Source organism: Diadema antillarum, unplaced genomic scaffold, assembly GCF_040938485.1.
Source record: "Diadema antillarum isolate AM-2024a unplaced genomic scaffold, OU_Dant_1.0 seq00000910_RagTag, whole genome shotgun sequence".
In the NCBI taxonomy this organism is placed as follows: domain Eukaryota; kingdom Metazoa; phylum Echinodermata; class Echinoidea; order Diadematoida; family Diadematidae; genus Diadema; species Diadema antillarum.
This window is the reverse complement of record NW_027271766.1, coordinates 279008-423186: the sequence shown is the minus strand read 5'-3', so window position 1 is coordinate 423186 and position 144179 is coordinate 279008. Positions and strand designations below refer to the sequence as shown.

The following is a 144179-nucleotide window of genomic DNA, read 5'->3' as shown; positions in this document are numbered from 1 at the left end:
AAGGCCGAAAAAAAAAGTACATAAGGAAAAGTGTATCAAAATGAGAAAAAAAAAACCCGTATCTATACCCCGGTCGAATGTAATTAACATCTTAATATGTTATTGTGAACATTATCGGTTCCAGTATCGTATGTTGAGATGACTATACTATACAGGAAATGTAGTTTTTAACCAAATTAAATGCATTTAATAGAGATAGAGTGGAGAGGCTATAAGGCAATTTGATTAAAACCTTTGAAATGGAAGAAAGATGTCAGTAACTTTTGAGTCATCGAAGACAATTCGTATTGATGTCAAGAAGTTATGCATAGTTCAGCGTTATTATAGGGTTCGTTCCATGTAACCGAAGTTGCATGACTCATCTGGAAGGTCTTGGTCGTTTTCAGCGCTGAATCATGAATGTTATGAATAGTCTTGTTGATAGTTTTGTTAGAGCTCTTTTTATACCTCATTTTGTCCCATATTTTCAGCTATGTAGGCCTATATTTCGATTAAGGCTTTTACTTCTATACTGCTTATATACCCCCCTCTCTCTCTCCCTATTTTCTTTTCTTCTCTGTGTGTCCCTTCCTAGCACACAATAAGCCAGTTTGTAGTTACAGTCTATTACACTAGAATGAACAGATAAAGGCTGCGTACTGTTATTTCATTTTCATCACTTCAGTTTCCATGACAATGTATAATTACGATAAGGTTCCATAAAACTCTCTTGTCAGTTCACTTTGCTTCGAAACCTTGTTCTCTGTTACCAAAGAAAGTGAAATGTCTAAGTTCTGAAAATGAAATAGAATTTGAATTGAATTGAATTGAATTGAATTAAATTGAATTGAATTGAATTGAATTGAATTGAATTGAATTGAATTGAACTGAATTGAATTGAATGGAAAGGTTATTTGAGAAAACGGACATATTGAGACACAGAATTATAATAAGTAATGTCATGGATAGCAACTGAACGGTATCTTTACGTTTCAGAGGAAGAATATTTCTAAACATCAAGCAGGGGCTTACATTGGATTATACGTAAGTGGGTGATATCTCGCTTTATCATCGGGGTCATTATACCACTGCACCATGTGCAGCTGAACGAATACCCACATTAATATTCTTTGTGCTCATCATCAGCTTTAAGGGCGGGGGTGGGGGGGGGGGACCCTACAGAAACAGAAAAAAGAAAGCAAAAGACAAGGAAACAAAGATAAAAAAAAACAATTCTTTAATGGAGCCCACTACCAGGAATTATAAAACAAAAGAACGCAAGATGGACGAAACGTTCGAGCGCTGTTCCACCTGTCAAACTTCGTTACGGAAAATTCTGGTCGAAGTTCGAACGCGAGTGCTGTCGAGGGATCAGTTACGGCAATACTGGCTGGAACGGCGTGGGTCTATTAGAGCAGGCGCGCGCGCTTCCAGTGGCCCTTTCAATCACGTAACGTAATTGACACAGTAACCCTGTTTTCCATATCCGATATTTAGCAGGAGATAGCAACTTTAGTGACGGGGTTACGCAAGGACGTTTCTTTTTTTTTAACACAGTATGAGACAGTCGAAGTATGTTTAAAGGTCTACCAATCAGTATTTACCGATACGGAGTTGAGAAAGATAAGTGATATCTATTTTATATATGGAATTGTTCACTAAACAATAGGTAATTTTGGAAAAAAAAATCAAATACATACAGTACTATTGTCAGGATGTATCACAACTGCAGATGAAAAAAAAAAATCATCATTCTAGTATATTGAAAGTGTGAGGTTACAGCTTTTGTTAAATGCGTCCGCGATGGTTCTTGTCGATGACGGCTACCTCTTCTGTGTGTCACACACCGTTTCTGGACGGGCAAAGGCTGTAAACAAACATTATTGCCACAAACGGTGACTATCCATGATGAAGAAAGAATATACAGCGCAAGGCGATAAAATCAATTTGACAAAATTTACACGGGTCCTGAATCTTAAACATATTCAGATATAGTCAGCCATTTTTGTTTTCCCTCTCGTGTTGATACATTTTTGGAGAACTGTATGTGCGTTCTGGTTGATAGTGTATGTTGTTTTATTAATGATGTCATTGTATTGCAAAGGGCACCATGCGTAAGGGCTTACGACATTGTCCTGCAGTTGGCACATTACGACTTATTTTTAGAATTTTAGAATTAGAATAATTTTTGCTGTAGGATAATATTTTCCTCATCATGTCGAGCTCTTGTACAGCGAGATAGAGGTAAACAACAACAACAACAACAACGACAAGATTAAAAAAAGGAAGGTTATTAAGGTGGTTAGCTACTGACGATGTTTCGCAGACTGAGAAAATTGAGGATTGTACTCCGAATTAGCTTCTCATCTTATTCTAAAGGGTTTTTAATCTGTATTGCCCGATTTCCGCTTTCCACTTTTCCCCCTAGAGAGTCGCAGAGTTTCTGTGAAACGCCAACATCTCGATATCATTCCATTAACGAGTTGAACCATCAAATATGCATTGCCCCATAACGAATTTATATCCCCGTTTCAACAAGTGGGCCTTCAGCGTATACTTAAGTTCGGCCATCCCACTCATTACGGCATACATCATCGGCTAATTTCTGCTTCTGCGCCGACTTAAGTGAGTAGATGCGAATGGTGGTGTTCACATTACGTTTTCTTAAAGGCATCGACGTCTGGCCCCGAGTGCACGGCTGAGTAATCCCGGCCGCTCGCCCGGGCATTACGGGTTACGCGATAGCTACCGTCAACCTAGGTAAAAAACAATCACGGACCATTAGGGTCGATCAGCAGAGTCGATAGGCATTCCGAATGTATCATGACAAGTTTAATGGGTTGTAGATTGGAGGGGCAAGATCCTCGTCTCATTAGGTTGCGAAGGGCTTTCAGGATGACAAATTTTGAGAGCCGAAGTTGAGCAATAATCGACTACTGCGGTTTTTTAACGAAATTGAGTCTTATTGAAATAAGTAAAAAAAAAAAACATAGCAAAACAAAACAAAACACGGCAACAACAAAACGAAAACAAAAACAAGCAAGTCAGAGACACGAATAAAAACTACAACTATGAAATGAAATGCTCACTGAAATTACCCTCAAAAATGTCGAAATAAAAAGTTTATGTTTTTTAGTTGTTCGTTTATTGACGTTATAACAACTTATTGCAGGGCAATCCCTTTTAAGCTGTTTGGCTTGATACATTGTACTCATAGCACAAAGAGAGCCAGTCAAGAGATATATTATATAAACATGAAGAAATTGCGTGTCGTACAACGGGCAAGACTGTGAATAATACTGTAATTTTGAAAATGTCAAGTTTGGTATGTTCCTCTCAAACAATATGACGCGGTCATCAGGTTTAACCAAGTGCAATACATATTAGATGATAGTGATGTTATCGTCACCAGCAAAACGGTCCTATTGGTTTGCCTTTAAGGATTGTAGAAATCATGATTTTGTAGATTATTCGAGTGTCTTATTGATACCCCCCCCCCCAAAATGTTATAACAATTTAATAGCTCTATGATCATATTTCATCGATATGATTAACTACTTTTCATGCTATCTTACTTTTGAAATCTGACTTGATATGATTTCTGCTGATATTTTGTTTGCTTTTGCTCCATTTACTTGATTCAATTTCAATCCAGAACAGCTCTTCACTTTGAAATCTTCTACTGCGTGCGACCGTCCCTTTCTCCCACCCCTCACACCCTCTTCCTCCCCTCCCCACACCCCGGCCTCCAAAGAATGAGGACACCATTGCGCCAGTCCGATATACGGACTATCGACCTCAAGTTACCCGACACTTCTCAAAGTATTCAGCTTTCATCTGTCACTCCTTGTCTCCCCGCCCTGTGCGTGACAGCCTGGAAGCCAGGCTCTCGCTGATGCGTGTTACCCAACCAAGAGTTTGTCTGACACAACTTTATCCAATGAAGCGCCTATCTTATAAACTCCGATAACCCTTTGACATAAAGTCGTTCCGATAAATTTGTCTGATGGTGTGTTTCGCCTCCTCAAGTAACTATCTCACTTCTCCTCGCACGTGGGATGTGTCTCACAGGGGCAACCAGTGCACTTTCTCTGTATGTTACACCCTGACACATGCTTATGACAACACTTAGTGTGTTGCACGCTCGTTGATGCAGAGGAATCTGAGACACCTATACGAAAACAAATCGTAATCTAATTGAGACGCGAGCCAAGCATTTCTATAAACGAGGACCACTAGCTGCCGACTAAACCAATGTGACATGACCTGACGTGAACCCTATGAAGTGCTCTCCTTGGACGAGTTTCCTTCATTGGGCCAGTCTCTCCCAAGTTTCTGCTATGCCACAAAATGTCTTTTACGAACTACTTTGGTATAGAAAAATTAGATTAATGTTCAGACGGATGTTCATAACCCGTTGATAGTATAGGTATGTAACTCGATCAGCTGTCATTAAAGTGCCTATGATCTCATCTAACACGACACCTTAGATTTACATCGTGTGGAGTAATGTTCAGTTGATGCAAAGAGTAAGATCGAAAATATAAAAATCAGATGTCTTTTAAAGTTTAGCGTTGTTTTTTTATGTTGTTGTTTTCAGGAACCTTAATATAACTCCTTGCTCGAAAATGATATTTTGTATTTTGTTTTTTGAAAGGCAGACGCTACCCCTTTGAAATCATAAGTCTGCATTTAATTCATCGAAAATCATGGGGATGAAATGGGGCAGGAGTAACGGTCTTGCGAAAAGACTACGCCCCCATTATTTCTGGCATATTGATAGATGTAGAGAAACTTCTTCTTTTAGCATCTTTAAACCACGAAGCTGGTTAAACCAGCTTACCCTGAGATGAAAAGTAAAAGAAAATGATCATTGTTATGCTGCATGTTTTCTATAGTTGGAAAGTCAAACATTAATTTTGATAGGTTTTATTTTTTATTCTTATTTTTCATTTTTGTTTTGCACATTTGGAGGTCAGGGTGACTACGAGTAAGAGTATCAAAAATCCTACACGGGAACAATGAGCATACTGAATCTAGGGTAAATTATGACAGTATGTGCTATCTTCTATTTTTGCTTTCATGATCAAAAAACCAACATCCACCACAAAAACCGCCATAATGTCTAAGCGGAGTGATTCAATGGAATGTAGTAGATTGTGCGCCTATGCGGCGGTGTGATATCACGCCTCATCCAAATTGAGGCATCCGCTATATCCTGTGAATTCGTCAATTCGATGACATCAATAAGAGGGGTGGTCCAGACTCTAACCAAAAAGTAACATCGTTAAGTCATTGCCACGGAGTACACCTACCTTTATAACCTAATACTGTTTGGAAGAAAATATTGGGTTTTTCCCCTTTAAGTACATTTAAGTAATCAGTGCAACCCTGTCGCAGAAGTTTTGATTTTCAAAGGTTGAGAAGTTTTTCGACAAATACTAAATTGTCTTCTCTCTCTTAAAAAAAAATAAGAAAAATAGACAAACAGGAATAAGGGGATCACCCAGTTCAGCTTTTATTCCTGTATATAAAAGAGTGATTTTTATTCGAGAGGAACTTTATGTAAGTCCAGAATGAAATGCCGTCATTTATACCGTGATTCTGAGCGAAGAAAATTGCTTCTAATTCACACGAGAAAAAAAAAAATCACTGTCAGATTGCGAACAACTCCGCCGTTCATCTGACTATCATCTTGAAAACCCAAGAATTGTCCTAGCACAAAAATCTTTAAAACATCATGGCCCCGATGTCTTGAATATTTTACCGAACAGCTGTAAACAATGTAAATCTATTCACTTATTTCTAAAAACAGCTTAAAGATGTTTGATCATTAAAGCATGTTGTTAAACTGTTAACTATATTCATCTGTTTCTATACTTCTCTATTCACCTCTATCATTCGGGGAAGGGCCCAAACTGAACAGAGAGCAATAAACATGAACATAAAAGAAACATTCATTATCACATAGGGCCTACACACAGCTCATCTCCACACAAACTTTTCACATATTTTGTGCACGACGCACCACTGCATTCTTTTTTTTCTTCATTTTCTTTTAATTTTTCTCCACTTAGTGAGTGGTGACTCGAGTATCCCCTATAATAGTTTGTCGTATACTGTATGACTATTTCTGAGGCCATTATCCTCGTCAGGTGGTTGCTTATGATGATGGTCTCCTGTATTTCTGTTATATTTGGAGCTGCTTAATTTGTCTTCGGAACGGCAAGTACCTTTGTGATCTATAAGTTTGCATATGCATAAAATAACACCTAACTCGTCTTCATTTCGTACTATAACACGGAATAATGTCGTACACTTCATAGTTAATCACTTATCTGTTTCGACCGTAAGATTCAAACAATATAGCGCTCAATAACTTGTTTTAATTGAGTTTGTGTCACATTTATGTATGAAAAATGCAAAAATAGAATCAATCAATCAATCAATCAATCAATCAATCGATCGATCGATCATCAATCAATCAATCAAGCATTCAATATTTCTTTTACATTGAAAGGGCAAAGTCGCCTTCACACAAAAGAGTACACAAACGAAACGGAAGGCGTTTCGATTACATGAGGTTAAAGGGATAGTACAGTATTGGTGGAGATGAGAATTGGGCTTTTAACTTTTTGCGAGATACCAAGAAAACACTTATGATATAGTACCGAGCATACCATTTTAAGAGGAATTCAAAGTTCATTTGATGAAAATCGGGTTTGGAATGACTGAAACATCCCAAAACAAAGTAAAACAAAGTGATCATAATAAAGTGTGGGTCCCACACTTTATTAGAATCCCTATTTTTTGGATATCTTAGCCATTTCAAAACCGATTTTCATCAAATAAACGTTGAATTCCTCATAGAACTACATGCTCTTTTACATTTCATAAGAGGTTTCTCATTATCTCACCAAAAAATGTTAGAAACCTGAAAATAGGTCTCAACCAAAACTGTTCGATCCCTTTAAGGCAAACTTCGCCTGCCATTACAGCTCAAAAAATCACCCCAAGTGTAAACTTCTAATATTATAATTTCTATGTGATTATTGTAGGGTTAAACCACATATTTTTTTTTTTAGGACGAACATCGTTATCTTCTTAGAAACAATGACCGCTATTGCCCCTACTGACAGATGTGACTTGTGAGGGTATGAAAGGCTCACAAATAATTGGATGTTGATTTTGCAAATTCCATAAACGCTGCCTACTTGTCGGTGTTACTGTATTTCTGAGTTGCTGTAAATGCTTCGTTTGCGGTCGATTCAGTAATTCCGTGTCATTCCACTTTTTGGAAATATTTCCAACAGCAGAAAAATAGCCTTTCAAAATCATGTTTTTGTGTGCAAGGAATATCATATCTGAAGATGTTCTCCAGGCCCTATGCTTTATATCAACTTGATAACTTAGGCAAAGCTTTTTTTCAGCATCCGAAAGAACACTCCATTACGTATAAGCTTTCGAATTATCAGAAAGAACATCTCTAACAATGGGTAATATTACTACGTCAGTGGGCGTTTCTCCGGCTGCTTTGGGATCCGCAGCTTTTCCATTATTATCAACCCCCGACGCCTTAGGGCGTCAAAATTTCGTTTGAAGGAGTGGTTCATCTGCCGCACGTTGCCACAACGCAGCCATCGATGGTGTCAAGACAGAGGACATTGTGGCTGCCTCGGTGATGCTTCATGATCATGCATGGTGCCTCTCTCCCTCCCTCCCCCTCTCTCGCCTACTCCGCCCGGTTGATGATACATAACCATGCTGGTGGTGGTGCCATCTCGTCCATCACTCCCTGGCTCTGTCCTTGGCCGTGGGTCTGCGACTATACTGGTTTGCTTTCTATTACATCGCAGCTTATAACAGAGCCAACAGGGAAAATAAGATTATGTTCAGTATAACTCTATTACAAGATTTTTGCCCTTTTTATATAAGGCTATTTCTGCTTTGCGCCTTTCAAAGCTCTCGCCCCAAAGCGATCTGTTCTTGTAATCTTCAAGACTGAGAGTTGTTGTTGACACTGTCTGCCATCTACCAGTCGCGACATCTTCAATACAATTACATTCATGTATCCTGATTAGATATAATTGTGTATAGAAATATATTATAATGAATGTGCATTTTACATATTAACTGGAAGTTGATTACAATGTAGTAGCCAATAAACGCATTCTGACATAATAGGCCCACACTGTATATTTCACATTTAAGTTCACGTTTGCTCTCTAAACTTACCCACTTTTTTGCACTCGAAAGAATGATGGCTTAAAGAGATTCATATATATATTTTTTCTCTCTCATATTTCTATACTCTGTAGAATATTTAATTAGCAGAAACATTCTAAGTACATCGGAGAGTGACTGAGATCATAGGTCAACTGATGAATAAAGTAATTTTTCATTCAATTTATAAGATGGCAGGTTCTTGAAAGAAAAAACAAACAAACAAACATTAATATGAAATGCGTTGATATTTCGCGAAAGTCGAGAGGCCTTCTAAGAATTCACCTCAATTTGTTTAGAGCATAATTATGGAGATACGAAAAGTGTATGGATGGTGGCAATGTATCAAGTTAAAAGTGCGGTCACTGTGTATGTACAGTGGCTATTTAGCCCCGGTATTTAGCTCAGTTTGCTTTCCACCAACGTGTCAGAACGTCATAGCACGAGGCTATATACCTAACTGTGAAGCTGTCAGTAAAGAAGTTAGATACTCAAGTCTATTTCAGCTAAGCAGACTGGTTAAAATTTTGCCAAAGTCGATAAATACCAGCCCCAGTGCGCATGCTCAAACCCAACCACACCGCATTTCTTGTCATACAAATTACATACAAATATTAACAGGTTTTCATTCCATGGCCACGAAGCCTGACATAATTGTTTGTTGACCGGGCCATCTCCAAGATATACGAGATTCTACCACTTAAATTATCTGGACTCAAACACTGAATTGAAGAAAAACCACCGTTTTTGCGAGTACATGATGGCATAGCTTATGTTTAAAAGGATCAGATTGGACGCGTACATTTCGCTCCATGAGCAAACTGGCAATAAATCATACGCCATCATCGCCCGCTTACCAAGCAGCGTCGTAACTTTAGGATGCTCCGCATGAGGCGGTCTATTACTGAAGGAGGCAAGGGGTATTAGCTTTCGTCATGAATTATTGCTGGGAAATTACCGAGGTGTCGCCGCGCGTGTCTCCTGCCTAGGCAGTAGCAATAGCTCAAGTCTGGAAAACAGAGAAGCGGGGAAAAAGAAGAAGAAGAAGAAGAAGAAGAAGAAGAAGAAGAAAATAACATAAAAGGAGAGAAGAAAAACATACATGAGTGCCTTCTGCATGCCCTGTATCTCCAGAGTTTTACATACCGCCAAGGATTGCTGCATAAAACTATGCGAAGATCTTTTATGGTGATTTTAATTTGCTCAGTCAGCCTTTGCAACGATCATAGTGAAGTGACACAATTTTTATACACTTGAATTGACTGACTAGCAGCTAGCAGATATCAATCGTTGTATTGATCGATTTAATAAATCATTTTTGTTTCTTGAATATTGTCCATTTAATTGTCCATTTCAATGCAATAAAAAATGATTCAGCTCATGAACGTAGTACTAAAAGTGGAAAGTATAAAGAAAGAACAAAACATATGTATATATAGTGCAATTCAAACAAAATGAAAAGTCCAGAAAAGATCATTAAAAAAAAAACAGTAACGAGAATCATTCAAATAGTGCAAGCTTGCGCAATGCTTTCCAAATTCTTGGAGACGGATCATGATTCGCATCACCATAAAAGATAATTACTTCTCCTTTTACTCTATGATCAGGCCTATCCTAAAATTTCATCCAAATCCGTTCATGACTTTTCATGAAATAGTACTAAAGATAAACAAACTAACGAGTAAATTCCCTCCTTTGTAAAGGTAATTACTCCTTTATGAGTATAGAAAGGCTCTTGTCTTCAACGAAAGAAATCAAAATGATGTTAAAAATTGGTTTTGTACTATGATCTGACCCGATGGCATATTCTGCAACAAGAGCACACACACGGTTCTGATAAGTTATGCAGTTAATAAATGGAGTTTGGTAGTCATTGTTATCCACACAAAAGGACTCTACAACATGACCTCTAAAATATATATGTTATGCAATATAAGAGCATTCATTATATAATCTATGATCAGGAGTATCAGATGCAGCACTAACACATTTTTGAGGAATTATTTTGACTCATTTCGTATAGGTATTACAACTTGTAAACATAATTAGTATCTATCGCATGAATGATCAAAATTGAATCAATTCAGATTCAACAGAATACAAAATAAAGCATAACAATGATTTGAATTCACAAAATGAGTGCATAAAAATGTATGATAATTGATCATTGATTGCGTGCATAAAGAATTACAAGCCAATTTTGTTGCAAATTCATATTCTGTGAAAAAAAAACATGAGGGACCTACCGCAGAACAGATCTTCATGTTATGGATCCCTCAGAGAAAGTCTTCTGCGAAAAAAAAACAACAACAACCCTTCAGCTATCAATGAAATATGAAAAGCATAAAAGTAGAGGACAGCAAAGGACATTGTAGTACAGAACAGGACATGGTGAAAAAAGGAGATAGAACTACTCAAAACAGACAATAAAACAGACACGATTGCAAAAGATGGCAATGTCTGCAATTTTTAGAAAGACATTTTGAGTGACAAAAAATAGAAAATGAAGAAAAAATGTCTGAATTATTGTTGTATTCGTCATTAGATCACGAGAGCCACCTTCAATAAATTGATGAGTAAAGATTAACACACACAAAAAAAAAAAACTTTTTGCAAGACAGCTGAGGTTTTGTGACGTAGCATCCGAATATCCGCCCTGATGGCTATGTAATTACGTGTCTCGTAAGGAGTATAATTATGACCTTACTCATGATTATATTTTGTTCACAAAGACGACAAAGAAAATGTGATTTTAAAGCGAAAAACCTGCACTAGGTGAAGTCAGGATGACTTCATTAAGAACATGTTAAATAAATTTGAGGTCGATATGAAAGTTTACACAGTTGTAAGATGGTACTATTTTAATTCGCCTTGCCCTATTTTTCTTTCCTAAATAGAACCACGACGCCATACACCACAATATACAAGGGGTGTAAATACACGATTGTACCACAAACACTGGACACAAATTATTTTACAAAATCAATGATTTTTTTTTTTAAAGTGACATGATGAATGAAGCTTACAGAGTCTTCATCGCTCTCAACCTTGACTCAAATCGTCTTCAACGTCCTCCTTCACAGAAACTACATAGGTAATGTTGTTGATTCGGTGGAATGTTCTGTGAGAAATGGATGACACGATATAACTACGGGCAGGTTCACTGTACATTTTCCCTATACCCTCTGGTCACCATTAGAGAGCTTTCATTCAATCTCCCGCTAATTTGTCACTGTGTCAAGGCGCCTTTATTTCACTGCCATCAATTATGTTTAGACAATGCCCTTATTTGCGACCCCTGGATTAAGTCAAAAGTCACTCATAAACATAGAGATTACAGAAAAAAAAAACCTGCGAGATAGTTTGGGAGAGGATACAACTTGAAGAAATATTAGCATTCGCATGACGATATGATGAATTACAGGTTGCCCTATCTTTGATATAAGCGGAACAGCAAGATGACGCATGGAGCCCTAGTGAGTTACCCAATGCATCAATTATTGCTAGATGAAGGGTCTCGAGACAGCATTGGAATGGCGAGGAAAAGCCTTCTATTCTATCACCATTTCTGCGGCAATATGGATTGGAAAATTCATGAAAATATGTCATCAGCTGCGGTTCGTTGTCTTCTTTGCCTCGTTTGTTTTTTGTCTGAAATAATTCCCATCAGGAGGCACTTGATTGAACGCGCAAATGGTAATATTGTAGCTTTTGTATAGCTGTTTGACATTTCACCACTTCAATCATAACTATGGTTGACACTAACATTTGTCAATTTCTTGTGGATTAATGTGCCTTCCTATAGCTATATTGTCTCCCTTTTTTATATGGGGCGCTCGTTTTGTAGCGAAATCGTGTCAAAATGTTGAAAATACCAAGTATTGTTATCAGCCTTAATATTGTACTACTTGATAAAGTTTTCTGGTGTATTAATCTCTTGATATATTTCCTATATCTAATTTTTCCATGACAACCATTTTTTGTGTTCAGTTGTAATTTTTTAAGAGGTTGTAAAAGTATGCAGGTGCATAATATACCTCATCAGGACGATGCGTCTAAGTAGAGAACAATTTTTGTATTATGAAAATCATTCAAAAACATCTTTCCTATCCACAGGAAACCTTCACACCATGTTCAGGTTTATTGTAGGGTATGAGAGTAAATTAAAATAAAGAGAAAAAGAAAGTTTCATTACAATCGGATCAAAGGTCACACATTATGACAAGTTCGTCATATTTTCACGAACTATACGATATTATGGAAACCCGAGAAGGCTACCATGCCCTTGCAAATGAGTCTATAGTAAAGTACGCCGTGATATCGTAGATTCGTAAGTATGGTTTTTGTCAAGAATTTAGTAATTTTGAAAATATCCCTATAAAATCATAACAGCTCAATAATTACAGAGGGATTACCTTGCCTTTATTCAATTCCACAAAGGTAATATGCACGGATAGGAATGAATCTTCAGAAAATTGTATTTTTTGACAGATTTTGATGAAACTTTTACTGTAGTTTATACTGTTCGTATGATTTCACTACTTTAGAATGGATTGTCTCCTGTTGGGACAGAAAGTTACATAAGTGGAGTGGTTTTGTTTTAGAGTTGTCTGAGAGTGATACGAGTAAAACACCGCATTGGATAACAACTACTTGCACGTTAGGTTGAAGTAGCTTCTTGCGAATTGTATTGGGTTCCTATGTAATTTACGAGAAAGGACCGAGGGCCGCTGCGCTAATTGTCCTTCGCAATTTGTAATAATCGGTCGGCCTCGTCCTTCCGCGGTTCTTTCCACAATACTCTACCAATTCCATTTCTTCCTCTATTGCTTAATTTTATACCTCCCCCTTCTTTCGCCGTAAACAACCCCTAACTCAATTCTCGCCAATAATTCGTCACTGTTTTCAAACGTGGTCGTGACATTAGCCACCCATAATGAAAAGGTCGATATTAGTATTGCTTTGCTTAAAATCTGTCGAAATACATATTACACTATTTCAGAGAGTTTTTGCCGTCGCACGTAAAATTACCGTTTAGATTGTCACCCAATCAATGGTCTCGGTGAACGTCACAATAAAAAAGACTGGTGACAAGTTATTTTAAAAACACGTCTTTCATAAAATTATTGTGGCATGTTTTACATTCACGTGACAATACTGCCTGTTTGTGTTTGTTATTGAACACCGAAAAAAAAAATCAGATTACTCTCTTATTGGTCGAAAAGAGTAGGCCCTATATCATAAAATAAAATGGATCCTAATCACAAGATTGGCTGAGACCAGTCATTCATTTCTGCTTGAAGGCCCAAATTTCCCTTTCACCGCGCGTTAAGTAGTATACTAGTGACCGGTATAGCGACATCACGTTTGCGCTCAGCAGTATTTCCTGTGCATTATTACAAAAAAAAAATGTATATATAATAATAATAAAAATGAAATACAATAATAATAATAATAATAATAATAATAATAATAATAATAATAATACATATTACAGAGGGCGTTAGTGAGAATTATGCACACGTTGGTAACTTTGTAACAGTTGGCGAAGCCGAGTGTGTTTTGGACGGCTCAAAAGTTACAGAGGATAAATAATTTTTCAAAGACTAGACCATGTAATGTGCATTATCTGTTTTATAACATGGTGACATGATCTAAATTTTGCAGCAGCCATTTTCGTAAGATTCCCAGGCCAGCATCAATTCGAGGCTACCTGAACCGCTTACAGAAAAAAATTATTGCAAAGCATTATTTTGTAACACACAGGCATTGCAACTGAGCGCAGACGAGCGGTCGTTAGTACCGTCAATAGTATACTAACAACCAGTGAATAGTAACGTTGGGCCTACAGGGAGAATACTGATCACGTGATAGCTATCGCTCAATCATTTGATTGGGATCCATATCACTATTCTCTTAAAAAGCATTGCAATGGTTGGTGTTTATACGGTTCAATAAATTAGCTTGTAGCCGCTCCTTTACCTGCGAAAATGGCTGTAGCGGAATTTAAATCACGTTGCAACTTTAGAAAAACAAACAATGCACAATGATACTTGGCCGGGCGTTAGTAAAATAATAGTATTATCCACACTCCGAATCTTTTGAACAATCCAAAACCAACTCGGCTTCGCCTCGTGTGTTTCTGACTGTTCCAAAGTTACTATCGCGTGGATAATTGTCTTTTTAAACGCCCTGTGTATTGTGCATGAATAGTTTACACCATTGCACGCTTTCGCTGTGGTTCAACGTGTAATCTCTGTCGAGAAGTTTGGGGTCAGCAACCATTTTTACTCACATGATTGGTTCTAATTCAACTCACAGTTTTGCACCATTGCGCTAATCTGACGTCATAATATCCATACATTTTGGCAGCACTCACTCAATTAGTTTCATTTCATTTCATTTCATTTCATTTCATTTCATTTCATTTCATTTCATTTCATTTCATTTCATTTCCTTTTCTTTTCCAAATCCAAATAATACAAAATTATGACAAACTATAGTACACTATCTATTTTTACAAACAGGTGAAAAGGCATAATACGTTGATTGATATAAAGAGGTATTTCTAAGGATGATACAAACATTGCTGAGAAACATTCAACCAAGTTACTATGAAGGAGTGACCCTAGATAGCAATCTAACTTAAGGAATACTCATGTCCAGAATATTACAACAATATCTAAAGCAACTGGTGTTTTACGGAGAATAAAATACTTAATCAACGATCAAACTTTAATAATGTTATATAACACCTTAATACTACCATTTATGTAATGTACTGCAATATTGTATGGGGCAACTGTAGCAAAACTAAATTGAACACAATCTTTCTTCTCCAGAAAAAGACTCTTCGTATATGCACATATTCAAATTTCTTGGCTCACAATGATCCCATACTTTATCGCCTAAAAACTCTAAAGGCCTATGATATACATTTATACCTAACTGCCATATCTATGTATACTCGAAATTTATTATCATTTTTTCATAATGCCCTAGTAACCAATGACCATATTCATTCATACCCTACCCGTCGTTCCCATGATTTTCATTTAAGTAATCCAAAGCTTTTACTTGCTCAAAAGTCGATCAGACATCACGGTCCGGATACATGGATCACTCTTCCTGAGGAGTTGAAACAGTGTACTGCCTCCTTGTTTTCATTCAGAGCAAACTTAAAGAAGCACATTTTATTACAGTATACTTCAAATAAGAACTAAAAACAAATAATTTATATGACTACTGTTGGTCTCCCGATAGCAACATCGCATATCGTTCCCTCTTCCAGCAAACCAATTCTATTATTCTAAATTCCAGCCTATCTGCCCTATAGGGCTCACACCTGTAAATAAAATGGACTGTCCCAGACCCCTTCACAAATTCGTACCAAAGATACCAAAATAAATGAAGAAAACAATTAATTAAAAATCAATGATGTAGTTTGGCAAAAAACTGAATAGCTGTAGATATTGAGTATGAATTCCTCTACAAACTGCATTTTGGTTGGAAGATGAAAGCTTTTCTGATGGAATTTGAGGGGACTATATTTCATTGGGTACGTGTACGGAAAATAGGTGATTTTTTGAGTGACAAGAACTCGTAGTCTGGCTTTTCGGACCCCTGGACAGAATTAGAGCAGAACAACCCACCCTGGAAATCTGATGGATGAAAGGTAATATCTCACTTATTCAGGTTAGTGAAGATGAAACACCTCATTTCTCCCAGCTATTTTACAGAATTTTTTGAAATTTGAATTTTAACACACGTCTCTATGGGGAATTATTTACCCGTGTGAGCCCTAGTGCACTTCCAAGCACTTGCACGCACATTCACCACCATCACACGTCAGTTTATTTTCCCCTGCTATCTTCGCAACAGAATTTGTATTGTTACGAATCTAGTACGTCCCTAACTTTTCCTCGGGCCGGCCATCTTTTCAAGCAATGCTTACAATGGTGGCCCTCTGCATAATCGCTTCTCAACTACAATTGTTATTGTAATCCGTGCTGCATAGACATGCATACTGTATATTATAATTCCTATTTTATAAAATGGGTTCAAGAATGTAGCCAATTGGAAGCGCTGAAATGAGTCATGTGTGCGTGCATTATTTTCTTCAGGTATGCACTAAGAAGAGTCTCTCTTCCACCTCCCTGGCCTGACGTACGTCACAATGTTTTACACTAGCAGTGCGCACTCAATCAGTTGTTACAAGTGCGTCACGCGCTACTATACGCGCTGTCAATCCTGTAAACAACTTCTAGTTCGGGCCGCGGGCTGCCACAACAGCCGGCGGCCTTTCTTGTGCATAACAGTACGTGGCGTACCCGGTACGTACGTACGTACAGTATTTATGTGCGGGATTTCCGAGTGCGACGTGCGTAAATGTTTGGGACGAACATCTTCGGACATCTTGACTTTTGAGCGAGTGCTACATGTAGCTGACTGGTATTGACCCACAAAGGTACGTGAATAATGCTGTTAGTTTTCGACCCATTTTATAAAACAAATGATGCACAGGATTATTTCGTGGCGTTAGTGAAGGTGCGGCTCACTCTCGAGTATTGACAACGGTTGCAAACATGCACTCGGCTGCGCCTCGTGCATGTCGCACCATTGTCAATACTCTCGAGCGCGCCGCACCTTCGCTAACACACTCTATCCTGTGCATCATTAGTATAATATCGTTGTTTATGCAAGTCAAACGACTCTGTTTTAAATTTACTTTGTATATTTCCCACATGTTCATGATTATGTAACTTATGTATATTGATTTGCAGAAAATAAAGTATCTATCAAACAAGCAAATAATAATGAAGTAAGCCTACATAGAAAAAAAAGTAAAATGTAGGCGCGCACACACATACACACACACACACAAAATATGTAAAGTGCAGGCCTACATACATTAATAAACGCATTAAGAGCTCGACATGTCCCTGCTGGAAAGAACACAGTGTCCCACAGTCACAGTGTGATAACAATGTGTTCACATAGTCGGCTGTGTGAAAACGCTCGAATTTTAACAGTGTGAAGACATTTCACACTGTGGCGTGGTTTAAGTTAACACAGTATTTACATAAACTATATAGTAATGTTCTGTTTCATACTGTGAATTGATGACTACAATGTGTTCACAATGTTAAAACGCTCGCATTTAACAATGTGAAGAAATATCACACTGTGTTCACGATGTGTTCACACTGTGTTTCACATTGTGAGACACTGTGTACTTTCTAGCAGGGATAAGTGATGGCCCAGTGGCCCGGGGTCTCTAAAGATTCTCAAGTCAGGCCACCAAATTTTCAAAAAGGTTATCTTTTAGTGGCCTGTCTGATCGGGCAGTTTCAATTCAAATTGAAATTTTATATTTCCTTGGGCCACTAGATTTCCTTTTCTGGTTAAAAAAAAAAAAATCAAATTCAGAGAAAAATTATAGTATCGAGCCCTATTATATTTAGGTCTACGTCATATATATCCTGCATATATCCTGCGTATATCCTGCAAAAAGCAAAGCTTGTACAGTTAGCTATAGTTCAAATTACCAAAGGAATAAAAAAAGATACCATGTTGTGGTCTTTAGGGCTTCATTTTCCATTGTAATGAAGGTCATTATGACCGCGAAGTTATTAGTAATATTACCATGCAATCTGAGTTATACACTGATGACATGTCAAACTGTTGTGGTCAAGACTGCTCCATTTTTCCCCTATATGTCTCTCATTCCCTCTCTCTCTCTCTCTCTCCCTCTCTGGCAGGGAGACAGTGGAGTGTGTCCCGAATTACAAAGATATCGCCTCAAATTACGAGGGTCAACCTTTCTGGTATCCAATACCTGTTATACCATGACGCTCATTAATAGCATCACGAACGCACAATGATAATTGTGGCCTGTCCCGCTGCAAGGGTTCGGTATGAAGAGGCAAGACTCCTCGGGGGAGCAAAATTACAGGATACAATCACGCAAATTGGAAGATAAAGGGTAGGCGGCAATGCTGGCAATCTGGAGTGTCAAGGGCAGCGCAACCATCCATACTGGGCAATTGCAAGGAGATCCATTCTGATCAAAGACTTTGAATCCGCCTCATCACAATTCATTGCTAATCCGAAGGCAATGTAGTCCTAATTTTTGCGAGCCCTCGCTATAATATACTTCACATTTTCTTTAGTCTGCATAATTATGATCATGGCAGGTTTGCAACGGACCGGCAACGCCGAAATTTGATTCGAATTAGGCCACGGAATGAGCACTGAGAAATGAAGTCATTCCTTCGCCTAGTTTTATGTTCTCGCACGTTTCTAAGGGCATGAGACCCTTTCAAAGTTGCCGCAGTTACAAATATTACTATACAGTTTCTGAGATATCGTACAGTATGACCATTGTCATCATGGCCTGAAACATTATAAAACGGTATAGTACACATTTTACTACAATGCGTGCTTTGGCTGTGCACTGAGATAAAATTCTTACATAATAAGACAATATCAAAGGTGTTTTTTTTTCTGAATTGTGTCCAAACCTGTATTTATATCGCAAAGAACCACGGGAACGATCGGTAAATATATTTGATATTGGCTTTTTGACATAAATAAACACAGAGTTAGACACAATTCAGAAAAAAAACCTTTGATACTGTCTCGTTTTAGTAGGCCTATACGTGTATTACAATACTTTACAATAACTGAATGTTTTGTGTACATTGGCACTCACTTGGTGAAAATGGGGACCGGCTTTCCTTCAGAATTTAGTGGAAATATAGGATTTCAGAAGAATACAATCATAGTGTTCTACCATCTATACTGACTGAAATGAAGTTTGATCACTACTCGCCTCATTTCATGAAATGTGTACAGACGTCAAGTGACATTGAAGAAACTCGTTTTACTTTTTTTTTTTTGGGGGGGGGGGCGAGAGTGGTATAAAAAATCCTACTGTTTTACCGTGTTTCGTCCTATAACAAACAGATTGACACAGTCGCTTTCATACTACATTGCAGGATATTCTCACGCGGCGTGGAAGGATGTATTTTCAAACCGAAATGATTTACCCAGGACAACTTCTGCGTACGCACCATATAGTCCGACCCTCACTATCAGAAACACTAGGAAAGTCATGGATTTGGTTACTTTTGTGTGTTGTTCCCCATTTTCCCATCTTTCAAGTGTGTGTGCGTGTGTTTGGGTGTGTGTGTGCCCAACCCGTAATTCCGGAGCCCCTGTTAGTATGGTGTGATATTTCACAAAAGTAGTAATACTGATATCAGGCCCGTAGCCAGGATTTTTCAAGGGGGGGTGCGGTCACTAAAAAAATGGACCTTCGGTACCAATACCAATGATGACACACACACACACACACACACACACACAATTATATATATATATATATATATATATATATATATATATATATTCTTTGGACGACCGAACTACAAAAGTTGTATAAGAATTTGCGTGCGAAGCGCGCCGCAAATTGTGAATTTTGACTGTTTTAATGACGTTTTAAAGTATCGAGGAAATTTGTATTTTTGTCTGTTGCATGCAATTGCGTTACGGTATTTCATCTAGGAAATAGTAAAAACTCATTATGCCAGGAAGTTGCAAAGTTTAATTGTGTTCGAGACTCTGCGCGCGTAGCGCGCCGCAAAATTGAGAATAGTGATTTTCCTGGTGTTGTTTTAACTTTTATTTTTTCTATTGTATACCCGCGTTAGCAGGCCTGAAGGAAGGGGGGATTGCGTTAATTAACAAAACGGTCCTTTGATACAGTCCCGGGAGGGGTAGCGACAATTAAAAGGTGGACACCATGCTCATACATGGACTTTCAAAATGGCCCCTAAACGAGTAATGATCATATGATTTTTTGGGGCCTTAAAAACAAGTATTCCTCAAATGTTTCCTGCACCCTAAAGAAGTACTTCATCATGATTGAACAATATACCATTTTCCCAAATTTCGGCCTTTTTGATACCCTTTGATTATATACGCTCGTACATCACACTTTCCATCTAATCCGTGAGAAAAAACGACCCCTATTACGCGTTTTCTTTAGCGAGTATGGTCACGGTGTCCACCTTTCAGTTGGAGTTTTCCATCCCATTGGATGCTGTTTGGAAGATGAAACATTCACTTTACTATACAGTATATCAGCCGTTGGTATGCGAGTTTGTCAAAAACGAAAATAAATAAGAAAATTTTTAAAACAAAATGAATTGTAAATGTGAACCATTTATATTTTGCCTCCTTGTGGTAGGATATTTCCAGCATTTCCGAACTTTCAAATAATCATTTTAGATTTAATAATATTAAAGGTAGTAGATCCGATTCGCAAACATCTCCAATATCAGTCAAATGTCATATTAACCATCATGCTAAGAAGGTTTTCTTTGTGAAATTTGGAGGTTAGTGAAATTCAAAAATTAAACATCCGTTAGCCATTGGAAGAAGTTGAGTGCAAATTCAGACCTCAGGCTTAGTGCTCAGATGTTATCCTATTTGATTTGATCTGTCTTACTGTGCACACTAAGATACATACTGGAATGGTTATTTCTTATTTATTAAAGTAATTATAGTAGCATATTTGGTTACTAGCTGTCTCTAAGCATTTTCGAATTTGGGCTGCAAAGAGATCCACTACCTTTAAGTTAGAAGAGAGATAAGTAAATAATGATAAAATAAACAAACAAAAAAGAATGAGTTTCTTTTGTAATACTATCTGACAAACTTTTTACTTTACCATTTTACTTCATAGCTCAGCACTTTCCATTCTCTCTCATACCCTCTTACCCATTACATTTAAATGAAATACAACTAAAATGAGTTTGCGTGCCTGCATAATACTCTTTGGAAATTATAAGTGAGAATGTTCTTAGGTTTTGGCTCACTTTAAAATGAGAACCAATAGAACTGTCACAACATGAGAAAATGTATAAGTAATAATCAACAGTACATTTCCGAATTTGGCCTGCAAAGAAATCCGCTACCTGTAAGTTAGAAAAGAGATTAGTAAATAATGATAAAATAAACAACAAAAAAGAATGAGTTTCTACCGCCGTATCCAGAACAGAGCCTGAAACGGTGCAGGCTCAAGAAATCGTTTGTACTAATACGTCTTGAAGTACTGTGTGATACTGTTGACTCAGACTTCTACAAAGCTGTAAGTAAGAATTTTAACCCAATCCGGCTCATTACCTGTGTTTTTTATGAAAAAGATGAATAAAGAATGTAAATTAAATAACGACGCGTCACAATGCAGTCTAATGCTCTCACAATGTTATCATACATAGGGTTTTTCCCTGACTGTTTTTACTCCGGAGCTCTTGCAATATTCAGGCTTTTGTAATACTATCTGACAAACTTTTTACTTTACCATTTTACTTCATAGCTCAGCATTCTCTCTCATACCCTCTTACCCATTACATTTAAATGAAATACAACTAAATTGAGTTTGCGTGCCTGCATAATACTCTTTGGAAATTATAAGTGAGAATGTTCTTAGGTTTTGGCTCACTTCAAAATGAGAACCAATCGAACTGTCACAACATGAGAAAATGTATAACTAATAGAGAACTGGAGTAAGACAGGCCTTTCATATTGTTTCGCCTCTCCTGATCGTTCGTAAGAAATGCTAATTCATGACCACCTTTTCACAATTTGATTGGAGCATGCATTCATAATGGAAAATAGTTGACATAATAATCTATCCCCAGGCATTATCATGCCAACATGTACTTATATGTACATGTACTATATCTTTGTGAGACGTAGATGTAAAATATCTCAGGTTTTCGATTATAGTAATTTGGAGGAATTTCTTTAATTTTTATCATATGTGACCGTGCACCTCAAAACGAACATAAAGTCGCACACACTGATTTTGCGTGAGGACTGAAAATAAGTGAAGTGGGTCAACCTAACCGAACTTGACTTTTTCATATTTTCTGAAAGAGAGGGTCTTCCTTTACATTATGCTAAAATTTGGTATCATAAAATGGGCAGGAATTACTGTGTTTTTTAGCAGTTTATCTCGAACATTTTTTGGTAGAATAGTGTGGTTAGGTGTGTCTTTAGAATCCCTTTTTCATTTCTGAAAAACCTTGTCCACACTCTTCACTTTCAACTGATAACTTTTGAAAAGATAGTGTTACCGCTTTGAAAGTTGGCATTGATTATGGACAGAATGTGTTAATGAGGCATGCTTAATTTCAGTTTAATCTGATAATCCCTTCGTTGTTGTTACTCTGGTGGTTTACTTCCTGTTTTTTTTGTCTCATTCATCGCACAGCCAGCACGGTTTGGTAAAGATTAAGGGCTTGAATAGACACTGTACTTTAATAAGAGCCTCTTTTCTCAGTTCACACTTTTCCTGAGTTTGTGCTTTCTTTCCAATATTTAGATAGGTTAGGAGAGTCCATTTGATTTTTTGAGTTATACATCATTTTAAAGCTTAAAGTGTGCTCTTTCAGAATATGGTCTTAAATAAAAATTCATGTCTGGCGACTTTTTGTTTGTTTTGAGGTGCAGGGTCACATTATATGTAAACTTGAGGCTATTAGATTTTCATCCACTTACCTCTGTACCTGTGAAAAAATGCAAGTGTCAACCTCAATGTCATCCACGAATCGCACGTACTCGGGCGGCCAGTGGAAAAAAAAAAAAAAACACCGGTCACACGCGCCAAGGGCCATGGCATGCAGTGCCAATATAATAATAGCTCGCACAAATTGATACATAACATTTGTGTTTGTGTGCATGGGGACGATCCGATGGTTCATACAACAAAAGGGTTTCGTACAATTATTTTTAACATTGTTAAACGTACTCTTCCACATTTACGTAGCATATAATGTGTCTTTATATTTATTTGGATGGTTATCTTGAGAATTGCTAAAAACCGTTATTATGAAAAAGTGGACCTTTCAGAATTTGGGGGGGGGGGGGGTGCGTACGCACCCGACGCACCTCCCCTGGCTACGGGCCTGGATATAATTGTATATCATGATTATGCTTACTGAAGATACTGAAGATATTTGAATACACTCCTCTGCTCGTACAGAAAATCAGATGACTGTATTGTGGTTTATAGCTTTATTTTCCCTAAAGCATTACAGCTAGTTGCATATGTGACACGCTGTGTATCTTTATTTTGACTACCCATAGTATATTTATGTTTCTTCAGTAAATGAGCGTTGTGTGGTGTGAGCAAAGCCGGGGGGGGGGGGGGGGAGAATAAATTGCAAGGACATAATATGACTGTAAGGAAGGCTCAGTGCAATGGTATTCATTTATTCTCCTCTTTGTCACTTTTCGAAATGGGCAAAACTGTACAACTTTATATCGAGGTGATAACTTCGAATCAATTCACCAACACAATTGTAAACACGCATGCTAATATTTAGAGTTGGTCACGGCGACCCGAAAGCTGCCTTCGAGGCCTTGACATCCTTCACCTCTTTGTGATATCTTGTGACGGCTTCGTTGCTCAATATTGTCATTTGAGGAGTCATGGGTACACAAATCCGACCTTATTGTTTGCTTTCTTTCTGTCCGTATCTTTGTCCTTCCTGACCCAAATTCTGCGCGAGGCCAAACATTCGAAGTCCAGTGCCGCTCTTTTCTCTGGACGCGACTCATGTCCTGCGAGATTACGGTCACACGTAATCACCTCTAGAAAATCAATAGTGCATAACACCAATCAACGCGTACTTGAACTTACCCAATGCTTTTATCAAACATCCCTCAATCGGTCAGTGATTGTAATCTTGTTGTGACCAGAAGACAGGGAACAAAAAGACGATAAGAAAAGGGGGAAATTCTATACCGTCATTATTGATACGAAATGTATTCTATTGCCCACTTTCCTTGACCCTTTGCGGTAATTATACGTCATAAAAATGCTTGGGTGTTTTTTTTTTTCCCCTGCTCTCTCGCGCACTGACCACCAAACAGACGCTCAGATCCTCTCTCAAGCGTCGGGAGTAATTATGACTTGTCACAAACCAGCTATAAAATCGTCAATACATGTAGGGTTTTTTTTCAGTCTCTGCGAAGAGCCGTGCGAAGGAAAGGAAGTAGACGAAAGTGGGATAAAGGAAGAGATATAAAGACAATGAAAGGAGACAGAAAAAGAGTGAGAGAGGGGAGAGAGACAGGGGAAGAAGGGGGACGGGAGAGACGCCGCCCCTAAATCACAACTGGCGTTGTATGCGATTGGTTGGTTATTTAACTGGAAATTTACCCGCCTCTTTTTTCTCTTCTAAACCATGCTCATTAAATACCCTCTTCTCTTTTTTTTTTCTTTTTTTTTTTGGGGGGGGGGGGGGGGTGTAGTACACGTCATATAACGACATACAAAATACATCTGCACGCAACAATAATTGTCAGGGGAAAAGACCGTGGTCAAATCATTAAGAGATAAGATTCAGGCAATTAGTAACTGCGAGTGAGCTGTCCGTTCTTACCAGTTTCAATTACAGCCCATGCAGGAACAGAAGCTCGGAAAATTCTGCTCGAGGGAAGGTCACCTCCGGTCATCGTAATGACATGTCATTACGCATGCGCGGGAGCTGACGTAACGAGTTAGCTAGCCTCGCTTTATTGACGTCTATTGTAAACCTACTTTAAAGCGTCCGTGACACCTGTGAGCGAACACGGCAATCTCTCTGTCATTATAAGGGCAAACTTTGAGTCGACAGGTCACCAGATACCAACAATCACCGGGGTCTGTGGTTTGTTACTCTACTGTAAAAAGAATGTAGGCCCCTACACACATTCTTTATAATACTTATGGCACTAGAAAGCGATATAATTTTCCGGTAGCATGACGTTTCTCACTCGGGATTATACGGCCAAACAAGAACCGGCTCGATTTGGCGGAACAGCTAACAAATTCAGTATCACAAACATACATATTGTCTCTCTATAATTTATTAAGTCAATCTTACAATAAAAACCAAAAGCTATCGTGCGGTCAATTTTTCTTTAAAAAAAAGCAAAAACAAAGCACAAGTATGCCATCAGCGGTGATAGAATGTCTCCATTAAAGTCGGGATGATTAAGATACTATCAAATACTAAATGCACGCTAACAATAATAGAGTTAATATAATCATATTTTTATTAATGATACATTATCAATAATGTTAGTAATAATAATTTCAATTCAATTTGAATTTCAATTTATTTTTGTATATCTCGATGAAAAATGCATGACATCTAACAAAATTATACATAACAGGGGCGGATCCAGGAATTCTGTAAAGGGGGGGGGGGCGTGACTAATATTTCTGGAGGCACTTCCGGTTTCATTTCTTTTTTTTCTTTTTTTTCTTTTGTTTTTCACGGAAAATAAAGGGGGGCGTGCGCCGGTTGCGCCCCCCTCTGGATCCGCCACTGCATAATATCCAGCTTGAATGTGCAATAAATTATTATCAACACAACATTGCGGTCAATATATCATTAATGTTAGGGATGATAATTATGATATCATTGATAACATAGTACACAATAATAAAGATGATAATAGGCCTCATAACAGTAAATATGATAATAATACTACATTGTATACAAAAGAAGAGAAAGTTTTTTTCTTCTAATGTGAAACATGACTTTTTGAGAACTTGTAACATCAAGGGTATGCGGTTTTTATTATCAGTGTAGCATGAAATTCACGATAGTCTTTCTTTCTGGACGTTCTCCTTTACCTTCACTGGTTTTAAAAAGGCAAGACTTCGTCGAACTTGCTTCTTTTTTCCTTTTTTTTTTTTTTTGAAGATGAAGCTCCCAGATCTTTAACAAATTTGAATTTCGTCACGAATTTTTATCGCATTAATATGGTTAGTAATGTGATATTCAACACACATCACTAACCTGAAGCATGCAAAGGGCCTATCAACATTATGCGTTGCCATTTTAAGACGACTCTGCGTGGTATATAATAGCTGCTGAGATCCTTACAGGGATGGTACAGTATTGGTGGAGATGAGAATTGGGCTTCTAACTTTTTGCGAGATACAATGTACCAAGAAAACACTTATGATATAGTACAGAACATACCATTTTAAGAGGAATTCAAAGTTTCTTTGATGAAAATCGGGTTTGGAATGACTGAAACATCCAAAAACAAAGTAAAACAAAGCGATCGTAATAAAGTGCGTGGGTCCCACACTTTATAAGAATCGCTCTTTCTTGGATATCTCAGCCATTTCAAAACCAATTTTCATCAAATAAACGTTGAATTCCTCATAGAATTACATGCTCTTTCATATTTCATAAGAAGTTTTTCATTATCTCACCAAAAAGAAAATGTTAGAAACCTGAAATTAGGTCTCAACCAGAACTATACGATCTCTTTAACGATGGCTCAGAAATGGTAGCTAATGAGTACCATGACACCCTTGTCATGTGACGATCAGAGTACATTAGACTCAAAGGTTAAAACATGCAAAATTGTGATTTCATTTTATTTGAAGACAGTATAGACGTGTCCAAGTAGTTATACATTCAACGATAGAATCTCTCGAGTAACGTTGCAGACATGCAAGTATATAAACACAAGTGCAGGTCTCACCCACCACTGTGATATCCATGTTGGCAATTATTCCGCAAACGTCCTCAGTTAAGTTCTAACGATATCTTTCCCACTCGGGTCGTTTACGAGATCGATGAAGTATGGTGACTTAAATGGGAACTCTTTGAGCAAACTTTAGGAAAATAATTTTCACGTTTGTTTGTTTTTGTTTTTGTTTTTGTTATTCAAACGAAATGAGGTTTCCGACTATGTTTCTGAATGTGCGTATATGTGAGGGTGTGTGTAGTCACTAGGAACGAGTGCTGGTGGGTAGATACGGGTGTTACAAACACATGTCATACACATGTCGGGACTTTCTTGCAATTATTTTGAACAAAGCACTTTACTGCATAGTGCCGATAGCAGAGATGCAGCTGTCGTCTCGTGCCAGAGTTTAAGGGACACGCGACATTGTTATCGCAAGACATTAGAGGACATTTAAATGTTAATTTAGGTCTTTACTCGCATCGGGTAATTGCACGGTGTTCCGGTTGAAGCAGGCGCTTGCATGAAACCGATGTTTCTCGCTGCAATGGTTGTTAATTACTCATGCCATTTCAATTTTATACTATGCTCATTAAATCTGCATCAGATATGATACGAAGCATCGCATACGAACGCGCACACACACGTGCAAGCACGCACTCGTGAAATCAATTCATATGAATAGGCTATATTATATACCCGAAATATACTTGAATATTATGAGATATATACATATCATTGCTCAACACTAACTTCTTTTCTCTCTCTGGTAGCCCGATCGGGCCACTAAAATATTTAAATCTGAAATTTTGGTAGCCCGGAAGAGAAATGTAGTGGTCCGATATATAAAGGGAAACATAATCAATTTTTAATCTTATGTGCCCGGACGGGCCACCGAAATATATACTGTACAGCCCTTTTTTTGAAATTCGGTGGCCCGACATCAATTTCTAGTGTCCCCAGGCCACCGCTCCATTATTATCATTACTATCATCACTATCATTATCATTATCATCATTATCGTTATCATTATTACTATTATCATCATCATCATCACCATCATCCTTTTTTCATGTATAAAATGTTCTCAATGAATTCAAAGGAAACCATTGACACCAAACCTAAGCTTCTTTACACTCCTATGTTTGTTTGATTTTTTTTTTGGACATCATTCTGTATAATCTGAACATTATTGTATGAATTAATGAATATATGTGTAATGAATACTTTATACTACGTTGTATTTATCCTTGGTTCACTTTATGTGGAATTGTATACAATGTACGTTATATCTTGGTTACACAATGAAATCTCTCGACAATGACTTAGTTAATGACTTGTTAATTTCTCCCGCCTTTTTGTTATTTATGTAGATTCAAACATCTATTCCAGACAGTTACAACCATTTGAGATGGATCTACATACGGTTGTTGTATGAATTTGCAGTCATTGAAGAACGAAGAGACCGATTAAAATTTTATGTACAGTGGACCCTCGTTATAAAGAGGTCAGATATAGAATGTGTCGTTAACCTCTCTTATATACATGTACAAGTTTGTTTGTTTGTTTGTTTGAGGTTGTACTCTTCAACATTTCTTTACTGTTGTACCCTGATATAGTAAGAAACCTGATATAATCAAGGCAATCGTCTTGTTTCTTACGCCCTTGTTCAAGCGAGGTTCCTCTGTAGGCCTACAATGTACACACTGTATTTTCATTCTAATCGGAGTCTCTTCGTGAACTGATGTCCAAGATAGGTTATGGTGTGCTTGGTCGTTTTCTTTTTATTACCATGACAACCAAAACATATACTTGTTATAACAGTCCTACTGTTTCATTCAATGTAAAGCTGATGTAACACATGTAACATCACCGCCGTAGCCAGGGCATCCCTGCTCTCACGAGGAACGATACAGCAAATCCGAGCCCCTTGGCCTATAGATGGCGCTCTTTCACCTGAGACCACTTCATCACTTTTGCCCGTTGCGGTGGTCAATACAATACAATGTACACGTGTTGTAAATGAAAACAATTACGAATCCAACTGAATACTTCACATGGTAGAAACATTGTTAGTCTATTGTTCACTGTTTGGCAATCAGTACTTTGATCATAGTCTCTGTGCAACAAAAGTTTTGGCATCGCTGATAACATCAGCTACAAATCTAAAGCATACGCAATTTGAAATCCAATAAATGATCGATTAATGTTAAAATATAATTTTTAAATTAGATTTATTTCCATCAAACAAAACGAATACATGATACGAAGTATACATTCCTTAATTCATATTGAGCACCTTAGAAAATACAATTCATCAAATATGATCAAAATATATGTGTGGATAAGTATATGACAGGAAAGCAATGCACATTTGCAATAGAAACAATGAATAAATAATGTGATGGAAAAGTGATCCACTGAGAAGCAAAGCTTGGCACATTTTGGTGACAGAGTTGCTTTGTAATGTTTCAATAACGCAGCATACCTTCTGTAAGGTATATCTAGAGCATTCTGTATTTTCTGCACACTTGTCATTATCATCTCTGGACTTCAGTTACAAAACTTGCCAAATGAACTGAAACTTCATTCAACCTCATCCATACACAAGCTAAATACATTTGTGATTAAACATGAAGCTGAATTCATTTGAATTATTGTAAAACTTTCATTCATAGAAGAATTTCTCCATCAAACATGAACATATGTCCAAATTCATTAAAGCAGAGTAGCCTTTGCACAAAAAAGGCAGAAACTCATTTCCTAAACTGTATCATTTTTTTCTCCAAGTTTAATGAAATCAGTCTAACACTAACATAAAAAAAGCATCAAGGCTGTCTTTGTTGAAAACTATTGCAAATCTAATGTCTCAGTTATTGCACAGTGGTATGCAGTCATTACTGGAGTTGGTAAACAAGCATGAATACAACAACCAATGCAGCACTTCAGAACGGTTTGAGCCTTCGTACATCAAATGTTATTCAATTTATTGCAAAATATGATTTCCTCTTTTTTAAAATATAAATTCCAAAAGAGGAAGTGGTGTATGTACATACAAGGTAATCATGAAATACACTGTATGTCCTTGATGACCATCACCTGTAAAGCAAGTTGATGTTCCTCCCAAACCCTATCTTAAAGTAATTTTGTAAGCAAAATATTCCATAGCACCTGTTTCAGGAAGTTGTGTGAAGGAGACAGAGAGCTGCTTGCCTTCAGACTGGAGTAAATCAGTTTTCACTTTTTCCAGCAGATCTAGTCTGAGTTCAGGTGGTTCATCTGAAAACTGCAGAAAGAGACCATTTGGTGTCAAAAGTTTACATGCTTCCGTCAATAGTTTGTCCACCTTTTGCCTTGTGCTTTTGCTTTTCAGCAGTGCATCTGTAGTGCCTTTCTCGTACACGACATCAAATACATTTCCTCTCAAGGGGATGTTGCAAATGTCTGCAGCTACAAAATCAAGATGATGTTTCGAGGAATTGTTTGAGTGTGATGTCATTTCTGTGTTTGTCTTGCTTTGGATAAGTGCATTCATCGAAAAGTCCATACAGGTGATGTGGCACGATGGGTAATCGAGAGCCAGAGCTAGTGCCAGACCTGAAGTTCCACAGCCAAGCTCTGCCAAGCGCAAAGTTCCATCGCCTGACTGACCCAATGTTGCAATGTTGGAGTGAAATGTGTCCCTGATTGCTTCGTAGGGCACAAACCACTCAAAGGGGTTACCATGAGATGTTTGAGCTGTTCTGGAGCCATAAAATGCCTCCCAGTAGGCTTTCTTACCCATGTTGGTCGTGACATCTATGGAGACGAAAGAAACAGAAAATCTGTGTTTAATAGAGAACAGTTGCATTAGGAATGTACACAATTAAGCATGCATGCGTATACATGTATGTACATATGCAAGAACAATATTTCCAGCCAGAACTGCTCAAAATCTACAGACAAATTCGGTTTGGGTACTGTTTTTATGGTGGTGTAATATCTAACTGGGGTTTTTGACTATGCCTATAAAATATATGATGCACTCACATTGCAATGCACCTGGCTCATTGCATAATCCAACTTACTGAGCATTACAAGAAATTGAGTGTGTGGGACTGGACTGTAAGCTTACGCTAAGATTTTCAAAGGTGGTATTGCGTCTTACCACTTTTCCGTGTGGTTTGGCACGAAAAGAGCCTATGAATGATAAAGCATGAAATTTGCTTCCTTCTGAAAAGTCGAATGAGACTATGGGCTCCTGTGGACACATGAAGAACACATGAAGAAACCATTCTCCGAGGCGGTATGCGCACGGCCGCGGGTCAGTATCATCAAAGATCCTCGTAGAAGATCTTTTTTTGGTTAGTGTTTAGGCCCTACAGCAGTATTACCACATACACCAGGAGCTGGCTGCTGGTCAATTTACCCCATCAAGCCCAAAAGGTTTGACCCCTCAAAGTTACTGGGGCCACCCCCCTCATTACAAAACTGGGCGTCAGCCTGATACCTGAGGGCGGGGTCGTCCCCCAGGGACCCCCCCAAAATGGCCCCCGGCGGGTGTAATTTACCCCATGGAGCCCATGGACCAAACCTGGTCTAAAAGAATGGCCTAGGGGTGTACATAATAAAAATATAAAAACTGACAAAATATCTGGTCGGGAAAGGGGTTGCCAGACCGTCCCCCCCTGGGCCCCCCCTGGCGGGTGTAATTTACCCCACACAGCCCATGCACCAAACTTGGTCCAATGAAAGTACTATGGGTGTACATAATGAAAATATAAAAACTGACACGATATCTGGTTGGGAAAGGGGTTGCCAGATCCCCTCACCCCCCCCCCCCCCCCCACCACCACCACCCATTACGCCCCTTCGTGGGTTTAATTTAGCCAACAGCACCCATGGATCAAATTTGGCTGGGGGAAAGTAGGCCCCACTATGGGTGCGCAAAAAATAAAGATAAAAGCTGACAAAATATCTCACTTACAAAGAGTAATCAAACATATCCCCTACCTTTGCTACCCCCCCCCCCCCCCCCCCATTTTTTAGTGTGAAGGGCCTATACGGTTTGGAGAGGTATGAATGAGCGTGTCATAAAAAGTAATAAATGGAACTTCTTGAATTAAGATGAAGTTATGACAACAGAAGCATTGTGTGTGTACATATATCCACATGCCCCATCCCACTCCCTCCCCCGAAAGAATGGAGTTATTGATATCTACACTAGAAACATACTCAGACAGTGCAGACCTTTGCCAAGCAGCTCATTTCCACCCATCCACACATGCTAAAAACTGCCAAATTTCCCATATAAAAGCCTTTTGCTCTTAAATGCCATCAACTTCCAGGTGTGTGGTAGTGCATTATACCTTGAGCACATGCCTTTACCTTTAGTGCGCATTGATGCAAACCTCAAATTCATGCAGCTTGAACTCCCAATTCCATTGATCTCATCTGCCATAAGATAAAAATCATCAAAATTTCATAAAGATTCCCGGATCACTACCAAAATTTATATTTATCATCTGTTTTTAAAATGTAATTGTGTTATTATCATCTTTTCATACAAGTTTCATCCAAATGTGTTCTCAACCTTTCAAGTTGTTTTGCATACAAACAATAATGCAGACAATACTATATATAAGTAACATAAAACCTCAAGTGGCAGAAATAATCACAACTGTATGCAACATCCTACAGTTCAACTGTGTTACCATGCATGTGGAGCAAGCTCATGTACAACAGTATCAAGAAACTGTATACCTGTGATACAAAATTGTACATGCAGTGGGTACATAGGCCATAGTGTGTTTAATTGCATGCATATATTTGTATGTTGTATACATTTTACTTGTTGCATGCAATTATACATTTCGAAGATCGGCAACACGTGTATCATCAGTCTGCAAACAATAAAAAGGCGGTGTTTTCCTGACCTTGGTAAGTGAACTGGGCTTTCCTATTGTAGGTACTATACTGGTAGGCCCCTATGACAGTGAGTACATGTATTTCATCACTGGATGACAATTGGTGTCAGTAACAAAGCAAACAAAGAAAGGTCAAGAGTCTAGATCTTGGACTAGATCTAAGTCTCAAATATGCTATGATATGGCTAGATATCTAACGTTAGGACCTATATTTCCTATACATGCTATAGCTTGTAGAGTACCTAGTACTATTTGGCGAAACCAAATGAACTGGAACAGGGGATGGATTATCAGCGAGATGTAGTGTATTATGAGTCATAACTGAAAAACCAATAAATAGAACATCAATGTTCTCAGCCTATATAGGTTTAAGTGTCAAAGGTGTGCATTGCTTTAAATTTGCATAGAACACTTAAACCCTGAATTTGTTAAAGTCACTGCACTTCCTATCATTCATAGCTAGAGTCAAAAAGGCAGAATTATACTACATTTCAATTTCTCTATCTAATAGACAACTTTGATTTTAGGATTAGAAATAGCCTTATTAATAGCTATATGTATCATAAGTGTTGAAGATGCAGATGTTCCACTGTATGAATACTTGCAGAATTTGGTATGAAGATTAGGCAAATAATCTGAAACTCTCTTTAAATATAGCAAAAGAAATAACAAACTGTCCCTGTGTTGTAGCCTCTCCCAGGAGAGGCTGCAGTGCCAGTGTGGTGCATGTAGTAGTCTTTGTGCAGACTCATTGACAACCAACAAAGGTTTGTACCTGTAAACTACATTGTGTATGAGAGCTGCACAAGGTATAGAAAACAAACAACTGAAGTGAAAACAAGCTTATGTGTACTTTCGCCTCATACATCAGTGTAAACAAACTCAGAGTTGAGCATAAATACTGTAGCAATGCACAATTATAGCTTTGGCTCTAACAGAGGTGTAAGTGAATGACCTTTGGTACAGATTCCTATATTTTTGCAGGTATTTAAAATATTATCTTACTACCAATGGATTTGATTTGCAATTTAAGCAATTTGAGGCTTCATTTGGTCACAGCTCTTCAATCTTAAGGCTCTCTGTCCATGTTTCTGGCATGGTAGACATGCTGCATGTACTGTAGCTTGTTAAGACATCGATATCACAATATTTGCAACTTTAATCAGGCTGTTTGTTATTTCTTTTGCTATATTTAAAGGGAGTTTCAGATTATATGCCTAATCTTCATACCCAATTCTGCAAGTATTCATTCACTGGAACATCTGCATCTTCAACACTTATGATACATATAGCTATTAATAAGGCTATTTCTAATCCTAAAATCAAAGTTGTCTATTAGATAGAGAAATTGAAATGTAGTATAATTCTGCCTTTTTGACTCTAGCTATGAATGATAGGAAGTGCAGTGACATTAACAAATTCAGGGTTTAAGTGTTCTATGCAAATTTAAAGCAATGCACACCTTTGACACTTAAACCTATATAGGCTGAGAACATTGATGTTCTATTTATTGGTTTTTCAGTTATGACTCATAATACACTACATCTCGCTGATAATCCATCCCCTGTTCCAGTTCATTTGGTTTCGCCAAATAGTACTAGGTACTCTACAAGCTATAGCATGTATAGGAAATATAGGTCTAACGTTAGATATCCAGCCATATCATAGCATATTTGAGACTTAGATCTAGTCCAAGATCTAGACTCTTGACCTTTCTTTGTTTGCTTTGTTACTGACACCAATTGTCATCCAGTGATGAAATACATGTACTACTGTCATAGGGGCCTACCAGTATAGTACCTACAATAGGAAAGCCCAGTTCACTTAATACCAAGGTCAGGAAAACACCGCCTTTTTATTGTTTGCAGACTGATGATACACGTGTTGCCGATCTTCGAAATGTATAATTGCATGCAACAAGTAAAATGTATACAACATACAAATATATGCATGCAATTAAACACACTATGGCCTATGCACCCACTGCATGTACAATTTTGTATCACAGGTATACAGTTTCTTGTACTGTTGTACATGAGCTTGCTCCACATGCATGGTAACACAGTTGAACTGTAGGATGTTGCATACAGTTGTGATTATTTCTGCCACTTGAGGTTTAATGTTACTTATATATAGTATTGTCTGCATTATTGTTTGTATGCAAAACAACTTGAAAGGTTGAGAACACATTTGGATGAAACTTGTATGAAAAGATGATAATAACACAATTACATTTTAAAATCAGATGATAAATATAAATTTTGGTAGTGATCCGGGAATCTTTATGAAATTTTGATGATTTTTATCTTATGGCAGATGAGATCAATGGAATTGGGAGTTCAAGCTGCATGAATTTGAGGTTTGCATCCATGCGCACTAAAGGTAAAGGCATGTGCTCAAGGCATAATGCACTACCACACACCTGGAAGTTGATGGCATTTAAAAGCAAAAGGCTTTTATGTGGGAAATTTGGCAGTTTTTAGCATGTGTGAATGGGTGGAAATGAGCTGCTTGGCAAAGGTCTGCACTGTCTGAGTATGTTTCTAGTGTAGATATCAATAACTCCATTCTTTTGGGGGAGGGAGTGGGATGGGGCATGTGGATATATGTACACACACAATGCTTCTGTTGTCATAACTTCATCTTAATTCAAGAAGTTCCATTTATTACTTTTTATGACACGCTCATTCATACCTCTCCAAACCGTATAGGCCCTTCACACTAAAAAATGGGGGGGGGGGGGGGGGTAGCAAAGGTAGGGGATATGTTTGATTACTCTTTGTAAGTGAGATATTTTGTCAGCTTTTATCTTTATTTTTTGCACACCCATAGTGGGGCCTACTTTCCCCCAGCCAAATTTGATCCATGGGTGCTGTTGGCTAAATTAAACCCACGAAGGGGCGCAATGGGCGGTGGTGGGGGGGGGGGGGTGGGGGTGAGGGGATCTGGCAACCCCTTTCCCAACCAGATATCGTGTCAGTTTTTATATTTTCATTATGTACACCCATAGTACTTTCATTGGACCAAGTTTGGTGCATGGGCTGCGTGGGGTAAATTACACCCGCCAGGGGGGGGGGGGGGGGGGGGGCCCAGGGGGGACGGTCTGGCAACCCCTTTCCCGACCAGATATTTTGTCAGTTTTTATATTTTTATTATGTACACCCCTAGGCCATTCTTTTAGACCAGGTTTGGTCCATGGGTTCCATGGGGTAAATTACACCCGCCGGGGGCCATTTTGGGGGGGTCCCTGGGGGACGACCCCGCCCTCAGGTATCAGGCTGACGCCCAGTTTTGTAATGAGGGGGGTGGCCCCAGTAACTTTGAGGGGTCAAACCTTTTGGGCTTGATGGGGTAAATTGACCAGCAGCCAGCTCCTGGTCTAACAGAACTCTTACTCTTTACGTACGTGCGCCCTATTATCGGGGGAGGGGAGGGCCTGGGGGGGGGGTGGGGGGCACTCGCGTTAGAGTGTAGGGTAAGTACGCTCACGGAGCTACAAACGTAGCTCCATGGTTGCTAGCTCTGAATCCCCATTTCACTGCACGCTAACTCTGATGTTGACTCAATGTTCTCTTGATATTGGTACTGTATACGCTGTATTCTTTTAAAAGAAGAAGAAGAAGAAGAAAAGTCAGATCTATACTAGTAATCATTATTGTGGACCACCAATAGGGCACAGTCCGGCGCCGGAGGGAGAGGGGGTGCCCCCCCCCCCCCCCCCTTGAAAAAGAAAGGGGGGATCGGAAAGGAAGATTAAAAGGTGTAAAGCAAAAATTTGTTGATTCCACCACTGGTTACGCATTAATAACTGTATTTTCCGTTTTCGAAAAAAAAAAAATCTAAAAGCTGAGAATTGTTCACCTAAAAAATAATTTTACGCATCTACTGTATTTTCCGTTTTCGCACACGAACAGGTTACTAAATCTAAGTTTGCGTTCAACGGTTGCAGTATAGCTTTCAGATTAGGCCTACATTCACATAAGGGCTTTTTACACTTGTGTTTCTTAACCCCGGACTTTCTCTGACCCAGGACTATCGTTAGTCCCGTACCAATTTTTTCAGCTTTTTACACTCGCCAATTAGTCCCGTACTATCTCTTGTCCGGGGCTAAGGAGAAAACTGACCTTTTTACACTCGTGTTTCTTAGCCCCGGACTTTCCAAACCACATGAATATTCATAATTACGCTGTGTACTGTACACGTACACGCACGCACCGGCAGCACTTGATTACCTCGTTTCTGATTGGTCAGTGAGGGTCGGACTTCGTCTCCGTCGCTTAGCCCAGGATTATTTTTTTCGTTCTGTTTACACTCACTTGCTTGGCACCGCAATTGCGGTGCTAGCACCGCAATTGCGGTGCTAACCCCTGCTATTTTACAGGGCCAGATAGTACCGTACTATCGGTGGGGCTAGCCCACTTTGGCAAAAACGAGTGTAAACAGAAAGTGGGCTAAGGATAGTCCCGTACCAACGGTGGGGCTAAGGCCCCCCCCCCCCCCTTAGCCCCACCGTTGGTCCGGGGCTAAGCAAAAATTTACAAGTGTAAAAAGCCCTATAGTCTCAACGAAAATTATCAAACGGCATTAGGTACGTAATGACAAAATCATTGTGATTTTAGCTTTAACTACTCGGTTTTCATTAGCAATTTCAGTAGTTATTTTTCCACTTTTTAGATTGTGGTGGGATAAGAGGTCATCAGGGGGCCCAGTGGTCTGTCCCATAACAGTGATTCCCTTTATATCCCAATCCTACCTCCCATGTATAAGCACAGACCTTTTATGACGCAGTGCTCAATCATGCGTGGCATATCCAGAGACTCCAACCCAAAGCACCTTCTGATCTGGAGATTATCCCGCCTGAAACCCCTAGCAAACGGGAGACTCCAACTTGATGTGTGCGAAGCGCGAAGTTCCTAGGGTTCTAGATTCTCTCTTGTGCTATCTAAGGCTTATTTTTTCAACATACGATAGAAATAAGTAAGAAATCCCTTCCAACGGGAGACAAAGAGCCAGGGCGGGAGAAATTAAATCTCAAACGGGAAAACGGGAGATTTTGCCCCCCCAAAAAAGGGTTTTCGGCGGGAGATCTCCCATCGAAAACGGGAGAGTTGGAGTCTCTGCATATCAGTGGCCTTTAGCCGTAGTTTCTCTTGTCAGGTTCACATTCAAATGATATATAGAGTCAATGACCTAAAGGCCTAGTTTTATTTCTTATTTTTTATTTCAAGTTTAATTTCAAATGTTTCCTAATGAATGAATAAGCAACTACAGAATAGTAGGGCTACAATCCATGTCAACGCGGTTGAATGTCTGTGCTCTCTGCATGAACGAAAAACCGAATTCCAGGGAAGGAAAATTATTGTTGCAGTATTTCTTCATTATTGGTATTATTTCAATTAATATTCACATTTAATGAGTGTTTGGACTTTAACGATTTCTTGGATTATACTGTTGAAGCTTGCATGGTGCGACCAGAGAGATTTCTTCCACTTCTTTTCACTTCTCTGGTGCAACTGTCGAGAGTGTATTACCGAGACATTGCAAAGTAGACCCTATTTTTATTCCCCAGGAACCACTAACATAATAACGATATCTTTACTATTATAGGGATTAAAATATGGCATGTTTCTGCTTTGTTTCATTTATAAAGGAATTGTTGTGTGTGTGGTTTTTGTTTTGTTTTGTTTTGTTTTGTTTTTGGTTTTTTTGTTGGTTGATTGATTTTTTGTGTGTGTGCATTTATGGGTGCCTTGCACTCGACAGTAATGACTTAGGCCTATCCAGCTCGTCACGGGTACAATGCCGGTGACCGAATATCCCTTAATGACTTCGACATCTCGGCTAACCGCGGCGTGGAATATGACATTTTCTTCGTTTCATTGTTCAGTCGAGCAGTTGGCGATGACCATTACACTTCGTTTGGCCTCCGACATGGCCGACTCACCACCGACAGGGGGCCTGCCCGTCGCCAGACAGTGTCGTGCCGAAAAGTGTGCGACTTTCGCCAACTTAGTCACGTTTCACGTCGTCAAAATTGCATATTATTACTTTCTAGACACGCCAAGCATGAGCGTGATGAAATAAACTATAACCTCCCTTACCGATGAAAGTTTGCCAATAATTTATTCAGTCAATTCATCATTGACTGTTGTTATTTATAGAGGTCAAGATTGTCTTCAGGAAGAAAAGCTCGATCGATTTTAAAGACAACGTTGCAGGCAAATATTAACAGGTGCAATGACAATGAACAGTGTATGACCGGAAATGACTGAATTATTATCTTTTAATTGTAATTATCTTTTCTTAGCTCCAACATTCATTTCCATGATGGCGCCAGTGGTGTAAATCCCCTTGATGTGAACTATCTGCCGGGGTATCTGCCGTCATACGAAGGCCCATGACTCGCGACGGTGAGTTGACCGCGACTTGTTCAAGGGACCAGGGTTGCAAGGGACATTCGTTATTTTTAGTCCGATTTGATAATCTTTTGTTCATGTGGACGTGCCCGTTCTCATATTCCACGCATGATGAATTTTTAATCACTTTCGCTCCTCTTTCCTTTTTTTTCCGTTTTAATGACTGATGCATCTTGCAAGTGTGTGTGAGGTCAGAACCGCTAAACCGATAGACCTTGACACACACTCTCACACTGCTTGACTGGCTCGGCGGTTCCGGCCAGTGGCCAGCATCCATCTTTGAGGGGCCGTTGTATCATAGTGTTAGTACATTGTATATTGTATTATATAGTTATGACCCATTACGATGGACACCTAGCGCAACGACAGTCTATCATTACTCGAATCACTCTTGCTGTGACTGATTATGGCAGACATTGAATATTATTAATTGGCTCCGGTCAGTGAGTCTGGTCATTATTCAAGATTAGCCAGAATTAAATGAAGAAAGAACAGCCATTGTTGATGTGTGTGTATGTGTATGCGTGTGTGCTTGTGTGTGTGTGTGTGTGTGTGTGTCGCCGGTGCCTTATAAAACGCGTTAAAGTGGCTCTTACTGCCTGTAGTAACATGAACCGAACTATGAAAACTATAAGACAGCCAAGGTCGAAAATCCCTTATATAACCCCCCCCCCCCAAAAAAAAAAAAGAAAAGAAAAAAAATCTATTAAGTATTGGTTTTGTTGGTTCTTATTGGTTTCCTATTGGAACCAATAGAAACTCCGTCTAGAAGTTCGTCAGTTATTGTTTACCTGTATAAGCACGATCAGAAACCCATAGACTTCAAACCAACAGGATGTTCATCAGTATAGGCATATGTCTTATTGGTCCTATACTGGTTTGTTGCTTTTTTTTCTGCTGGTTTCAATGAATCCATGGAGCCAACAGAATGTTCGATTAGTCCTATATATGGTTTCGGTTGGCTTTGCTGGTGTCTGTTGGTTTCCTATTGGAACCAATAAAAGCTAACCTACACGTGCAGTAATTTATCATCAAGACATTCGTGCCTCATTTGTATTAAAGAACACAAATTTGAATGAATTTGCACTTTGTTTCTGTACATTTGAGTTGAGAGATATAGTCTGAAAAGAAGGAATCAAATTTTCTTAGCACAACATTGACAATTTATTCAAATTTGGATTAAAAACAAGAAAGTTATGACATTTTGAAGTTTCGCTTAATATTTCAGGAAACAGTTCTTGAACAGGCAATATAAATACGCAAATAGTGAAGTGATGATGTCATACCCTCATAACTTGCCAGAAAAATGTTGACATTTCCAGTGTGTCATTCTAATGCATCTACGCCAAGTCTCAAATTCTAATATATCTAAGTGAAGAATATTCTGAAGTTGTTCAACCAGGAGTAACATCATGTTTTGCACTTTACAGAAACGCCTGAATTTTCGCCATTTTTTAAAGTACATGATCAATGGAAAATTGAGAGGTGAGGACATCATCTGACATCATTAGTTCACTCATTTGTATATTCATGTCAACTATTCTGCAGAAATTAGCGAAACTTTACAAAATTGTGCTTCTCTAATTTTTACCCAGTTCACGGATCTAATAGACCAGTTCGTTAATTCCACTTTGCGCATGAGCAGAAAAAGGTCATTTGTACCAACAGGCATTTTGGCTTGTAAATTCACTAAGATAAGCATCTGTTATGCGATGATTATTCATGTGATCCTTATCTAAATGGTGCTTGCCAGCACTTGCACCTGACAGCAAGAATGGTATTTCGCAATATCAAGTTTCAAGTTTCAAGTTTATTTAACCAATTCATTAAACATTTGACATTTTACAAAAGGATACAGCATTTAGAATAATGAATGGTTTGGGACCCCAAAAGAAGCAGAGCTTGTAAAAAGGGGGTCCCGGATAAACATATAAAACAAAGCAAAACATACTAAAGTTTTAAACATATTAACAAGAAGTATAATAATAATATATTTACATAGGACAGATGCAACACAAGCACACACACACACACACACGCACACACACACATTCAATCACACAAACACGTGTCACAAAAACGCTCATGCACATACATATAATTCACATGAAATTGCAGGTAGATACTTTCTATTTTACTATACTTTTAAATTCAGCTTCCCTGATCAATTCTTGTTTTACAAATTTCCCTCAAGATAGATGCGACATGTACGTTTAAAGTTGGATAGTGATGAGGCTGACCTAATTCTCAATGGCAAATTATTCCATTCTCTAATACAAACATATACAAATGAATTTTGGGCAGTTTGAGTTCTTGCAAAGGGTTGATGAATGAGATTACTTTTACGCGTATTATAGGCTGTTATTGCATTCAATACAAAACAATGAAATGGATGCCTGCTAAATTGTCAACTGATGGAGTATTCTGATCACCTGATCTCAACGCAATTATATGTTTGAACATGAATTCCATAAATTGTTACGTCGGGCAAGCTTTTGCATTTTGCCGCTTTGAAAACGAGTGAAGTGCCTAACCAACTGAGAAAAAAAGAAAGGTCATTTGTACCGATGTGTACATGAGCTGATTACTCTTTCTTATCAGACTAACTTATATAACTGTACTGGAAATCTTCTTTTAACAAGCCATACAGGCTATGTACGTTGTTACATAATATTTAGGACGACAATAATGACAATAGTTGCAGAAGCACTTGGATTCTTGTATACTTCATCTCCGGCCTTTTTCCCCTAGTGTCTCGGCTCGGTGGTATGGCTTAGGGCACACTCAGGTTGCAGTCACCCCCCCCCCCCCCCCCCCCCCCGTGCGGTGGATGATATTTTTGTCACATTTGACAGTGTAGGCCCTACTTTTTCTGCATTACAAGGTCTGTCGCAAGAGCCTCTCGCTGTATCTGATTATTCGCTAATCTGTTGTCCCTTTACAAACATTTTGTTGCGTAAAATTCAAATTCTATTTTTGCTCATCTTGCTTTACTAATCTATGGTTGCTTGCTTGCTTACTGGTTTTCAACAGAGATCCCCCATCTCATAGTGATTGTTGTTGAATATGTCTGCCATTTTGCTCTAATTTCTTCTCTTTTTTGTCTTCTTTCCGTCTTTCCTCTTTTTTTTTTCTTTTTTTTTTTGCTTGGTTGGAAGCTTAAACTACTGCCAATGTATTTCCGCGACACAAAATTCTTCATCAAAATGACGGCTGCGATTCCTAGATATCTTCCACAATGGAATTCAACGCAACCTCTGAGTTAAATTCCGACTAATAAGTAGACCTTTACATGTACTTCAAAATATTGCCGCCTGCATATCCTGTGCTGTCACCCTCTGGGCGGATGTCCCTCGATTGAAGGCTCCCCGTCCCTATTTACATTGATGTTGTGGCAGGTAAATAATCCCGATCGAGGATAAGATAATTCTTGTCCGGCAGACGACGCCGTTGCTATGCAACAAGACGGTCTGACACTTTAGTGTGTGTAAATGAATGGTGTTGAGTACACCATCGACACGCTTCAAGGAACTTCAGCACGTTTCGAGATCACGAAAACATGGCCCTCGATCGTGTGGCCAATACAGTGTACACATCATAGGAGTGTATGGCGTATTCACGTACTACAAAGGAACACCGTTAGTGGTAATTGGGTTCGTGCACGTTTTTGAGGGGTGTTTAGAAGCAACAGCGTAGCATATGTAATGGAGAAAGAATGCAAAAGATTTCAAAAATGGGGAAATCTATTTTTATTTTTAAATTGTTAAGTATCAGTAGGCCATTTTAATGAATAAAACTGGAAATTATGACAACAATCGGAATGAAAATTACATCTACCCCACCACATATTGAACTAGGTCTAAGTCAGGAAAAAGGTCATGTTGGGTCGTCACCCAGGCATGCCGTATACAAAACGAATTGTCGAGATAACGTTAGTCATCTTGTCAAGTTAGTATATTTCAAAGTTGCCTGTAATCACAATTCTTTTAAATTTGCCATTAGGAATGGCAGCAGAACCCAGCGAACAACCTGTCTTACTGACAGAAGGTAGTTTCGGGCAGGATGATACCGAAAAACAGGAGGAATCGTCAGCCAGCCAGCAACTAGAAAGCAGCGAAAAGGCAGAGAGTTCCTTCCCCGATCCTCCCCAGCCTCGCCCGCGTGGTGCAGCGTTCTACCCACCACCACCTGCTTCAGAGGAGAACTCCCGTCCCGTAACAGCTCCCGAACAAAGCATATCAGACGTGGAGCGGTCTGTCTTGGGAGCACTGTCAGCAAGTCAGAGCCCCTTACTCGATGGAAATGACAATGGAGACGAACTTGGCGACGACGCTTTAGAAACACTCAGCCAGAAACTGGCGAATGTTCCCTCCGAAGCAGGCGACGAAAAGGAGGATGAGTACGTCGCGCCTCCCGAAGACCCGTACATGCGAGCCGTCAATTACATGGAGAGACATAAAGTTATGCAGATATTCCAGGTAGTTTGACAGTCAGTCATGTGGTGAAGTCGTTTGTTCGTTTTGGAAAGAGTTCCTTGTGTCCCACCACTAATTTGCACAAAATAAATATATTACTATTTTTTTTTAATACTGATAATAAACTAAATAAAGGTTATGCTAGGGTAGACGGAAAGATCCGTCTGTCCGGAGGACTCTTTTATATTTTGCCAGTAACGCTGTCCTCCATAGACAGACGGAAGGTACCAGTACCCATTGCTGTGTGGATGTTCTTAACCACTGTCTCTATGGAAAATTGGGTGAGGTACCTCACCCTTCTCGATTGCGTCTAATTTACGGCCCTAGGTCGGCAAATTTAAGCTTGTATAGTTAAATCAATTATTCAAGAATAGACTACACTCACCAGATTAATGAATAATCCAATATTTCGGTAGAATTTTCAACGTAAAACACACATCAACCAGCCCGTCGCGTCACGTTTAAACTGCAGAAACAAACAGTATGAATCTATTAGCCAATCACATGGGAGGTAGCTTCTACGTGTTTTTTTTACTAAAACACGTACCTCACATGTGATTGGTTTACAGATTCAAAATGGCGACTTATGGCTAGCGAACGGCGATGTTGCGATATGGATAAAATTTCTGCATTATAACCGAGTTACTGTGAGAATTTCGATTGCACAATGTGAGAAATTAACCCCAAATATTGCTGCATAATGTGTCATGTCATGTCAAACTTGTTTGAATGTAAAAAAGCTGTCAGAAATTTGGTTTATCGTAACGTTTGATCTGTGCGCGTTGCTCCACACAGGAGCTGGGATCATTGACTTTGGTCAAATGCTAGGGTTATGTCTCCAAAGGAAGTCTTCCCATAAATGGCATAACCTTTAGGCCTATTTAGTTTATTATTAGTAAAAAAAATAGTAATTCACTTGGGGGAGGGGACATAAGGAACTCTTTCCCAATGATTAAAAAGTATGAGGCTGCAGGCAGTGCTGTTGTGATGTTGTGGGAGTGCTCAAATACTTCCAGGAATCAAAAGTATCATCATAATGATGGACTGTAATTGTATTCATATACAGGTGCACCTTAAACTGTTCAACTTATAACATAAATCTCACATTATGTCATTGCTGAAAATGATATCAAGAGGAAACTCTGCATGACCTATTGCAGAGCAATTAGAGGCAGGTGAAAGTTGTAGCTGCTTACAACTTCTTTCTTCTTTTTTTTTTAACTAGGCACAAATATGTTGTGTCATGCCAATTAATAAAAGCCATGAAATGCACCAACCACACCACCCAAAGCAAATGTGTTCATATATTGTTTGTGGAAGATTTGTAGTACAATATCTGCCTCTGCATCTGTTCTCTCTGCAGAAACTGACGGCTGAAATAGTTTACCACAGACCGCCTGATCCACTTGAGCATATGCTGACAGAGCTGGCTAAAATGAAGAAGGAGAGGGATGCAAGAATAGACGACATCGTATCGGCAACATCCTCAAAGTAGCTGTAGGCTACTTGATTCTGAGAGACATTGATATGTTCAGCACAGAGAGACAAGATCCTGGATAGCTTATTATCTACATATATGTGATGTATGGAAGGATTGGAAACAGAAAATCATGACTTCAAATCACTTGGATAGAGGATGGAACAAATGATGTATGTATTGAGCTGATATTTTATGACATTGAAACCTAAATCTAAGGGGATTTCTCTTAATGTTATGAAGAACGTGATTAAGACTTTATACTTCAAACAGTGTGCAGAGCAATGGTATGACATTCTTCATGTCCCATTTGATGTCAGTGAGTTTCTATGTTTCTAGGTCAGTATTTGTCCTTCATGTGTTCATTGCTCTTTTTTGTGCATGGACAGTATTTTGTTTTTATGTTTTAACAGTTTAATACTCAGTAGAGCCAAGGCTAGATACAATATACATATGTATCTACTGAAAGAGATACAGTGCACTCCCATATAACAATTTTGCGTACAACGAAGTAAAATTCAGGTCCCAATATTATCATCTATACATCTTTGCACACTGCCTTTGTTCAACTGTAACAGAATTTTGATATAATGAAAGAAAACTGCTGGTCCCGAGGATTTTGTTAATTGGGAGTTGCCTCTACAGTGGACTCGCGTTATAACAAAGTCCTCTGGACTGGCAGTTTTGCTGTTATTCTGAACAGTTATGTACATAAAGATGTGTACATAATTATTTTTGGAACTGAATTTTTACTTCATTGTAACAGGAATTTCTTATAACTGTGTTCTTTATAGCGAGAGTACACTGTTTATCAGCAAGAACACTACAGCAGTATTATTTCATGATATAATTCCTAAAGACCATAACAAATATATAAGGTGTGTACATCGTGCGTTGATCATGAAACAAAATGGCAGATGGATCGTGGATCCGTTTCTAAAATATCTGTATGACCACAAGCAATCAGCTCAACAAAAGGGTGCATACAATTCCGTGTGGTTTAATGCCATCATGTTATCATTGTCTTTTACATGAATCATTGTTTATTTTAATGCATTTTGGTCAATATCTCTTGTTTGGCATTATATCATGAATACAATGAAATGTTAGAATAAAGGAATACACTTTAAATGTTTTCAGAAGCAATAAGCCTGCATCTGTCCTGATTACCCAGATATGGTACAGCTGTACCATTCATAGTGTGATGAAAGCCATTCAGCCTAGTCATATTTGAATATGCTGAACAGTTTCTACACAACCATTTGCCAGATACACACCATGATGTTTGATACTTTGCAGATGTACAGAAAGAGCAGTAAAATGTAGTTATTAGAAATGCGTATATGTATTCACAATATCTGAAATGCTTCACAACAGTATTAACCTCTGCATGTCTGCGCTATATACAATTTTACTTATGAATTCAGCAAATAAGAATTTAAAAACAGCTGCAGCTATTGTATGTGATCATATTTACAAAGTTTGTGAGTTTGGCATTACAATTTTGTTTTCTTTTTCGCTTATACATGTATTCAAAAACAGAAAGATGAAAAAGATGTGTGATTCATCTTAAAAACTTAAATTGTGATATGAAATGACGTGAACAAACTGCAGCCCATATTGCATCACACAGTAACAATGATAACATGCATACAGTGTACATATTTCAGGTCTCATGCTCACCCTGTGGTCTTGAGGCACAATTTGTGTAGTCCTGGGGCCTGTTGCATAAAAGTTACTATTGTGGTGACTTTGCCATCCAATGGTAACTACCATAGCAACAGTACTCAACAGCCAATCAAAATCAAGAATTCCATGGAAGTTACCATTGGATGGCAAAGTTACCATAATAGTAACTTTTATGCAACGGGCCCCAGAAGTGACAAAGTATTCTACAGTTCTGTAGTTGGCTCAGATATTGAAGTGTATACCCCTTTCTTGTGCTTTAAATACATTCAATATTGTAAACCTCTCCCCCAGTAGTTCATTCTTACAAGATGCATTTTTTCCGTCATACAGACTATAGATTTGAATCAACCAGTGCTAGAAGTAAATGTAACAGAAGTCAGGATGCTGCCCTTGGATTTGAGCTACAAGAGTGTAACAATCCACAACCCATTGTATTGTTGCCTGCTGTAAAGCAGGTCACGTAAATCATATTTTATCACATTTAAATTCATTGCAGTGGATGCAGGGCTACTATTTTTTTTTTTTTTTTAATGATGTCGTAGTATGTGTGAGAATTGTCAAATGTTGAAAGGATTACCTCCATTTGAGTGGATGTGAACTACAAATTTGTGTGAACTACAAATTTGTACAACTGAATACTAAATGTGTCCATTCATACTTTGGCATAGCCAGGCATCAAATGCAGTGACCGATGATTACAAAGACCCACCAGTCTCTAGAGCCAAAAGGAAATAAAATTTTGAGGAAACACAAGTAGACAAGAAAATCTTGCCTTTTTATTTTGCACCATTCATTATCTTCAGTTAACCCCAGTTGCCATGCCGTATGTTACCCTGTAATTTTGTGCTTCGAACTGTAGGCTTACTGGCTTTACCATGTCTTGTCAAAGTTATCAATGGAATTTCAAGAGTACATGTCAACATCATTTGTCCAGTATATTTTATTACTGTAAAACCAAACATTTTTGCATGCGTTTTAATTTCACAAATGCCAAGATTCAGGAGATTAAAATGCATGTGAAAGTTGTTGTCTACACTATATGCTTTGAATGCCAGTAGTAACTTACGATAATTTTATGCAGCAAAAAAGGCAGTCAGCTCCAATTCACAAATTTTTGCAAAAATATTTCTGGTTTTACAGTACTCAGTGTCAGGGATCCTGACAGGTAGTCTATGATACATGTACTTAATTTGTGTGTTGAACTGACATTTTATACAGTGTATTGCAGTTACTCTGTAATGTGTGATATATATTTCCAAAGAAGTTAACATCATCACTTTTCACCCTAATATCCAACAGATTTAGCCCTGAATGTACTCTCTACAACAAGACTATTCATGCTTTGTTCAAACACCAAGTTGGATGAATGTATATTAAATGCGTCAACCCGGTTGATACATATACTTGGTGAGCAATGACAATCTAAACTGGCCCTGACCTTCAATTTCTAATCGACTACATTGGTACACACATCTTCCACTTTAAAACAGCAACCTTGAATGTACGCTGCACAGTACCAAATGTAATGAAATTTTAATGAATGCTCCTTGAGAAAGACATCGATAATGTGGACCAGTTGGACATCCTCCACCCTTTTCATGGTGTGGAGACACTAAAATGGAATAAGTCTCTTATGAAGGAAGATATTTGCCATTATTTGTTGCTTGTTTGGGGAATCTCACCCAACAGACACAATGCTACTGTCTTCCTTTACTTTGACTACATGAACTAAGTATAAAGGTTCAGTGAATTTCATTGTTTTCTCAAAATGTAACATGGCTTTGAATTTGAGGTATGCATGTATGGGTGTGTGAAAATAAAAGGTCAGTAAATGTGTATTAAAGATGCAGTAAATGCGATTCAGCCTCTCTATGTGGAAGTCTTGTAGTTTTCAGATACAATACATGTAGTAAACATTGAATAATGTGTAATGTTTGTTGGCAAAAACCAATGAGTATTTTACATTTGACATTACCCTCTTCGGTTAGCCATTTTCTATTCTCTTACTAAAATTTATTTTGTGTGTGTGTGTGTGTGTGTGTGTGTGTGTGTGTGTGTGATATTCAGAGAACAAGGTGGAAAATCAAGCAGTCTATCAACCCAAACATGAGGATCCAGCAAACACATACATTTTATCAAAAGTGGTCTTTAATGACAAAATGTGTCAAAATTGCCATCAGCGTCTTTGTGATCCTGGGGATGACGACAGATATTTGAATTTCATCATTGCATTATTTCCGAATTCATTAAAAAAGAATGAACATAAAAAAGACATTTTGTGGCATACATGTGGTATAATTGCATACACTGGTCATTCTCAATACATGTACAATTTCATCGCATCCACTTTATTCATCGCCTAAAAGGGCACAGGGGTATCAGCTGATACTAGAGCAAAGTGGTTTGTTCCATAATCATTTGTAAGCGTAATATTTATGAAAGGAAATCAAATGACCCAATACAGCTGTCTCTGGAAAAAAAAAAATCAATCAATTGCCTTCAGTATGACAACCTAACTACTGTTTCACAGCTCTTAGATATCACAAAAATTAGTTTGTAATTGAGTGTCAATGCAGAGTTGTGGCACTTGCTGTGGAAAGTACTCTGATCTGAAACTTACATTTACTGGCATCTCATCACATTTGATGAGTATGTTGATAGAATGTATATGTAGCCTAGTGCAGGCAATACAAGAGCCAAGTCTATACATGCACTTGTTGTTCGTGACAAAGAAATCAATACAGGTGAAACTACTGAGCTATGACAATGTAACTACAGGTTGTCTCCCATTTGTTAACTTGTACCAACCAAAGCATCCTCAGTCTCTGCCCTGCCATGATGGAAATAACAGAAGACAAAGAAGAATAAAAAAAAGGCAACAATGGATATGAACAGTGCAGTGGAGACAAACAAGACAGTCGCTCATTCACAGATGTTCATGACAGTTACGCTTAGTGGAGCTACACAATACCATTATTGATTTACAGTTTGTTCAGTTTGTTCACTCAACAAGAGCCTCCGATGCACAAGGCTCTGTTTTGTGCAGTAATAACATTGCTAAGTCACTAATTTCAAGCACTGATCTTGGCATTTGTGCATTAGTAAAATGGCCGGGGGGGGGGGGGGGGGGGAAACAACAAATACATCCAATGCAAGACAGCACAATACGGCATGGCGATAACTGTTCGATCTCATAAGAATGAAAATAGTCATGTCATAATTCAAACTAACAACTAATGCAACATAAGCCTGTTGATTTGAAAGCATGTCGAGTACAGTACAACAAAAACTTTATGGTGGCAAAATGGGGAAAAAAACAGCTTTGCAATGGCTTTTGAAGTTGATGCTGGAACAGTTGTTATTCCTCATCAGGTGGAATGCTGAGAATTGCAAGATTATTTTGAACATTTCAGTCACAGTGCATATTCTGAATGTGTAGTACAAACACTCCTACATCATTCAAAACTGCAGCACAAAAATACTGTAGATATTTACCAAACTACATGTACTAATGGACATTTCCCAGACATCTATATATCTCTACTCTTCATTCTTCATCACATAAACATTAAAAGCTGAACAATTGCTTCTTTTTTTACACTGATATATATACAATTCCTCACAAAATTTATGGACAAATGAATCATCTTGCAAGCATAGTCTAATATGCTTTCATACATGCGGATATTTTGAACCTACCAGCTACTACATGTACTGTGGTAATGCTATTCACTAATGACACAAAGCAGCCATACATTTTTTTTTTCAAGAGAACATTCTGAACTATCATCCTAGAGCTATAAAACTAGAATTTACAATATATGACAGAATTACTACATTTCCCTTGAATATACTTTAAAGAATTTATACACATATGATAGAATTTTCTGTACATTACAGTCAGCCTTGCTTAAGTCGACCTCACACAAGTAAAAAGCTTGACTAAGTGGAAGAAAAATTCTACCCTGAATGGATGTAAGCATGTTAATTCTATTGTGTAAGTTAAAATAAACCTAAGTCGAAGGATTTTCTCTAGTACCTGTGGATCCGACTTAGGCAAGGTCGACTGTAATCTAATGGTATGGGAAAGAGCTGAAACTGCTCCAGAGACATCATTCTGAGACATCATTCATTTCTTCAGGTGACACAAGAACATTCATTTGCTGAAGTCAAAGAGCAAGTGCACATTAATACTAGTACACAGCATAACTATCAACATGTTCAAGTCAAAGTTACAGCTAGCTCTATTTACAAAACCTCTCTTCTTCAGTAATCGCACTGGAGTGCATTCAGCCATGGACATTACAGAAAAGCCACAAAGGACTCCAAGGTTAAAACTACATCTTTGGGTAAACCATCAGAAAACTGGCATTTCTTGAAGGACCTCTGTCGAACACCTCATTTCACTAGCCCGATATATTGTTGTATAAAGCGCTTTGCACCCTTTGGAAAAGATGCTACCGGTATACAAATGCAACAATGTACAAATGTATGTGTGTATGTATGCATGTTGACCGACTTCTGACAGTATGTGGATTATAGTGAGCACAGCTTCTATAAAATGTTGCTTCCAAATATTATATAGATATATGGAGAACCTCCTGCAAGGCACACTCGCTGGTAAGAGAATGAAAGGCTTCATCTTACATTTACGTTTGACAGTGAAAGAGACCAGTCAAGACTTGGCCTGTAATTGGTTCCCATGGAGTCAACTGAATAATGTATATGCCGAATATTTCGTGAGGTTTTTATTTTCATGAATTTCGTAAGTCAAGTGCTATTCGCGAAATTAAAGACATGCGAAAAATATTGACTCTGATGAAGCTATGAATGTGACGTATGCGTTCTCCATTTGGTACAGGACTCCACGATCGTGAATTTAACCACTCACGAAATCGTCGAGAAGTTCCGATTCACGAAAATTTAGACTCGCTAAATATATGGCATATACAGTAATAAGTCGGTTGATCATTGATAATATCATGGCATACAGTCAACTCCGCGCAAGTCGGCACATATGTCAAATAATTGGCCAAGTCGACTCATAGCCTTATGTGTATCATTCCTCCATACACACATAAGCCGAATATCACCTAAGTTGATGTGATTTCCTCAGTGCCATCACATTCTATTTATGCAGAGTTGACTGTACTATTCAACTGATTCTTCACTGTTGTGTCATTACAAGCGCTCAATGTAAAATCACATCAACTAAAATCTGTTACAAAGTGCCTGTGAGACAATTATCATCAGCCTGGACTTTATTTCATTTCATTACATTTTCCATATGAGAAGATGGCTGGATAGCCCATACTCAGCTACACTAGTTGGTCCATCCACAAAAATAAGAGCATATTCTGAATAATCACAGTAGATGTATTTGAACTGTAAAACGGTGCTCAACAAAGATCAGAAAAGAGTTTGCAAATAGAATGAATTCATTTACTGCAAAAGACAATATGTGTGTCAAATGACGTAACACCATCTACACACAAAAATAAAGAAAAAGAATATGTAAAATTCTCATGACACATGACACGCAAAAATGATTAGTCACATGTATTCTTAGCCTACTTTTGCAGGTGTAAAAATGGCTGTCTAAAATGTAAACAGTGCTAGCATTTTTGAATATGCAGACACAGAAAGAAAGATTCAGGTACATAAGGGAAAGCTCACGGTCAGATAGAATGCACAAAAGATGTTTTCGATGTTTCTTTCAAAACAACTACAAATGCTGATCTTTTTTCATGAAAAATACATGTTCATTGATTCAACTGATACAAAATGCAAACAAAAATGAATACAGTGATAAAAGTTCCTATTTGCGATTGAACGAGTGAGAAGTAGTGAAAAATGCTGTTTTGCAAACTTGAATCATTTTTTTTTAGCATTACCATATAATCAGTCTAAGAGCAAATATTATTTATATAGTAGCAAAGCTGAAAGTATTCAAGTTCATTTGCACTTCTACAAATGCAGCAGAACTTTGATCATTGTGACAGACAATGTTGCATGTAAAACAGAATCAGAATCAGCTCTGACAGAGTTTTATTTCAGATAAACTTAAAATAATAATGTACACTGATTTCACCAAACCGGACACAGTACCAGCTGAACAGTTGCGCAATTCATTAAACCACCAAAATTCAGATCACTTCCCTTTGGTGAAAGAAAAACAACAACAACAACACCATACCATACAATCAACTGTGAATTAATCTCCACAGAAGTCCAATTTTGCATGAGTTGAAAAATTCCCCTCCGTCAAAATGGAGTCACCCCAAACTATAAAGTAGACTGTGTATGGCGATACAATGTCCAACTTCACGAGAAAAAATGTTGCCAGGACAATGATGCCCCGCTTTAAAATATACAACAAAGAATGCTTTGTAAATAATAGATAAGAGATGGCTTTTGCAACTGCATGCCTGAAAGTATATATACATCCCTTGACATGAGAGTTGGTCAACTTGCTCTTTTGAACTGGAAGACATGTGAAAAGAAACAGATAGAAATAAAAGCAGAAATAAAAGAGTTTGGAAAAGTAAAACCCATACACAAGTTCAAAGACTCTGAGTATGAAGAATCCCTGATTTTAGAGTCTCACATGATTAAAATGATTCTAAGTGTTCAGTCAGGGACACACAAGAGCATTCAAGAGCTTCTTCAATGCCATGACAGACAGATACGCCTAAAAACAGAAATAATAGGCTATATCAACCTCCATATGTTCAAGAGCATGAAAAGGAAACCATCAAAATGCTACTCCTCTCCAATATTCTTCCAGCAAATCTCAATTTCCAAAATCGTTCAATGATTACTTTCAATACAGTTGCAAGCCAGATCTCTTTTGATGTCAAATGTAAGAAGTGCTTGAACTTAATGAGGGGAAACACAACAACATAGCACAGAACCTTGATCAACTTTGTACTCGCTCTGACATATAATGGTGATCCGTGGCAAACTGATGGGAGTAACCTAAGCCATGTGGCGCATAATTGGCTTTGATTCGTTCTCTGCCCATTCACCACCTCCAAGTGATATTTGGCAAACTACTGCACAAGTTCTGCTTCCATTACTGCTACAATGGCATTCAATTGCAATGATATTCTGCAAAAGTGATCTCACAAGTGTGTACATGATGCTATAGTAGTCTCATTTGGTTCGAACCCACAAGATTTGTATATGCAAAATTGGTCACACATATATCTGTTCTATAGGCGAACAGGGGAGGGGGAGGAGGAAAAGGTTTGCAATGGGACATTACCCACTCAGTAGCATATCCAGAATGAAAGAAGGGAGCCCGTAAACAATATGCATGATTTCAGTCAAACAAATAGTACATGTCTTAAACTACAAATTAATACTACTATAATTTCACATAACCCAGGCCCATGCCAAGCACTGCTTTTTCACTGGTTATTTGGCACCATAGCAATTTTATATTAACACAGTAAGCGACCAATGCATTGTACAACGCTTCCATTTATAGGGCTGTAGTGACATTCTGAATGAAACATGACAACAATGATAATTTAATTAAAACAAGAGCGAGAAAAAGAGAGAGAGAAAAAAAATGATGAGTGAACTGTGACATCCTGAACACGGAACAAATGCTTTTTGGTCCCTGGCTTGCCATGGCTTTGCAGGTCAAAGTTGAAATGATGAAGATGTACAACCAAAGACTGGAAACTAGACTGGTTGCTTGTACCCTGCAGCCGAAGAGTGTAGGTCAGAGCTGGGTCATGACGTAGTCTCACCTGCACTTCCACACAAATAGGCTGCAGAAAGGAAGGAGACACACAAATGCAAACATTTCAATGTGAAAAACTGGTGACAAGTTTCATTTTCAACATGACATTACTGTGATTCATACAGCATGCACTTTGCTTTTGTTTGTTTCAAAGAAAAACACATATCATTTACAGATATAATATTTCATAGAAATGGGGGATAGTTCATCAATCAAAGAAACACTCATTCACTCCAAAACATCTGTAAAAATCTTTCTTTTTTAATAAACAATGCCTAATTTGAACAGTTATCAAAGAATTTGATTGACATTTCAGACGAACAGCTAAGGTATTTCCAGTCGCAGCGGACGGGTGCAATTAACTCGCTGTTTTCATTTTGACGTGACCTCGCTTTCCTCTTGAATGAACACGTTTCGCATGAAAATCGCTAGAAAAGTCTTGCAGCAAAACTGCTGTAACTTTACTATTAATTCATATTTTTTGACAATCCAAATGGTTATGAAAAGTAAAAACCTCATTTTAACCTGCCATTATGTTACCTTGCTTATATAACGACGATAAAATATTCCAAATGGACCAGAACTTCACTTTCAAAACAGAAAATAATTGTCAGAAATCGTTTCTAAAATTTCACATTTTGACTTTGTGAACAACAACAAACTTTCACATATGTTACTGAGTATGTATTTCTTTACGGAACTCTAAAATATCACATTCGAGAAGTCATGCGTCCGGATATGTCTAGAAATATTCGAAAGAGGTGCACTTTCTACATTCGTTCCGAGCATGAAATGTCATAGTCATTCCCACACGGGATGACAGGATACAGTCCCACGTATCTTTGTGGCGTTAACATCACCTGTACTCTGATCGTAACTGGTACCGGGAACTCGTAGTTGCATTGTTACTTACTAGTGCAGTAAAATCTGCGTTTAGTCTGAATGATCCAATGTCATGAATTTACAAGTGGTATCATAGCTGGTAGATATTCACATTTTTGCTTCTTTCTTTTTAATAGGCCAGTTCCGATAAAGTAAGTGCTTTTTATGAAGTGACAAAGTCCCCTCCAGTACACTGCTACTTATCGACACCCCACGGCCCACTCTCACGCATGTACAGTGTACTAGGCATCCGCAGCAGCCACTCGCATCGCACAGTAACAGTGCGCATCGACCAGTCAGCTCACTGGATCGGTGCAGCATGGGAAAGTCCATTCATTGCGCAAGCACAAATCAGTTTTTCTTACAATATGACATCATTATTCTCATTTGCTGCTCCCACACAATTTGAGATTTCTGACAAAACACCTCATTTATTTTCACTTGTAACTTCAAAAATAGGTCTTCGGCAAAGCGAACAGCACTCTGCTAACGTCCGCATATGTCTTACGAATATGTACCGGGATGTTAAGTTTCATGAATATTTAGTGGTGCGACCAGATGTGTCTGGAAATAATCGGAGGGTAGTTTTCAGAGACAGCGAAACATGAAATGTTGAATAGCTTTAAAAATACTTAATTGCTTTTTTGTGATTTTTTGTATGTGGATAGAAATCATAATTTTGCATTGATACTGAAAGTTTGAGCGATTTTGGTCAATGTAGAGCTGTGATATACGAAGGTGAAAATTTGGTGAAAATGAGAACGGCCGATTCGGACTGTCTCGATGATGGCTGAAAATTCAAAATGTTTCGTGGGTTTCGGGGGAGTTAATTATAGTCATCCGCTGCGACTGTTTCATACCACGATCAATCAATGACGCCGAATGAATGATACGTCATGCTTACACACAAGAAAGTACTATGCAATGAATTAGCTTCTAATAATCAAATGGCTTCAATTGTTTATAGAATCAAGTTTTTGACCAACAAATCATGCATCCTAAGAATATAACTTCTACACTGACGTAACTAAAATTGCAACGTAAAACCAGAATTTTTTTATTTGTATGGTAGCAGTCAGCACAAAAATCTACGGCCATGAATAAATGTTCTATATCATTTCTTTCCAATCATTACTTTCAAGTGAAGATTAACGTCATGATTTATAAACTACACAGTCCTGTCACTTTCATCATCAAAGCCTCACTGATACTTTACAGTGTCATTTCACGTTTTCTTGGTCCTTTCTTCCTATACTTCTCATGGCTTGGTCCAATTCTCTATTCTGAAATGCCTGAGCTTGAATTTATACTCTCAATAATAAGGAGGTGGGGGGGGGGGCATTAGAACAAAACAAAGCAAACAAGAATCACAACAACATCAATGTTAAAGTGACTGTTAATAGTACTCTGAAATTTGAATGTCTCCTTTGGAAAAACTAAATCAAAAGTTGTTCAATAGCAACTCACCAGCAATCATCTCCTCCAGTGCTGATGATATGGCGGTCATCATAGGTGAACTTGACATTGGTGACGTGCGCTGAATGGCCTACATACTTCTTGTGTGGTGCCTGATATTTGACAAGACATACATGTAGACAGGTTCAGTGCCATGTCATAGCTCTATGAAATGCCAAATATCAACAACTATGCAATATATCCACAGGTATCAGTCAGAAAAGTGAAAACCTTTACAATAAATCTGAACAGCACTGACTGTATTTTCTCTTTCTGGATGGAGAACATTTCCGAAACATACACATAAAAAATGAGCTGTTCATGACTGAACTTGAAGTCATTTGTGATGTTAAGTATTCTTTTTTACGTGCAGACACTACTCTGATAGCTGGATGCTTTCATAAAGATGTAATTTCACATAAGAAATCCTTTGGAGAGGCTGGGGTGCAGCTGGGCTGATCTTGCAAGGACATCCACTTACATATTTCTCTGAACAGGGAAAGGAGAAGAGCTTGACGAAGCCAAAGTCGTCTCCTGTGGCGACTGCATTGCCCCGCCCACTGACGATGGAACAGTTGACATCTGCCTTGTCTGCATTCCTGGGCCAAATGCCAACCACTTCCTGTCCAACGACGCTGAAATCAAATTTAACAGTGACACAAGGCCTCAGTCCCTTTCTCTCTCTGACTGACCACAAACACTTTTTAAGGCACTACACTGCTCTGTTTCCAAATAATACAGACATCCTACAGGGCTTCAATGTCGGATTAGTATCACAGCAGTAAGCATGATACTCATTCAGCAAAATTATTCAAATTCACATTGCCATATTCTGCATCAAAACTGTTTCATTCTGTTCACTTTCATGACACTGCTTGGCTCATAACACAAGATGTAAATGGTTAATGATCATGAAAATACTCGTTCTATCTGTGTAGAAATTGGTATAACAATTACAACAAAAATGTTGTATTTCACTACTCTGTTTGACTAGCATAAACAAAATTACACATTATTCATAAACTCTATCATTACTGTGTATTCACATAAACAATCAGCTCACATTCAACAAATCAGTTTAAACACGAAATCCCTCAATAGTTTAAAGGCATAATTCACCATTTGCAGATGAAACAAACATCCAGCATTAGTACTTTAAAATAGTTCTAGAATGTGAGTTAGGGATAGAAACAACCGCTGTAAAAATTTGAATCCGTATACTCGATGCTAAGTGTTGTTAAATACACAAAATGTGAACAATAGTTATGATAAAAATGTTTCCAGATTAAATCATCAACAGTTTATTGAGAAAAACACTGATATCTCCTTATATTTTAGGTTTTATTGCAAAAATTTTATATGGTAGGATGTTTTGTGATACAACAGACCTACACATATGCATCAAATGTGATATCTTGAACATTTTTGAAATCACTGCTCCCAAAGGTAAACAGGACCTTTAATCTGTTCAAGGCTTTTCGTTCTCTGAAGTCTGAAATTTTTCAGCTCTTTAAAAGTTTGGAAAGCTTTTTAATACTCTACACAGGATATGATGAGATGAAATCACATGTTTGGTCTTTGATGATTTGAGTATTTAAAATACATACCTTGTCCAAGAGGCCCATGTGATATTTTGAATCTGAGTGCTGTCAGTGATGGGAGTTCCACTTGGTACTGTGTACACCAGACGTTGGTATGTCCCTGTGCCAACCTAAAGCAAGTCAACATGTAACTGCTGGTCAGGGCTATTGTGTTGTTTACAGTCTTCCATAAGCATGCAAACTGAACTAATTTCCAAGCCTGGACATCCATATTTGAGAGGAATGGGTTTTTAAAAGCCTTCAAATCGTATTTACCTCTTTCAATCCATATCTCCTAACAAAACAATACAAAACGAAACAAAACAAAACAAAACAACAAACTATGCACACTAACGGATATCGACAAAGAAACCTAAACTCATAATGCGACAAAAGCAAATAACGCCAAAGCATCCTACATGATAATTCCTCCTCTTATGGACTGCCACCTGAGAACAAAACTCATTTTGATTCAGTGCATATTATGTCAGGACATGTCATTATTCATGAAATATCATGAGCTGTTGACTTACGAAGAAAATATTGCATGGAGTTCCTTAAGTATAATACTGTGAGTCTCAGTGACACTGGTAAATTACATGCAGTGCTAAATCCTGTCTATATCAAACTATGCAGTGTCCCCACCTGTATGTATTGGCTGTCCGATGAGAAGTCCAGCTGAATCACAAAGCTCGGGATGCCTTTACAGAAGCCTGCCCTCGATAGTGCAGACCCCTTGCTGATGTCATAGAAGTCCACACTGCGATCATCAGAGCCAACTGCTAAGTACTTGGAATCGGGACTGAACCTACAACAGAGCGGCAGGGAGCAATGGATGTGTGAAGTTAATCATTTCACTCACTACCGTTTGATAAGGAGTCTTTTTTTTTTTTAAATCTAGAAGTTAGCATTTATAGTAGATTGCTACTACAACATTTATATCACTTCAATGACCAAGCTCACAGTTGATTGGTTGTTATTACAGTTACTGTAAGGCATGATTCTTAAAAAGCAGCATGGAACAGGGGCCTGGAAGCGAGGTAAAGCCTGGATATGAATTCATTTCTACAGTAGCACACATTCTCATAAAATTCAACTCTTGTCCTCCCTATGTATGTCATGCACAAATCTGTTCCAGGACACTTTGGTAAATAGATGAGCATTAATGTTCCCTGACTTAAATGAACTGCACCCTGGGTGCCCAACACTTACTTTATGTCCTGTATCGCTTTGCTGCGGTCTCTTTTGCGGCCCCAGATCTCTAACGTAGCCACAGTCAGGATGATAAACTCGCCGTTCTTCAGTCCCACTGCCAGCTTCTCCCCATCCGGGCTGTAAGCAATGGACCTCGCCGGAGTTCCGATCACACACTTGTTCAGCATTTTCTGCATTAAATGGAGGTATGTGATTTTGATCCGTTAATAATTTCTCTGCAGATGAGTGGTGAGCCTTGGCTTGGCAAGAGGAATTACTTGAAATGGTAAGTCCTATCGGCACACATAAGATAACTAAATTTTTAAGATAGTCAATGAAGATGAAAAGGGTTCAGTAGCCTTGTAAAATTGATAGTATGTGGGACAGATAGCCATAATAGGTGACTGCATATGAATGACATATTTGTGAAGACACATTAACATGAGATTCAAATGTGTGCGTTGTTAATCAAATTCATGACATATCCACACAGCTTTTCAAAAAGATGACTGATGCACAATCTGCTTTAAATAAAAGAGGACTTTCACAGATTGAAAACAAAGACAGCATAGAGTAGACACACACAAAAAACCAAAAAAAAAAAACCACCAAACAAACAAACAAACAAACATAAAGCTTGAAAATGTTGCAGATCACAACAGGAGAACTTACTTTGTCAACGATGTCCCATATCCTGATGGTGGTGTCATCGCTGGCAGAGGCAAAGATCTCTCTAGTCGGGTGTGATGACAGACCCCACAGTTCTCCCTCTCCATGCCCCTGTGCCAGGTTGGTCACTGTGCCTTTCTTCTCATCAATCTCAAATATCTCGCTGTCCTTGGTACCTACCAGAATTTTGCCCTGTGAGGACAAGTCCATGGTAAGAGAAGGTAATTTGCCAGATTTTTTTTTTTCTTAACATCTTGATATGAAAATACTGCATTTCATGGGGAGCAGTTAGTGCTTCATCTACTGACATTTGGATAATGATTTGTTGGTTCTAATGTGCCAGAACTACCAAGCCACAAACATTCAGATAGCCATTCCAAGAAAGAACAAGACATATTTTTGACTCCTCAAAAACAACAACTACTACAAAATAATGATATTATATTAATGTGCCGTCTGATGAGAAATTATTTTTTACTGAGAACATGATATAGAAAATGTAAATGATTAGTTGTCAACATTTCATAATCATCAGAAAAATGCAAATACCTTCAGAAAACAAGAGGAAAAAAAATTCTGTCACCTTTGATCGACACACGCTCTTAACTACATCCATCTTATTGCCTGTGTTGAGCTGGAATTTCTTGCAGTGCTTCATGTCTTGGTCCCATAACTTCACAGCATGACCACTCCGTCCCCTAAAAACACCAGACAACGAAACATAATATGCTGTTAAACAGTATCTACTCTTCAGAGTATTCATGTTCGGTGATGAGAAAGGGAAAGAGTGTCCATCAGTGCGCGGTGGCTATCAACGGCATAACCACTTCCATGTTTCGACAGCATGTTCTGTACATTGCAAGGAAACGTGAATATTGTTTTAAGGAATTTGAATCTCCAGATTTACCACACATACAAAAATGTGGATGAACAGAATGTTACAATAATTGACTGTACCTGTCAGCGTACTCCATAGAATTCACACAGCAACTGGACACAAGACCAAGAAACCTCTTCTATGGCTCATGTATTCTTCTCTCTTAGTTATTCTGTAACTGTCTCATTGGCCATTTGGAAACAAGCTTATGGGAACCATAAGACCTGTTGTTTTGAGTATTCAAGGCAACTACGATTCAACCGGTATAAAGTTACTGTAAAAGTGAAAATTTTCGCACATTTTGCACCAAATGAAACTGGCGCATAAAGAAAAGTGTGCAAATTAATAGCTAGTTTTATGTTACATCATTTTATATCTCTCATTTCAATATATAGTGTATATATTGTAGATGAATAACTGCTATTATTGTTAGTTTTCTTCACTTTCGCCAGTCCTGTTGAATGAGTGAATTTAATGTAGTACAGCAGACCAGTTACCTTTGCTGGTAGTATGTGCTGCTACAGCAATCAACCATCATGGCGGCAGTGAGCTGTTTGAAGTACTTACTCAATCGTCATGACCACCGTGAAATTAAAATCATGCAAAATTCTACTTACCTGGCTGACGGTGAAAAATTACTCATGTGAAAATCTTCACTTTTAGAGTATATTATTCTTTGTTTCTTCATTTACCATAAAAAGACAGCGAGCATCATGACATATTTCGCAAAGAAAGAACAGTTTACCATAGTTAGAATATCAAGTGGTGGTGCTTTTCGGTGACAAAGTAACTCACGCTTTTTCTTTGCCTCCAGAGACAATGAGTGAGTCCCCGAGAGTCGTGTACAGAGTGAATACAGCATCCTGGTGCGCCCTCACCACCACCCTCGACAGCATGTGGCCCTTCCACACATACACGTCCCCGCACATTGACCCTGTGTACGTTGTGTCATTCTAATGGAAGCATGATGGTGAAACAGGGAGGCAAAGTGGAAATACCGTTTACAGAAATATGCATACAATGCACAGCTGAAGTTCTCTGATACACCATGGTTTGTTGAGAAGCCACTTGACTACGACATTTCAGCAAAAGAAATATAATCCATGCAAACTCATAAGAGAAGTAATCTGAATGTTCATACAAAAGCCGAATTGTCATTATTCTAAATAGCATTTAGTTAGTGTTAGTTAAGACATCATTTTTGGGCATAGGTTCCACTTTCAGTTTATTTAGAGATAAAAAATGAAGAAAATATGAAGATCTATACTGAAATATACGAACAGGAAATAAACAGGCCTTAAAGGCATCAAAATGTTTAATCTTTGTAAAAATCTGATCTGTCTGGTCCTACATGTCACCAGTGTCTTTGACCTTATCAATGTATGAAGCGATGAAAACATGATGGTTGAGGTGATCATTAAATGCCTCAAAAAGTAAATATCTTTCACTCAGCACATTTTCCGCACTCAATTTTTCTTGTAGATAGTACCCTAAGAATGGAAGCTATTTGACAAACATTGTACAAGCATGGTGGATTCTGCTCACAAGTTTTGCATGTTTGAATGTTTCTTCATCCATTTAAACAGCAGTATGCATCTCGGTCAGCAAAGCACATTTTTCTTTTCCCTGTTATAATTGAGTTATGACATTGTCAAAAAGTCTTGTGTTATAAAGAAATCTGGATTGCCAAGTTGGAACATCATATGCACAAAAGAGATTACAGAGAAGTGGCAACAGCTACGATGTAAATGATGATGAACAATAAAAGATGCCAAGAGATAACAAGGAATGAGGCTAAACTCACGGCTCCAAATGCTATTGACAGCATGGTCTGCATCCTGTAGTCCTGGGCATTAGATTTGATGAGCAGTCCCCTCTTACCTAGGAGCTGGCTCCCAGCCACCGTCCAGAACTTGACATGCTTGACGCCAACGGTCACAAACTGTGTGTCCGAGTCTGGTCTGAACTGAGCCAGAAATATGCGTTTGGTGTGACCCACGCCGCTTGCTGTCTTGGATCCTATGGTGTGGACATCAATGATAAGGTATGTGGAGCTGACTAACAGTTAAAGTATGCTAAACTAGTCAAGTATTATTAATAATAGCACTTTGTACATGAAATGCTGTACTCCTCCAGCATCAGCATTACCAAAAAAAAAAAAAAAAAAAGAAGGTCAACACTTTACTCACAAATATCAAACTTGTCATTCCTTATACAACAAATCTCATCAATTTGAAACTTACCTCTATCAATATAAATCAGTCAACATATGCAAAATTTATGAAAATGCAGCATACCAAATTCTAAAATTCTTTTCAATGATATATATAACACTGGTTATCAGATCTACTGTCCCACCTCACTTATCTGGTCACGCTGGGAAAGCTGGTATCTGGATAAATGATTTGGCCAGATAAAAGGATATGCTCAAATACAGCGTTTTATAGCAATATTCTGTTGGGAATGAACTCAACATTATCATGTTACCAATACTATGATTATTTGCAAAGTTTTGTCATGTTTCATATATTTAGTTCAGATGATACAGAAATAAAGTCAAATGTGAGTAAACTATCCCTTCTCATAGATGTGGTCGTTTGACTGATATTGACCAAGAATGAGATTGAGATCATGACCCATTGCATACTGCCACCGTATGAAACCACTGCATGGCACTGCCAGTTGAACAGCACTGTATCAAATGTCATCTCTAATAGTAAATATGCTTGAACTGCATCCACAAATTTTGCAGATTTTGAAAAGTTTCATCGGCAAATTATTCACACGAATATGAATTTCAAAATTATGAGAGATTTGGCACTGAAAAATGCATGAAAATATGAAGAAAACCATAAGTCAGAGGATGATTTGGCACTGAAAAATGCATGAAAATATGAAGAGAATCATAAGTCAGTGGATGATACAGAGATCAGAATAAGTGATGGCTGGATAATCAAAGTTGGACTGTATTTCTATCATCAGTCTCACCTTCTTGCCAGCGCCAAACAGCAATGGAGTGGTTGTTGTCGATCCCAACGGTCAGGAGCAGCTTTCCCGAGCCACTAAAGTTGACCGAACACACTCCACCTGTGTGAAAGCCCCGGATGATGGACAGTGTCTGGAGGGTCTCTGCATTCCACACGTTGACTGCCGGCGACTCGCCAATCTGACCCGTGGCCACCACGCCCTTAAACTTTGGACACTGGTTAACATCCAAGCATATGATATCATCGGTGTGTTCCAGGTAGAAGCTCTGACCACCTGTGTAAGGAACAGGATGACTATTTACAGAGACTGCCTTTTAGTGAGGGAGGGGTCTAATATCTGAAACGTGGCTTTAAGATTACACTTACTTTATTCAGATTAAGATTGCAGTACATGATTGACAGGGTGTCCGGTAACTCTAATTAGAGTTTATGTGGATATAATCTCTATGGTACATAGGTCAAAATCAGCAAAGGAAATTGTATATTATTGTAAAAATGTACTAGTTTGCAGCTCTGCAACATGTATACAATGTCATTTCCTATGCTGGGGGCAGTGTGTCAAAAGTTCTCTGGGCATCTCTGAGAGTGTAAAAGGAGGTTGTGGCATAGGGAGTACGACGTCCAACTTCTTACCCTTTTCCAAGTTCTGCACTATCCCTGCTCCAGCTGCATGGTAGACAATGTCTGCTCCGTCGTTGAGGTAGTGAAGGTTATTCCTGCAGTCGAAGCCACGGTAGCCATGAATGTGCTGCAATGTAAGCTCCTGTAAGGGAAATTTGTCAAAGTCTCTTCAAATAGTAGCAACCTGTGATGAATTATGGCATACACATCCATCACATTGTAGCAGTACTAAGCAAGTAATTCTATCCAGTACTCAATCATGATCCCTTAAAGCATTCATCACACGCCTCCTGAAGGTAGCATTCTTTTCCAAAGCAGAAACTTTCAGAGGATTTCAACATCCACAAGATACTACAAACACACATCATTAGAAACTGTGAACATTTGAAATGACCCTGAAATGTTCCTGATTTGTTCATGTTCGATTAATTATTATTTGATGTTTTTTTTTTTTTTGAGGGGGGGGGGCGAGGGGGTTGCAGAACAGTGTCTCCTTCAATTTCTTACATTTAAACAAAACATGGTTAATTAAACCTCATCACAGGGAAGAGAAAATTGCAGAATTCTCTGGCCATCACACACATAAAGATGGTGTTTGACAGTAATTAGTGTCTTACTTCTACTTTGCTGGGTCTCTTCTTCTTGCCTGTATCCACACTGCTCGTCTTGACCTTGGGCGGCCTTGCTGCTGCTCTGCTCACACTGGGCCTATGAATCAAAGGCAAAAGAACCCACATGACACCAAACCCTACTCCTAAGGATTCTGGCAAAGCACATTAAACACCTAGTAGTGTGGGAAGTTGGCCCAACTCTGATATAATCCGAAATCCCTATAACGAATTGTATACAGCTTAATACACAGCACACACACAGCCAAAGAATTTCAACTGCAGTTGAACATTACTGATGAGCGTACACTCTGGTGTACATAGTCACTGATAAGAAATTCTATTCTAGTGGGCCAGCGTTAGTCATGGTTTTCCAAGGTATGCCAGTGAGCAGCAAATGAAGATCTATTTAATTATTCAAATATATCAGGGCAATTAGCCCCCGAGGGCAATTGGGGTTAGGGCAAGGTTTAGGTTTAGGGTTAGAATTTTGGTTAGGGTTAGGATAAGGTTCAGGATTAGAATTAGGATTAGGTCAGGGGAAGAGTCCAGGGTAATTGCCCAGGGGGTAATTACCTAGACTCCATTCAAACCATGTCTTCCCATGCTCTGTAATTGTGACATTGTGCCATTTGAACGGGAATCTTTAATTTTGAGAAAGTACTGTACGAGACAAACCATCGAGTGAAGACATTGATTGAAACAAGAATATAACTCAGAAAAATGGCTATGGAAATAAAACATCAGCCACATGGAAATCAGCAAATTTAGATGAGATATTGCAGGTGCAATTTTGGCATGAGATTTAACTTTGTACTTAGGATCCTGAACAGTGTTGTGTTGTAGATGTGGGAAAACTGTTACTCGATCATCTCTCTGACCAATGCTCTGATGACAAGGCAAAAACACACTCACACACACACACACAAAACCCCAAGCACTCTCTCCCTTTTTGTTCCTATATCGTCAGCCTCATGCCAAAAGGGCATTAATAGTGTACAAAGTCTATGGTGTTAAGGCCCTTTTGGCATGAGGCCAACGATATTGAGATGTCATGTCACACAAATTATGGTTTGACATGACAGTACACAGCCATGATGGAAAACATACTATGTGCAAGGTACCGGCAATTGCATGTTGCATTGAAGGCTACATAACGCAGTTTACACTTTTTTTGCAGACATTATCTACGGACAGAGATGTCTTGGTGGTCACCCTACTGGTGCCTTTCCATCTCACACATTGTGTGGCATCTTTTCTCCTTACCTATCCTCCTCCTCCACCTCCTGAAGATGGGGTTTCACTCCAGCCATCTCCCGTCTTGGGCTGGCGTAGGTCTTGGTCGAGTAGTCCATGTCCTTCTCTCGCTGGACATCGCTGTCATAGCCTGGACAGTCACATGGACATGAGACAGTTGAGTAAACCTATTATGGTACCTCTGCCAGATGTTCATTCTTACACATCTAACTTAGAATTAGATGGCTTGTGTAGTTTCAACAGGCAAGAAGTAAACTGTCATCTATACTGTATACACTCTCATACAGATTTTAGACATATGACATCTCTTTTAGTTCTCCCCCCCCCCCCCCCCCATACACTCAACAGGTGGAATATACAGCACACTTACTCCTCCATGCTTGATACTGTAACTAAATCTTCATGACGCAATTTAACCACAACCAACAACTGAAGACATTGAAATAGAAACTAAAATAAGAATACATAAAAAGTGTTCCCCTTCCCTTTCTTCTACACTAAACAAAGAAGGCACAGACACCTTATATCATTTACAAATGCAATGATAATGACAAATTGTGACAAGCAACATACAGGCTCACTGAGTGGATAGAAAACAAAATGAAGCAAGACAAACATTCAGAATAAACAGAAACCTACAAAATAAACAGCAACAGATTACCAATTGAAAATAGAGTGTAAAGGTCTTTGAGCATGACTACACTTGCATTTGGAAACAAAAACAGCTTATACAGTTCTCGTCTCAGTCTGAAGTATCAGGCCTAAAGAATATTCTGTTTATTTGTCTTTCCTTTCTAAATTGAAGTAGAAATAAACCATACAAATAACTCACCTTCCTCTTCAGAGTCTGTGTCTGAATCATCACTCTCGCCACCAGGACCACCACGGCCCTGCGTGTCATGTGACCACACCATCACGGACGTGTCAGCCCCTCCTACAGACACTAGCTTCTTGTCATCATGTGCCCACCTGACGTTTGTCACGTGAGCACTGTGTCCCACATACTTCTTGAATTTGGCATTCTTTCCCTGTGAAATGTACAATTTGGAATAGATCTTAGTCTTTTATGAAAATGTTACATTTTCTACTAGTCAAATTTACGTGGAGAAACAATGTCAGGCACAAAATGGATTTTACATCTTTATAATCAGTGCTATTTCACTTTTTTCACACGCTCATTCCATTAACCTGTTGAGGACGAGTCCCGAGTATACTCAGGCAGGGGTCTATGGGAAATGCGTGTTGTAGCAAAATCAGCCTGTTCTCAACGGGTTAAAGAAGTCCTACAGGCACACATGTATGCATTTGAGTAACAATTCACACTTGCTTTTCCAATGAAAAAACAAATATGAACAGTACTTCTTGCTAATTGTCATCAAGACACATTGTGCAGCAATTCATTCATGTAAATGTCACAATCTTCACGTTGGTAACAGGTCGTGTAGACCCACATTTTAATTCTTCAAGTAAATGATCACATACAGTTTGATTTTCGTAAGTATAACATTAACTCAGATACTGTAAAACGAGGAATGTTCGCGTGCATTTTAATTTCGGGGATTTTGCGACCGCCGACATTCGCGAAATTAATATGCACGCGAAAGTTCTTGCCTATACAATATGCATTGGATGCCAGTTGCCATTCGCAAAAATTTCATGCTGCGAGAAAGGCCATCGGCTCCAATTCACAAAATTTTCATGCCGATCGTGCTTTACAGAAATGGGCACCAAGAGAAACACTAATTACTTAAGCAGCGGCAAACAATAGCACAAACTAATTAAGATATACTTACTGCAGCTGGCCACTGGAACAGCTTCACAAAGCCAAAGTCATCCCCGGTGGCAAATGTCGTTCTGTCATGGGACAGGCAACCAGCATTCACGTCTGTCACATCACTTTTAGCTGGCCAGATTCCTGTGCACGTGTGGCCCAGTACGCATGTCCATGACGCCCACTGCAATCGCTCAATCTCCATGTTGCGTATCGCGTGGCGCTTGCCCCTTGGTGCTTCAAAGAACAGTTGCTCTTTGGCCCCAGAATTCAGCATGATGAGTTTGCCTGACATACCAACAACAAATATTACTTCAGTAAAGCATTAATGCATTTTGCACTGGAAATGGAGAGTAAGATTTTTTTTTCCACTGCATACATTTGACCTTTCAAAACATGGTGGTTATTTGGGGACACCCTAGATTCAGTTACAGCCTGGAATATCTATGATACAACATCAATATAAAGTGACGTAGTATGATCTAAAGAGATAAATAGCTAATTGCAGAGGTTTTAATATGTCTTGGATAGGCCCTAATAAGGACACACAAAATCATACATCATTTTCATGTCACTGACACGAGTATGCTGCAAAAAGAACACACCTGGTATAGTTTCTTGCAAATTAAGGCATTACATCTACAGACAAAATGTCAAATTATAAGCTTTTAAACAAGTTTCCTGATACCTAAGCAGGCTCTCAGTGCTAAACCTTTTTATTTTTACTATATTCTTTGGCACATTTTTCTATTCTGACATTGCTCAATATGAATAAATGCAAAGTACTGGTCATCTTTTTGAAGTCTTCTTTAGAGAACAGTATTTGTGGAGGTTGTCCATTTTCCACTTGACTACTTGCCTTGAGTCTAAAGCTGAATTTTGTTCTTTAGGTTTCAAAATAGCTGAAAGGGGCAAAGCTTCTTTTAGTTTGCTAAATTTCACTTGTTCATTCCCAGACAATGCAGAGCAATATCAGTAATTATCGGCAAGATAGCACAAAGTATCATACCATATGAACACAAGAAACTGTAAAAAAAAAAGTATGAATGTTGTCAACTACTTAGAATATCTGGAACAAGTTCTCAACTGTGAAAACCTACCTTGTCCATCCCAGTCTGTATGTGTGATATAACTCGATGACCCTTTACACGTCCCCACTCTCTTGCTGTTCATCACATTGTAGATGTCGACATAGTTATCATGGGATGCTACGGCTAAGTACTTTCCTGGATCTAAATAAAAATGAAATAAAACACAAAATTATTTGACTCCGACTCAGTGTGCTGTGATTGGAAAAAGAAACGCAACCTCAGCAACAAAAGGTGCTATATATATATATGAGAGAGAGAGAAAGAGAGAGAGAGAGATGGATCATGGGTTCTACATACTGACATGTTCAATCTCTTTTCATGTTTTCCCTCAAAAACAACCAACAATATCTTTCTCACATGTTAACTGAATTTCTATACTTGCTTCAACAAATTCAAACAAAAGTGAAAAGTGTTTCAACTTCTTCTGGTCATGTTTTCATATTGTCATATTCAAAATCATATGTTGCTATCACATACTCACAAAGAAGCATTTCATACACGCTGTGTATACTTCCATTTCATCTATGCAATTGGAAAATCATATGTAGAAAAGCATCAGTTTAAAATTTCCTAGCAATACTCACTTGGCGAGAATTTGATGTCCGAGATCTCCTCTTTTCTGTGGTGAAAGCCAGCAATGTCGTTAAGTGTTTCACTATCTAGCACGGAGAAGCTACCTGAGCGAGGGCAGACGCAATTGAAACATGATTTAGACCCTATGTAAAAATGCAATATGATGCAATTGCACATGTAAGAAGGCACTTGCTGAATAATCTTCAATTGATTTGGACAGAGACACATATAGGTAGAAATAAAGAGACACATACAAACTTAAACACAAACTCATCTCGGTGTATATCTAACATATCTAAGTACTAGAACATGAAATGAGAACATCGCAGCTGTCAGCTCACCATCCTTGAAGCCCACGGCTAGCCCCTTGCCATCTGGCGAGAAGTCGCAGCATCGGGCACCCACCTTCAGCTTTCTGACATTGATCAGCTTATGGGCCTCGCTGATGTCCCAGAGACGCAGCGTCTCATCATCGCTGACCGATGCCATAATGTCCTTAGTAGGGTGGGAGGCCAGTCCCCACACTTCACTCTCCATGTGGCCCTGTGGTTTGGCAACATACGATTGTAGTGGTAAAATGTGTTTATCGGGCAGAGGAGAAATGTCTGTATCAAGTGAGTCACACATACATGCTGTTGTTTGTTTGTGAGCCCAGGGCAAATGTTTCCTTGGAGGTAAATTGCTTTCAAAAAAAAAAAAAAAATGAAATGTGGTTCTAAATCAGGTAAAAATACATAAAAGCAGATAGCTTGTAGGCAAGATCGTATTAGGGCAATTACCCCCCCCCCCCCCCCCCCCCCCCCCCCCCCCCCCCCCCGGGCAATTATCCCCCAGCTAAATAATGGTTAGTGATATGGTTAGAGTAAAGATTAGGGTTAGGGTTAGGTTAGGTTTTACGGTTGGAGTTTGGGTTAGGGTTAGGATTAGGTTCAGGATCAGGATTAGGGGAAGGGGAAGGGTCCAGGTAATTGCCCTAGACCAAGGCAAAATACCTTCATATTGTACATCTTCAAATCTGATATCCTGAAGGCTCTCAAGATTTTGTGCTAAATTCTTACAAATATGATGTTTCCACTTCTGAAATTTCATCACACAAAAATTTCTAGCCAGGTTGACGTGCCCTCAAGCATTGCAGTGAGAGCATTTCTCATACAAAATACTAGGAATTTACGCATCTGAGTGATGTCTTGTGACATCTTTCCTGACCTGAGTAAGTAGTTTGATTGGCCCACTCTTCTCAATCTCCAGAATCTCGCTGTTCTTGGTGCCGGCCAGTATGTGGCCATGGCCAAGAACCACAGAGCGGATGGCCGGCATGTCAGAGGTCAGAGTACCATACGAGTCATGCGAGAGGCTGGATTTCTTGATGGCATACGTCTTGAGGCAGCGCTCAAATGCCTCGTCCCAGAGAGCAATCATGCCGTCCTTTCCTCCTGTGACAAAGCCCTGCATCACAAGGACAGACTTGAAGTGTTCTAAATCTTTGCACATATGTCAGTAAATGGGTTAGCTTTGAAGATACAGTTGACCAAGAACACTGCACATACTCTTTCTGCTGATACTAAAGCGACTCTCTCACCAGCTTTTATAGGCTTCTTAATATTTAAACTGGTATGCACAGATTATAATAGGATCCCCTTAGTTCCACAATTATTGAAACAATTTGCCTAGATATTGGCAGTGTCATGAAGGTGATATTTTTAATAAACCACACAAAAAAAGGCATGTATAAGATTTATCATGATGTGCTATCTTTTTTTTTCTAAGCAAACAATAAACAGGGCACACTAATCAAGTCATAACCATGAAGCATAAGCTGCAGATAAAAGTATAAGTTACAAAGCTTGGTAGATTACATGAAGAAAGAGGACTTAAGAATACCTCAGATCTACACTTAATGACACAGCTTTTGTGCACCTACAACATGGATGATTACGGCTGATGACTGGAGGAATTTACCAGAAAAACTCATATCAGAATTTATTCTGAAATGAACAAAATATTAAGGTGGACTTGTAAAAATTAATCCCAACACTTCAAATATCACTCACCTTATCTAGTGAATGCATGGCAAAGCAAGGTCCTTCGTGTGCCTTCACCATCTTGACAAGAGTGGTGCCTTGCCACTGGTAGATGTTGCCGTTTGCACCCCCGGAGTACGTCATCTCTGGAGAGCGCCCATAGCAGACGCACATCATGGTGTCTGGTTTGCCAACATTGCCAAACGTGCCACGCTTTTGGGTGAATCCTCCACCTTTTAGGTAGAAAGATCACATATTCAGATTTGAATATATAGATCAATCCTTACACAAGCATGTAACCCAAAACAACTGATACAGATCTGGTTAGTTTGGCAGCAAGATTTTTCTTTGCATATTCTATTTTTTGTGCATGTTTCTTCTTAGAAACATTACTTGATAACGATCTGTAACATCTTGCCCCATTATCTGCAGTATTTCTTCTATGTGAAGGAGCAAACATACACACAAATGGTTACATTATGTCCACTTACACAGAATTTTTAATGCCACACACGTAATGTAAGAAAGGAAATATATACATTTACATATAAATGTAGCTTTGCATTTGTAGCATCTGCATTTCAACCTTCATTTCAATGCTTCAACTACAATTTGATAGCTCATATCCATGAATACCATGAGAAAGTAGTCATTAATTGAGATAAATACAAACTTGCATTGCATAGCTCGTTTTGTGCATAGTGATAGTTTGAAAAAAAAGTCTACAACGATGCATCCATGATATCACGTGCGATTTTTTATCACATTGGAACAGCTTCTCCACCTGCAAGAGTCCAGAACTTGATGTGCTTCATCCCCACAGTGACCAGTTTGTCGGTGTTGTGGGCGCTCCACTTGATGACGAAAATCTTGTCCTTGTGGCCCCTGGTGGTGGCCAGTTTGTCGCCCCTCTTCCAGTCCCACACCACGATGCTGTGATTGTCGTCCAGTCCTACGCTGGCCAGCTTCTTACCATCAACTGCAAGGGATCACATGGACACACACACATACAAACAAACAAACAAACAAACAAACACAGAGTTGTATGTTGTATGATGTCTTCGTCGGGTTTGCACATTGCACCAGGCATTTCATTATCTAGAACCAACAATTTACAGGTTAATCAAGGTATACTCCTGTCTGACCTAATCAACTATGTGAATTGTAATTTTTCACAGTAAGATCACACAGATAAAACACATGAGATGATCACATCTCTTTAAACAAACAAGCACAACTTTTGTGGGAACGGACAAATTTAACAATTTGTCCATCTCGCAATCATAACAATTTTGTATCATAGCTATTCATAAACTTTTCTTTTTCATTTCCTATTTTTCAAGGGGAGGGGGCAGAGATTGGACAGCATATCTGGTATATGTCTTGGCACATTACTACACTCCCCCAAGTGGTTGACTGACAATGTAATAGCACTTGCACGCAAACTTTTGGACTCATGCAATTAACATCATCGACATACACATGGAGTAACATGAGTGAAAAGTCAAAGGGACACAATGACACTTGCAAGCCAACACATGTGGTATTTGTATACTTCAAATTGGCAAACAATTACACATAAATTGCACAAAATGAGACATACCTGAAAAGTCTAAGGCACAGACACCTCGTTTATGTTGTCCCTTTAAAAGAGCAAGAGGCTTCAGTGTCTCACAGTCCCACACATAGATTGATGGATCTCTGCCAACCTGATGGGGTTGAGAAGAAGAGTGAAAGTATTCAAATATTACACAACAAACTTCGTCACCACACAGTGCACACATGAACCTATACTGCAACAGACACTTGTCAAAATATTGTGTTGGGATTTATTCAAAACTCTGGTTTTGAAATCAAGACAATGTAAAAATTAGAAAAAAAAAGCTCCACTGAAATCTGCAACTGAAAATGGTAGGTATTTACAGGCGCATACATACATTAAAGATATCTATTGCTAGAATAAGCAGGACTTCTTCATATATGAGGTCTGAAATTAGTATTTTTTTAAACAAAGTTAATACTCATTTTGCAGTTTTTCCACTTCCTATGCTTGCTCTTGCAGTCATTCTAAGCTTTTCCCCACATACAATCTCTCTGATCAAAGAGACAGCTTGCAATAGAGATTTGGGTAGTTTCCTAAAGGGTTCTAAGACAATTACCCCCTGGACAATTACCCCAGACCCTTCCCCTGACCCTCACCAAAATTCTAACCCTAACCCTAACCATTACCCTAATCTTTACTCCAACCCTCTCACTAACCAGTATTTAGCAGGGGGGGTTGTCCTGTTACATCCTCAAGTGCATACATGATATTAACATCCTGCTCGTCAGGCCATTCACTCACCTGGCCTGTGGCGACATAGTCCTTCAGTGGATGAATACATAGACACAGGATGTCGTCAGTATGGCCGAGGAAGAAACGCTGTGAGTGGGTGTCCCTGTTGTAGACAATTCCAGCAGCTGCCACGTGAAAGACGACCTCCCCAGTCTGGGTGTAGAACAAATTGTTGCGACAGTCGTAGCCACGGTACCTGAACATAGTAGAGAAAGTGACATCTTGCTCTGAATACGCATGATGTGGGTGATGCTAGTACAACAAGCTACTATGTTATCAAGTGATCAAAGGTACAGGTTGCACACAGAAGTGCAATCCACATGCAACCATGTAGGAAGTCACAACAACAGCATGAGGTAAGTAAAACCATCACCATCATCATCAAAATGCTCACAGAAAGCTTTCTCACTATGGCCGGGGAGGGGCATTGTGATGTGGTGTTCTGATAACTTTGACTTTAAGATCTGCATTGTTCCCTATAAAGTAAGCCTTACTGTTTATGTACTGTCCTGATATAACTATTGTTAAGATAGATGTTTCAATGGCTGTGAAGTTTGGGATTTTCCTAAAATTCACAATCAAAATCATACACACACAAATACACAGGAAATGTCATCATAATATATAGGATTCTGACACCAACGGTGTGAAGAAAATATCCACTGAAAGTCATGATCCTTATGAAAATAATCAGGTGTTTTTCTTTTTTCGGGGGGGGGGGGTGGCTCTTGAAGATGTTGTGACTTCTATATGTTAGTCCTTTTCATATACTATTTCAAGACTTGCACAATACAGTGAACAGACATGATCCGATTAGTGACAGTAGAGGATGAAACAAGAGTCACATTAAAACTAGCATGTTGACCCTGTCTTCCTGAGTCAACATAGAAATGGAAGATAATCACTCACCCGTGAACAAACTCTAGTTTGATTCCCTCACTTGGACCATTCAGCCTCTTCTCCCCCGTAGAATTCTTGGTCTTGTTCTGCCTCTTGAGTTGGCCCAGGTCCTCCTTGTACACGGTCCTATCGTAATCGATCTCCTTCTCCTTCTCAATGTCAGAGTCCAAGTCGCCGACGTCAGACATGTCTGAATCGCTTTCTTCACTATTGGAGTCCAGGTAACCTGCAGAATGTATTGGCATGTGTTTGTGATGTAAACATACCATTTTCAATGAGCATCAAAGGCAGCAGGTTACAGATGAATACAGCTTTAGTCAGTTCTTCCCTTATTAGAAAAATTCAGAGTACTGTTACATAAAAGTTGAGATTAAACATAAGGCTGAAAATCAAACACGAGTCTCTGAATACTTAATACTGATTGGCCAACACTTAACTCATGTTTGATTTTCTGACTTGTGTTTGATTGTATCTTTTTATGCAATAGGGTGCAAGTTTTGCGATATGTCCACCAAAAGGACCATTATAATTGGATTTTTCCTTCTTCTTTTTTTTTTTTTTTTTTTGAGTTCTCCATGGAGGGCAGGAGGATCTCTCTTTAACAGACAAAACCTTACAAAACATTTGGTTTATTTTCTGCCTGTCTATTATTTCAAGGAAATCCATTCTCTTGGCTGAGCATAATGTAGCTAACCTCAATAAAACTTGTTCAACTCCACTCACATAAGCATGACTTTCTAGGTAGTTCGAGTGTAGTTCTCAATTCAAGTGTATTACTTCTATAAGCAGGACTCTATCGTACTTGAAGAATTCTTCTAGTGCAGTGTATGTCATACCTGAATCATGACCAGTGACGGAGTCATCCTCAGCACCAACTCCCTCTGGGTTGAATCTCCAGAGGAAGACGGCATGGTCGCCTCCTCCAACTGACACAACATAGCGCTTGTCCTGGGTGAATCGCACATTGGTCACATGTGCAGAATGTCCAACATACTTCCTGAACTTTGCCCCTGGAATACAACATGGGAGGTAATGGATGGAGAGCATATATAAGCAATCTTTTGTGAGATGCCTGACCTTTTGAACATTTGTTTAACTGTAGTTACTTCTTCCTCAACTTTTGGTATTACCAATATCCCTGCTTTTAGAGCCAGTGACATGATTTCCACCAAAGGTCATTTGGCACTTATCCCTATTAAGGTTGGTTGAAGTTGTTCGTAGCACAACTTGAAGCTAAACACAGTTTTCAGAAGGGCTAAAAATTCATCATCCACCATTTGGAATTTGCTTGCAATACATCGAAAAGATATAACAAGAAACTTGTCTGACTGATGCCATTTGCTGGGATAATGATCTTTGGGGGAGTATTTTGAGATTCAAAAGTGTAAAAGAATTTCAATCATATGCATACAAATTTTAATCCTGACGAACCCTCTCCATTCAGTAGTGGTTAGGAAGAATGTGATGTGACGATCGATTGTGCTCTAGCAGTCACATTTTCCAATGGGTGAATGTGATTCACTCTAGCATAGAAGATCGGTGCATATTGCTATGGCCCACCTTGTTTATTATCCATAACTGATCACAAAAATTATGTAGCAACCATGATGAGGTAAGCTCTGAAACTGCAGTACTTCCAGTGAATTTTTTGGGTAATATTTTGCATTTTTTGCTGATACCGAACTGAAATTGTGTCGTTACAGCATGATTTCACTTATGCAAATACAATACAATATAACACAAAACAATTACTGTGTGATACACTCTTCCCATGATGCACAGAGTGCTCTCTAAATTACAGCATATATGTGTACATTTTAGAGCTAAAATTTGCAGTTCTGCAGGCAAATGGGAAATGTGTTTTCCATTTATGAATTTTAGTGAGCAGCAGTGATAATTAGGAGAGGTGGTTAGAAACAGGCACATTGGAAACTGTTGCAGAGAGCAAAACGACATCAGCTGGTAAGGAAACAAGAACACTGCCAATATTCATAACTCGTTCTAAATATGACGAAGAAATACTATCATTGTTTAACCAAAAAAAATAATGATAATAACAACAATTTTTACCCCTTTTCAGTGTAGGAAACCTGAAGAGCTTCACTAAGCCAGAGTCATCCCCGGTCACCATCACCTCTCCAGCAAAGTTGGCATCCACTGCATTGATGTCGTTTGTGTCAGAGTACTTGGGCCAGATCCCATTCGCTTCATGTCCGAGAACACTCGTCCAGGTGGCCCAATGTATCTTTTTGATTTCATCACGATTCGTAACATGTTTTCCAGCTGTACATGGAAGGCAATCAAGAAGAGGTGACAAAAACTAATGAATGGTATAGACCACCCAGACAATAACAGATGCACATGAAGCATGAAATGTGACTTTGGTATACTCACAAAACCTTCAGAGGGATTACATCAAAACAATAGACGTACTTGGTAATTTGTGACTTTTATGACTCTTACAAATCAAGTGTTCAAGCCTAGAAGTGGACTTCAAAAATCTTATCTTCTAGCAATTCATGAGACAAGATTCACGAAGTGCACAAAGTCTCTGGGATCCCAATCAATGCTGTGTCCCACCTGGCATCTTGTACATAAGTCTCTCGGCTGCACCGCTGTTGGTCTGCAGGTACTGGCTATCCTGAGACCAGTCCAGGTGTGTGATGAAGCTGCTGCTGCCCGAGCACTGTCCGACCTTCTTGTAGTGCTGCTCCACTGCGTAGATGTCGACAAAGTTGTCGTTGGAGCCAACGGCCAAGAAGTGACCGTCGGGTGAATACTTCATCTCGTGCAGCACTTCTTTTCGGTCTTTGATGTGAATGATTTCTGAAAGATCTCTGCAACAGCAAAGGACATCACATCATTCATATCTATCATCAGTATGCGATAGTTTACAAATAGTGAGTGGTCACATGTGTGACGGTACAAGATTTTACATTCAGTGAAAAATTAGGTGCCCTGTGTAAGGAGAAAAAGCTTCGTTTAAAAGAGCGCCTCATCTTTCCACCCACTGAAGAGTGCCTCGCCTTTTACCAATTGTGAAAATTTGTTCCATTGTACAAGTAAAGACCATACACTGTTCTTTTTACACAACACCATGGACATAAATGAATGTGGACAACCATGATTTTCAAATATAATACAAGAAATGCCAACCATTCTTCATAAAAAGGTGAATGGTTATACAACTGAATTGTGGCAATCATGCAAGAGCAATTAGTTGAAATTGGCGAGAGTAAATAAGTGATTGACTATGCGTTAGTATTAAACTGATTTGGTGCACTTAGCAGAAGTATGTATATCGTGATGTCAGAGCAGTGCTATTGTTTCAAGTTTCAAGTTTATTTTCCAAATCTCATAAAAAAAAGAAAGAAAATGAAATCAATGTGATATCATGTGAGCATAACAAAATGTACATACAGCAAAACAATTATAAAAATAATGCACATATTGTGCAAAACTATGTGTTGACTATGAGCCTATCATTAGAGTAAATGTAAATGGGTGCTGTCAGTGCAATATCCACAACTGGTCAACAAAAAAATGACTCGCTCAACAGCGACAGCATGCAATGGTGCATTTAACCTCATGTCAAGTGATGAGCAGTCAACCAATCACACAGCTAGAATCTTTTTCAATGTCATATAAATGGTGTCAATTTACCCTAAGGTTGCAGCTAAGAATCAGAATTTCAATTACAATAACAATTTGTCATCACTTATCTACTTCCTTGTCAACTTTGACATTATGCTTTATGTGTCTGTTCCGAGCCAGGGTATGACACAAGCTGACAAACTAGTTAGATATGTCCCTCTAATGAAAGTACTGAAGAGAGAAACAGAGATGAGGTTTACTTTGTTTTGAGTACTGTGAAGGATCCGTCCGACATGCCGGCGGCCAGATGACTGCCATCATGGTTGAAAGCCACTGAGCGAACGTTCTGCTCCATCTCTGTCTTTGCAAGCAGCAATTTGTCCTCACTGCTCCATATCCTGCAGGATGATTTCCACAAGCAAACTCATCACACTGCTCAACCATGTTGCAGCTGTACGTAATATACTGGCAGATTGTGTATTTCTTATGAACACTGATGGTGAACACCTTGAGCACCCATGAGCGGATATGTTGCACATGAAAATTTCTCCATTGCTGTTATTATGATTACTCATAATATAACTCTACTCAATTTTTAAACTCACACAGACTTCAACACATGTCACTGCACACACACACATGCATTCTTACGCACTCATGTTTTTTGAGAATTCACAAAGTTAAAAGACTTTTATATAATGGTAGCACACAAATCTCAGGTTAAAAATTAAGAATGAAATGTGTTCCCTACTAAATTTCTATGTTGATGTGAATTCATTTTGTTCAAAGTGGTGTAAAGCGAAATATAAATATTAAGTGAGCAAAAGCTGCAAACATATACCTTTTACCATGAATGACTGACGAACTTGCTGAATGGCCAGATTCATAGCTCACTATTTCAAGGTCTGAGGAGTGGTTAGCTCCATGACCTACCTGACACTCTGATCATCACTGCCGGTAGCAAACATTGGTTTCTTGGGGTGGACAGCGAGTGACCAGAGCTCGCCTTCTGCATGGCCCTGGACCAGAACCTTGGGCCTATCCCTCTCCCGAATGAATAGCTCCAGGATTTCACTGTCCTGCGTACCAACCAGGATGTGTTCTGCACGCCAATTCACACTCCTAATTGAAAGACCTGAGAAAGCAACAATAATTTCATGGACATCAGCATGATAAAACCCAGTGCAATAAGAGAAAAAGATAAAATGGTTACACGACAGATGTACAGTAGATTTTGATTTTCCTCATATTCGTAAACCATAAAAAGGGCAGAATATCTATCATAAAATCCACAATTGTTATGAACTCAACAACTTTGTACGACACTTGGTTTTTAATCACCAGATAAACAGGTCCTTCGAGTGCTTTTTCTTCATTTACCTGCAATTCTAACACTAGATAAGAACAGGTAAAGAATCCCATATGAGAATATATCATATCTCTGTCATAACACAAGAATATTGTGGTGTTGTTTGCAGATACACGCACTGCACACATAAAGTGAAATCATGTATCATGCACAGATTCATAAATGAGAACTATCTATTTTAAAACAAACAGAAGCGGTCAAGTACAGATCTACGATATGTACAATCCACCCACACCTTTTAGCTTTGAAAGGACATGAAGATGACTCTTTGCAGAGTTAATGATTGCAAAACAATTTGTTCCTTTGAGCATGTATACACACGAGGAATAATGTTTACCCTCCAATTCAAGCCACTGCCGGTACAAAGTCAACTACAGTAAATTTGTTCAGACAATATTCATCCCACGCCAACGATTAAAGGGTACCACTGGGCAACGACTTCCCTTCTGCTTCTTGACAGATACATCACCCATAAGCATGGATACGTCACAACTATTTTCATCTTAAAAATTCCTACTGACCCCACATAAGGACACAATTTTTGCAATCTTTTGCTGGGTTGATGCTCTGCAACAATGCATCACTCGATGGCATCGTTGTAACATAGAGCAATACATTACTGGCCCCTGCGTGTACCCAGTTGCAAATACCGCTCACACATGCATGATTGCATAGCTAGTATCTACCTACTGCACATGCATATGGGTGCATGTGGGCGATACTTTGCTATCATCAATACAGAGGACATTGGGCAATACAGGAGTAATCTATATCCCTAAAGAATTTCATAAATGCCATTATTTCTCATTTTCTCTTCACATAGATAGCAATGCCATAGATATCCCACTGGCATATGTTTTAAAGCGAAACCAGATGAAAAAAGTCTTCCCTCGTTCAGCTATCCCCTTTAATAACGACCGCTCTTGCTAATCACCATGTGCAGAAGACCTCAGATCATGAAGTCTGTAACTGACTATAGCTCAACATCACCTCACTTCCAGTATGTAATGCATCTAACGTATCTAGTAACTACATTTATCTTCTTTCCCCGACTAGTAGGAGAACAGATACTAGCAACAGGATGTTATTGGAGCAAACCTGGGTATCCCTGGTTGGTTTTGTGCAAGTCAATCTTTGTGATGTGTCGGAAGTCCGTGTCCCACAAGCATATGCATCCATCTTTTCCCCCAGTGGCAAAACCTTCATCAGCAGCATCCATAGTGAAGATGCTCCCCTGCAGGCAATCCAGAATTACAGCATTCAATTTTACACTTACTTATCTAACTCGTGCATAAGCATTGAAAGAGTTATATGAAGCATATTTAACACAATCTGAACAGTTCAAACTTGGTTATGCCAGCACATTCTGTGAAAAATGTGATGTAAGGAATTAACCATCCTTACTGTATTCTGAACTTTATTACATACCACTTTCTGCAAGAAATGTGTATCATAAACACTATCAATCAGTTTTCCTATGAACTAACCTTTATGACAACACTTTATATTTACATACCACCTTATACAATGTATCATTAAGGAGACATTAGAATCAATAAAGATGGATAAAGATGTCTTGGCATGAACGTCAATAATGTGAATAACAGTCGTCAGTAATCTCCAGTGTTACAAGAAATAATCACAAAAGAAACACTCCATGTTTCCTCACCCTATGGGCATCCTGAATAACTCGCTGCAGATTGACCCCGCTCCATACATAGATGTCGCCGCTGAGCGTTCCAGTGTACGTGATGTCGTCCGCGGAGCCAAAACCCAGGCAGAGCATGGTTTGGATCTCCCCAACCTTGCCAAAGATCCCCTTCTTGGCAGTCAATGCATTCCCGCACAGCGTCCAGAACTTGATGTGTTTCATGCCACAGCTGACCAGTGCACCTTCTTTGTGCGGGCTGAACTGGCAATCAAATATCTGCACTCGGGACAAAATCATACCATATCAAAAGAAAATAAAAGACACGAATGCAAATAACTTCAGAGGCATGCAAAGAGTAAGCAGCGTCACAGGGCTTTTGACACAAGACACTTCAAGATAAAATATTTCAGAGGTCTGAAACAGCAACACAAACCAGTAGGCTTATGATATTCTATACCTCAGATTTTACTGTTGGAGGTAGCTCTGTGTGAATAAGACAAGACTGTGCTACTGTATTCCATATCCCCCCCCCCATCTCTCCTTCTCTTATAATTAGTCTCAAGAAGAATTCCAGATGCATTGATGAAAGGCCCTTGTGCGCAAAAGTGGAGTAATTTCATGCATAATTAATGTCACATGTCTGAAAAAAATTCATTTACAAATGTCAGTGCTATCAGGGTGGTCCACGAGGGGTTTCAACATATCGCTGCAACATGCTCAAATTCTTGTGCAATATCCTCAAAAGCCAGCAACATGCTATGCAACATCCTCAAGAATTTGCAACAAGCTCAAAATAAAATGTATTCAAACATGTGAAAAACATGTGCAAAAACATTAGAAACATCAAACTTCCTGGTACCACTTAGATAATTGTGTGCAAAACATGAGAGAGAACATTGAATGTAAGTGGCACAAAGAGAGATAAGCTGTGAAATACTGCATACTACAAGTACGTGCTCGTGATGTACATACAACTTCTGCAATATTCTCAGATTCTGAGCTTGCAACATGCTCAAATTTCAAGTTGTGGACCACCCTGGCAGTGCTATAATAGTGGTCAAACAAAAATAACAATCGTTTTGTATGATCAATACAAAAGAGTAAAATATATACAGGGAAAACCATGGTACATGTAAGTGACTTACCCTTGCAGTATGGCCCTTGACAGTGGCCAGTATCTTGCCCTTCTTCCAGTCCCATACATTCATAATATTGTTGGGATCCAGTCCCACAGACACAAGTCTCTGCAAGATAACATTCAATGCAAATATTGATACTGAATACATTTTTAAAGTGCAGTTGTAGTTCATGATTTGCTTACACTTGCAAAACTGATTTCATTCACTGAGGAAAAAAAAAAGTAAAAGCATTTATATGGTGTGAATTGTACCTTTGTTAAATATATTTCATATATTTAATCATTTTTCTTCAAATCATTTGTGGAGTTCCTTCCAGGGTATATAAAATCCAACTTTTTAATAGCTCATGTGTATTTGACTGTTCCCAGTTTAAAATGAAATGAAGTTTCTATTTCAAATCACATTCATGTGAACTAAGAATTTGTGGCAATTTATGGCTGCTTTTGCACCACTGACATAACATCCTCTCAAATCATCATAATGTGTATATCCTACACACAGGATCTGCAAACTGCACTTCTACAATGAATTAGTGAATTCATGAATCGATGGTTTAAGAACAAGAGAGAAATGTGTGAAGAACAAGGCTCTTAAAATGTCACATACTAACTTAGCAGTTGCATTATTTAGCTTTACATACTAACATACTTGTAACCATCATTTGTTGCGATAAAAAACAAACAAACACATCCTACAACCTAAAAAAACAGAGACAACTCACTTCTTTCTGAGGGAAAACAACAATCTCAAAGTAACTTTTAGTTTTATCCTCATGTTTGTTTACCTTCAGTTCACAAGATGAAAAAAAAAAAAATACACCTGATGGAAAGTATTTCATGTACACTACTTTTCTGTGAGAATGCATTTCATACTTGTTGATGAAAGGGTGACTGGCTGCTTTATGAATCAATGATTGCTAAATAAACAAAGACAATATAAATCTGAGAGAGGATGTTTGAACAAAAAGTGTATTTTTTGATTCAGCAGTTCCACATCTTTTTTTTTTTTAATGCAAACACTTTCAAAATACTACAGAGATGAAATGCCAATGAATTGAAAAATCAGTATTGACACACACACACACACACACATTATATATAAACCAGTACAGCTACATGTAACCTCAAGTACACATCACTATAAGGTTTCAATGTCTTCTATGCAAACTGCAGGCATTCAAACCCTGTCCAGTTTGGAATCTTTTTTAAACACAATGAATGAGCAAGCAAAGGTGCGATTTCTAAAATATTTGAAAGTGCATTGTACATAATGTGGTGAGAAAATCTGCAAACTGAGAGCACAATGTAACTATTCCCACGAAGACACCTCTGTTGCACAGCATGTTTGAACAATTCAGACAATTGTTCATATGGGCCGGTAGTCTACAATATACATGTAGGGTCCTCTGGAAGAATTAACACGTACTTGTATTGAAGAAGGCCACAAGTAAAATCAAGTCTATCTGACATTTTTAAACTTCATTCTTTGTACCAGTCCATTGTACTTTCACAAGGTCAACATTAAACATTTCTTTGATTACTTAATACACGATTACAATTCCTTAACACATTTCCCATCATCTCACCGCTCCATCCCGGCTGAAGGCGAGCGATCCAATGCCGTGCGTATGTCCATCCTTGAGAATCGACACTGTCTGAACACTAACAGAGTCCCAGACACAGATGTAGGGGTCCTTCCCAAACTGGCCTGTAGCTATCAGGGATCGTTCAGGGTGAAGGGCAAGGCTGCACAGAGAAAAGAAAGTGTAAACACAAACAATAAACATCCATGACTGTACCAACTCTTTTTCATACATTGTACATGTATACATACACTGTATACTGTGAACAACCATCTTTGCTTCAGTCAACCCTCTTCACACAATGTAAGCATCCTCAGTCTGTTCCGCTGTATGTATGATTTAAAACTGACAGAAGAGTCTGAAGTTTGTCACCTGGAAGATGGATTACTTCTGTGCTTTATTCAAAGCAAGTACACATTGTACTCCTCCATAGTCATTCTGATCTTGGGTTGGCTAAATGATTGTAAATCCTTCTTTTTTCACATTTTTTTTTATTTCTGTGTCATTTCAAAGTGAAATATTTACCTAAACTACAATGTAGTTCTCGCTCCTGAATAGACACTGCACAATCTCTTCCCAAGTCACTTTAATCTTGGGTTTGCTAATTAAAAATGCTTCAAAATTCTACTTTGCTCATTGATATGACTTTTTGTTTCATTTCATAGTGAAATAGTCACCTCCATTAGTTCTTGCTCCTGAATAGACACTGTACAATTCTGGGTACGATGTACTTGAAATTGATCAGAGAGAATCACATACAATATTAACACATCCTTAATGAATCCCAGTCTTTGTATGTTTAGGGGCCTAATCTATTTGTGTTTGTTGCTGTTGCAGCATCTTACAGTATTGAAAGTTTCTCGGTGCAAAGCTTTCAAATTAATTCAACGATGCCACTGGAGGTGCAACTCCCATATCATGCAAATCCAGAAAAGTTTTTTTTTTTTTCTAAATTGCAACAGAAAATGATTACTACCAAGGTAAAACTATTTTATTGATTTACAGATGTCATCACCAACCTTGACATATCTAGACAACTCTTGAGATAAAAGTGGATCAAAAGTCATTTGAAAAAAAAAGCTGACTTGCACATGATACATGAGAAAGAGTGAAAATTAAGCATGACTTCATATCAATAATGCTTTCACTCTTCATTGTACATCAGAATGGAATTTGTCTCATGTCAATATGATATACCAGGTAAGAATTATAAATACTACTTATACTTAGTGTAAATTGGATTCTGCATAGAAATTCAGATTAGCAACACATACTGCACATTATAAAGATTTGCAAGTACAACTACAAGGTACAATTAAAACAATAAAAAACAAAAAACAAAAGCACAACAGCAAACAAACTTGATGAACTCTTTCACTTGAAAATAGCATGTTAGGAAATAGTGCATCCAGGAACATATTAATGAGTAGATATGTAGCTGCTTTGTGACCAATAGCAGCTGCAACCCTAGTAGATTTTGCGCAACTCTCTTTGTGTGTGAATTCTGGAAGTTCTGGCAAGTTACCTAATGGAGGAACTACAGTTTTAATGTACACTGCAAGGCTTGCAGGAACTGAGAAAAAGGGTCCCCCACTTCTTTGCATCATACGCTGTACATGCATCTACAATGTACAAACTACAACTTTTGCAGCACACAAGATCCATGTTGTGTCAATCCATGGCTTATTTCAGATGGAGTGTATGAAACAGGGCGGACAAATTATGACATCACCCAACTTCACTCCCAAAAGTTTTGATTTTCTATACAGAAATGAGCAACCAGAAGATGATACATTCACTACTGTACTGTTTGGTATTGAAATGATATAACAGAATTTCAGAGCTCATGCTTACATGACTGTTAAAGACAAATTTGACCTTCGTGCAACCTCTCTCTGGTGCTCCCTGAGGGTATGTCATAAATAAAATTGTCACTGCCTCTTCATGGGTCAAATGAAAACTTACAGGCTGTCTTTACCAGGTACAATCCCACCATGCAAACCAAGTTTAATATGCTATTGAATAAAGACAAGATGATGCTCAAAATGAAGTATGTGAGCACTGTCGGAAGCTGTGCTATAAAGATCTCAATGAGGAACATGTATTCAACTTTTGTATGTCCCGTCTGAACGACTTTACGTCTCCCTCACTGTGCTGTGTTCACCGAATGGCATGCATACAAGTGCTTTTTTCACCAACCATCATAGATGTCTGGATAACTATACTGTCAATGAATAGAGATTACATACATGTAATCCCCTCCAGTGAAAGCTCTATTGGGTCATCATGGTCATCTTGCTGGACTGAGACACACTGCTACAAATTTAGTGGGCTTGCTAACTTTACAAAAATTCCTATTCTACACTTGTATGTAGGTCAAGTTTATTGGAGTAATGAGTAATGATGAAAAAGCTTGGCAAGTTAACCCTTTAGCAACTGAAGATTCTATAATGTTATATAATGGCCTATTGTTCCCTAGAGGGTACAGCAATATTACTCTCATTTCGACAACTTTCTTAATTATGTAAAATTATAGCTCACTGAATGTTTATTTTGTCTCATAGATGTTCATTCAAAATCCTATTAAGACTTTACCAAGAGAATGGTGTGTCACAGAAGTAATTCTGACATACAGTGTACTTTTGTTGACCTACAAATGTATGACCTCTTTCAAATTATGTAATTACATGCATATATTCTATAGGAAAACAATAAAAATGGTAAGCATAAAACTATTTCTTTTTTTAAAAGCAGACTGGTGGTTTCGGTCGGTTCAGTTACTAATGGGTTAGTGCCTGGGCACATACAATGTAAAGGGTTAATGATGAGAATATTACATGTCTTTGCATATACTTGCAATGTATTTTGTGTATTGTGACATCCACAGTACAAAGAAATTCCACTGTGTTCAATAAAGCCAATCAATCAATCAATCCATGAACAGTTCCATGTTTGGTCAAAATGTGATCATGTATTGTGAAAGGAGGAAATAAAAAACATTACTTTTAACAACTGCACCATTAACTTGCTGATCATCTCCCCTTAAGGTGCTCAATCATGCAATCCTCTGTCACTGTCATAATCGATAATAAGATATTCTTTACTTCTGAGTTTCTACGTACATACATGTACATTTGTACAGTAGACTTGGTTGGCTGTGCTTCTTCTGGATTCTGAGGATGATGTTTGACATTTACACAGTTTTTCCCGTGGGACACACCGGCAACATCTACACAACTTTCTATTCCTCACCCATGTGAGTTATTCTTGCCAAGTCTGGGTAAAATCTGAAGCTAAACTGTACACGTAGCCATTGGAGCTGGGGGCTCAGGTGAGATGAAAACTGGATGTGTTCTATCAATGGACACAGGGTATGAAAAAAAAAATTGTAAAAACCTTTCACACCTTCATCTAATGGAATTTCACATGACACAGCCTATACATCATACAATGTATACACAGATTGGGGCAAAGAGACAGCTACAGACTGTAAGCCAGGTGTTCATGCTACCACTGCAAGGTGCTACAAATGTGTATGGCCATCACCTTTGCCTGGTAAAGAAAAAAATCATCAATGTACACAAGATAGAGTTTGATGCCAACTTTTTTCTCTAGTGGTCCATTTGGGCCACTAAAGTCTTTGCATTTGAAATTTAGTGGCCTGAAGAAGAATATAGAGGCCAGAAATAAAGAAAAATATAGAAATTCATTTTTGAATTTTCTGATCAGGCCACCAAATGACAGCCTTTTTGAATTTGGTGGCCCAGTATCAACTTTTAGTGGCCCTGGTGGCCCCGGCCATCGGGCCACCACTGATGTCGAGCCCTGAAGATGCACTTTCATAACAGAGCACATGTAAACGTGTAGTACTGTACATGCGGTTGTAAAAGTGTGGCTTTACAAGTCACACTGTAGTGTACAATTTACTAACTACCCTCTTGCAACTTAAGATGTCTGTAAGTTACAGTTTAACTTCGCGTTACAAGAGAGATCTGTGTTTTTCTTTACAAATTGCAGGTAGGTCTATGCTTCATTTTTCACCAGTATTGATCATAAGCAACATGCAGCATGAAAAAGAAGAGAACAGTTAAGCAAACATAAATAAACACACAAACTTTTTCCTACCAAAATGACCTGGAAAGATTAAACACTCGCAAATTTCCACTTGTACAATGTACACACAAGAGACATGGCATACTGTGTATTCAACATCTACATTGGCATGTACAATGAACAAGTGCACATGTATATTGTACAGTAATCAACTACATTATGATATAATTTTTCATTTGAGCTAGCACTTCATCATCAAGATACATGTACAGATACACTGTAAACGGCCATGTCTAATTTCTGCAGTTATGAGGCAAACAGTTGACAGCTAAAATAGAATATCTGGTAATCAAGCATGCATATTGTATACAGTAATGTATTGATAAATCTATGTTCTCTGTCCACTTTCAGTTAGTGCTACTGTACATACAAAATGTATGTTTTCATCCTGATATTACATTCAGTCTGAAGTCACATTGTAGCACACAATTTACGAACTTTCCCTCTTGCACGGAGGTACAACTGTATTTATAAAGTCACAGTGAAACATTGCTTTACAAGAGAGATCCATGTTGTTGTTCTTTAATAAAGGTCTACATTTGTATGCTTCACAATACATCAGTATTGATCATATCATGCAGCATGCAGCATCAAAATGAAAACAACAGTTGGCAAACACAAATAAACACACAAACTTTTTCCTATAAAAATGTCCTGGAAAAATTAATCACTTGCAAATTTCCACTTGTACGATATTAACACAAGAGACTTGCCATACAGTATATTGTGTACATACAGTACAAATGTATCAGGGTGACCTGGGCCCCATTTCATAAAAAGTTGATATGATAGCAACTCTTGCTAGAATGGCAATCGCCATAGTAACGACAAGAATCCAGCTTCCTGATTGGTTGTTGCTATTGGAAGTTGCCATTCCAGCAAGAGTTGGCATCCTAACATCTTTTATGAAATGGGGCCCAGATGTCCCATATTTCCCAGGATCATCTCATATTTTGCTCCTTTGTCCTGGCGTCCCAGCCAATCCTTCCCGGGACACCTGCCTGTCCCATATTTCAGAATATTGTGTCAAAAATATATGGATATATATTTTTAACTTTATTTTTCTACAATGTTTTTCACTCCTTTCTCATTGTTTATTTCTTATAAGATGATTTAAAATCAACCAGCAAAGTCACAATTGATTGGGTAACTTCTGATTGATTAGGAATAATGGCATCACGATGACGGAGTCTCGGTACATTACACTTTAGGACATCCGCTGCAGCAAGCACGCCCTGATCCTACCCACAACATGTACAATTGTAAACGCGAACATGTGCATACAGCCTGTGTGCATGTCGCGATCGAAGAGCGTGCATATTCTCTGCCTCACATACCCTAGTACTTGTATTGTGAAGAAGTATTTACAACAAGATATACAGGGTACCCAGGATAGTGTGCTATCATCAGGAGGCAGCGGACTGCTGCTCCAGCCAGTGCACGCTGGTTGGCTGGCTAGCTGGCTGCTGGCCGCATACGATTGTGGAATGGGAACTCACCAACCTGATGTCTCAGCTCAAGTTAAAAAAGTACATAAGTGTGGAATGTTTTTTTTCCAACACCTACTGTATATTGCAGTACTTGAAATACTCAGCGCTAACACTTTTGATATAGTATATCGTGTGCCTAAGTAATACTAACAGTACCACTCAAGTTTGCACATCTACGTTCTGTATGAAGCAGTAAATTGTACTTGAAGAGTACATTAAAATGCAAGTTCTAGTACCCCACAAGGAAGAATTTTCCTGGTATCGCATCGCAATTTGCTATGCATTTTCACACCACTGATACACAAACTAACTTTTGTGTTGAGCAGTTTTGTTCCATAGAAGTGTACAGCTTACTATTTGAAATATTGTTCATCAGCTGAAATTGCTAATCAAATTTGAGTTGGAAAATTATTCCCTGCCCCATCTTTATAAAGTTCTTACCATGTGAGGGGAGACATCCCGTCCCACACCCTCCCCCTGCTCATTCGCTCTGCTCCCTCACATGGAGTGTCCTGTATTTTCGTTTTCAAAATCTGGTCACCCTGAAATGAGATATATAGTTTTTCTTTTTCTTTTTTTTTAAAGCTGGCACTGCATTATGACGAGTAATTGATAGAAAACAGCCATGTCTAATTCCTACAGCTAAAAGTATAAAGCGAACAGTTGACAGTCAAAATAGAATATCCAGTAACCAAGTATGCATATAGTGTATTACAAAATTCATGTTCTGTGTGCCCACTTTCACGCAGTGTTACATACAAAATACCAGTATGTTTTCATCCTGATATCATTACATTCAGTCTGTAGTTCTAAGTTTAGCTAGTGAGCCATCATTCCCACTGTTGTAGTTTTTTTTTTCTTTTTTTTTTGAAGTGTTACAGATCAGTCAAGGCATGTCCCTCATCAAAATGAAAGCAAAATGTAGCAACATTAAAAAACCACTGTAAACTTACCATCGCAACTTTGAGATCTACTGTAACCTCAGAGATCTACAAATGTATGTGTACTCTACAATAGGTCTTCTGAACAGGTTTAGACAGAAGTTGATTGCCATCGAGGCAATCCACAGCTTTATGTGCCATGCACAGTTGTAACATCAAATTGACACTTTTCACACCAAGTTTCATCAGAACATTTGGTATTCATAAGCATTAAAGCTTCTCCTCAATGTCAATGAAATTCAACTTTTTCCATAAATGATTCTGCACTCCATAACCCAGTGTAACATCATACCCTGGGTTTTAATACACTGTGAAAAATATAATCTAATACCTTGTACATGGAGGCCTACAATCATTAGCATTTATTTACTGTTGTGTTAACATTACATTTCACACGACAAAAGTTTTTTGCATTAATTAATCACTAAAATCAAAAGTACTTTCTCATCACTGTTATAACAGTTCAATTTGAGCAATCAAAAATGAATTTACAGCCATAAATATTGCTGGATGCACTCGAAATTACTGTATTACTGAGACTCGATCGTCGATCGCTCAGCATCATTGGCATGCGCGCATTCCTGCCTGGTATACAATGTACCGCTACATTTGTACATGCACTCCTTAATGTAGTTTGCAAGCCACCGACATGGCATCGCCAGGGTATGGTGGCTTTAAATGGCCAGAACCAAGGACAATGGTGGCCGTTTTGCTCTTCATGGATCACTTTTTTTTTACTGCCACCTGTATGTGAAACTGGCGAACGTATCACCAACACAACCAGCCAGAAGGGCAAAACAGCCACCATTGATCTGGGGTTCTCGGCTGTTTAAAGCCACCATACCCTGGCAATGTCACGGTGGTGGATCCCTAACTTTATCAGGGAGGAGTGCATGTAGAATCTATACTAGGCGATTGCATGCATGCCAATGATGTTAAGTGTTCTACGAGTGAGTTGGGGTATAGTAATTAATACAGTATTATTGAGCGCATCCAGCAATACTCGAGTACAGTAATGCAGTCTGGTCTCCCCGTTACACTTCAGACATCAAGGCAGTGGAGAGAGTGCAGAAGAGAGCAACCAGGATGATCCCCTCTCTTAATGATTCATAGACACCTGCCTTAATGTACAGAAAGGCTTTATAAACTCCTCAACCTACCATCCCTTGCGTACAGAAGGCAAAGAGGAGATATGATACAGGTGTACAAGATCATACATGAGTATGACACTGACAGAATAAACCCTGATGACTTCTTTGTACTGGCAGACACAACTACACAGGGCCACAGGTATAAACTTTCTAAGCTGAGATGCAGAACAAATGTAAGGAGGGATAAAATTTACATTCACACATCGAGTGATAGAGGACTGGAATTCCCTGCCGGAAGAAGTGGTGGAAGCTCAATCTAGCGATGCTCTTAAGACTACTAGGTAATAGGCTTGATCGGCACTGGGAAGACCAACAATTCCTGTCCCCCTACGCCCTACTTTTCCCAATAGTCAACTCTGATGTGTGATGAGCAGTAAATTTAATTACAATTGTATTAACAGCCTGTCTGCCCTGCCTTCCTTTGTTAGTTTTGAATTGGACAAAAAACCACCCACCAATATCAAGTGGGCTGATGATAGATGGGGATAGACCTGGAACTAGTGGAAGCTCGACTGCTGCTACACAGCAATCTTCCAGTATCTCCGGTATTACAAAACTTAAAAGGTAAAGGTAATACTTACGCCTGCAACGAGTGTAAATTAATTTTTGACAGCTCAAATTGAACTGTAATGACGTGACGATGCCATTGAGAAGCTGAAAGTGAAACATGTATTGTAAAGAATGCTGTTGTTATTATGTCATTTGAAAGCAAATCATTTTGGGGTCAAACTGCTTTCTACTCCTAAACTCCTGGATTGTCAAAATTAATATTAGATGAGATACCCAGGTATGATCACAGATCATACTTACATTGTAACTTAATGTCTACTTTAGTTTTATATGCTTTGGAATTATTTTTAACAAGAAGTTACACTCAATCAAAAGCCAACAAATCAAATGTCTTGATGCACAAAAATATTGCTGGCTTTCATCTGCCTGAAAATGAAAACAGTGAAGCTTGTCATACTCAACAGTCTACTGACATTAATATTTAAAAACAAGGGAGGTCTGAGAAACCTGTTGGAATCAACTTGCCTAAGGATGTCATTATCATGTGCAAGGAAGAATTTTTGGCTGTGATCCTTCGAGTTGTAAACCACTCCCACTCCAGCAACAAAATAAACCACTTCTTTCGAGGCAGTGTAGAACAGGTTGTTCCGACATTGGTGGCCTCTGTACCCGTATACCCATTCCAGTCTGAGTGAAGAGTTCGGGGCGGTCTTCCCCGCCATCTTTTTTGGGAGCCTGCTAGCACAAATCACACTCCTGATCCTGCCAATTTATTCTCAGATAGCCAAGTACTAAGTAGGCTACAGTCCAAACGATCTGACTTCTTCGAAGGTGCCCAAAACTCCAACCCTGGCACATGCACAACATGTAAACCTGGAAGAGCTCGTGCTCGATCTTGCACCCACACACACTACACACACACACGTTCACACGGCACGCACGATCACTGGAATCCCGCGGCCCGCTACAATTGTACGCATACTGCACAGGCACAGTAGTACACGCTATACACGGCATCTTGCTTTCTTTCTATAAAATTCTAATGCTATGCCTCAGCTCCCTCTCGCCTCGCGCGCATCTCTCGCAAGGCGAGTGCATGCACTGCCACTTGCGCTTCGCCGCCGTACACGTTTCCACCTCGACGCGCTCTCATCAACGATCATAGTCATCGAGAGGTGCGCGCTCTACACACATAGACGTCTTACACATTCATCGCACACACAAGTCCAACGCTCAGGATATGATAGTCTCCTTTCAGGGAATTTCGTCTATTACTCGGCTATGTTGAAGAGAGGAGTTACGCTGAGGCATAGAGGTGTGACACCAGTCCTCCCTGGCTGAGGCAGAGGCAAGGTAGGAGGTTTCGTTTCACCAGGGAGGTGGGAGACACATCCTTGATCTCACACCAGTGACCTCCTTGGTTGAAGCATTACCATATGAAATCATTCATATTGCTTGAAATGTCAGGAAGAGAAGCATTAGAACTTTTATTGACTAAAAAAAATAATTAAAAAAAAAGATCCCAGGGTACCCTCCCACTTCCCCCCCCCTCGATCGGAATCGCTGTCTTTGCTGACCACCAGTTCAACTTTCTAATTATCTCAAGAGTGCTACTGTTTGTACTGGATTTTTATATTCTGCACTTTGTGTTTGAGGGTGTTGTATGTGTCTTGGTATTAATTCTCTTTCTCTCTATGTTGCCAGAGTTGGCATAATTATGCTTTCTGGCATAATTTTAGATGCTTCAACATGTAGTATTTTGCTAAGCATAATTTGTCTGTTGTGTTTTAGTATATGTTCTAGCATAATTGCTACAGAAAGGAAATCTCTAGGCGTATTGTTTACTGTGGGTTTTTCTCTTTTTTTTTTGGTTTGTTTGTTAGCTTGTCAGCTGATTTGTCGACGATAATAAAAAGTTGTGAAGACCTGGGCCCTGTTGCATAAAACCCAGGTTACCGCTGGACTTACCGCTCCTTTCTAGCGGTAAGTCTTCAAATTAGCAGTAAATTTTATAATCCTTGATGCTGATTGGCTGTGACACCTAATTTTGACGGTAGTTACCATTGAAATTCAATGGTAAGTTTTATGCAACGGGCCCCTGTTTTTGTGGGGGTTTTGGTTTTCTTTTGCCAATTGAGCGCCAGCAGTTCATTAGATTTTGAGGACCATGTTGTACAATATCATTTGTAGCCAAAAATGAAAGGACGATTGGGCACCACAATTCATTTTTCTTTGTGTGTGTGTGTGTGTGTGTGTGTGTGGGTGTGTGTGTGTATGTGTGTGTGGTTTTTTTTTTGGGGGGGGTTGTCAGCCGATGATATAGGCACCACAATTCGTACCAAAGTGAAAAAAAAATTGTGAGCACTTTTTTGCTTTTTTTTTTTTGCTTTTTTTTTTTTTTTTTGCTTTTCAGCTGATAAGGCACCACAATTAGTGACACGATGTGACATAATTTCATGACAATTAAGCATAACTGTAAGGCCGCTTTTATCCCATTTTTTACACTGGTCAGACTGCTTTCTCTGCAAGTGTACGTAACGTAAGCATTGAATGAAGACCAAATCTCTCGTAGACAGAAAATGACCTCGTCGACCTGTTGATTGACCAATCAGCTATCAAGGATTCCCAGAGGAAATCGACCTCCGATGGGCGATCAGTCAGCAGTGTTATGCAGCGAACTTTGCCTTCCAAAATGAACGAAATTGTGTCTCGTATGTGTTAATTCTGTCTCTGTTACCTGTATTTTAGGTAAGTCATTTCTCATGTTATATTTGACCATATGCAAACCATTTGTAGTCGTCAGAGTATTGTCTGTTGTAACGATTTTAGGGACAATGCGGGATGCTAGCATGCTGCTTGCCCGTGGTATAATTGCAGTGTACGGAAGGGCAGCGTACACTGGCCCCTAATACACTATCTACTATATTCTAACCAGAGTACACAGTGAGCGCGGTGACTAGGTACTGCACTGTAGCTGTTGCGAATACCAAATGTACTGTTGTCAGAGCAGAGTAATTTTATTATATACGTGTCAGTATCAGTAACAAGCTAGACCTATGTTGCGGATGGGGCAGAGGTCGAGGGGAGCCCCATTTTGAATTGAATGACTCATGCAAGGATTCTATGCTTTTCAAATTTATCATCAAAGTTAGAAGTAGATCTATAAATTCTAAGTTCAGCTGAAGTTAGACTGTGACTGTGTGAACATGAATAACGTTAGCTTAGACGGTTAACACTGGTTAACAGTGTTGGCGTTGCACGACTTGCACTTGCAGTCAAAAGTCGTAATCATGGCTGGGCTCGCTCTGAAGACGAGTGAAGTCCGATGGAGATTCAGGAGTGTCCATCAGAAGGCGCTGCGCCCAAAGGAATATTCTGTGACTCTCGTGTGAGCATTATAAATTTAATGTTACATTTTGATGGGCGCTAGTGTACTTTCGCACCTCTTCATCAATTGATCTCAAGACACGCACAAACTCACTCTAAATATCCAACAGCCACAAATATTTGCATCTGAGCGAGACTCGAGCCTAATAGAAATGAATTTTGACATATGTACACTTGTTGGAATATGTCGATCGCAGCTAGTTCGCTCTACGATAACTGCGTTGCACACAGCACGGTATACAAAACACGTTCATGGCAGCACAGCAGCGAGCACCGTGATTGATCTAAATGTAGCTACATGTATCAGAGCAGAGCTAGTTCTTCGATGGTATCTTTAAGTAGATAATACTTTTTCCCGCCTTTCTCTCAGCTTGTACCGAGTCGCGGTGGCAATTGAGGTTTGGAGTTGTTCATGTTGTGTGTGTGCTTGTGTGTGTGTGTGTGTCTGTGCGTGTGTGCTTAGGGTTGTTGCTCATGTTGTTTGTGTTTGTGTGTGTGTGTCCTGTGTTAATGAAAGAAGATTTTGAAAAATCTGTGGTTATAGACAAGGGTGAAAGAATATAAAGGGAAAGGCTAGGAAAAGGAGGGAAAGGGGAAAGAGTTCCTTTTGTACCCCCCCCCCCAATAAGATTGCGTATTTTGAGCTCTACCTAACTGTCTAAAAGAGGGCGACATTTTGATGGGGGTTGAGTAAAAATGGGGCGTGGAATTTTTGGGGGGTCATTACTAAAAAAAAAAAAAAAATCGTTGAAAAAATGTTTTCTCTCCTCTCTCATGTCTCCCTTATTCTGTTCTCTTTCTTCCCTCTCCCTCTTCCCTCTCCCTCTTCCCTCTCTTTCCCCTTTCTCCTTCTCTCCGTTTGACGATTGCCATCTCCAGTTGACTTCCTGCATGAACCTGTAAAAGATAAACATGACATAATAAGAAAGAGAAAACATTATGTTGAAATTAAGTGCCGGGTCTGGGACTCGAACTCACTATCATGAGTATCTGAGCCCAGTGCGTTCACGATCGTGCTGCATGATGAGTTGCGAGGCGGAGGTGATTCGTGGCAAATAAACAATGCATCAAAACTGTACTATGCTCGTCGTAGATGGCGCTACTTGACATTTACGTAGTCTGGTCTAAAAGTACACGTGTGTACTGTACGCACGCATGTCCTCAGTCAATTTCAGTCTGGTACAAGATGTCTGACGAGACAGCAGCATCTAAATCGCTATACCCTAGCCCTAATCCAACAAATTAGTATTCCCTTTCACCAACATTAAACTAAATAAAGGCTATGCCTTTTATGGGAAGACTTTCTTAACCTTTATTTAGTTTACCACCAGCAAAAAAAATTTTAATATCACACTGCGCAAACTATACATGGTCCGCATCACCCTAGGACACCGGGGTCTGCGTCACCCTAGGACACCGGGGTCCGCGTCACCCTAGGACACCGGGGTAGGACACCGGGGTCCGCGTCACCCTAGGACACCGGGGTCCGCGTCACCCTAGGACACCGGGGTCGGCGTCACCGGAGGACACCGAGGTCAATGTTACCCTAACACTAACCCTGACCCTAACCCTAGGACTTCGGGTCCGCATCACCCTAGGACACCGAGGTCAACGTTACCCTAACACTAACCCTAACCCTAACCCTAGGACTTCGGGTCCGCGTCACCTTAGGACTCTGCGATCAACGTTACCCTAACACTAACCCTAATTGTTAGTTCTAATGTAAACGTAACCATCGAAATAACATTTTTACATCCTGACTGTCAAGTTGTACATGGTCACGGCCGAGTTGTCTAATATTTGTGGCATGTGAAGGGTGAGCTAATTACAGTACCTTCAAACGAGCGATGTAGGTACGTGCACAAGGCGTGCATGCACGCGCACACAGTATGCAGCAGTAGGCGCGAGGCACAGTACAGTGGAACGGTGTCCACCCATCGCATTTCGCTAGCAATACGACTCGATCTGGTTTAACATCAGAATTTATCTTTCTTTTTTAAACTACTGTCCACCAGGAGCTTAATTCAGGAAATGACGTGGCATTATCGCTTTAACTTGATCACGACAACGAATTGGCTGTAAAGTGCGCACAAAAGTTAGGATTAATCGCTAGCACTGTAGCAGCATACGTAATGTTAGTCCCACGTACGTGAAATGAAGTTGGTGAGTAAATTATCACTATTATTACATTTTTGTAGGATTTTATTAATTTTGCCACTATTCCTACCTATATAAATGTGTCTTGTAACAAAATATATTTTCTTCTTATTTTTTTTTTCAATTTATCGGGGGGGGGGGGGGGGTATAAAAGGAACTCTTCCCGGGAAAGGAATTGAAAGAAAAGATATTTAAAAGTTACACCAGGAAAAAAAAAAATCAAACAAGGTTTACACAATAGAGAGTACACTTACAATAAAAACTAATGATAATGGAGAAGGAAAGAAAGGAGAGAAATTTGCATTATAAAGGAAAGCAAGGGAGAGATGGATGTTTAAAAAGAAAAGAGGAAAGCAAATGAATAAAAAGATTGAAAACAAAAACAAAAATTACTATGTAGAATAATAGAATGACAGATGAATCAAAACTGGATGAAAGCAAAGGTGAATAGGAAGGAAAGAAAGAATAATACATGTTGAAAAGGAAATAGAGAAAAGCATACATTAGAACGACACATGAGAAAAAGATATTGGAGAGGATCTACAAAGGAAAGGTAGTTAGAGGGAAAAACCATGACCCATGAATGAATTGATTAAAGAACAACTTCAGAAAGTACAATTAAGTAGGAAATTGAGAAAGCAAGACAAGACAAAACCCACAAAGAAATGATTGATGGGAAGGAAAAGGAAAGTTAGGAATACCTGAAAATGAAAGAAGAAAATATAGTGAAGAGAAAGATGATATGTGGTAGCACACACTCCTGCACGCTCTCAACTGCTTTGTATAGAAGCTACAATTGCTATCGCAAGACTTGGCCAAGGAAAAGGAAAAAACAATTTTAGCTTTTCAAAGACACCATAGAAAATGCTGCTGTGATCGCTACTTTCAGACCAAAGTGATTGACCCTTATTGCATGCGCTGTATGTATTTGTACTGTGCTGATTGCATGTGTACAGAGCAGCATTTCAAGTGATCGAGATTTTCTAATGATTTTCCGACACTTGACATTTTTAAAAGTGTTAAAACTTAACTTCTATTAGACTTAGGGGACTCAGATGCAAGTATTTTAGGTTACTGAATAACTACTATGGTGAGTTCGTGATTGTTTGGAGATCATTTGACGAGGTGGTGCAAAGGTATACTAGCACCTAACTGTGACCAGCCCCAACATGCAGCGTTGGAGCTGCGCATTGTAGCAAACAGGATCATGACAGACGCAGTATAGTGCCTAAAAAGCAATATGAAATCGAAAAAATTCTGTAATATGAAGACTTACAGTTGAAGTTGTAATGTTGACAACAGACTGCGTTCAAATTTTGGTTCTGCCAATAGTCCCTTTCTGTTCGAATTGAGGAGTTAATGCGACTCGGTCGAGAGGAACTTGGGAGAACGACATCTTATACAGTCAATGGATTTGAAATTTGTGCGCATGTGCTGGCCGTCAATCCAGTGTAGCTTTATGGCAAGGCCTTATTACTGTTGGCAAACCCTTTCACTGTATACATGTATTGCGTTGCTTAAATTGGGTGAGTAAAAAAGAAGCGATCCCAGCCGTGCAGGCCTTGTCAGAAGGCTAAAAGCATTGTGACTCCGCCAGCTCATGAATATTCACGAGTAGGTCCTTATGAGGAGGAGCGACTCAATATTTTTGAGAAACATGTACGATGCAAAGCCGGGCACAACGAAGAAGGGGAAGAAAATGATAAAAAAAAGGAAAGAAACAACTTATTGTCATCACCATGACCTGCTCTTGTTCTCTTTTGAATTTGATTTCAAACTCCCTATCCACCTCCTGATCCTGCATAGCTGTTGCAATATCCATGTTGAATTGTATATGGATTATTTGCCTTGCGATAAACGAGACCGTAGTACAATGTACTACGTGTATAAGGGTTTCATTCATTTGCCATTCAACGCGCGGCTACACTGTTTGATGTCACTGCACTTTACTCAACTTCTGTGGGGTGACGTCACTTATGCATATTTATACGCACATGCGCAGTGTGCTGCATACTGATTTCGAAAATGGCGGATGGGACGGGGAGCTAGGAGATGGACCTGTTAAAAAAAATGTTTTTTTCAAGATCATTGGACCAGTGTGAACAAGAACAAGTGAACGAAGGGTAGGAATTAGATAAGAAACTTATGTATACTATAAAAGTAAGTTATTTTCTAGTGGTATTCGTAACTTACGGAGGCGCGAAAATCTGTGAGTATGTTTTTCAACCTTACCGATATAGCACTCTATTGACTCGGGACGCTCCCACAGTATGACTGTGTACAAGGAGCGTCCCGGGGTTAACTAGCACCCTGAATTCCATATTAATCACATGCACACTGTTCCCACTGATGCCCAAAAGACATGTGCATCATCTGTTTAATAGAACGGGGACAGATTTTTTTTTGTTTTTTTGCTAAAAATCCAATATGTAACCTGATTTCAAATTCACTGGATGCGTTTCCTTTTGGCTTGCCATAGAAGCAAACCCCATGCATACAGCATTACCATATTGGATGATTAGCTACACTAACCAATAGCATCTCTTGCTGAGTGCGTGAAATGCTCGCATAGTGCGCAAACTCTTGCTACAACTGCACATTAACGTTAACATGTTTACAGAGGCTATCGTCAGTGAAGCAATGTGCGGCCTGTAAAAATCAACACAAAGCTCTCGACCAGAATTCTTTTGACCTGTTCTATGATGATTACTGGCTGTCACCTGCATGGTAAATTCATTAGATGCGTGGCTAGCCATCTCTAGCTAAGTGTGCTAACACTTTGCACAGTTAGCCATCTATTGCCTGGTGTGCGAATGCTCGCTGAGTGCACAAACTCTTTTACTACAAGTGTGCAATAGCATGTTTACAGTGTGTAGTGCCAGTGATAGCAATAATTGTTGTTGTAGCCATTGAATGTGCAGCCAGTAAAAATTGATGCATGGCTCTCAACCAATGAGATTGCAAAAATTTCATGACCTGGGGGCATTTCATGAAGCGTTTTGTCCGACAAAGTTGTTGGACAAATTTGCTCTCAGCCAATCAGATGCAAGGATTTCAGTAGCTTTTAACAGATTGTCAGAAAAAAAAATCTGACAAAAACGCTACATGAAATTCACATTGACAGTGTATGGCCAGAGTATTTGTGGATCTACATGTACAAGCCATCTGCTCCTTTGGAAATAGATTCGTTGCAGTTTATAGTCATGACTATGATATACTTGATTTTTAACAAAAGAATTCCTTACAGATGTCAGGTTTGCTTGACTCTAGCCTGTCTACATTGTACCTAGTACTACATTGTAGGGTGTCTGAACAATTTTTTCAATTTTGCCGTCATGAAATTATTTCATAATTTTTGCAGCGAAGTGCTTCAGAAGGTTCGTAAAAGAATTATGAATTTCATATTTCATGACATACAAACATTTCACAACTGAAATAGTCCCATTCAAAGTTCTGAAACACAAGCAATACTTCTCCAATTATAGTGGCATACATTTCCATCCCAAAAGCGCATTTCACTTCACAAATAGCTGAGAGCAGGTGCAGGCTGAGGGGGCGTAATAGGCAAATTTACCTGTACCTGTTTCTAATGTTTGTGATTGTGGTGTTGTGGTTGTGATGGTTGTGGTGGTCCTGCCCATGTACATTTGCATGCAGACTGCAATGTATTGTGTGCAGACAGTTCTGCCATAGGCCTTTTATGGGAGATTGTATGAATCTGCATATGTTGGACCGTAATAAGACTCATCTCACATGGGAAAAGAAAAACTCGTACATGTGGGTTAATTTGTCAGCCAAAAAATGAAAATAAAACATTCAGGATAGGAATTTCAACATCTTTAAATTCTGTGAAGGGTATGATTTGATAATTTCAGCCTCGTAAGTATCTAGAAATGTGCCGATAGATCAGCTGGTTACTTCAGATTGGCAAAGGTTAGTGCAGTACAGGTACTACAGCAGTTGTAACTGTTCACCCAGAGGTGCAATAGGCCTCTAGCCAGGACCAGCGGGGCAGGGCCCTAGGAGCAATAGGGTAAGCCTGCTGCCTGAAGCTGCACAATCTAGAAACTGAAGTATGTTTGACTGTTTATCACTTTAACATTTAGAATCGACTGTCATTATCTGAAACTTCACTGCAATAGGGGTTTATCATAAAGAAAATGACTACAGTGATAATTCAGTTTTGTTTGAACAAGCCAGTTCATAATGAGCTCATGTGTACAGTGGTGAAAATGACCTTTCTTTTTTCATAGTTGGCCAGGCACTTCACTTGATCTGAAGGCAGCATAATGCATTTAAAGCTTATAAAATTCGTGTTCAAACAAAGAAAAACTTGTGCAAAGGAGGTAACCAGAATGACTTGTCAATTAGCAGGTGGGAAAGCATACTGTACATGTATTTCACTGTTTTCCCCAGAATGTATTAAATTTTTTTTTTAAATTCATACTGCCAAATACCAGGCTTTCTGTCTGGTGGATGTACTGGAAAGCACCATTTATAAGGATCATGAATAATCATGACATCACAGATGCTTATCTCAGTGAATTTACAAACCAACATGCATGTTGGTACAAATGACCTTTTTCTGCTCATGCGCAAAGTGGGATTACGAACGAGTCTGTTAGGAGAGTGTAAAGATTGTGTAGTCTAGCTTACCAAACTGGAGTGGTTAGGGTGCATGCCAAATATTCATTGACAATTTTTACCCTAAGATTATCCTAACATTATGGCATCATTGTGCAATTCATTCAAGCGTATGGCACAATGTGTCTGGTTGATACTGTGTGTTGACTACAGTAGATATTGCTAGTCACCTGGGGCAAACCATGAGGGGCGGCATCATTCTCCTGTTTTCTTGTGTGGGTGGTTAGGGGGACCACTTCACCTGGGTAGCACCCTGCTCTTTGCGATTAATGAATGAATGAAGTGGGATTTTGTATGTGCATGAATCTAGATAAAACATACGGGACCTCCATTAAATGTCCTATCCAAGAGACAGAGTGTTTTGCCTCTTACTAGAGGGGATGGTACACACAACATTGCTCAGTGATACTCTGGAATCGAACCTGGTTCCTTTGGATCTGAAGGCAGATGCGCTACTGACTGAGCCATGTCACCAGCCTACTATATTTACAAGTGTATGTAAATAACATACAAACTTGTGTAAGTATATATTCACCCTGAGTAGATATAAGCACACTATGACTATCTACAATACATGTGTACTATCAGGCCAACATCTTGTTCATAAGATGTGTGAAATGGATGTTGTTTGATACAATTGTCACACACTTTGTTTCATGAAATGAAAAATAATGTTAATTTAAAAAAAAAAAAGCTACTTCATCTGAGAGCTGAATAAATTATCTGTAGACCTTCTCAGGATATTACGTTTATAAGAAGTATAAAGAAATGTAACATATTGGTAACATGTAGAAATAAGTCTAAAGATAATTGTGTGGCATAAGAGGGCATCTTACTTGGGATATGAGGGCGCCCTCACTTGGATCATTACGTAAAATTAAAGTTTGTTTGTACAAGCTTTAAAATGATACATTAATGTTAACAATAGCAGTCAGAAATGACTGTCAACAGACACATGTCTGCCACTGCAAAACGCCTTGACATTTGGGCTTGTACTACAAGTATGTGACACATACAACTGTATTGGGTTTTATAAATCAGTTTACTTTGATTCAATGCAAAGTTGGAATGTAGAATGCCTAGGTGACAAAATGAGAAATTGGGAATTGGTTTTGTTCCTCATCTGTACAATTTGTAAACATGGCCATTGATATGATACTGCCAGTTTAGAGGCCCTTTGCACATGGCCATTTTTACAATCAGTGGTGTAAAATGCAGTATTAGCACTAATTGGTGTATAACTTTCTTATACACTGACAGATATGCATTATTTTTTCTCATAAACTTACCACCCACAGTGTCTACCTTGGGTACCTTAATGAACTTTCCTCTCTTTTTCTTTCAGATGTGGCAGGCACTTACATGCTTGAAATCCAACACTTTTGGTGTACTCACTCTGACATAGTATTTTTGTCAGAGCTGGCATATTAAATTGTTTATTCCTTTTTATTATTTTTGTTGCTGTTGTGATAGACAGGTATCCAACTTTAAGAACTATTATGTTTACCAGGTTCTGCTTTGTCTTCTTTAAATACTGAAATTGTCCAAACTTTATGTTTCGGAGGTGACATTTTCCGTTAACAATTAACCCCTCTTTTGAGTTAGCTCTTGTTCACAATTATAAAATTCAACTTTGCTAATTTCCATCAAAACAGAATAGTGATCAATCTGACTTAACTTTGATCCAAAGATTATTTAATTCAAATAACTTATCATTTTTTGGTGAGCGTTTATAAATTTATGTAACTTTTCCGTTAACATTTCTGTCACCTCCGAGACAACAGATTTATGTATTTAATTTTTTTATTCTTGACATTAGTTATACATTACATTTGCAAAAATGTAACATATCCCCTCACATTATCTCTGAAGCAAGGTAGTAGAAATATAGCCTGTTGTTTTCATTTCGGAGCAATTTCCAATTTTCCGTTAACACTTGTCACCTCCGAAACAATTGTCACCTCCGAAACAACAGGCATATTATATTTGATAATTTCTCGAAGACAAAGCAATTTTGTTTGATTCTGTCCAATTGACAGGAATCTCTTTTGGATGACAATAGTAATATGGCAACAGGAAGTGAGAATTTTCTAGGGATTAATAAAAGATTCAATAAAAACTAAAAATTACTGTTTCGGAGGTGACAAAACACTGTTAACAAGATTTTTTGTTCATTTCTGTTGAAGAGAAACCATATCATGTACACCAATGGTTTCATTTATTTTAGTAACTTAAGTCTCAAAGTGGAGAAATCAACTACCACACTCTCACTCTTTTTTTTATTGCAAGACTGTACGTTTTAGGGCAAATTTACATTTTTTCACTTTTTTTAACAATGAGAATGCACAAAATACACCCATCTGTTGTATATATAGTATTGTAATCAAGATCATTTCTCCTGCTTTAGTTAAGTAAACATATAGATGCTTTCATCTTAGAAGCTTGATTTCCAACAAGCAATTTAGTTGTGAAGATTTACCAATCACAGCTTTCCTTGTAGGTTGCTTTTTCTTGTGTTTCGGAGGTGACATTGTTTGTTAACACCATATTGTTATGTGATAGTGAAAGGTAAGACTTCAGTTCCTTTTCACTATCTATTAACATTTTCTAATACATTTAATATTTACAAAATCATCACAACAGAAGTGACTTTTGTATATACATAGCTCACCAGAATTCCCTTGATACCAAAGTAATACATGTGGCAGTTCATGCATGCCATAGTCCACAATCTTAAAAAAAAAAGAATGTAACAAAAAAAAATCATCAAATAATCAAACTCCACAAAAAGGCCACATGCCTATAGCTGGTGCACAACTTGTTCTTGAATTCATAGTTGTTGTTTTTCCATGTACAATGTGGTAATCATAAACAAAATTATGTGATTTTTTTTTAATATGACAATAATCATTACATTTTCCTAGTTGAACCAACTGTTTATGACATTGTATCTTTTAAGATTATTGAAGTTATGTGACAACTAAAGTGAAAAGAGGAACAAGTCACCAGGACTGGAAAGGGAAAGATAAAAAAAACAAGATTTGTAGTTCTATTTCAGTACTTTTGATGAGGTGTATACCTTGTTTTGTTATGATGTTTTATCTTAGAATTTGACTTTACACTGTAAGTACTGGAATTTCAAGGAAAAGAAAATGGTTTCTTAAAGGACAAGTCCACTTTCATATACATGTGGATTGAGTGAATGCAAATGTTCAACAGTAAAACATATCATTGAAAGTTTGGGGGAAATTGGACAATCCATTCAAAAGTTATGGGTTTTTTAAGTATCTGCGCAATCACTGCTGGATGAGAAGACTACGACAGTGTATGATGTCACATGCATACAACGATATAAGGAAAATATAAGTGAATTTCACAAAACTTTACTTTTTGAAAAAAGTGCACATTTCTTCAACTTGCTTCTGATGTATTTTAGGGCAATATTATTCACCCTGCCTTCCAAAAGAGAGAAGTCATGTGTTCTTTTGTTATGCAAGAAAAGTGAAAATACAGAATGTTGAATTTTCTTGATACTTTCTCTATATCCTTGTACTCATGTGACATCACAAGCTATTCGAAGTCTTCTCATTCAGCTTTGACTGAGCAGAAACTTTAAAAATCCATAACTCTGGAACGGATTGCCTTACTTTCCTCAAACTCTCACTGATGTGTTTTACTAATAAACTCTCACTGATGTGTTTTACTAATATTGCTATATTTACTCAACCCTCATGTCTATTGAGGTGAACTTGTCCTTTTCCAGTTTCGGTCCCTTATACATGTAGGTTTATTTGAGACCAGTTTGTGTCCGGGACCTTCTGTGAAGTTGATGGGGAAAATTACTGAACAAAAACAAATTTTCCCCTCAAGTTCACAGAAAAGCATTATGCTGCTCTCTTCAGCTGGGAAACACAAACTGTTGTCTTAACCAAACTGTAAAAACCTGTTAAAGATTAGTATGAATTACAATCTCAAACAAAATATGAGCTGGTATCCATTATCATGAAAGAGAATAACCAAACAAAATAACAAGTAAGAACTGAAAGAAAGAGCTTATATTTGAAAATTAAAGCCATGAGGAAAGACATGAATGTTCACTAAATAGTTAACACCTGAGAAGTTGGGTTGTCTCTGTGTTGTGTCACCTCAAAAACAATAAAATGTTTTTTCTTATCATATACTTTTTACTCTCAAAAGTGACTGTTAAATATGCATGATTTGCAGGTAATTTTCAATCAATTCAATATGATATGTAAAATATATTTTAGTAATGTCAACAGTTTAAATGAATCTGGTGTATAGAAAATTTGTCCCAGATGAACCAAACACCTTTCACCAGTATTATAACATTTGTATGGTGGCTATCAAGGATGATGAAGAATTCATGAACATCCTTGAATTAATATATTTACAAAACTATGTGCAAACAAAAACGTACACAAGTCAAATAAGAATTTTTGCTTTTGGTATTCATACCGTATGTCCCCGCCAAAAAATTACAGTGGTACCCTCCGCAACAATAACTTTAAAGATAGTGAATCAATCTAAAATACAATGTAAGGGATTGAAACTATAACTCATTGCCCACGCCTTACAGAAAACCCCATTCAATTTGCTTCAGAGGTCAAAGAGAATTGAGGATTTTTGTAGAGCATGTGAGGAATCCCTTCCCTCCAAGTTCTGCATGTGTTTACACATTAATATGCAGTTCCAAGAGCATCCAAGTGCTGAACTTGGAAGAATCAGACTCCTGACATCCTTTATAACAATCCACATTTCTTTGAGATCACTTAATCAAATTGACTGGGGCTTTCTGCAAAATAGAGCTAAGATGTTATAATTTAAGACCCCAAAGTAGAATTTAGTTGATTTAATCATATTGGGTGCTATCAATGCAAAAGTCTCATTGTAAATTTTTTTGGGGGGACATACAATTGTACTATATAAATACATGAACACAATGTTAACATTGAAAGTCACCTCCGAAACAAAGTTATTCTTCCCTGGTGTTGTGGAATAAAATATTCTGAGAGTAAAGAAACATTACTGAAATGATCTTACACCCTCATTTAAGGTAGAAAATGGAATGCCATGTTTCTTCAGGTTACAATATCTAGCTTATGTCCATCATATTCTTACTGTAAATTAATATTTTAACACAATGTTAACATTGAATGTCACCTCCGAAACGAAGTGATTCTTCCCTGGTGTTGTGGAATAAAATGTTCAGAGAGCAAAGAAACATTACTAAAATGATCTCAGACCCTCATCTCAAGTTAAGGTAGAAAATGGAATGCCATGTTTCTTCAGATTACAATATTTAGCTTACATCCTTTGTCCAAATGGAAGGCAAACTACCGGTACCCATGCTAATTAATGAAGTGTAAAAAAACACTTGTTCTGTGTGGTTTATCTGCTTGAAACAGGAGTTAATTTCTTGTTCTCGAGTTATGATTATTAAAAACATTGATAAAAAGAAGAAGTTTTTGTGTTATTGTCACTTATTCTCAAAATAAGTGAGTGTTAATATTAATGTCACCTCCGAAACATTCTAATATGTTAACTGTCACCTCCGAAACATCCATGTGTGAAAAATCCAAGTTTTAAAGAAATGATTGGAATTTCATTTAACCTACATAGGAAGGTTGCCCTTCTTAAAGACTTGTTATAGTAAGAGTTTGACCTGGCCTGCCCTCTAATAAATAGTTAAAATCTTAAAAATTACATGTCAATTGGTATTTTTTAGCAAAAATTTATAAATCTCTTGTATTTTTTTTTAATTCACTTTATATTCAACCCCCAAATAGTTTTGATTCACAAACTATATATTGTTGTTAACCATATAAACTTTGCATGGTGAAGTTTGACTACAGAGTTTTGTCAATATGGTGCAATTCATGAAAGCAAAATTTTGCTTAAATTTACTTCAGGTGCCAGGGTTTTCCTTAAATTACACCAATAACCCTTCAGCTTTAAGGTCTGAAATGTTATTTTTTCAAAAATTTGAATACTTTCAAACAGGAATCAAACAGAATAATGAAAAAATATTGTGTTTGAAATTTTGACCCTCCAAGTACAAAAGTTACACCACTGATCGTAAAAAAGGCCACATAGCACTTCATGTCAGAATCTAAGTTAAAATTTTCATATGTATCCTCATGTTTTTAGCTACTGCCTCTAGAACTTTATAATCTACAAAATTGTTTATTGAATGATTTCAAGTTTGGTGTGAGTGCTACTGTGCTAGTACATGTGTTGTTATAATACCAGCAATAGTGATAATACCAAAGTTGAAATCAGGTGGTATTGGCCAGTTGAATTACATTGTAAAGTGTGTACTATCAATACCCTGAAAGTTAACTTTGTGATACAGTGAACTCCCGTTATAAAAAAGTCTTACGGATCGGCAGTTTTCTTTCATTATATCGAAATTTCATTATATCCAAACTAGTAAACAATAAAAATGCATAGAGTGGATAATGTTGCAGCCTGAATTTTTACTTCATTGTTACCGTAATTTCGTTACAACCGTATTCGTTATGACAGGGGTGCCTACAATCTTGGTACCGTATAAAGCACCAATGATCTGTGCAATTGACCTTTTATCAAAATTTTGTGTTGACTAGTCTAAATTCAAGACACATAAGCTAATTCAGAATACAGTGCTCCCCCAATTGGGAACCACTTTAGCGGGAACCCCGCATACCCGTGCAGACGTGCAACAAAACTTGATGTAACAATTTTTTCACATCTTATTTCCACTGCTCTAATAATCAGAACCATGAACTGCTTTTTTGGGACAAATCTGGCTGAATCACTTTCATTGTTCGTCATCAATGTTTGAAAATAATAAGAAATTAAATAATTGCAGGGATTTCATTTCCGTACCAGAAGGATTTTTTTCAAACCAGTTCCCGATAGATGATGCCGACTGCAATCTAAACATTTGCCGTTTGACAGTGAGATACACCGCAGAGGTGGTCATCTTAAAATCGAGTGTCGTCAGCTTCTACCTATGCACTTACACTGTACCACTCCCTTCTGTGTGATAAGGAGATTCACTTTCCCCGTGTGCGGCTCATACTCTCCCCATTCATACATAGTGTGCATGCAGTGTGTACGCGTTTGTGTATGGCAGCTTTAACAGGGGAGGCATAAATATGAGAAATATATGTTCGTACGATCGTCGCAATAAACGTCGTCGTAATGTGCATGCTGTTAACGACATAACAGCATGTGAAAGTTTGCAAAGCTGCCTCTTTCTGTGCATTAATAGGGTAGGCATCGTGGCTATCTGTATGTACTTTGATTTCTAAACATGGTTATTTTGTGGATCAAATGAATAAAGGTTTGTTCCGATGATGCATTATTGCTAAAATTATGAGACTGCTGTGTATTTTCTTATCGTCGTTTTGTGTCTGCACGTCGTAGCGTGCCTGTAGGCCTACTTGTTGGCTGTGGCTGTCGGCGGGTTTAATAACTGCAATTTAGTGTAATGCCCACATACTTGGCTTCATGTTGTGTGGTTTGCACAGGCCAATATCAGCCACCGCTTAAGCGGGAGCACCACTTAAACGGGAGAAACCCCATCTCCCAACCCCTCTCGTTTAAGCGGTGAGCACTGTATTCTTATTATTTCTAGTTTGTAAAGAGCTTCACACTCTCATATTTTCAGGAAACAATATTAGACAGTGGTCTTCCATAGCACAAAGTTACATTTTAGGGTATCAATACACTTTTAAAGCTTGTAGTATTCATGAAAAAAAAATTTTTTTTTGTTTTTCTTTTCAAGAGCCAGCTAGAAATGTGTAGTGATTAGTGTGTCACTGTGTGTGTAGTTTGGGTAATGTGTAGTGCTGATGTGAAGGTTTGTACATGCCATGCATAAATAAGGCAACTTTGATATGACGATCTTGCACCATTACTGTAAAAGTGGATATTTTCGCGTGTTTTTAATTCCGCGGAATCAAGACATCACGCACAGGCACATATGGCAAGCAAAAATATTCGCATGCTTTTATTTTCGCGCTAGTTTCTGGTTGCGCGAAATGCGCGAAAATTTGAACACCGCGAAAATTTCCACTTTAACAGTACTTGTTCAGCCTGTGCATCCGTTTAAAGGTCTTGTTTACCTTTGGGAACAGTAATTCAAAAAATTGTCAAGATATGACATTTAATGCATATGTGTAGGTCTGTTGTACCACAAAACATCCTATCATTTAAAATTTTCGCAATAAAGCCTAATATATGAAGAGATAACAGTGTTTTTCTTAATAAACCGTAACTGTAAACAGTTTATTCTGGAAACATTTCTATTATAATTGTTGTTCACACTTTGTGTATTTAACAATACTCAACATCGATAATACAGATTCAAATTTTTACGGTGGTTGTTTTTATCCCTAACTCACAGTTTAGAACTATTTCAAAGCGCTAATGCTGGGATTTTGTTACATCTGCAAATGGGAAATTATGCCTTTAAGCAGAGTACCCAATAAAGCAGTATCTCATTTTGTGGAGACTACTGTAATGTTACAGGGAAAGTGTAGAGACCATGCACAATAGACCTAGTGTAAGAACTAGACAGCAATAATACAGCAAATGGTGGGAAACAGGGAAGTACTCATGCGCAGTAGAAGGAAACTACTAGGAGTAGAGACTTGAAATAGCATTCAAATATAACACCTGCCAAAATTCTAGCAGTATTGCAATCCATTGTGAATGACAGCTTTCTCTAAAGGATTCTTGTCTTCTTTGGTAGACAATGACTTTCACTGTACTGTATATATTTTGCACATATTTATACAATTACAATGTATGCTCAAGTTATAAATGCTGAATTTGTTTTAAACCCACCAGAACTGCTGTGGTCTGTGAATTTCTGTTCTGGAGGACAAAGCATGAATACGTGTGAGCAAAGTTCACCCTCAGTCATTCCCTTTCCTGGACTTTGCGATGAAATCTAATGAAATTTAGAACAGGAGTTTACAAATACTGTAAGTTTTCACCTCACCATTCAAATTGCAATGACTGTAAAAAGTACTTGTGTCATACAAATCTGTTGGCACTCAAGAGACACGCCTGAAGTTCTCTTTAATCAACCAGTGTATAGTTCAATTTCTAATCTTTGATTTTATCCTGTTATTTATATGTGATTTTTTTTTTTTTTGTTTCTTTTTTTTTCGGGGGGGGGGGGGGGAGGACCTTGATGTGCATGAGGCTAGGCAGTTTAATGCAGCTCTTATGTAGGAATGAAGTGTGACATATTGTGTCTAGGATCACCAGAATAAGTCTTGTGTAGCATGGTATGTGGCCACTCCTTTGCTAGGATTTCCCTTGATTTCCCTGGCCTGGTGGGATGAGTCATATCAGTGGGCATCGATCACTGCATCGTATTCAAAGCAAACGTTGGACTGATGGTGACAATATGAGAACCTTTCCCCTCTTTCTCAGATTCTCCAGATTTTTTTTCCCCCTAATATTGGAATCATGGTCACTGATGTAACAGACTTGCACTTGACTGTTCCATGTGATGTACAACGTGTACCCAGCATACCACCTGTGATGCATGTATCTTGTATATTATACACGTTCTATGTATATAATCTGTTAGGCCCCCTACATTGTACAATGTATACATGTGCACAATCATGCAAGAGCTCCTACAGTACAATTGTACAATGTTTACAGTCTACCATGAATTTGAGTGCCCATGAACATGTGTATACTTCACAATTAGAGCTATCATATATAATTTTACACAGTAAGTAGTGCATTTACATTGTAATGATAAGGTTTATTAAATATAAAGAGTAAAGTCCTGCTCTTTTGTTCAGTATACTTCTTCTTTTCTTTTTTTTTAGTAACAGGGTATAGTGTAGAGAGGTCTATGTGTGTGTTGTTAAAAAATAGTAGCGTGGATCCTATCAAATGACTGGCTGAGATCAATTGTGTGACCAGTTTTTCATTTTGCCTAACATGACCAGCGGGCATAGGTTTTTGCCATTGACCGCATACACTGTATACTAATGACTAGGTACCAACGACCTCTCAGAGATACACGGGTATGCGCCTGACTGGCTTGCCATAATCACGCTTTGACTTCACAATTGCATACAGTACTTCAGCAGTGCGCACTCATTCAGTTACAAGTGCAAGCTCAATCACTTATAAAGTTGTACTGTAAAACAACTTCTAAGTTTGTGTTCAGTGTGCTTGGAATATTTCTTCAGACTGGAATATTGGCTTTCGAGCAAGTCCTACAGTTGTATATGTGGCTGACTAGTATTTACCAATTAATGTAAATGAAAAATATTTCACAGAATCATTTGGGGTATTCACAGTGGAGAAAGCAAAGCTGTTCTTTAAGTACCGTAAAGTTCCGTGTATAAGACGCACCCGTGTACGTATAAGACGCACCCCTACTTTCGGACCTAAAATTAAAAAAAAAAAAAAGAACACGAAAATTTCCACGCAAATATTGTGTGTGTCATACATATTATTTCAGCTCAAAATTTCCCTAGAATGCAGCATGTATTTGCTTTATTTTTCATTTCCGTTTATACTTTTTTTAAACGGTATTCATCGGACATCGGCAAAATATGGACGACGCAAAATGCGAGACTTGTCTCGGTACTCACTTGCTATTGTTTCGACTTTCAATCGTGGTAGGCCTACATGTATCATCAAAGATCATACTCATGAGTGTACAGCACGATCTTTGCTATCATACATAGGGTGTCTCGCATACCGTATTCGCCGGTGCAAAGGCCGCAGCGCCGTATAAGCCGCACCCTCGATTTGAGCAACGCAAAAAATAAACTAGAGATTGTAATTTGTCATCACTGACAAATTAAGGTGATCCGATTTTTTTTTTTAATCAATGATTCGAGGTCTGATCGCAATAGGCAACACCATACAGGTTTCATCTGTGTTTAGAGACATTGGTTGTGTGATGTTTGGATTCTCATTTAGAAAAGGGAGTCAAATCTGTCATCTTTGGTTCCAAATTCTTTATACACTAGATAACGAAGATACAGCAACAAATATATAATTTAGGCATGACCATACAGGTTTCATCTGTGTTTAGGGACATTCGCCGTGTGATATTCGGAATCTCATTTAGAAAAGCGAGTCAGATCTGCCATCTTTGGTACCATATTCCGTATAACACGTCATAATAAAGAGACAGAATGAAGTACATTTGACCACTGACCTCACTTTGCACAGCCAGGATGGCATTTAAGCAAAATGTGGTTATTTTGTAAAATGATTCTTGTAACATGGTCTTTGCGTGTGCAAAATATGGAAGAGACAGGACATGTATTCACTAAGATACAGAATGAAACATTTATGACCTTTGACCCTAATTTACATACCCAAGATGGTGTCTGATCAAGAAGTTGTTATTTTATGAAATAATGTACGTGACATGAACTAAACATGTGCAAAATTTGAGGGTGATAGATGCTGTTTTTCTTGAGTTATTGCAAAGAAAGTTGCAGAAAGAAAAGAAACATCTCAATACATTGAAGATAAGCTTTAAATTCAACCACGTTTTTTAACGTGATCCCGACATCGTATGAAAAAAACGAAGGGTAAAATACAACAGCCTAAAGTCTCAGCTACAACATATTAAGATCTGGGAGAAATTCACCGAAGCATAAGTGAGCTATTGCTCGAAAAAGATTGTCATAGCTTCATTCGCAGAAAAACTGCACTCCCATAGAGATAGCACGTCATAATGAAGATACAGAAAGAATATATGACCTTTGACCCCACTTTGCACAGACATGATGGCATCTGAGCAAAAAGTGGTTATTTTGTGAAATGATTCTTGTAACATGGTCTTTGTGTGTGCAAAATATGGGAGAGATAGGACATGTATTCACCAAGATACAGGATAAAACATTTATGACCTTTGACCCTAATTTACATACCCAAGATGGTGTCCGATCAAGTAATTGTTATTTTATGAAATAATGTACGTGACATGAACAAAACATGTGCAAAATATGGGATTAATAGCCGTTGTTGTTGTTCATCTATTGCACAGAAAGTAGTAGAAAGAAAGAAAAATATAGAAAAAATTATGTTATTTTTATAGAAATTTGAAGGAGAAGCATGAAAAAATCAGAAAAAGATAAAGTTAGGAAAGGAGATTAAGACTAACTAAAGAAAAAAAAAGGAAAAAAAGTGTTCAAAAAAAAAAAAAACTGGCAGGGGTGAGCATCGAACCAGGGACCTTAGGATTACGAGTCGGATGCGCTATGCAATGACCTATTTCATGCTCCATAGGCCCTGTGTATTAAGCAAAATGACGCTGCATCGAAGCCACATGCAATTTTTCAACCAAGTTTTTCGATGTGATACCAACGTTGTATGAAAAAATGGAGGTCACGCTTACGATAGCCCAAAGTCTCAGCTACAACATACTAAAATCTGGGAGAAATTCACCGAAGCATAAGTGAACTAGTGCTCGAAAAAGAGAGTCATGTCAATTTTCACTGCCAGAAAAACTGCTCTCCCATAGAGATAACACGTAAACTGGTCAAATTTTACAAGGATACTTTCAATCCATTTTTACGAGGTGATGACGTTATCCAATCAAAATGTTGTTATCACATTGATGAAAGAACATTTCATAAGCTACAACATACTGAAATCTGGGTGAAAATTGGCGAAATTTAAGTGAGATACGCTCGAGTGAATTTGAAATTTGATGACGTCATTTGGAAAATTTACTTTGTTTACTTTATTAAGAAATTTGATATCTTTTAATCATTTTTTCAGTATCGCCAACCCATGAAATGACATGTACAACTCATCAGCTTTTAGAATATGTCAAGAAAATGGGGGGTCATCGTCCATCCTGACGAGTAAAATCCGATTTAAAATTGGCGGTTTTTTGGCATAGTTGCACAGTGTATCCCCATTGACGCACGCGCGGAATTTTGAATTTGACGGGCCCGTATGATGTCATATTGAGTCGGATCGACTTGAAACTTGATAGAAATATTCCTTGACATTGTGGACATCCGATCCGTGTGAAAAAACTGAAAATTTCTATTGCATATGAGCTGTGCGTGCGTATATGCGCGCGCGCGTACGCGTCCGTCCGATTTTTTCAATTTTTCAAAAAATGCTCTAAATGGTCTGAAACGTGTGCAAAAAAAATTTGAGCTCGATTTGAGCATACAAATATTTCAACGCGCGCGTACGCGCACGTACCAAGAGAAAATGTGAATTTTGAGAATATGAGTAGAATGCGCATAACTTGAAATATATGTGACGTAAATTTCATTGAAAAACTTCATTCCATTAATGAGATATGATTGAGAATGTGTTTTCATATAATGACGTCATAGTGACGTCACGGTCGACTGATCACTTTGATTTTAGTTCGATTGCCGTCTCTGGGACACGATACATACATGGTATAAGTTTGAACTTGATAGGCATAGTACTTTCTGAGCTAACCTCTGCACAACTTTTGGGGAGAAATAAAGAAAGAAGAAGAAGAAGAAAGAATCCGTACAGATACAATAGGTGATCCGAGAGGATACTCGGATCACCTAAAAATAAAAATACTAAAAAGTAGGGTGAAAACCTGATGCTTGAAGACGAACGATGAAGACACTTTACGGTAAAAAAAAATACTTACACGGAAATAAATGAGTGGGTACCATACAAAATACGATGTTCTCGCACACACGTACACATGTAGATACATCGTTCAATCGAAAAACTAGGACAAAAACTCACCTCCAAATTTTTGCCGATGCGGTAATAACTTAACAAAAATGAACAAAACACGCTCAGAAGTACGATTGTACTCTGAAAATAAGGTATAATGATACGAAAGCAAAAGAGAGAAAATGAGAGAAAGGGACAGGATATCTAGAGAACATATGCCACAGATCGTACAACGATCTTCGATTGTGCGAGTCGCTAGTCCAGTCACATTGTAATAGACAGGTGGTTGTCTGTGTACAGTCATAGACAGGTACATTGTAATAGACAGGTACATGTATTCATGTAATAGACAGGTACTACGGTACATTGTCATAGACAGGTACATTGTAATAGACAGGTTCGGACAAACACTTATTGGTTGGCATTGCGCTATGCTTTGAGCTTAAAGGGAACGCAAACCCAAAGAGCAATGTGGATTGAGTGAAAGCAGTAACATTAATAGAGCACATCAGTGAAAATTTGAGGAAAATTGGGCAACCGATGCAAAAGTTATGAATTTTTAAAGTTTTGGTGTTGGAACTGCTGGGCAAGGAGACTACTTGAGGTTATGACGTATGAGTGGACTACAATGTAAGGAAAATATAAAGAGAATTCAATAAAAATTCATTTTTCATGAAAATTACACATTCCATCTTGATACTGAGATATGTCAGGGGTAGCAATTATTCCCCCTGTTTTCTGAAAGCGGTTAGTCAAGGACTTTCATTTTGCTAGAAAAGTAACTTTTTGTGGAATTCCTTTTATATTTTCTTTATGTTGTTGTCCACTCATACGTCATAACCTCTAGTAGTCTCCTCATCCAGAGGTTCCAACACCAAAACTTTAAAAATTCATAACTTTTGCAGCGATTGTCCGATTTTCCTCAAACTTTCACTGATGTGTTCTACTAATATTAATGAATCTACTCAATCCACATTGCTCTTTGGGTTTGCGTTCCCTTTAAGTTTTATTTTTGCCTCATTAAAATTTCATAGAAAAGACAAAGAGGACATACTGATGAGGAAAGTCAAGTTGTGAAACAAACACGGAATGCAGCTTTGCTTGTAAGATTTGTATACCAATATTCATATCATCGGGGGATGGTTGCCTCCTTGGTTGCCTCCTTGGTTGCCTATTGTGTAGTCCCATACATGTATAAATGTGTTAGTTTTTACTCCCGATTTGCCGGGTTGCAGAGACCAATTTTGATTTTGCCGCCAGAAAGGCCGCACCCCAACTTTTCATTTTTATTTTTCTGAAAAATACTGCGGCCTATACGCCAGCGAATACGGTATTGACGCATGTCAGACTGGAAGATTCATTACGAAAAATAAGAAAAACAGTAACAAGTGTAGCAGAGGGATCGTACACCGAGACATACGGTACGTACGGTAATTACACTCACTGTTGTTTCGCCTGGAGGGATTACCGGTAACGTGTGTCTCTTGTACTGTATCATGCTTGTATGCACAGTGCTAGCCTTTTGCAAAAGGCAGCTCGCTATAATTTCAGCACACGCACACAGAGAGCAATGGACTTGCACACACAGCGTGCAACGGGCAAGCGCGCTCCGATCCGATCGTTGTGTGCACGTGAGTCCATTGTGAGAGCCTCTTCAGCTGCTGCCTTTGCAAAAGGCTTGCTAGCTGTACAGTACCTAGCTAGCTAGCTAGCTATGCTATCCTCGATCCTGGCCTCGATCGTGAAGAGCATGCAAAATAAACGCCATGCATGATATGCATACACCGTTGGCCAGACTGATATTAGTACATCGATAAGTTTTACGGTATCGGTAATTTAGTAATGATACCTGTACATCGCGTATTTCAGCTACTAGGTTGGCTGTTGGTAGCTTGGTAGACTGATATACATCGGTACCTGGTAGCTTTACATCGCATCACGTATTACAGCTGCATGTTGTCTATGGCCAGATTGATACATCGGTCATCGTAACTACGGTACACAAGGCTGATGTAAGTTTATCACGTATTTACAGCTGTTGTGTGTGTCCAGATTGAAAGATTGCTCATATATCCGTAAGTTTTAGTGATTGCTTACCCTCTGAACATCGATGGGCATACATGGCCCCAAGTTGACCTTATAAAATTGGATGTACGTGACAGATTTTTTTCCCGTGATTCGACTGTACCCGTGTACAAATTGTATAAGACGCACCCCCGATTTTTAATGTTTTTCAACGAAAAAAAGGTGCGTCTTATGCAGGGGACTTTACGGTATTCAGTAGAATCAAGGAGCTTCAAACACAGCTCCTTGATAAAATGTACAAAGTGCAGTGTACGTAGCTAAACCATCACTGGATGACTACTTTACCCTGTACTTTGCATGCAAAGTCTTGCTGTTACTGAAACACTTATGTGCCATTCTGGAGTTAGGAATTCATACAATATTGTTATACAAATAATGAATGTTTATGAGTGCAATGGACGGAATATTTCATGAGGTGAAAGATGAAATGAGTCATTCAACGAGGCGCAGCATCGTTGAATGGATCAATAATTTCATCTTTCACCGAATGAAATATTCTGTCCATTGTACGAATGAAAAACATTTATTATTTGTTTTTTATAACACTTAAAATAGATCCTTTTCATTTGATGTTTTATGAATTTAGAAATGCGAGAATGTGCGGGATCTGAGATCAAGAGAGTGCGCACTGAGCGCTTCACGCTAGCGCGCTGTCGCATGCACACTGCAAAGCAAGCATTTTACATGCGTAGTGTGCCGGGCTGACTCTCGGCGTGCTTGAAATGGAGCAAATCGTAAGGATCCAAGATTGCACAGTAAATGGAGCCACAATTGCACAAGTAATGACGTAATAGTAAAATGGGACGCATGATAAATGTCAAACAACCGATCAAATGACAAGGATCTATCTATAGCTGTAGGTGTTATATAATGCACTCTATGTATTTCAGTGTAAACATCTTATAGTCTTTCCTACCTTGGGTTCATGTAATTGCAGTGTCACTATTGCAATGTCTTTCCAGTATTCAGACTGCAAGCCCTAGTTTTGGTAGTCACATTACGATAGTAACTCATTGGTGTGCGTTTTCTCTCCATGGTCAAGTTACAATGTAGCTTTGATGAATAGAAGAAGATCGCGTGTACAGTATGGAAGAGGTTTAATCAAGATTGGACATAAATAAAGAAAGCCGCTGGACATAGTACAGGAATTATGTTATTATATACTGTTAAGTATAAGGCTTTTTTGCAGTGCTTTAACATGTTTTTAGCTCACCTGAGCGAAAGGCTCAAGTGAGCTATTGCGATCGCCCTTCGTCCGGCGTGCGGCGTGCGTCATCCGTCGTCCGTCGTGCATCGTGCGTAAACTTTTTACATTGTCATCTTCTTCTTGAAAACCCCAAGACCGATTTTCATCAAACTTGGCAGGTAGCATCCCTAGGGGGTTAGGAACTCAATTTGTTAAAATGGGCACCATGCCCCACCCAGGGGGTCCCCAGGGGGGCCCAACCCCCCCCCCAAATTAAGGAATCTGTAAAAATCTTCTTCTCTAGAACCAGAAGTGATAGAGCTAAGTTAATACTATGAGTTAGTACATTGATGACTGTAGTTTCAAGTTTGTTCATGGCAGAATCAGGGGTGCCCCCCTTGGGACCCAGGGGAGGGGGTGAGGAGGGGTCCTAATGGGGCCTAAATTGTACATTTTTATCTTCTTCTTCAGAACCCCATGACCCATTTTCACCAAACTTGGCAGGTAGCATCCCTAAGGGGTTAGGATCTCAATTTGTTAAAATGGGCACCATGCCCCACCCAGGGGGCCCCCAGGGTGGCCCAAACCCCCAAAATGAAGGAATCTTTAAAAATCTTCTCTAGAATCAGAAGTTATAGAGCTATTAAAGATAATACTATGAGTGAGTACATTAATGACTGTAGTTTCAAGTTTTTCATATGAGATCCAGGGGTGCCCCTCTTGGGGGCAGGGGTGGGGGGGGGGGGTGGTTGGGAAGGTCCAAATGGGGGCCTGAATTGTACGTTTTCATCTTCTTCCTGAAAACCTCATGATGGATTTTCGTCAAACTTGACAGGTAGCATCCCTAGGGGGTCAGGATCTCAATTTATCAAAATGGGCACCATGCCCCACCCAGAGGGCCCCAGGGGGCCCCAATCCCCCCAAATTAAGGAATCTTAAAAAAATTTGGGCCCTTATTGTACATTTTCATCTTCTACTTGAGAATGCCTGGTCAAATTTTGGTAGAGCTGTGAATAATTTAGATAAGTGACTGCGTGAAAGGTGAACTTGCGATACTCAGGTGAGCGCTAGACCCGCAGGTCTCTTGTTTCTTTTTGTTTGCTTGATTTTCATGGACAGTATCAGAGCATTTATATTCAATGAAACACATAAGCTTGTGTATAGGCTACTGTAGTAAATGGCTGTGCAGTGATTCACCATATTTTGTCCTGTCGCTTCCACAAACACTTGCTGAGTGCGTGAACGCTTGCAAAGTGCGCAAACTCTTACTATTAATGAAGCACGCAATATCTTGCTACAGGTTCAAGTCACTGCTTCTTTTTCTTTTGAAGTTCAGAGCCTACTTCAAATTCTAGTAAGTAGGACCCATTTTTACAGTTTTTGCCTTAGTATCTATAGATACTGACTTTAGCTGAAAATGATTATATTGGATGACTTTACAGGTGTAATGTCAGGAAATATTGCACTCTTTACGGCCAATGTTGCAATCATCCTGAATTCATACGAATGCAGTATTGGCCCTAATTCATGCACTATTCCCATGGTATCCTATTCCTTGCAATCCAATTTATTCATAGTCACGTACACGTACTACAATTGTATGTGCAAATTAGATGAGGTGATGATGTCACTGCTTCATAATGTAGGTGTATAGAAAATTTTCCCCTCTGGCAGGAAAACTTTTATCCCCTTCAAATTATAATTGTACAGAAATAATCTGGAAAAAAAATTATGGAAAAGGAGTTGAAAAGTTGCTGAATTATTGACCCAAGATGATATAAATATACATTTTTTCAATAATGCTTTTGTGTACAGCTTAGAGTTGTGAGATGATGACATGATTACCTCATCTTGTGTTGTACAGTGTAATTTTGTATACGTGTACATGGTTGCAATCTATGTCTCTGTCACATGTACAAGACATCACGGACTCATCTGGAGTAGCAGCAAAACCTTTGACGGCTTTGCCTTTCGCAGGACATTACAGATATGACAGCATATGAGGCTTTAGTATGTCAGTGCTTTCATGTTGTGCATTCAACTTTGATGAGATATCTGTCATTCTGTTTGTTTGATTTCACTCTTGTTAATTAGAGACTTTAGGAAAGCTTTTACACTGTGTTTTGGAAAAAGAGGCCAGGTGAACTTGATGCACAGTGCATTTGAGCTCCACCTGCTTACATATCAATAAAGGTCCAGTTTACTTTTGGGAGCAGTGATTTTAATAATGTTCAAGATATCACATTTGATGTATATGTGTTGGTCTGTTGTATTACAAAACATCCTACCATATAAAATTTTCGCAATAAGCCTGAAATATAAGGAGATTCAGTATATTTCTCAGTGAACCATAACTGTAGACGGTTTAGTCTGGAAGCATTCTTATTATAACTATTGTTCACATTTTGTGTATTTAACAATACTTAGCATCAATTATACGGATTCAAGCTTTTACAGTGGTTGTTTCTGTCCCTAACTCACATTTTACAACTATTTTAAAGCACTAATGCTGGGTTTATGGTTTCATCTGCAAATGGTAAATTATGCCTTTGAAGTGTAAGAGCATGCAGACAGAAATGTAATGTTTATAATGATGGGATGTCATATTGACAGATAATGCTCCAAATATTGGTTCACTGTGCTACATACAAATGTACAGTCAAATGATATAAATTCGGTATTGTGGCCTTCAGGCACAGAAATTACAAATTTGTACAAGATGTCTCACATGTATTGTTACATTCTAAAATAAAACAAAAATTGTCTAGTCCAAATAGGGGTAGCAGTCACACGACTATGGAACCAATCAAAAGAAATACAAAGTGCAAAGTGCAGTATCAATTTTCTTGCCATTCAATCACTACTCAGTTATATACATATAATATTACTCTTAACCATCAAAGTTACCATGAGCCTTTGACAGTATTATTGGTAGTGATCAAGCAGATTTTATGAATAGGATAAATGCAGAATTGCTGTAGTAGACAAAATGAACAAAGTGAACTTATACAATGCCATGGAATTTTCTTCATCAAAAAAAGATATATTGATGTTGTTTTCAGTCAAAGTACAGCAAGGAGTGCTTGTTACTTTTCTATCACTAATAAAAACTACCCGGGGGCACAGCAACATTGTACTTGGCATCTCAACTTCTTCCATTTATGTACATTATGATTCAATTACAATATACATGGATGGTAGACTAATACACTGTAGATGGTTTATAGTCACCTGATGAACTTTGCAAAGTCACTATTGTATTTGCGGTACATCCAGGTCAGGTGCTCATAAGCTAGTTTCAAATCAGCAGAGTAGTTTTGTAGCTAGGTTTGTTTGAGTAGCATACACTGGATAACTGCAAATGATACTTGCAGTTTCACTGGGATGAAATTTAGAAATGGTAGCAGATTCAAGTAATGACTTTGTAAGATTTATTTCTTTATTTTCTGTTACATGTAGCATCATGTGCATTTGAGTGTATTGACACAGTGTGGCATGTGTGAGGTAGATATATTTTGTGGTGATGTTTGTTGGTGCTACTAAAATTTGAGTTCATGGACTTTTTTAAAATCCCATAATGCAACTCACCACACAAGGTTTACACGCGAGAGTGCCGGGGTCATGCTCTGCTCATTGCTTAGGTATGCCAGTCTGGAGATTCAAAGCACTTTATTTGCAGCTGAGAGATTTAGTTTTGATTTTTGTTGGTGTTGTTGTCGTCGTCTTTTTTTTTACCGGAATGTGAACAGTGGCGAAAAACCCTACAAACAAATGATACTGATAGCAGTGTGTAAATGGGGTTGTGTTTATCTCAATATGACAGCAGATGCAGAAGTTTAATATGAAAGTTGTATTTAGCGAAGGGGTATACCTAGTTTCGTTCTTGGATGCTAGTAGATATAAATTTGGCTGTGAGAAAAAAATAGTTTGGCTAAATTTGACTGTAAAATAGACTAAATTTAGCAATCTGGTAACCCTGACTGAGGCAGCTGTTACAATCACCACAATACTCCATGGTTCAAATCACAATTTCAGTGGCAGAGATTGGGATAGACATTAACCCGTTTAGGACGGACTGATTTTGCTACAACACGCATTTCCCATAGACACCTGCCCGAGTATACTCGGGACTCGTCCTCAACGGGTTAAAAACAAAAATTCCACTACTGTACGAGCTGAAGTTTTCACATACAGATATTTTCGCAAATTGCTACTTGGAGGACATTTTTACGTGTTGTTGATTTTGCGGTTGTGAGGGTCTAATTGAACTTACTTATTCGCACGTTATTTTCGCGTGTTGTTATTTTTGCGGTTCAAAGGCGATTCGCGAAATTAACGAAAATTTCAGCTCGTACAGTATCATCTACTGCTGGCCAATCGTGGTGTGTGTAACAGATCACACAACGGTGGGAATCCAGCATTTTAATACTGTACACAATAGCTGCCATCTTCTCATTATAATTTGTTGAAATGCTTCCATTCTATTTTCCTTGTCAGTCTCTGTTTTATCCCTGAGTAGCCCCATGATCCCTCAGTGAGTATTGTGTTTGTGTCCATTTTGCCTTATGTTTTCATGCAGCTGCATTTGTGATGATGCTACTTGCATTTTATTTGTCTTTTCTATGGTTAATGGAGAATTATGGTAAAGCCCCATTTGAATGTAATCAAGGGTGACCAGGTGTATCATTAAGTTTTGCAGAGTGAAGAGCATCTAGTAACCATGGTGTCAACCCATGATATGAGTGGGCCATCACTGCCAGTGTGAACAGAGTTCACTGACATGCGATATACAGTGGTATATGTTTTGTGTCTTCTCACTCTGGCACGTGTAACACTTTGTGCTGCTCTCTATTCCTGTGTGTGCAAACCGTGGGCCTATTATCATAAACTTGCATGTCATTTGCACCTGAAAGAAATTGTAAGTATTCCCACGCTTTAGCAATGATCACATACCTAGTACTCGGGCAGAATGTTCTCCAACTGGCTGTCTGGCTGAGCAAAAACATTGATTCAATCTTTCATAATACCTCTGAAGGGTTGCTCCTGCTGCGATGCTCTTTGACCCCTCCCTGTTTGCAGCTAATGGAAATTCAAGGCCCCCCTTGCTTACCCCCCACAGGATGCCCTCTTGCCCTTCTGGGTATGCATTGACTCGCTGTGGCTGTGGAATGGGCTACACCCTCAATCAGACCCAACCCAGAAGTGTGTGTGTGTGTGTGTGTGTGTGTGTGTGTGTGTGTATGTGTGTGTGCGCGCTTGAATATGGGCCTGTGTGTGTGTCTGTGTGTATGCATATTGAAGAGAGTACAGCGTTGATAGTCACAGTGTGCTGTGTGCGCAGGAGAGGAAGAGCCATTTCTGAGGGAGCTGTAGTGTATTTGTGTGTATACATACACAGAGACCAATCATACATGTACATGTATTGGGCCATTACTTGTCAGAGCATGATTAATTGTAAGTATTCAAGTGTATTTTCCTCGCACATTGACATTTTGATGATTGCTGCGGATAATAATGTGGACTCCAACATAGACTCTAATAAGATTCATGTTGATGACAAGTTGGTCATCTGCTCGTTCCTGTTTACCTGTCATAATTTTTTAATTTTTTTTTTGTCTCTGGTATAAAAGAAATCTGACTGTGATATGATTACTACTGTGCATAGGGCCACTTTGCATCTATTCAATTAAATATACCTCTGTGCATGAACTGAATTTTGTTCAAAGATTCTTAATTCCATTGTTAGCCAAGCAGAATGCAACTAATTCGATCTGGTCATGATATTTGTCGAGTGTACAATACTTATCATTTGTATGATATTTCTATGAACTGGTCTGAAGATGATTATCAAATTAACCTGTTAATTAATGTTCATAGCATTACAAAAGATAACCAGCCTGCCACCAATTGGCCTTTGGGTTTGAGTCTCTGTACTCTTTAGACTATTTAAGAGGCAAGTGTCCATTTAACTTATTGCCTGATAGTGACTTTTAGTTGCCTTGGGCAGCAGGCAAGTAGGTTCATAGTACCCTGCTGCTGCTGTTACATTTACAAGGGCGCGTACGATAAATTCTCATGATGACATGAAATGAAAACTCAAGTTTAAAAGTGCAACATTGTCAGAAGCCCAACTTAGGAAAGCACACCAGGGAAAGCCTGACATATCCTTGTATTTTGCTTGTTTTGTTTGTATATCTCTTATCACTTGTATTGTCTTGCAAATGCCAAATAGATAATAATGATAATGATAATGATAATGATAATAGTATGTTTGACATTCTCCTCAAAACACATGGCCTCTTGTAAAACGTGGTAAAGTAAAAAAAATTGTGATATTTTCAGTATGATGAGTGTTAATTCATTACCATGGTAGGGATGTGCAGTAGGTTTTTACTTGTAGTACAAATTTACTACTAGTGCAAACCTTTCAAATCATTTGACCCATGCATTTTTCTCCTAAAGTAGAATTACATGTAGATGATGGTAAATTTTTCATTATCTTATTTGATTTGAAAAACATTGAATGTACATGTACAATTCATTGTAATGCGTATGTATATCTTTGAAACATTTCAGACCAATATGAGCTTACAAATTTCAACAACATGCATTATGAGCTAGTAATTGCATATCATCATAGAGAAAACATGTACAGCTGTAGGTGTTTTCATGTTTTAAAGAATAGTGTTGTGATCATTTTCACCATGTAGGCCTACAGTCCGTACGTGTATCTGTGAAAGAAAGTAATATCCTATTATGTCTTTGATTGAACTTGAATTGTTTCATGCTTGTTACCTTTAGATCTGTACAGAAAAAGACACTGAATTTTGTCATCCCATTACTATTCATGAACATGTTCAAATTTTCAATCTCATTAGCCTATTAGTAGTTACTTTGAGATTAAGATTTTCTTTGTAGTGAGTAGTGACCAAACAGATTTTACATTCCTCTGTTCATTTATTTGATGCAGTGTTTTACATCCCTTATAACATTTAAAAATGTAGTTATTATGGAAGTTGTCCTACATGTGTATTGTATGCCGCTTTGAGTGAAATTTATATTATACATCTCTGTGGTGACAGAGGTATTTAACTTTACCATTTATAACAACCTTTTTTTGTCTTCAAGTGAACTGCCAGTCCATGTTCAAGTAAAACAAATGAAAATCTTGATTGAAAATGAAAAGGTTCCAGTTTCAGTTTCAGTTTCAGTTTACAAAAAAATACACAGAGCACCATTATTAGGAATTATTGGAAGTCTGATGCTTGTGGAGCACATAGGAAAATGAATTCGTGGTATTGTATATGCACAGGTCAATTAGATGTTGATTGTACAGCTGCTTACACTAAATGAGGCACACCATAGTGCCATACAATATGGTGTGGCATAATACAGCTGTATCTTGTGGTGGAACTGCACTTCAGATTTCCCAAATCACAATCTTCATTTCCCCATTTGCAAGGTGAGAAGTCATTCCAATCAAGCTAAACGATAATTCTCCTTTGCCCTTCCAAACCTGTACCCCTCCCCCTTTTTTTTTTTCAGGGGTGGGGGTGGGTGAAGGGGATAGCTATGTCTTATGATGTAGGCCCTACATGTAGCTCTGCACTGGGTTTTAAGGATCTACAATGTACAACAAGACTGATAGAGTCAAGAAAATGTTGCCATTGAAGAGATGACAATTACTTGTGTTAGTACAAGGTGCAACAAGGGCTGAGGTATGTGCCAAGAGAATATGAATAAAATCACCACATATAATGTAGGCCCTATATGTCGGTACAACTAATTATGGTAAATACTTGTATAGGGGTTGGGGTTTTTTTGAATTTGCACCATATAAATACAGTAGCTTGTGTTTTCACACCATTAGCCTTCTCCCTGGAAATAGCAGACATGCAAAGTAATTCATGGTGTTGATGAGAAAAGATGTGCTACAGTTTGAAGAGAAACTTATTTTCACTTAGAACTTACAAACCATGTGTCCTCTACAGTAGTACTGTAGTGCGTCTTTGATGGGAAATCATTCCTAATTCAGTGCGTACTTGCTAAGACCCCCAGCCGCTTACTAGGGGTCTGCAGGGAGAATTTGACCCTACCCCCACCAAGCACCCCACACTGAACTGAAAATAGAAGCTTTGTGTGTACGAGTGTGTGTGTGTGTGTGCGTGCACTTGCCCAGATTCCTTTTTTAGTGTGTGTGTGTGTGTGTGTGTGTGTGTGTGTACATACCCCATGCAATACCGGTATGCATTGTGGTTGTACTTGTTCTGTGTGGTTTCTAGTGACACATTTTATAGAAGCACAAGATATGAAGCGCTGGGAAATTGAGGAAACAAGGAATATAACAAGTGGCTGCATGCTGCATGAGCATATTTATGTCAGAATAACTAAAGACATTTGTATCATCTGGAAGCAATCATACTGATTTGCAAGATTTTCAGTGTCTAGAGCATGAAGTAAGCATTAAATGCACACTTGCAATGTACCTACGTAGCTTGGTTTCATCTCTAACACATTACATTGTGATGATTGTAGTGAAATTTGATTGATGTACATGTACACATCTGATATTATTCAAACTTGTAAAGTCATGGAAGTTTTAAAGTCTATTGTAAATCAAAGAATGATCACTTGTGTCCATTAATATTATCTGTTTATTTACTGCATTGTTGATGTGTGTGTGTGATCGTATTACCTGGGTGTATGCGAACTTGTGTTTTTATGCCTCCGCCACGAAGTGGTGCCGGAGGCATTATGTTTTCGGGTTGTCCGTCCGTCCGTCCTTCCGTCCGTCCGTCCGTCCTTCCGTCCGTCCGTAATGAATTTTGTGGACAAGGTAACTATCAAAACCTGTTGAGGTATCCTAATGAAACTTGGCATGAATGTGTATTAGGGGGTGAAGTTGTGCCTATCAACTTTTGGGTGCACATGGTCAAGGTCAAAGGTCAAAAGGTCAAGGTCAAATACATAAAATTTCACTATTTCCACCATATCTATTGAATGCCTGAAGATATTTTCTTGAAACTTAGTGTATACATGTATTACCCAATTAAGATTCTCTGGTGAAAGTTTGGGTCATGAGGTCAAAGGTCAAAGGTCAAAAGGTCAGGGTCAAATACATAAAATTTCACTATTTCCACCATATCTATTGAATGCCTGAAGATATTTTCTTGAAACTTAGTGTATACATGTATTACCCAATTAAGATTCTCTGGTGAAAGTTTGGGTCATGAGGTCAAAGGTCAAAAGGTCAAGTAAAAATATTAAAACTTTTTTTTTCTCCGTACCTTGGAAAATTATTCAAGGTATCTTCATGGAACATAGTATATACATGTACTGACTGGAAGTGATTATCTAGAGAATGTAGGGTTCATGGGGTCAAATGTTAGGGGTCAAAGGTCAAGTGCAACACTTCAAAATGTTACTATTTCCCTCATATTTATGCAATGCCAGCAGGGTTATTTTTTTTTTACACTTGGTGTATGCATGTGTAACCTAATAGAAATTCTCTGGAAAGTTTTTTTTTAACTTCTTTTATTGCCTCAAAGGTCAAAAGGTCAAAGATCAAGTGAAAGTGCTGAACTAACTTTTTCCTTCATATCTCGGAAGTGGCTCAAGTTATCTTGAAACTTAGTACATGTTATGCATGTTCTACCTGAAAGTGATTATCTTATGAATTTTAGGGTCAAGGGCCAGATGAAAATGGTAACAATTTGCTATTCAATTCAGAAATTGCACTTTTTCTCCACACCTGTACCTTGAAAATTACTCAATGCCTAAATGTATGAATGGGTCAAAGTCAAGTTAAAGTCCTTAAATCCCTAGATACATGCTCTCCTATTCATCCAATTGAACCTAAGTCAAGGATGGTGAACATTCAACACATTTGTGACAAACTTGTCATTTCAGTATTTTGCCAATTTTGTGAAAATGTAATCACACATTGTCCTCATGTACTATCTAGACCTATTGGGAAAATCATGCATTATGGCGGAGGCATACCAGTCGCCAAAGCGACATTTCTAGTTTCACCTTACATCTTTATGTCAAATGTAACTCCAGAATGCTGAGATTGACAGTGCTAATGTGATGAAACTGTGTGTCAGACTGAAACAAATGCCTGCACAAGATTTCACTATCATTGCAAAAAAGATCATTTCATACACACAATATTGTGCATATGCCATATAGGCCTATTTCACAAGTTAAAGGACAAGTTCACCTTCATTAACAGGATGGAGAGAATGCAGCAATAGTAGTAGAACACATCAGTGAAAGTTTGAGGAAAATTGGACAATCGATGCAAAAGTTATGAATCTTTAAAACTTTTGTGTTGGAACCGCTGGATGAGGAGACTACTAAGGCTCGTGATGTCATATGAGTAAAACATTATAAAGAAAATGTAAAGAAAATTCAACATATTTTCACTTTTTTCGCATAATGAAAGAGCACTTGACTTGCCTCTTTCTAAAGGCAATGGGAATAATATTACCCATAACACATGTCAGTAACGAGTCAAGGGAATGTGTACTTTTTTCAAAAGATAAAATTTTGTGAAATTCTCTTTATATTTTCCTTATATTGTTGTACGCATGTGACATCATACACTGCAGTAGTCTTCTCATCCAGCAGTGACTGCACAAAAACTTCAAGAATTCATAACTTTTGATCGGATTGTCCGATTTTCCTCAAACTTTCAATGATGTGTTCTACTAATATTGCTACATTCTCTCAATCCTTATGTTAATGAAGGTAAACTTGTCCTTTACGACTTGTAAGACGGTTTTGTGAGTGACAGAATAAGAAGTACAGGGCCCTGTTTCATAAAGCTGTTTGTAAAGTTATGCAAGACTTTACGAACGCAAGCCAAGTTGGTTTCCTACTCATTGTTAATTTCAATAGCTAAAGTTTAAATTTGCAGGTATGACAATGATTATTCTCACACTTATGTTAAGACATGTTTTAGTTGAAGTGTATTTTTCCCCAATATAGATGAAATATTTACATACAAATTACAGTCGTACTTTGTTAAGATATAGGAAAAAAGGGCACACATATTGGCACTTCATACTGTAAATGTCGATATTTTCGCGTGACTAATTTTTCGCGCTGAGCGGCTCAAAAACATTCGCGGGTTCTTGAATTCGCAATGAGCAATTGTCAACCCATTCAAAATGTGCAGAGGTAATTTTGAAGATATTTTTATGGGTTTTAGAATTCGCGATAGCCGGAAGTAGCGCGAAATACGCGAAAATTAATGTACCGTGAAAATTTCTGCATTTACAGTATTCCAGTTTTTTGTAAAGTCATGCATAACTTTATGAACAACTTTATGACAACTTTATGAGACGGGGTCCACTAATTATTTTGCCTATTCAATAGAAGTTTGAAATGAATTACCTGTGATGCTCTGAAATGAAGTCATCCATGCTGATAAAAGTCTTCTCATTGTGGAAAATACTTTGACATCAACATTTGCCATAAAGTCTTTTGCAACCATGGTCTTTACAATGCATGCGAGGTATAAAAATTCAATCATTCTCTCGGTTTGGATGTCACTTACTTACCTATAAATGACAAGGTATACATCAGACTTTCATCAAAATTTATTGTTATACAGGCTTACTGTTATGATGACTAATATTGTAAGTGGTGGGCTGTTAGGATGAATCTGATTGGCAGGAATCTAACGTTAAGGTCAATATAAAAGTGTTTTCTAGGCTGATGGATATCAGTTGTCATTAATATGATGTCAAATATTATAGTCTCAATGCAATGAATTCAATGTAAGCACTTGTTACAAAATCTGAAAAAGTATTAGATGCCATGTGCTTGACTGTATTTTTCCAATCATAGCGAGCGGGATGATTAATCACAAAGAGTATTATTATTCAGTCAGGAGTCATTCATGTAATCGCATCATGTCATGATAATGATCAAGTATGTGTGTGTGTGTGTGTGTGTGTGTACAATGTAGGTGTGTATTCAGTTGTTTGAACGTTGTATTTACCAGGTATCAAAGTATTAGTTGCATAGGACAACATGTAATGCAATGCAATTTACCGAAATGTCTGTGCCAGCAAGCCAGATAATGGAGAATTCCAGCAGGTGTCATATTGGCATCATTGAGAGAGCAGTCAATTACTTGAGTGTTTTATGGTACATGCGGTCCTAACAGGTGCATTAGTTGGAAGCTTCAAATTATTCATCACAACTTAACCATATGTTTGGCAGAGGGAATGATGAAGAGATCCAGAATGAGTGTGAGATGAGCTGGTCAGGGATAACAGAAAGAGGGGAATGGAGGAGCAGGGGAAAGATTTAGTTTGAGGGCTCGAGTGTGGGTGAGAAAAAGAGTGCAGTTTGAACCTTTTCTATGTATGAAGATATGAATGTGTGTAGCGTGTGATATCTATGCCATCGCATGGATTTCCCATCTGTTTCACTTAAGATGGGGAATAATTTACCAAGCTTGGAGAAGTCTTCTGCTGCAGAATAGTCAGTCTCTGAGTGATTCAGTGAAGAGATTGGCGTAACATGCCATATCGTCCCATAATGGCCATATCTTGAGTCCTGCCTTCATGTTGAAGGCTTACTTGTTCAGTTGTGTATCCTACCCTGCTTGTAGCAACCATTGTTTTTATTAGCTTGGGTGTAGAAGGAAAGGTTAAACTTTGTCAAGATGCAGTTTGAAAAAACTTTGCCAGATTGGCTTTGTAGCAAATCTTAACCCGCTCTTTCCAATACCTACAATGTAGGTATACCAGATCCCATAGCATGAAGTCTTAAATGGGAACCTGGTATACCCATTTCCAAAAATGTACACAAGAGTGTATGCATTTGTAGAGTAGCCTGAATTCATGTTTGTTAGTATTTTACTTAGTGGAAAATTATCCTTATTGAAAGATAAGAGTCTCTACTATCAATGTCTGTTCTTTTTCTTTTTCAGATTGTGAGTATATAATTGCATAATTTACCTCTTCCAGTGCTGTAGTATGCTTGTTTTGCTGCAAAACTCGTGAAGACGTATAATTTTATACATATCTACGTATGTACATAGCAATCAAGGCTGAGCTCACCAGATTTTGACTTTGGCTGACCCCATTCGGGTGCCCTTACACTGTATAACAAACGAATTTATGAGCCCAGTGCACGCTCTGTTCATATATCATGTCTAATCGATATCTTGCTTTTTCGATGTCACATTCAGTTGACCGTGGAAAGGGAATACATGTATTGCTTGACTGCTTTCGCCATGCAAATTACCGGGTGCTATTCGTTATTCCGAAGGTTCGCTATTCCGAAGGTTCGTTATTCCGAAGGGTCGTTAATCCGAAACACGCAAATTCCCTATAACTACAGGTTCGTTAATCCGAAAATGAAAAAGGGTTCGTTAATCCGAAAATTTGTGGCGTTATTCCGAAGGTTCGTTATTCTGAAGATTGGTTAATCCTAAAATGAAATTCGGAACAATGAACCTTCGGAATAACGAATCTTAGGAGTGAAGAGCCTTCGGAATAACGAACCTTAGGAATAAAGAGCCTTCGGAATAACGAACCTTCGGAATAACGAGCTGTAACCGAATTACCGACCTGTCTGTTTTTTGTAGACGAGCAAGAGTAATGTTTTGTGGCATTGAAGGTTCTTGGAGACTTGCCGTAGGAATGGATTGATAATGCTTAGAATTTGCATTATCCACATGTTTATACACACAAGTTTATCAGAGTACAGTTGAACCTCTCGTATCCGGACAAGTCGGGACCGGGGCTTATCCGGATAAGGGATTTGGCCGGATACGAGAGACTCAATGCTTTGTACGTATACATACACATGTACTGATGTAGCCCATTGTAGTACCACATGTAGTAATGTGTATACTGCAACCTTTTCATTGTTACACTCAGTAACAGACCCCAAAATAGAGGTTCGTGTTTACAAGAATGAAATCATTTTCTTTTATAAATTCTTGGGATGATTTACCTAAATAATTATTAAGAAATGTATCAAGTATATGCAATTCATGTGTGTTTGTGTAGGAGTTCTCAAGGAGTTGGGAATCCCCCTTTTCTCCTGTAATTATTAAAAAAAAGATCACGGCAAGATTGCGTCCGTATAATAGAGAGATCCGGATAAAGGGAGGCCGGATAAGAGAGGTTCAACTGTATTGCATGATAAATTGTGCTTTCTGTCCTTTTCAAAGGACTTACAGTTTATTCTTTATTCTGTTCTCTCTCCGCAGTGTCGTCGTCGATATCTGTTCAAGTTAATTGGTAATGTCCACTCTTCCTCAGCCGCTCTCCCACTGTCTGGTCAACCAGGTCCGGCCCACGGTCAGTGTCCCCCAGACCGGGGTTGGGACTGACATCAAACCCATGATCCCCACCCCAATCAAGCCCCCCATCCAGGAAGTGAAACCAAGCCTCTTGCCCGGGATGTCCCATCCGCCTCTCAACGTGCCTAGTCTACCCATTATGCCCAGTGTGTCCATGCAGGCTCTTCAAGGTGAGTAGAATGCTATTAGTCCCATGTGATACAAAGAATTGCGGGAGTCATACAGTATAAAAGCTTTTTTGTTTTTAGGCCTCTCCTGCTGCCATATATCCAACATACACAAGTGTATATGTACATCTAGGATGCTATATGCATCAACATCGAAGTTTTGCAGTAACTAAATTATCATAAGAGATTTTAAAAAAATAATGCTTTCTTTCTGTGTTAGTACAACAACATCGAGTCATATTACTTCAAACTATTCAGATTTCTGTACAAACACAGTGTTGCAATGCTAGTATATTTCACAGGATCATTCACAGTCTGAATAGAAAGAATCCCATGTCTTGTGTCTCAACCATGTGGGGATGCTATTTGCATGATGTGTCGGATCCATCAGCCCCTCTCTTTGCTTTATTCTCAGGACGTATTAAAAGAATCACTGACAGCGTAACTTAAGAATAAGATATGTGAATTTGTGATAATAATGGCTGTCTTGAGCAGTTCAAGGAATTCTTGACTTGCTTTACGTGATCCAAACATAACTAATCAAAGCTGTGTACAAAGCTTTGTGCATGGTCGAAATGTTAAAACTTTCCACTCTGTTTTCAGTTTGTTTTCTAACATCGAATGGGCACCGAGACAGTATTCAGTAATTTTGAAATGAAAAAGGATTACTCCAAGAACACTTGATATGGCAGTGGATCTATTGAGAAGGCATAGATGTTAGATTGAATCATTATCTGCTTGATAGACACAAATATTAAAATGCTCCATAAATGGTAATCCAAGATGTGCTGTTAAGGTAGACATGTAGGGGAAACTTAAGCATTTTAAAAATTCAGAAACAAACTGACATCTGAATGAAAGAGTTTCGGTGTGATGTAGGTATAACACTATGATCTGAATGCAAACCATGAACCACTCCTACAATTGTAATCAACAACTACATTGCTTGTTATGAATCTTTATCATTATTTCTGGTATTCGATGATAGTGACAAAAAAAATAAAAAGAGGTTTTTTTATAAAAAAAATACCTCCTACACTCCGATTTACTTCTAAACAGGCAAAAACAGCTGACCATACACCACATGTCAAGGGTTGTGACACATACTCTAAGAAAAACACAAAGCCACATTATACTAATGACACAATAGTCTGAGTGCATCAGTAGGAATTGTGTGCATAAGGTAATTTTGGAATGCTTAACACACGAAGCAAAGCTGAGAGGGTTTAGGCCATATTCTATTGTTAATGCATGCACACTGTTCCTACTGATGCACGAAAAGACGTGTGCATCATCTGTTTTATAGAAAGGGAGACAATTTTTTGCCAGGAATCCATTTTTACCTCCGCCAAGGGAGGAGGTTATGTTTTAGTTACCGTTGGTTTGTGCGTTCGTTCTTTCGTTTGTCTGTGCGCAAAATAACTCAAAAAGTAGATAACGGATTGGGATGAAACTTGCAGGAAAGGTTGAGAATGACATGAGTAACAAACGATTAACTTTTGGTAGTGATCCGAGAATTTGGGGGGAATTTATGAAGGATTTTTGATATTTTGGCAGGGAGGGTCAGTGAACTTGGGAGTTCAGGCTGCGCGTATTTGAGGTTTGCATGCGTGTACTAAAGTGCATGCTCTAGTTTTTGCTGGGGTGAGGCGCGCTGTGCAGCTGAGGGTTTATGACGTAACAAAGGCTTCTATATTGGGAAATCGGGAAGACTTTCAGCACACTATTATAAACACTTTCAGCATGCTATAGTATAAGTACGAATGGGTGGAAATCGCTGATATCTCTATGGAAGAACAAGATCAGTGATGGAAATGAGCTGCATGCTTGGCGGAGGTCTGTGCTCTCAGAGTGCTTCTCTAGTTGATCATGTGACCTGATGGCAAATTTACTGGATGCATTTCTTTTTGGCTTTGCCATAGATGAAAACCATGCATCCAGTAATTACTGGATGCATAGTTTGCTAGCCAATAGATGTCTCGTACAATTACTGGATGCATAGTTTGCTAGCCAATAGATGTCTCGTACTGAGTGCTGGAACACTAGCTTTGTGCGCAAACTCTTGCTACATACAGTAGTACGTACAAGTGCTCAATAGCATTTGCACACTGGCTATCATCAGTGATGCAATGTGCAGCCGGTAAAACTCAACATGCCCCTCTTGACCAATGAGGTGGCAGGATTTTCTCTACCTGTTTTATAAATACTATATATAATACAATCACACATATACAGTTACTTTACAGGCTTACAATAGTTTATGGGTCATCAGTTCAGAGAATTGAACCACATTGTCATTGATCAAGCATTCTTTTTGTCATTTTTTAGCTCACCTGAGCCAAAGGCTCAAGTGAGCTATTGCGATCGCCCTTCGTCCGGCGTCCGTCGTGCGTCGTGCGTCGTGCGTCGTCCGTCGTCCGTCGTCCGTCGTCCGTCGTCCGTCGTGCGTCGTCCGTCGTGCGTCGTGCGTAAACTTTTTACATTTTCATCTTCTTCTTGAAAACCCCAAGACCGATTTTCATCAAACTTGGCAGGTAGCATCCCTAGGGGGTTAGGAACTCAATTTGTTAAAATGGGCACCATGCCCCACCCAGGGGGGCCCCCAGGGGGGCCCAAACCCCCCAAAATTAAGGAATCTGTAAAAATCTTCTTCTCTAGAACCAGAAGTGATAGAGCTAAGTTAATACTATGAGTTAGTACATTGATGACTGTAGTTTCAAGTTTGTTCATGGCAGAATCAGGGGTGCCCCCCTTGGGACCCAGGGGAGGGGGGTGGGGAAGGGTTCTAATGGGGCCTAAATTGTACATTTTCATCGTCTTCTTGAGAACCCCATGACCCATTTTCACCAAACTTGGCAGGTAGCATCCCTAGGGAGTTAGGAAATCAATTTGTGAAAATGGGCACCATGCCCCACCCAGGGGGCCCCCAGGGGGCCCAAACCCCCCAAAATTAAGGAATATCTGCAAAAATCTTCTTCTCTAGAACCAGAAGTGATAGAGCTAAGTTAATACTATGAGTTAGTACATTGATGACTGTAGTTTCAAGTTTGTTCATGGCAGAATTAGGGGTGCCCCCCTTGGGACCCAGGGGAGGGGGTGAGGAGGGGTCCTAATGGGGCCTAAATTGTACATTTTTATCTTCTTCTTGAGAACCCCATGACCTATTTTCACCAAACTTGGCAGGTAGCATCCCTAGGGGGTTAGGATCTCAATTTGTTAAAATGGGCACCATGCCCCACCCAGGGGGCCCCCAGGGGTCCCAAATCCCCCAAATGAAGGAATCTTTATAAATCTTCTCTAGAATCAGAAGTTATATATAGAGCTGAGATAATACTATGAGTGAGTACATTAATGACTGTAGTTTCAAGTTTGTTCATAGGAGATCCAGGGGTGCCCCTCTTGGGTAGGGGGGGGGGGGGTGGTGGTTGGAAGGGTCCAAATGGGGGCCTGAATTGTACATTTTCATCTTCTTCCTGAAAACCTCATGATGGATTTTTGTCAAACTTGGCAGGTAGCATCCCTAGGGGGTCAGGATCTCAATTTATCAAAATGGGCACCATGCCCCACCCAGAGGGCCCCAGGGGGCCCCAATCCCCCCAAATTAAGGAATCTTAAAAAAATTGGGCCCTTATTGTACATTTTCATCTTCTACTTGAGAATGCCTGGTCAAATTTTGGTAGAGCTGTGAATAATTTAGATTAGTGACTGCGTGAAAGGTGAACTTGCGATACTCAGGTGAGCGCTAGACCCGCGGGTCTCTTGTTTTTTTTTGGTTATATATTGAAACAAAGATGCATGTTGACTCATGCAAGGCAATTAACACAAGAGTTTCTGCCATTTTGGACCAAGAAATTGTGTTGACATATGATGCAATTTGTAGATTTGCAGATGTTGACTTACAAAAAAAAAAAAAATGAAAAAGATAATAGGCCTATATCATAACTTTTTCCTTGCATTGACTTAAAAGAGTGGCCAGCTTTTGAAAGGTTTACTGCGATTCTGACAGTGTCATTGAAATAATGATTGCCAAAAAACTAAGACTTCTTTTATAGTAGCATTGAAGAGATTCTTTTTTTGTGTGTGTTCAAACATCATTATTAGGCTTAAAGGGACTGTACAGTACTGGTTGAGGCAGGGATTCATGTTTTGAACATTCCTAAGTGAGATAATGAAAAGCCTCTTATGAAATATGAAAGAGCATGTAATTTTAAGAAGGATTCAACGTTTATTTGATGAAAATTGGTTTTCAAATGGCTGAGATATCCCAAAAAGTGCTAATAATAAAAAGCGACATGCCCCAACTTTATAAGGATCTCTTTGTTTCACCTTGTTTTTGGATATCTCAGCCATTTCAAAACCGATTTTCATCGAATAAACTTTTGATACCCCTTAGAACTGCATGCTCTTTGACATCTCATAGAGTAGTTTCTGAATATCTCGCAAAATGTTAAAAGCTAAATCTACACCTCGACCAGAACTGTACACACCCTTTAAAAAGCTTTTCCTATCTCTTGACCAGGAAATTTCATGATCGTTTGTAATTTGATGGCATTATATAGTTCAAGGTAAACACATTTTGATAGTGAATTACTACATGGAATGTGAAGCCTTGCAACAAACATTTTATTCAACTACATTGTCATGACACTTGCTCTTTGACCTCTTCTTTCCTGTCCAGTCAACAGCCAGCAAATCAACAACCACACCCAAAGGACATTGCCACAGAAGAAGTGCCCCAACGAGTTTCTCCACCAAAACCCACAAAGTGAACGCCAGCTCTTCTACAACGACGTAGCCATGCAGCTCTACAACAGTGACTTTAACAAGTTTGCTTCCAAGAAGGAATTTCATGGCTATCTGCTTGAGCAGCAAAAGTGGAGATGGGACACTCACAGTTACATCGGAAATCTGGAGACGCGTGTCCACAACCTGCTGGTCAATCCAAACAGCGGTGTCGCACAGAATGTGGCACGTTATCGCACCATACCTATTAAGTGCAAAAGTGAAGATGTCAAAAGGTGCGAGGCAACGTCCAAGGAACTAGAAAACATGGCGACGCGGATCGCCAGCGTGAGGCAACAGCTCCTGCACAAGAAGGGCACATTGCTGACATCAAATGACGGAAATGGAGTGGTGTGGCAAAACGAGCTGTCCTATATAGAACAGCTGTTTGACAGGACGGATCAGATGTACAATGAGGTGCTGTCTACTCTTGCAAGTGTGAATCAGACCTGGTCACACCTTCAGAAGAGCTTCACTGTGGAGGCAGCCGAGCTCGCTGACCGCAGGCGGCTGTGGCGACGGCGCAAGGAGAATAATCGCAAGCGACGGAAGCGCATGGAGAAGCAACTGGAGAAGATGGAGCAGCGCTCGTGCGAGCTGCTCTTTCACATCACATCAAGGGCTGCGTATGATCGTGTCCGATCTCATCCTGAAATGCCTCGAATAGGCCCTTCAGAGGTAAACACTGACATGTTGAACGGGGTCAAGTCTAAGTCGGATGTGCGGCCTTTGATGCATCTCATCAGCAAGGGGTACCTGACGCCAGGAGCCATGGAGATGGTCTCGCAGAAAATCCAGAAACTTGAATGTGGCATCAAGACGGAGAGCCATCAGCAGGCGTCACAGGTTGGCGTTAACTCCCTTGGTACCAGCAGGGCCCATCCCACCTCTGAAGTCAACTCCATGCTGCCCGTTGTGTCGGGTATCAATTCCTCCCCCATGATCGTGTCTGCCAACTCCACAGTGACTCAGCAGTCAGTCCCCACTGTCAATCTCAATACACAGTTAGCCAAGTGAGATGGAGGTTCTCTTTTATGCCAGTATGCTCTCCCACAATTGACACAAGGGGAAATTGTATCATGCTGACCAAGGTGGACTTGCATCAGTAGAGATTAAAACAGGTTTTGATTACTTAGTTTTTGAAATGACATAGACAGAGATCCGTGATAGACACAAGATTGAGTGCAAGCTATCCTCGTTGACTTGGCCACTGCCGAAATAAGAATTGATATGGATCGGTGTTTGCCATGGCAGGTTCATGCCGAAAATGTGTTGCATCACATGATAGATAGTAGTGTGATACCACTGGCATGTTTTGCCAAGCCTATTATTGCACTGGTGCATGACCTATGCACAGAGCAGATTTTTCTTATATTTTTTTTTTCCTTCTGTTACACACTTGCACTCATAAAAGGAATCTGACTCTAGAGTCGTAACTGTAATTGCACTCGTAGAGGGAATCCTGGCTGTAAAGTCACAACCGTTATTGCACGTGAATGGTATGAAGCTGCAGTAATATTACAAACTGTCTCAGACTAACATATGCTTGAGCATACTGTAAGTTGAAATAAAAAAACAGCGAGCTATGACTGAATGGAGGACCATGGTCAGTACAGTTAAGGCTGTTGTTAATTGTAAATCTTTGAAAAGAACGGCAAGTGTATATTAGATATGTACCTTGATGCCCACCATTCTGTATTCATGTAGAAATGTACATAACAAATTGTAACATAATGATGATGGTCTTAGAGTTAGATGTATTTGCAGATACATTGTCAGTGACTTCTCTGGTGCTATGTTATATGGACTTGTGTTATGAATTCACTTTATCATTTCCACTTTGTGAGGAAAAAAAAGAAACATTAGTGTCTGGGACAAGATTAGAGCTTCTTTGTGTTTCCCCGATTTGTCATTGCGTAGAATGGTAAAAAGGCTTGCTCTTCCAAATGGCAGTATATGAGTGGAAAAAAATCTGCCATGCCCTCCCTGCCTGTAAACATGGATTGAACTGGCATTTTTGTTGTTGTTGTTGCATGATTGCATGTAAGCATATTTCTTCATTGTCCGTATTATGGTAAAAATGCATTTCTACATGTCTGCTTGAGACTACGATGGCATCAGCTGAATGTGACGTTTGTACTGTCGCATTACACTCGTACAATTTACCTCATCTTCTCAACTTCTCTGTCTTTTCCGCTCTTTGTTCTTTCTGCTCTTAGTAGTCACGTACAACTGTATTGTCAACTCAGAACTTAGTAGACTGTACTTGCCAAACAGAAAATAAGGTCTGTCAGAGTTGTGTTTTTACATTTTGTAATTGTACATCCACCCTTGTATATTGTACATTGTATCTCTTAACTTTTGCCTAGATTGTTATTTCACTGTATAGCGGAAGTACCACTCTATTTAGAGTTTGGTGTATATCCATAGCTTTAGCTTGCATTGGTGCAGGAAAAGAGAACATTTTTTTCTTCTTTGCCTATCCCATTCGTAGTGGGCCAAGAAAACCTACAGTAATCAGGCATATATCCTCTGATATTTGTTTGTCTTCAAAGGAGATGTTTTCATGATTCATGCTGCCATGTTTGTGGTCCTTTGTAGATTGCTTCTTCATTAGTAGTAGTCTTCTTTTATTTTTTTACTTAAAGTACAGGGTAAACCTGATGTGAAGATCACCAAATGAATCTACATGTACATCCAGAAAAATCATTTAGCCCAGATTAGCCCGACCTTGTAAATGTTACTTGCATGCCAATCATGATTCCTTGCTTGGAAGATGAACCAGTATGTGTTAATTTAGTATAGATCATGATCAAAATTTCAGTCAAACGAATGATATGTTTAACTTTCGCCTTCCTTACTTTGATTCCACTTTTTGGGTTTTTTTTATCCTCAAGGAGATGGCTATTTGATTTCTTTCATTTGTTATGATTGTCATGCTTTTCAGAAATAGCAGTACCATATTCTCATTGAAGGTGGGTAGGACGGATACAATGCGAGATGTGGCATAGACAGTTTTCACTTTATCCTGCCAGTGATAATGCCCACACTGCTGTATTTTGTAATGTAGATGCAAAGGATTAGGGAGGGAGAAAAAGAGATTTTTTTTTTTTGTGTGTGTTTTTTTTTTTTTTTTTGGGGGGGGGGGGGGGGGAGAGGATGACTAGTGTAACTTGACCATTACAAATCATAAATGCATGATTTTTTTTTTCTTTTTCTTTTGTGAGCAGCTGTGCACACACTTATGACGACGAGTTGTAGTTTCATCTTCTTCAGCTAAAATGGATCTTTCGTTTTTCCCCAGTGTTGGTTTTTAAGCACTTCAGTTGACTCAGCTTCCTTTGTCCAGGAAAGGGGGAAAAAATGACTCCTATAAATCTGGTCATGTAGCACAGAAACTCTCTAGTGACTTCAGAGCAGATGCCTGCCATCGTTTTAAGTTTGTCTACTAAGTACATACATGTATGTAGTTGGTTTGGGCACACCCCCCCCCCCCCCCCCCCGTCAACGGTGGGACTGGTGATTGATTTGGTTGTAGCTTTCATGCACCATTTCTATTTCAACAGTGTGCAGGACACAAGGGAACAAGTTTTCACACCTTGCCCATTCACATAGCACTGCATCCACTCACTGGTATACTCTAGACAATCCCAGGTAACCTTTCTGAAGTTAAATCTATAGAGACCACAGGAAGTATTACAACATGCAAAGTGCCATAACTAATAATTTTTTTTTTTTTTTTTTTTTTTTTTTGGGGGGGGGGGGGTCATCATAGTTGATGGAGCTGGGGCTTGCCCTTGAATGACTAATGTAAGATTTTTTCCCCTCTCCCTTCTCCATTCTGATTTGTACTCATATTAGAGCATAATATGAATTCATGAAGAGATTTGTCAGTGTCAACTTGATTCTGATTGGTGGATCAGGAAACAGTAAACATGTTTTGTGTTCTATCCCCTCATGCTCCCATTTTACACCGAGGTCATTATAGTTTTGTAATGTCACAAATTTTGGTGCTATGCCAAGGGAGCAGTGTCAAAATTTGATGTGCGATTTCAAAAACTCTAGTGTGTATATGTCCACATTACATTGATACAATCTGAAAGCCAAGCCCTAATGGTACACCTTTGCCCTGCAGAAATGTTTGGGAGACCTCCACTTATACTGGTGTGTATGCTGTAAGTGACCTCTTCATGATATGTCGTACAATTTGATTATTTGGGATTTGTCTCTCAAATAATGAGATGCTAGCAGGTGAAGAGGTCTTTAGACATTCCCAAGTACATTTGCTTCCTTTGTTGTTTGTTCAGTATGGTAGCCTCTTCAAAGGGGAGAATTTTTATTTGTAAACAGGAAGCGTTTTATTTCTTTTAGTATTTTCATAATGTGCAAACCTTGGAAAGTTTAGATAAAACTTTTATACTCTGTTGTTCTCCCATGTGTATCCTCCATACAATGTGATTTGATTTCAGTTGATTTTGCTTTGCATGACCATTAAGGAAGCAGCGAATGCCTTGAAAGTGAGCAACCACGGAACCAATCTCTTCAGGTCCCGTAAGTTTCTGCTGCAGTAACAGGACTTGAATCAGGGACCTTGTGATTGATGGTCCATGGTCTTAAACCACTGAGCCACAAACAGCTCCTCAGTGTCTCATTTCTATGTATGAACAAAACTGAAGAAGTGTTGGACAAAGTCTTCTTGTTTTTCTGTTTTCTTGGTTTTTCTATGTGTTTCTTTATCTGTGCAGAGTGACAGAAGATTTAAATAGTGAGACATTTTTTGTCATTATTGTTTGTGAGTCCTTGAATTTGTAAAATGAATTTGAATGTGTGGCATGAGCTGCAGACTTTTATGCAATGTTCATGTAGACTGAAATAGGTTAAATTCCTGAATTCTGGTCAAAGATCAGTAATTC

General features: G+C 38.6%; 3 protein-coding genes across 3 annotated transcripts; 2 read left to right on the top strand and 1 right to left on the bottom strand.

Moving 5' to 3' along the window:
- The first annotated feature begins 43080 nt into the window (after positions 1–43080).
- LOC139741185 (uncharacterized) lies at positions 43081–45046 on the top strand. Its single transcript, XM_071651777.1, has 2 exons — positions 43081–43554; positions 44915–45046. Exons 1-2 carry the CDS (start codon positions 43081–43083, stop codon positions 45044–45046), a joined length of 606 nt encoding a protein of 201 aa, XP_071507878.1.
- A 9207-nt stretch (positions 45047–54253) lies between these two features.
- LOC139741204 (echinoderm microtubule-associated protein-like 6) lies at positions 54254–93611 on the bottom strand. Its single transcript, XM_071651793.1, has 35 exons — positions 93357–93611; positions 84630–84789; positions 83051–83149; positions 81924–82181; positions 81353–81488; positions 79819–80020; positions 79146–79283; positions 77872–78128; positions 77362–77574; positions 76128–76301; positions 75301–75517; positions 74401–74587; positions 73660–73765; positions 72841–73035; positions 72087–72289; positions 71242–71481; positions 70377–70578; positions 70047–70139; positions 69472–69603; positions 68394–68659; positions 67433–67628; positions 66610–66730; positions 65353–65443; positions 64748–64877; positions 64116–64388; positions 62932–63146; positions 61923–62080; positions 60834–60948; positions 60254–60442; positions 59600–59772; positions 59033–59195; positions 58415–58518; positions 57289–57442; positions 56820–56920; positions 54254–54498 (listed from the first exon to the last, which is right to left on the bottom strand). The coding sequence occupies exons 1-35, from the start codon at positions 93551–93553 to the stop codon at positions 54474–54476; spliced, it is 5883 nt and encodes a 1960-aa protein (XP_071507894.1). The 5' UTR covers positions 93554–93611; the 3' UTR covers positions 54254–54473.
- A 1847-nt stretch (positions 93612–95458) lies between these two features.
- LOC139741214 (uncharacterized) lies at positions 95459–142360 on the top strand. Its single transcript, XM_071651808.1, has 3 exons — positions 95459–95579; positions 134225–134487; positions 139163–142360. The coding sequence occupies exons 2-3, from the start codon at positions 134259–134261 to the stop codon at positions 140281–140283; spliced, it is 1350 nt and encodes a 449-aa protein (XP_071507909.1). The 5' UTR covers positions 95459–95579; positions 134225–134258; the 3' UTR covers positions 140284–142360.
- The last annotated feature ends 1819 nt before the right edge of the window (positions 142361–144179 follow it).

Excerpts from the sequence above, each read along its gene's own strand:
- LOC139741185 (XM_071651777.1), top strand. The coding sequence starts at position 43,081 with ATGGCAGCAGAACCCAGCGAACAACCTGTCTTACTGACAGAAGGTAGT. Across the intron at positions 43,555-44,914 it reads AAGTTATGCAGATATTCCAG|AAACTGACGGCTGAAATAGT; the intron begins GTAGTTTGACAG and ends TTCTCTCTGCAG.
- LOC139741204 (XM_071651793.1), bottom strand. The coding sequence starts at position 93,553 with ATGGCGGGGAAGACCGCCCCGAACTCTTCACTCAGACTGGAATGGGTA. Across the intron at positions 71,482-72,086 it reads CCATGCATTCACTAGATAAG|GGCTTTGTCACAGGAGGAAA; the intron begins GTGAGTGATATT and ends CTTGTGATGCAG. Across the intron at positions 63,147-64,115 it reads TGTTTGGCGCTGGCAAGAAG|GATCCAAGACAGCAAGCGGC; the intron begins GTGAGACTGATG and ends TCCACACCATAG.
- LOC139741214 (XM_071651808.1), top strand. The coding sequence starts at position 134,259 with ATGTCCACTCTTCCTCAGCCGCTCTCCCACTGTCTGGTCAACCAGGTC. Across the intron at positions 134,488-139,162 it reads GTCCATGCAGGCTCTTCAAG|TCAACAGCCAGCAAATCAAC; the intron begins GTGAGTAGAATG and ends TTTCCTGTCCAG.